The sequence below is a fragment of the Oryctolagus cuniculus genome, chromosome 6 (assembly GCF_051225735.1).
Source record: "Oryctolagus cuniculus isolate XC-2025 breed Fujian yellow rabbit chromosome 6, ASM5122573v1, whole genome shotgun sequence".
Classification (NCBI taxonomy): Eukaryota; Metazoa; Chordata; class Mammalia; order Lagomorpha; family Leporidae; genus Oryctolagus; species Oryctolagus cuniculus.
The window spans coordinates 14,280,009-14,424,187 of record NC_142872.1 but is presented as its reverse complement, the minus strand read 5'-3'; the positions used below and the strand labels follow the sequence as shown (position 1 = coordinate 14,424,187).

Below are 144,179 nucleotides of genomic sequence, written 5' to 3'. Positions count from 1 at the left end.
AGCTTCTTTCTAAACTCCCACGAAGGGAGCTACAGCTGTTTACCAGAGAAACCATACACTGGGAAGGGGAAATACCCAGACTTTTCAGGGATGATTGGACGCTGGCTCTGAGCTACCCCTAATTCTAGGGGATGGGGTAGATTGTTAATGTGAACCACCAGTTAGAACAAAGATTCAAAGAGATCAATCAGTGGATAGAGTTGTGACCCACAGAGGGCTGGATTCCTGACTCAACTCATTGTTATTTTCCTGATTCCCAAATGTAGTGTTGGTATAGGAAACCTCAGAGGATCAGAGCCCCACAATGAGTTCCTAACCCCTGTAGTACCAGTTTGCGTCTGCTTTCCCAGCTTAATTATTTACTATCAAAAATACTATGCTTTTGATGATAATTACACGACCACCCTAGATACTAAGGTAGAATGGACGAAGGAAAATTCCAGAACTTATCCTCCCTGTCAAAAGCCAAACCATATCAGAGAGAGAAGGTTGGAAGAAGCAGGGATGACATACAACGTTAATGTCACTTTAGCAGACATAAAAGATACACAGGTGCCTTATTTTTCCTATGCAGAATCCACTCAATCAAAATGTTGCATAAATACCCTTGTCCAGTTGATTATTATAATCTTACTCTATTTTTCAAATTAGAGTGGAAAGTTCAGTAGATTTTCTTTACTGCAGCCAATAAAAACCATTGTTGGTTTGAATCTGTTGATCTGACAAGTGCTATTGAAAAAAATAAAGAGGTTATCAAGAGATGTTTATTACAACCCAGCATGAACAGCAGTGTGCTTGTCTTGCCTCAGGATTCTAACAACTCTTGAGTTCTGTGCCGCAGTTTGTTCCATAGGGTACTTGGTTGTTTCACCATTTCGTCAGGCATTGTGCTGGCCAACTACATTATTGTATCATGATGACAATATCTAGAATAGAAAATAGCAGTGAGTTCAGGTGGGCCTCTCACCTGTCTGAGATGTTCTTTCCAATGCAAAGAACAAATTAGTGCAGCTTGTTACATAGCATTAAGGAAAGAGGTGTAACACTGGATAGGACTCACTGGTTTTTAGAAACATTGTATACTATGTGTGTGCTTCTTTGATTCATTTACAGAGTTATCCAAAAGACTGTAAGTTTTGAGTCCTGGAACTAGAAAAGGCAGGGTAGATCCAAACAGCTCTGTTACTTGACTTTAATGAATCCAACAGAATTCAAAGTTCCTGTAGCTCATTGGAATGCCTTCTAAGCCCTGTGGAAATTCCAACAAAGGAATCACAGCAGAGGCCCCAGGGCATTTGAGCAGAAGCACATCTATTTTGCCAAGTAATAATTCCTCTTTTGAGAAACCACTTTTGCTTGTTATTGGGTCCTGGTAGAGAAGGAATGAGAGAGATTTGCAATAATTTGGAGACAATCTTGTGCTTTTTGATAAGCTTATGAAACAGTGCTCACCAACAAATAAAACCTCTTCTCGGGCTCAGGGGTATGGGTTTCTCCTTACCAAAGCTGGGCAGCCTAGTGACACTGCTGAAAGTCCAGTTTCACACCTACAGTAAGCAGACATGCGTTTCCGATGTGAATCCAACTACAGGAGCTACTGAAAGGCGGATTACAGGCTGATCAGGCTGACTGCATTTCTTGCTGGAAGGGCAAGGTTTGCCATCACTGTAACAGTGCTTTTGGATTCCTTCTCCTGACTGCCTTATATTCAAAGGCACCATTTCTTAAGTAGTAAATTCTCTTGCAAAATACTACTTTTGATCAGTTTACTTTAAAAAAAAAAAAAAGGTTTATTTGTTTATTTGGAAGGCAGATATTCCATCTGCTAGTGTACTCCTCAATGCCACGATGGCTGGGGCTGAGCCAGGCCAAAGGGACTGGAACTCCATCTGGGTCTCCCACTTGAGTGGCAGGGCGCCAAGCGCTTGGGCCATCATCCACTGTTTTCCCAGGCACACTAGCAGGAATGCTGGGTCAGAAATGGAGCAGCCGGGCATCGAAGCAGCATTTAGCAACACATGTAGTGGCTTAACCTGCTGCACCACAATGGCGGTCCCTGATTTTACTTTGCAGTGAAATACGACAGTGTAGCCAAGGACTGCTTAAAAATAGGGATACTCTCCAAGAATTTTGTCTTTAGGTGATTTCATCATTCTGCTAACATGTGCCTACACAAAATAAGATGTTGTGACATCAGTATAAAGTAAACTCTTATGAGATAACCCCTGCATGTATTAGCTGTCATTGCCCAAAACGTTGTCAGTTATAGACTGTTCATATACCTCGATGCCAATAGAATCACAGATGTCCTATGTCCCATTACTTGAAAGCGGTTTGCCTGCATAGAAAGGCAGGGGCCTGCTAAATACTCAAGTAGGTTTATTAGAAGATACTATCCTGCCAATCTGGGGTGCTACCCTGGAGGTGCAGCATGTGCTATGAACTTAACAAATATCTGGGTCTGCTGATCCTACAATGTCTTAGTCAGTTTGGGCTGATATAACAGAATGCTTCAATTAGGTAATTTTCTAAGAAACAGAAATTTATTTCTCAAGTTGTGGAAGCTGTGAAGGCCAAGATCAAGGTGCTGGCAGGCTCAGTGTCTGGCCAGGGCTTTCATTGCTTCACAGATGCTGCCTTCTTGCTACATCCCCCAGGGGGCGGGAACGGGGCAAGGCAGCTCCCTTCAAACTCTTTTGTGAGGGCACTAATCCAGTCCCACACAGAGGGGTTCTGCCTTCGTGGTCAAATCACCTCCCAAAGGTCTCATCTCATTATCATCCCCTTGAGGGTTATATTCCAGCATGTGAATATTGGAGAGACACAACATTGAGACTGTGCAATCTTTTATGAGCCGAGAAGAAATGGGTGGAACTTCTTTAGGTCCTGTTGATCTGGAATTCTCACATTCAAAAATTTCTACCACATAATAAATTACAGCTCCACTGAAGTAGAAGCAAGCAACAGCCTCTAACCAGCAATTTGATTCTTCACACTATTGGGAAAAAGGTTAAGAAGGGGATTATAATCATGTCTGCGACATATAAAGTGTGTTATCTACATTATGGAATCATATATTCACATATGCACAATATCGGAAATGTTAAAAACTTATTTTCATTTTATTTGAAAGGCAGAGTAGGCCAGCGCCACGGCTCACTAGGCTAATCATCTGCCTGCAGCGCCGGCACTCCAGGTTCTAGTCCCGGTTGGGGCACCAGATTCTGTTCCGGTTGCTCCTCTTCCAGTCCAGCTCTCTGCTGTGGCCTGGGAAGGCAGTGGAGGATGGCCCAAGGGCTTGGGCCCTGCACCTGCATGGGAGACCAGGAGAAGCACCTGGCTCCTGGCTTCAGATTGGTGCGGCGCCGGCCATAGTGGCCATTTGGGGGGTGAACCAACGGAAGGAAGACCTTTCTCTCTGTCTCTCTCTCTCACTGTCTAACTCTGCCTGTCAAAAAAAAAAAAAAGAAAAAAAGAAAAGAAAAGAAAAAAAAGAAAGGCAGAGTGACAGAGAGTCAGAATGAGAGGTAGAGAGATCTTCTATCCATTGATTTACTCCCCAGTTGTTCACAATTGCCAGGGCTGGGCTAGACTGAAACCAGGAGCCCAGGATTGTTCTGGGTTTCCCACGTGGGTGGCAAGGACCCAAGTCTTTGTGTTGTTGCCTGCTGCCTCCCAGAGTTTCTTTCAGCAGGAAGCTGGAATGGGAAAACGAACTGGGAGTCAAACTCGGGCATTTGAAAATGGGATGCAGGTGCCCAAGCAGCATCATAGCCACTGCACTGAATGCTTGCTCCCGTGATTGTAACGATGTTTTTAGTGTAAGGCCATAAGGTATCTTGTAAGAAATCCAATCAATATATAGTAACAATCAGTATATAACAATTTTTAACAGATACCAGTAAAGTTTCTTAAAAGAAGGGACATCTCTTGCTAATTTACATAAAAGCAGCATGTAGACCCCTGGAATCCCAGTTACCCAGCTTCTGCTGGGGGTTGAATGTGACTTTGCTGCCACAGCCGGCGTGAGGCTGCACACACATACACGGCAGAGCAATCTGGGGCACCAGGTACTCATGCGCACAAACCTTGTACCTGGTTGGGTTCTTCTTTCTGTGTACAACCTTAGGACTCCGACGAAAGCATTCTGGGCCTGACTCTCCTTTCTCATCTGGAGAAATGTGCTTAGAGGAGGATGGGGACTGAGGAATTGTCACCATGAATGATCATCCCATGTCACCTCGTATTTCTCAAGAAAACTCAGTGAGGGACAGGGTCATGGTCATATTGTCTGCAAGTATATTTCCAGGAGCGTGAAGATGGGATATTTGGCTTATGGAACAAAGGATTACACAGTGAGAGATTTTGCCCAGTTCTCTGCCCAAGATGCTAGAAGCCCTCACCCCACCTAAAGAAAAAGGCAATCAAATAATCAACTACCTAACATCACTATAATGAATATGTGGCATCTTTATAGAAATTATTAAGTCAATCTACAAGGAAAATCAAAGGAAATCGCCTTTTAAAATGCATTATTTGACGAAAGCAGCCTTGTTTCAGTACACACAATTTCAGTGTTGCAAAATAACTCTGACAACCTCTCAGGACTCACTGAAATGAGAGTCAGCTTTTCTGGGCAGAAGAGCATGTCATACTGGCAAGCGCAATGAAGGTTGATTGTGGTATTTCCTCAGGACACTGGAAATGACTCAGATGATTTCCTGCATTCATTCTCATGAGCTATTCTCTTGTCTAGACTCTGTTCGAGGGATCAGGGTATGCGGCACAGGTTGCCTGCAGAAGCCTGGAAGGAGGCCGGGGCTGAGCAGGGCAAGGTGAAGTGTTTTCCCTAAGCAGTCAGAAGCAGCACAACGAGCTGAGAAGAAATGGTGATGGGAAAGGGATGCCAAACACGGGAAAAGCTGTTGATGAGGTCGGGGATGGGAGAGCAAGGGTAAATCGCAGTGTGGAGAGGTCAGGGGGAAAGCTCTCAGCACCAAGCCCACAGAGGGTGTCAGAGTACCAGCCGCATGCTACAGAACAGTCCAGAAGCTGTGAAGAGTCACGCCGGAGCAGGTGCTGTTAGAAATGTCCTGAGCCCAAGGTGGGAGGCTAAGGTCCCAATGACAGCTCGGAGTGGTGAAGCATCTGGATGTCAGCCCAGGCGGCAGGTGCTGAGGACCAGGGCATTCCTGGAAGCAGGAGGGCAGTCGCCCGCATCTGTGCCTGTGGCATCCGTGCTGGGAGGCAAAGCTTTGCTGCTGAGTGATGTCTCCCATCTTTGCTGGGTCTCGGGTCTACTGTTGTCTGTGAAGAAGAAAGGTGATCCCCTCTGCTTCGTCCGATTACACGAGGGCTCTCAGCACCTCTTCCTCTTTGGTTTGGACACAGAACTGGGCTGCTTACATGTAAACACCAACCAACTCATTTCCCTTTATATGTGCAAGAAATAGGAAATTGTTCTCTGACACAGGACAGAACTATCATCGGTTCGTATGGTTGAAAACTTTCTCTTCAAAATCCTCAAGAAAAATAAGGACAGTAGTTTTTGTGGGCAATGCAAAATTCTAACAAATTCCAAGGGAAGAGCAAGGAACCAATCCTTAGACCTGTTAGAGAAACTGTGTGGTAACTTGAATCAACTGAGTGTGTTATCTGTATGCTTCTAAACTAAACGCTCTAAACAAAATTCAGGAACAGTTTTGTATAAGTGCTCTCAAACCTTAAAGCCAAACTTCTTTCCTATAAAGTGATTTCTGAATTCCAAAAGAGTTCCCATCTTTCTAGGAAGCTGTCAGTTTTCAAAGACCTTTTAAATTCTAATCATTTAATCCTTGGTTAACTCTACATTGTTAGGTTTGATTCCCTATTTATGTGCTCTGATTTTATCTTTTTAAAAACACATCCTCATTAAGTAGTTACGTGTAGCTGAAGGTAGCATGTATAGTAAAACAAAAAATAAAGGAATATTTTTTGGAAGATTTATTTACTTATTTGAAAGGCAGAGTGACAGAGAGAGAGGGAGAATCAGAAAGAGAGACAGAGATCTTCCATCCACTGATTAAATCCCTGAAGGCCACAACAGCTGGGGCTGGTCCAGGCCAAAGCCAGGAGCCAGGAACACCTTCTGATTCTCCTACTTGGGTGACAGGAACTCGGGAACTTGAGCCATCATCAGCTGCCTCCCAGGTGCATTAACAGGAAGCTGGACTGGAAACAGAGAAGCCAAGACTCAAACCTGCATTCTGATACAGGATGCACATATTCCAACTGGCGGCTTAAGCATTGCACCACAATACCCATGTTTATTAAATCTGATTAAGGGATAATTTTATTAAAATGTCATTACATGCAAAAAAGTATTACCTACTTATAAACATATGCCAGATTGCAAAAGACACAAATTATTTTCAACATAACAAAAATTAGTATTTTAATCAGTTGATATCTAATGTCACTGGACAAAAGAGACCAACATTCTTGCCTTCATGTAACTCACATTATGGTCAACTACAGCTACTTCTTCCCATGTTCCTAATAGTTATGAGCTCCCCAATCTTGTCAGTCTAGTGTCTTCCAATTGTATGATTTCCCTAATTTGTTCTTTTCTTTCTGATCCTCTGACCACTGGATTAGCTTAGATGTTCACTATTGCTTTTAATATGTATTTCCAGCTAACTCACGCATGCAGTTAAAAGCAATCAGTGGTGAAAGATGCCTCACAACCACACCTATTTGTCCTCCTCCTCTTCCCAGAGAGAACCACTCTCACCAAGCTGCTGTGCATCTTGATGGCCATCCAATGCAAACACAAGTGTCCATTTGTATTTTACACAGAGTGACACCCTATGCTTTCTATTCTGTATCTTTCAAATTAATGTATTTGAGAGTTTTCTGTATCAGCCTCATCTATTTCAATAGACGCATGGCTAATGAATAGATAGCAGTTTACAGTTTACTAAGAGTCCACTACTGTGTTCAGCAGGTTAGCTTAGGTTACCTTGGAGAAGCAAATAACCCATACATCTCAGCGGTTTGTTTCTTGCTTACAGAATGTCTGTTGAGGTTCTGGGCAACTGTCCAGGGCAACTGCCTTCCCTGTGGCTACTCAGTGGTCATGTGTTAGTGGTTCTGTCATCCCATGGCTGTACCATCTGGAACAAGTGGCCTCCTGAGTGACAGCGGCAGAGGGAGAATGAGCTGTGGCATAGAAGTAGACCTACAGTGCTTTAGCTCAACACACACACACACACACACTCACACACATACACATACTCACATACACACACATGCACACTCACACACATACACTCACACACACATGCACACTCACACACATACACACACTCACACATGCACACACACACACACTCACATACACACATGCACACTCACACACACATACACACACACACTTACATGCACTCAATACACACACATACACACACACACACTTACATGCACTCAATACACACACACACACACACACACACTTCTTCCAATGCACTCACCAGAATGGCTCTGTGGCTTCTCCTAACAGCGAGGAAAGTAGGACAGTGAAAAGCTCCTGCGTCCTGAAGGAAAGGAGATTTTGCCTCGCCGGGTTTAACAGACCTAAGATGGTGCGTTTTTGCGGGGCACTGTGGATGTCTCACCACACTTGTGTAGTATGTGACTGTCAGCCAGGGGACTCCATTTCCTTTCAGGCATTTTACGTTGCTTCATAGCAGCAGCATCCACGGTTCCGTCTTACAGTTTTGTGAAAGCAGAGCAATCCACAGTGCAGTGGAGTGCACAGTGCCTCTGGTGACCCTTCCGCGCAGTGCAGCCCCAGGATTCATACTCCTGTCCAGCTCTGACCTAGCACCCATCAACCAAGCTTTCCCGTCCCTCATCTCTCTGCTTGACCTCTCCAGCCTCTGCTAACCACCATCATGTTTTTAATGTCCATGACACCACCATTTGTGAATGAGATGTATGAATATCTGTCTGTCTGTGCTTGGGCCCATTTCACTTTATGTAATGACTTCTAACTCGTTCTGTTGTTGCAAATGAAGATTTCACCCTTTTGTATGGCTGAGCAGTACTCCGGTACATACCACAGTTGCTTTATCCATTCATCAGTGGATGTGCCCTTAGGGTGTTTCCATTTTTTGGCTACTGTGACGTGCGCTTTAATAAACATGGGAGTGCAGATGTCTCTTGGACACATGAATTGCATTTCCCTTGCACATATAGCCAGCAGTAGGATTGCTGGATCGTACGTTAGTGCTTTGTTCATTTTCTGAGAGGCCTCCTTTCTGTTTTCCACCTTCCCACCAACAGTGTGCAAGGGTTCCCTTTTCAACACAGCCTCACCAGCACTTGCTATCTTTTGCCTTTATGAAAAGAGCCAGTCTTAGTGGAGTCAAGTGATCTCACTGTGGTCTTGATTTGCATTTTCCAGATGATTGGTATTGAGCATTTTTAATGCACATGTTGGCCACTTGTAAATCTTCCTTTAAGAAATTTCTGTTAAGAGTTGCCCATTTTTTACTTGGATTATCTGTTTTTTTTTTATTGTAGTGATTTTTTTTTCTTTGCTGTTGAGTGGCTTGACATCTTTATATATTATTATTGATATTAACCCCTGTCAGATACATGACTTACAAGTATTTTCTCCCATTATGTAGGTGTTCTCTTTATTCCATTGATTGTTTCCTTTTCTGTGCAGAATCTCTTTAGTTTGATGAAATATGTCTGTTTGTGCTTTTTCTTCCTGCTCCTTTGGGGCCTGATCCACAAAATTCTTGTCCATTCCAATATGCTGAACTATTTTCCCCCTGTTTTCTTCTAGTGGTCTCAGAGTTGCAGGTGTCACATTTAGCTTTTTAATCCACTTTGATCTGACTTTTCTAAAGGGTGAATGATCAGGGCCTAGATTCAATCTTCTGTGTGTGAACATTCTTTCCCAGCACCATTTATTAAAAATACTATCCTTTTCCTAAGGCATGTTCTTAGCATCTTTGTCAAAGACTACACCCGAAAGCCGTGTTAGTCTGAAGCTCTTTGAGGCAGCACCTCACATACACTTCGGGTATTCAATAAGCACATGTAGCTAGCACTTACATTAACAGAATCACAGCATTGATAACACACTCCACTGGTGAACAGCTTTTTGCAAGTGCAGAATAGCTCACTCAAAAGGCACCGCCCCAAGTCAGGTCTGAATCATCACACTATTTTCTGGTAAAGCAAATATGGAAGAATGAATGGCAAATATCTGAGGAATCCTTTTCATACTGTTTTGGTTCATCATCAAGTAAGTTAGAGAGACTGTCAGATTGCCAACAAGAAAGAAGAATAGTAGCAGTGTAGTTCACAGCAGCCAAAAGGTGGAAGAACCTAAGTGGCCATCAAGAGATGATACACGAAATACATCATATGTATACACACACACACACACACACAATGGAATATTGTTCATTCTTAAAATGGAGGGAGGGGCTCCCGTTGTGGCACAGCAGGTTAAGCCACTGTTTGTGACACTGGCATCCCATATGGGAGTGCCAGTTCAAGTCCCTTCTGCTCCACTGCTGATTCACCTCACTGCTAATGCATCTGGGAAGGGAGTGGAAGACGGCCCAAGTAGTTGGAGTCCCTGTCTGCCATGTGGGATACCAGGATGGCCTTCCTGACTCCTGGCTTTGGCCCCACCCCGTCCCAGCTGTTGAGGCCATTTGAGGAGTGAATCACCAGATGCAACATCTCTCTCTGTTTCTGTTGTTCTGACTTTCAAATAAATAAATATTTGTTTAAATGGAGGGAAGTCTGACCCATGCTACATCATGGATAAACCTTGAGGACATTCTGCAAAGTGGAGTAAACCTGTCCCCAAATGGACGAATATTGCATGAATCCACTTCTGTAGGGAACCTAGAATGGTTACATCCACAGAGACAGAAAGCAGAACAGTGTATAACGGGTGTGGAGTTTCAGTTTTGCAAGATGAAGAAGATGAAGAGTTCTAGAAACGGATGATTGCACAACAGTGTGAATGTACCTAATACCACTGAATGAATGAAATACTTAAAAAATGGCTATAATGATAAATTTTATCTGAGGTAAGTTTTACCACAATAAAAAAAAGAAAGGTTAGTGAGTAAAACTCTTTACAAAATGATAACAAAAATCTCTGAGAATACTTTGCATAACTCTGATTCATTAAAGAACTTTGTGGCAACTGACTTGACACTAATGAACCAAGAGGCCAGAATGGGGGGGCCGCACAGCTCTATAAATGTTCAAATCTCCCATGAGGATGCAGAGTAGTTTGGGAGGAAGTGGAAAACTGAACAAGGAACCAAATTCTATAAATGAGTCAAATGGGAAATTTCCCCCTCTTTGAGTTAGCACTCCTAGCCTATATTTAGCGTCTAGGTATCCAGCATGCACAAGCCCAGCTCGCAGCAGATGGCTTACAGAAATGAGAATGACAGTTAGCTAAGAAGAGGAATGCAGCTATCCCATGGGCTGTTCAACCGTTGAAGTTTGCAAGAGCAGCACATTCCTTCCCCGTAGGAAATCTGCGTGGGAAAGCACATTACAATCAGAAGCTATTTAGCAAACACGGAATGAGAGAAAGGGTGGCGATGGTAAAGAGAAGAGGAAGAATTGTAAAGTTTAAATGCCTGGTGACATCATCCTATAGTAATGTGATTTATCAGCCTCCACAGTGGGGTCCCCTGCCACAGGGCCCACATAAAACAGTCTCAGGGTGCAAGCATCTACCCTACACTGGAGAGGCATGGGGATGACCAGGTTCTCTGTTTGACCTCTTTTTCTAGGCATTCAGGCTGACTAACCAACTTTTATTGACCCATTTTCTCTTTATAACAATAATGGAATCATTTAATGTTGTCACCAGCTGTATTGGGATTAAGGAGACATTTTGCTTCTATCCGTTAAGTTGGCATTTCTAGGGACTGCATGTTTGTGTCCATCCCCGATGCCTGTTTTGAAGTGTGATAGCTTTTGGAAGTGGGACCTTTGGGAGGTAATTAGATTTCGATGAGGTCACAAGGGTGGAGCCCTCATGTTAGAATTCATGCCCTTATAAAAAGTGGAAGAAACATGGCTGCCCTCTGCTTACACCCACCCAAGAAGGCCATTGAAGGGCAGAACCAGGAAGCGACCCTTCACCAAGGAGTCAACCATGCTGGCACTCTGATCTCACGCTGCCAGCCTCAGAGCCATGAGAAAGAAGTGTTTAACCTACCCAGTCTGTGGTGCTTGTTACAGCAATCCAAAGAAAAACAGCATTTTAAAAATACACTTCTTTGAAAGCTTTTATTTAATTCTTTGAGAGGTGAGAGAGACATAGACATACTTACACATGTAGACAGAGAGAGAGAGAGAGAGCGCACTCCCATCCAGTGGTTCACTTACCAAATGCTTGCCAAGCTGAGGCTGGGCCAGGCCCAAAGTCAGGAGGTGCAGAACACAGTCCAGGTCTCCCAAATGGGTGGCAGGAACTTGAGCTGTCACCATTTCTTCCCAGGGTCTGGAAGATAAAATCGGGGGCCAAAGCTGGAAATCAAACCCAGGAGTTCCCATGTAGGATGTGAATACCTTAACCTCCCATCCAAGTACTACCCAGGCCCGACCCTGCTTAGCTTCTGAGATCAGATGAATCAGGGTGGTAGGGCCATAGGTGAGTGCCTTAATCTCTAGGCTAAAAGTCCAATCCCTGCTGCCTCTGTTGTATAGGATTGTATGTTTGGCTTAATTTATAGCAACAATTATTTTACTTTTATTAGTATTAGTTTGTCATATTTAACTTCTCAACCTTTCCTATGTTCACCTGGCTCTCTTGACATATTTTTATTATTTAATAGGTTTTTTCATTAGTTCGTTCATTTTGGTACATCCTTTAGTGTATTGTGCACTGAGGTCCCGAGAGTCTTAAACTAACCTGGGCCTGGGGGCCGGCACTGTGGCACAGTGGGTTAAAGACACAGCCTGCAGTGCCGGCATCCCATATGGGCACCGATTCAAGTCCTGGCTGCTCTTCTTCTGATCCAGTGCTCTGCTATGGCCTGGGAAAGCAGTGGAAGATGGCCCAAGTCCTTGGGCCCCTGCACCCATGTGGGAGACCAAGAAGAAGCTCCTGGCTCCTGGCTTCAGATCAACTCAGCTCTGGCTGTTGCCATCATTTGAGGAGTGAACCAGCGGGTGGAGATATATATATATATATATATATATATATATATATATATATATATTTATAAACTGGTTCTATCATGGAGAGACCTAAATTCCTGAAAGAGAGATCTGACTTGGACGAAGGACCAAGAAATGGATTCTTTGTCTCAACTCTGGAGGAGGCTGCCACAAATTGGGTTTTACTCAGGCCTCTATTCCGGCTTGAAAAGCCATTTTAACTTGCTGCGTCTTACTTTTCGCTGGGTACTTAGAGAAGTGCATTAACACTTTCAAATCTCTAGAGAACATTTAGGCATAGTATCCCATCAAGGAGAAAGAAGCCAGTGGTGTCTTTAGTGTGAAATGGCATTTCATTTATTACTTTTAGCTCCCAAATTTCAATTTACCTCCCCCTTTTATTATGGATAGTCCATTATGCATGCAGATAGGAAGGAATATTGGTATGTGGTGTGCAGAATTAATTAACTTTGGGTTTTGAACCATAAAAACAACTTTTCCATATAAAACCAATATTTATCAATTTCCCCAAAAATAGAAAATAAAGAAAATATACACAAACAGAAATATACTAGGCAGAAGACATAATCCTATTCTCAATCACATTTAGCACTTGATTAAATAGCCTTTAAAAATGTTTTGTTTCTGGTTGTATCCCTTTTCAAACTTTGTTATATATAGTAAATACTTTTTTCATATATTCAGTCATACATACAATACATATCTGTCAGTAGCTTGTTATTTTTACATATATGGTGAACCTATTTCTATGTTGGTGCATAACAGACTGACATCTCTATTTTTTAACAAAAAAAATTTCCATGATATTTTCTTGTGCATGGGCCACATTTTATCTATCTATCTATATATATATATCTCAGAGAATAGACATATAGATTGTTTCCAGATTTTTTTACTCTTATAAATAACTCTGCCATGAATATCTTCATACCTACACTTTCTGTAATTCACTCCTTAGGATAAATTTCTAACAATGTAACTTATTCCAGTAATTCTAATTCTTATTTGTAGGCTGTAGAAAAGTTCTGATTTACTTGCTGAGTACAGGCACTGATTTTCCCATACCTTCATGAATACTAGGGATTTTTACTCTCATTTCTTCTCGCCAGCTGTGACAGCTTGGTAGCATTGGGTATTGGGCAATCCCCACACCTCACACCTTGCCTTACATCTCCCTGTTTTTGCTCGTCACTGAGAGAGGAAAGAGCATTACTGGAAGGGAACCAGAGCACCAGCCCTTCTATTTGCGAATATCATATGACTTACAAACTTGGTTGGAACCCTTGGAATTTTCCTGAGTTCTAATCATCTATTATTGACCCAAGCACAAAGTAAAATAGGCTCTTCCCTTTAAATATCTCTCGCACCTAGACTTCCACAACCGTAGTTTAGGATATCTTTATTCTACCCATTCTACAAGGCTCAGTTTAAATACTACATCTTTCCTGATCACATCACTGAAACTTTGCCTCAAACTCAAGTATGTAATATTATCTTTTTTCCCTTATGTTTTTTCTTACTTATTTTTTGAAAGTAAGGCAGAGAGTAAGTGGCGAGGAGCCCCCACCTGCTGGTTCACCCCTTATATGCCTGCAGCAGCCACAGCTAGGGCAGGTCGAAGCCAGGGGCTGGGAACTCTATTCAGGTCTGCTGTGTGAGTTGCAAGGACTCAATTATCTGAGTCATTGCTGCTGCCTCCTAGGATCCACGTTAGCAGAAAGCTGCAATCAGGAGCCAGAAGCTGAACCCAGGCGCTCCAGTGTGGGGCACGGACTTCCTAACCTGCATCTTAACCGCTAGGCCAAATGCCCACCCCAGGAAGCACTCTTTTTTAAGTGCACAGATACCTAACTACTGCGTACGTTCCCTGACATAGTTCTTAAGTGCATGGATACCTAACTGCAGTGTACGTTCCCTGACGTAATTCTTAGGTCTCTTTATGTCTTTGCAAATACAGCATCTTTCTTTCCTTCACCCTTGGCCCCTCTATACCATGCCTATTCACGGGTGTCCCGGATGAAAGCACACCTCCAGTGACCCCAGTCCCTCCTTAGTAACCTTTCTTCCACATTAGGAAGACTAATAATCTCTTGCTAAGCCATCCGCTCCTCAGTACTATCAAACAAGGTCTGCTCCACCTGCTTCAGCTGTACCCCTCCCAATTTTGAACAATCTTCTTAAAATGCCCGAAGTGCAGGCTTTGTGGAGTTTTGCTTCTTTTGAAAAGCAAATCCAAGGGAAGGCACTGGCCTAGTAGGTAACACATACCTGCATCCCACATCGGAGCCCCTTACTTCTGTTCCTTACTCTGGCTCCTGGCTCCAGCTTACTGTGCAGACCCTGGAAGGCAGTAGCGATGACTCAGAGGTTGGTTCCTGCCACTCACATGGGAGACCTGAACGGAGTTTCTGATTCCTAGCATTTGTAGGAGTGAAATCTAGTAGATGGAGCTCTCCTCTCCCTCTCTCCCTCTCTCCCTCTCTCCCTCTCTCCCTCTCTCCCTCTCTCCCTCTCTCCCTCTCTCCCTCTCCCTCTCTCTCTCTCTCCCCCTTTCTCTACCGCTTAAAAAAATTCAATGCTTGCTTTGGCAACACATATACTGACAAATATCAAATCTAATAATATACGTCCTTGCTTAAAATATCTCTGTTATTAAAAAGAAATGGCACCAGCGCCGTGGCTCACTAGGCTAATCCTCCGCCATGCGGCACCGGCACACCGGGTTCTAGTCCCGGTCGGGGCGCCGGATTCTGCCCCGATTGCCCCTCTTCCAGGCCAGCTCTCTGCTGTGGCCAGGGAGTGCAGTGGAGGATGGCCCAAGTGCTTGGGCCCTGCACCCCATGGGAGACCAGGAGAAGCACCTGGCTCCTGCCTTCGGATCAGCACGGTGCGCCAGCCGCAGCGGCCACTGGAGGGTGAACCAACGGCAAAGGAAGACCTTTCTCTCTGTTTCTCTCTCTCTCACTGTCCACTCTGCCTGTCAAAAAAAAAAAAAAAAAAAAAAAAAAAGAAATGGCCAAAACTCTTCGCGTGATTAAGAAGGATCACTCTGCCCTCAGCCTCATCTCGCACTTGCTTTTCTTTGCTCCTGACACACCAACCATTTCTCACTTGCATAGGCGTGGTGTGCTCTTATCCATACTCTTGGCTAAAATTCCTTCTATGTAGATCCGTCTTTCCCTGGACCCTCCCACTCATCTTCCCTACCTAAAGCCTCTAGATTGGGTCCCCCCCGTTGTATGATCTCACAGCACCCTGCTTAGGCATGGCACATATTACAAAAGTAATTAATTATTAGCGTAGTTGCTTAAGGGACCTCTTCTCCACCACACTATATGCTTCATGAGATAGAAGACTGTCTATTTTAAAATGTATTTATTTATTCATACAGATAGAGAGAAAGCGAGCTCCCATGCACTGCTTCACTCCCCAGATGCTTACAACAGCTGGGGCTGGGCTGGGGCCAGAGCTGGGACCTGGGAATGCAATCCTAGTCTTTCACAAATGTTGCAGGAATTCAGGAACTTAGCCGTCACCACTGTTTCCCAGGTCTACATTAGCAGGACATCAGGAGCCAGAGGTCGAAATTGAATCCAGGTACTCCCATGTGGAATATGGACATTTTAAGTGCTGGGCTAAATGCCTCCACTTACACTGTCTGTCCCATACTTCTTTGAGTTCCTAGCACCTGACCCAGTGCCTGGCAAATACAGGCCCTCAATACATGTTTATTTAATGGACTGTACTGAGATGAAAGAAGGAAAGAGTTAATGCAGATGTCAGTTTGCAGGCCTTAAGATGACAGGTGATAAAATTGCTTTGCAATCACTTTCTTCTTAGTAAAGTATGAGATAAGGACACCTCAGAGTGACTGCAAATCTGGAGGTGGAAGAGGGTTATCAGATTTTCAGCATAATGGGACACATTTTGTAACAGTCATGGCAAAGAATTGGAGCCTTAGATAAGTAACATACATAGCTTTTCAGGTCATGTGAAGGTCAAGGTTGACAGTCCGAGAATACAGCAACATTAACTCAGGTGCCTGCTGGGCGTGGTAAAGGCAGACGAATGGATTCCCTTAGGGGGAGTAACATTCTGTCAAGGGGAGGACAGAGGAACACCTGGGACAGGACTGTAGGAATTGGGAAGGGACTGTAGGATTTGGGGGAGAGAATATGCAGGTGTTGCATGACTGCAACTAAACTGTGTGAGAAAGGAAGTGACCTCAAGGGGTTGTCAGGACAAAGAAAACAGCTCAGCGGACTGGAAATTCAAGGCGGCATTAAGAAATCGCGGTGAGGGTACAGTTCGAGAAGAACGTGACAGGGTCCGTTTTTGAACGGAGCGGATTAGGATGGCGGACCGACCCTGTGTGTATCACAAGGAGTGTCCCCTCCCCGGAGGAGCTGGGCTCCGCCAAGTACAGTGACCTGCAGGCTTTATAAAGCCCAGAGTCCGGCCTCCGAGCTACCCTGCAGGCAGACGAGGTGTTCAGAGCCCTAAAAGCCCCCCCTTCGCCAGGCAGCAGGAAAAGAACGGGAGAAGCTGTTCCCCCACAGCATCAGTCAGAGATGAGCTAAGTGGTCCCCGGAGTCTGGGAGCAAGGGAAGCAGCAAAGCCGAGACTGCGGGGCCCTGCGAACGCCGGGGATGAGCACGGTTCCTGCAGGAGGAGGCGCAGCGAATGGTGCCAAGGAAGCTTCGGAAGGAAGCCTGCCTCCGCCGCTGGCTTTGCCAAACCTGGAACACAGAACAGCCGAACTTGAAGAAGCTGCGTGAGCCCACTGATCAGCACGCGGAGAGCAAAAGGGCACGTTTCAAAGAACACAAATCATGTAGTGAGCTGCAGTAGCAGCCCGAGTAAGACCCCCGGGGGCCAGAACGCCACCCCACCGCGCCCGCCAGCAGCGCTCACAAGGCCGGCCCTGCGGTCGGAGCACCTGCTGCCTAGCGGGGTAATGAGCGTAAGCGACCCCGGACCAGGACTCTTGGCAGACAGTCTCCCCAGGTGACCACTGTTGGGATTATCCCAAAGGGCCAGGCTGTGCTCGGGACACCCAAATGACAGACCACCAAGAGAAATTCTGCCGTCAATAGGCCATTCTGGTTGACAGTGGCAATGCAGACTCCGGTCTCCGGTAAGAAACCTGTACCGGAGCTCAAAGCAAGTTTGTCTTTGCCCCTCGACTATGAGCCACACAAAGGAAAGCTGAAACCATGGGGGCCTCCGAAAGAAAGAATTCTGCCAGTGAACACGGAAGCAGAGTTAGCTTCCACGAGAAAACTTACAGACAGTCACACCCCCAGACTAGGAAAGAGCAGTGGCAGAAGGATGAGCAAGAGTGAAAAGAAAGAAAGCAATAGGCCGGCGCCGCGGCTCACTAGGCTAATCCTCCGCCTTGCGGCGTTGGCACAGCGGGTTCTAGTCCCGGTCGGGGCGCTGGATTCTGTCCTGGTTGCCCCTCTTCCAGGCCAGCTCTCTGCTGTGGCCAGGGAGTGCAGTGGAGGATTGCCCAAGTGCTTGGGTCCTGCACCCCATGGGAGACCAGGAGAAGCACCTGGCTCCTGCCTTCGGATCAGCGTGGGGCGCCGGCCGCAGCGGCCATTGGAGGGTGAACCAACGGCAAAGGAAGACCTTTCTCTCTGTCTCTCTCTCTCTCTCACTGTCCACTCTGCCTGTCAAAAATAATAATAATAATAATAATAAAAAGAAAGCAAAAGCTTTGGGAGCTTGAAGGAGCCTCAGGATGGCTAAAGATGAATAATTTTTGGACATCCTGGAATTATTCCTTTATTGTGAATTTATTTCCTTCTGTAAATATTTTTATACAGTCTTCCAAGTAATAATCAAAACATCTTTTTTTTACTGGTACTTGATTCATAACCTCCGTAGGGACCAGGAATTCTTTGTGTGCTGTACTTCTGAAAAGACATCACCGTCACAAAACTCAGAGACTTTGCAATGGTTTGTACCCAAGTTCCTGTAGAACTCAGTTTCCCAACAGGACCCATCCTGGAGATTCTTGGAGCAGATTTTGAATGTCAGGTTCCCCCTGCCGGTTCTCATATTAACCCGACTGCAGTCCTCTGGGCATTCACCTGAGGGCACAGCTCCAGCAGAATCAGCGAATACAGGAGGAGAATGGAGAGGCCACCTCTTTATCCCATAGTCTAGAGAATCTAGTAATCTTATTATTTTTTTTAATTTTTTTTTTTTTTTTTACAGGCAGAGTTAGTGAGAGAGAGAGACAGAGAGAAAGGTCTTCCTTCACTCCCTAAATGTCTGCTACAGCCGGCGCACTGCGCCCATCCAAAGCCAGGAGCCAGGTGCTTCCTCCTGGTCTCCCATGAGGTGCAGGGCCCAAGCACTTGGGCCATCCTCCACTGCACTCCCAGGCCACAGCAGAGAGCTGGCCTGGAAGAAGGGCAACCGGGACAGAATCCAGCGCCCCGACCGGGACTAGAACCCGGAGTGCCAGCGCCGCAAGGCGGAGGATTAGCCTAGTGAGCCGTGGCGCTGGCCGAGAATCTAGTAATCTTAATGCAACTGGGCTAATTTGTTTGGTTATGGCATCAATATTTTATCTACATAAAAAATATTTTGTTTTAAGCTTATATGCATCTTTGTTCAAATCACCGCATATAGTTCCATCTGTTACAGTTTATTGTCCAAAGTTTATTCTTGCTTATTTAAAAAGAAAAGCTACAGGATCCTATCAAGATCTGAGGAGTACCGCTCTAAGGTTTATTGTGCCCTGTCAACCTCACATCTTCCTCGCTTTATAGCCAAAGTAGATTGCTTATACTATATCCTTGTTCTACCGAAGTAGAGTTTCTTAGCTTTGTATTCTCAATATTTCATAAATAGAATTTTTTCTCACACAAAAAAAGAGAAGAAACTAGGATAAGAGGAAGCTGTGGTCACAGGACGGAATGCTTCAATTAGTCATTTTGAAGGTGGACTATTTTCCGTCATTTTGAGTTCCCAGAAATGACCATGGAAGTGGGTGGCTGAGGTGGGATAATGGAGGTCATGGGGCATGTGTGATACAAAGGTCAGGTAAACCGCTCAGGATCTGGACTCACCTAATGCTGACCTAGTTTGAGCCAGCTCAGCGCCGAACCCTTCAGGGAATGCAAGGGGACATGACCAGGGTACTAGAAATATGGTTGTGGAGGTTGCTGTAGTTGAAACTCGGAAAGGTTAAGAGACTTGCTGAGAGCTCACACTTGAGAAAATGAGAGATGAGCGCTGCTGTTTGTAGAGGAAAGAGGAAATCAGACCATTAAAAGGATAGGAAAATACGGCCAGATGGGAAAGAGCAAAACTGACGTACAGAATTCAAAGTAAAGAAGGTGATAGCAATTGGACTGTGTCTCGAATAGCGCCTATACAAGATAATTTGGAAAAAAAAGAAGAGGGTTATGTGAGGATCATGTTTGATGATGAATGAGATTTTGACAACCTATGGGAGAGTGTAAATACAAGACATCAAAAGTATTGTGGTTTTACACTTCTTTCAGATATCCAGAGAAATATACAGCTATCAGGCAATCTAAGACAGGGCTTATCAGCTCTTTTTCACATTAAAATGCATTTCCTACTTCTGATTATGCGAGGGCTTTAGAATTTCTCAGATGACTGCATCTCCTGTGGATATAGGCTGGTGATTGTGTTCTGTTCTAATTCCTCATCTCATTTTTTTTAATTAAAAAAAACTGTGTTTTTTAATAAGATTTATTTATTTATTTGAAAGGCAGACACACATACATGCACACACACAAAGAGAGAGAGACAGAGAGAGCTTCCATACTCACCAAATGGCCACAATGTTTGGGCCTGGACCAGGCTGAGCCTAGAAGCCAGGAACTTCTGGGTCTCCATGAGGATGAAGGGGCCAAGCACTTGGGCCATCTTCGCTGCTTTCCCAGCCACCTTAGCAGGAAGCTGGATTGGAAGCGAAGCAACCAGGACTTGAACCAGTGCTGCGTGGGATGCCGACACTGCAGGGGGAGACTTAAGTTCTATGCCACGGTGCCAGCCCCATTTTGTTTTTAAGGTTTAAATATTCTCATGGGACTGTTGTAATTCAGCTGCTTTCCTAGGGGTTGGTGCTGGGGCAGTGGGGAGAAAGTTGCTGCCTGCAACACCCGCGTCCCTTATGGGCACCAGTTAGTGTCCCGGCTGCTCCACTTCTGATGCAGCTCCCTGAATGGCTCAAGTGTTTGGGCCCCTTCACTCACATAAGAGACTCAAAGAACTCCTGACTCTTGGCTTCTGTCAGGCCCAGCCCTGGCCTTTGCGGCCATTTGGGGAGTGAACCAGTGGGTAGAAGATTTCTCTCTCTCTCTCTCTCCCTCTCTCTCTGTACCTCTGCTCTTCAAATAAATAAATAAAACACAACAGCATTTTCAATATTTAGATAAATGGTTTCTCCTTGATATGCGCACTTGCCTTGATTGATTTTTTTACTACATGAGTGTGATCTGGCTTAGAACCTGTAACATGCTGTGAAATATTTACTCAGATTTCATCAATATTTTTTCAACATAGAAGTGGAGTAAGTTGTCAATCATTCTATCACTGGAGAAAATATTTTAAATTGGGCATATAAAGGAGTTTAATTTCAGAATGTGTGCTGCATGCACTTTATAATATTATTTAGGAAAGCAAATATATATATATATACACACATATATATATAAAAATATATATAATACACACACACAATAGCCATCTGTCCATGATCAATATTTGTTAAAAGTCTGCTGGTAGGTAGATACCACGCTAAATGCTTCAAATCTAGTAGTGCACAAGGCAGGAATAATGCTGCTTCCCAAAGATTGCATTCTCTGGAGAAAAGCCAGTAGTAAACAGATACAGACACATAAGAGAGGATTTATTATGGGAACTGGCTGGTGCAGCTTTGGAGACTGAAAAGTCCCACAATGTGCCATCTGCACTTAAAGAACCAGAGAAACTTGTAATGTGATTCAGCTGAAGCACCGAGACCTGAGAACCAGGTGGAGGCTGCTAACCTAAGTCCTGGGGTTCAAAACCTGAAAACCTCGAGTTCTGAGTTCCAAGGGCAGAAGACGATGCTCCAGCTCCACATGAAAACCGCATTTGCCCTTCCTCTACATGTTTGTTGTATCTGGGCCCGCAGCAGATTGGCTGGTGCCCACTCACAGCGGTGAGGGTGGATCTTCATTCAGTCTTCTGATTCAAATGCTAATCTTCCAGAAACACCCACACAGGCACACCTAGGAATAATATTTTACCAGCTGTTTGGATATCCGTAACCCAGTTAACTTGACACACAAAATTACCTGTTACAGATTTCTTACTAGAAAAGGCAGAAGTGCCATTGAATGAAAAAAGTCAAGCAAAGCATCTTGGCTCCTTCATCTCTTGCAATCAACTTCAGAATTTTAAAGTTTGCTTTATTTTTTTTTTAAGATTTATTTATTTGTTTGAAAGTCGGAGTTACACAGAGAGAGGAGAAGCAGAGAGAGAGAGAGAGAGAGAGAGAGAAGTCTTCCATCTGCTAGTTCACTCCCCAGATGGCCGCAAGCTTCTTTCAGGTCTCCCACGTTGGTGCAGGGATCCAAGGACTTGGGCCATCTCCTGCTGCTTTCCCAGGCCATAGCAGAGAGCTGGGTCGGAAGTGCAGCAGCCGATCTCGAACCAGCGCCTATATGGGATGCCGGCACTTCAGGCCAGGACATTAATCCACTGCACCACAGCGCCGACCCCCTAAATTTTGCTTTAAAACAGTAAAAGCTCAACTAAAGACCATGTTCCTTGCCCTTTTCTCACATTCATAAGAATTGCTGTTTTTTTTTTTTTTAAATCTTGGGCATTCTAATAGCCTTTGAATTTAAAAAATAGGTTTATAAAGCACAAAAACAAAACATATAGGGGCTGGTTCTGTGCAGTAGTATGTTAAGCCTCTGCCTGTAGCACCGGCATCCCATATGGGCACTGGTTCATATCCCAGCTACTCCTCTTTTGATCTAGCTCTCTGCTTATGGCCTGGGAAAGCAGTGAAAGATGACCCAACTTGGGCCCCTGCACCCAGGTGGCAGTCCCAGAAGAAGCTCTTGGCTCCTGGCTTTGGATCAGCCCAGCTTCAGCCATTGCGGCCATCTGGGGAGTGAACCAGAGGATGGAAGACCTTTCTCTCTGTCTCTCCCTCTCCCAGTCTGTAACTCTGTTTCTCAAATAAATGAATAAATCTTTTTTTTTTGACAGGCAGAGTGGACAGTGAGAGAGAGAGAGACAGAGAGAAAGGTCTTCCTTTACCATTGGTTCACCCTCCAATGGCCACTGCGGCCGGCGTGCTGTGGCCAGCACACCGTGCTGATCCGAAGCCAGGAGCCAGGTGCTTCCCCCTGGTCTCCCATGTGGGCGCAGGACCCAAGGACTTGGGCCATCCTCCACTGCACTCCCGGGCCACAGCAGATAGCTGGCCTGGAAGAAGGGCAACTGGGACAGAATCTGGCGCCCCGACCGGGACTAGAACCTGGTGTGCTGGTGCCACAGGTGGAGGATTAGCCTACTGAGCCACAGTGCCAGCCATGAATAAATCTTTAAAAAAGAAATCAAAACAAAAAACAACAACAAAATACGTAGACCAATAGAATAGAGAATCAAAAAAAAACAAAACCTGTACATAAACAGATGCCTTATGACTTGTGATGGCGTTGCATACATATTGATAAACTCATCAAGTGTTAGAAATATCTTACGTGGTGCTGGTGTTGCAGTGCATTGGCTTAGACCACTGACTGCAGTCTGGCATCCCCTTTAGGAAGGCCAGTCAAGTTCCTGCTGCTCTGCTTCTGATCCAGCTTCCTGCTAATGCGCCTGGGTGGGCAATGGAGAATGACCCAAGTACTTGGGCTGTTACCACCCATGAGGGAGACCAGGATGGAGTTCCTGGCCTGGCCGTCAGGGCAGTTTGGGGAATGAGCCAGCAGATGGAAGATCTCCATCTCTCTCCACCTCTCCATTTTCCTCTGCCCTTTACCTTTCAAATAAATAAATCTTTTTAAAAAATCTTAAGCAAAAAATGAAAATAATGCAGCAACACTGATGAACACCTGAGTTTTACAACACACTACACAGTAGCGTACCAGTTCATTGCTGACTGAGCTGTGGACTGCTAAAGCTGCTTGCTGTCCCAAGAAGGTGTCGCCACACTTCAGGAGCCCACAGAAAGGTCAACATTCCAAATTCAAAACTCGTTTCTACTGACAATGTAGGGCTTTTGTACCCATCATAAAGTCAAAAAGCTGAAACTTGGTAGGCTGGAGAGCATCTGTGTGATTAATCATTGACGCGAGTGCCAGGACTACCCTGTGGGGGGAGGAAAGTCTTTAATAAGTGATGCTGGGAAAGCTGGAGAGCCACATCCAAGGTAATCTTTGATACGACATGCAAACGTTAATTTCGAAAGGATTGACGACCTGAATGTAGGGTCTGAACCCATAAATCTCCTAGAAAAAGACAGAGAAAATGCTCCTTGACCCTGGTCTTGGTCATGACTGTTAGATATGATTGCACAAGCAACAAAAACAGAAACAAGAAATATAAACTAAAAAAATAAGTGGGACTGCATCAATCCAAAAGTTTCTGCACAGCAAAGGAAATAACCCACCACAACAAAAGGCAGCCTGCAGAATGGAAAAAAATATTGACATGCCGTATTTCTGATAAAAAGTTCATTTGACAATGTGAGGAATTCATATAACTCAATACCAAAACAAGAGCAAAAAACAAGTAACCAAATTTAAAGGGACATTTGAATTGGCATTTTTAGAAAGAAGACATATAAATGACCAACACATATATGCAGAGGTTATCAACAGCTCTAACGATCAGAGAAATGCAAATGTAAAACACAATATCACTTCTCAACAGTTAAGATGGCTATTATGAAAAATACAGCAAAAAAAGAGACAGCAAATTCTGGCAAGGGTATGGAAAAATGTATTCTTAGTGGGAATAAAAACTGGCATACCCTTTATTTTTTTTAACTTTTATTTAATGAATATAAATTTCCAAAGTACGATTTATGGATTACAATGGCTTCCCCCACATACCGTCCCTCCCACCCACTACCCTCCCCTTTCCCACTCCCTCTCCCCTTCCATTCACATCAAGATTCATTTTCGATTATCTTAATATACAGAAGATCAGCTTAGTATACATTAAGTAAGGATTTCAACAGTTTGCTCCCACACAGAAACATAAAGTGAAAAATAATAGATGATTTTTTTTAAATGATGATGAAATCAGATCAGACCTATTGTCATGTTTAATCCCAGTGAGAGTCAAGTTGGGAGTTGATAATTTCTTTTTTTTTTTTTTTTACAGAGGATCAGTTTAGTATACATTAAGTAAAGATTTCAACAGTTTGCACCCCCATAGAAACACAAAGTGAAATATATTGTTTGAGTACTCGTTATAGCATTAAATCTCAATACACAGCACATTAAGGACAGAGATCCTACATGAGGAGTAAGTGCACAGTGACTCCTGTTGTTGACTTTACCAATTGACACTCCTGTCTATGGCATCAGTAGTCTCCCTATGCTCCGGTCATGAGTTTCCAAGGCTATGGAAGCCCTCTGAGTTCTCCGACTCTTATCTTGTTTAGACAAGGTCATAGTCAAAGTGGAGGTTCTCTCCTCCCTTCAGAGAAAGGTACCTCCTTCTTTGAAGACCTGTTCTTTCCACTGGGATCTCACTCGCAGAGATCTTTTGCCAGAGTGTCTTGGCTTTCCATGCCTGAAATACTCTCATGGGCTTTTCAGCATACCCTTTATTAAAAATAATATGGGGGATAGCACCATGGTACACCAGGTTGATCCTCTGCCTGTGGCACTAGCATCCCATATGGGCTTCGGGTTATAGTCCTGGTTGCTCTTCTTCCAGTCCAACTCTCTGCTGTGGCCCAGGAGGGCAGTGGAGGATGGCCCAGGTGCTTGGGCCTCTGCACCCGCGTGGGAAACCCGGAGGAGGCACCTGGCTCCTGGCTTCGGATCGGCGCAGCTCCGGCCATTGCAGCCATTTGGGGAGTGAACCGTCGGAGGGAGGACCTTTCTCTGTCTCTCCCTCTCACTGTCTGTGACTCTACCTGTCTAATAAATAAATAAAAATATTTTAAAAATAATATGGCATTTCTTAAAAAAAAACTAAAAGTAGAATTACCATATGACCCAGAAATTCTGCTTCTTGATAAATATCCAGAGGAAATGAATTCAGTAGTTGGAAGAGTTAACTGCACTCCCCTGTTTATCACAGCATTATTGACAATAGCCAACATGTGGAAATGGCTTGTGTCCATCAACAGATGATTGAGGGTGTGCATTGGGCCTAACAGTTAAGATGCCCACATCCCATATTGGGGTACCTAAGTTCAATACCTGATTCTGCTTCTAATTCTAGATTCCTACTCATGCAAATTCTGGCAGGTGGCAATGATAACCCAACTGGCACCCATGAGGGAGACCTGGATTGAATTCCTGGCCTAGTCCTGGACATTGCAGACTTTTTTTCTCTGATTTATTTATTTATTTGAAAGACAGTTATAAAGAGAGGGAGGAAGATGGGGCTGGCGCTCTGTCACAGCAGGTTAAAGCCCTGGCCTAAAGCACCAGCATCCCATATGGGCTCCAGTTCTAGTCCCAGCTGCTCCTCTTCCAACCCAGCTCTCTGCTATGGTCTGGGAAAGCAGTGGAGGATGACCCAAGTCCTTGTGCCCCTGCACCCTTGTGGGAGACCTGGAAGAAGCTCCTGGCTCCTGGCTTCAGATTGGCACAGCTCAGGCTGTTGCAGCTATCTGGGGAGTTAACCAGCGGATGGAAGTCCTCTCTCTGTCTCTACCTCTTTCTGTAACTCTGTCTTTCAAATAAATAAAATAAATCTTTAAAAAATGAGAGAGAGAGAGAGAGATTCCATCTACTGATTCACTCCCCAAGTGGCCACAACATCTGGAGCTGGGCAGGTCCAAAGCCAGGAGCTTCTTCCAGATCTCCCGTGTGGGTAGCAGGGGCCCATAAACTTAGGCCGTCTTCCTCTGCTGCCTTTGCAGGTACATTAGCAGGGAGCTAGATCAGAAGTGGAACAGCCTGGACTTGAACCTGTGTCTGTATGGGTTGCGGGCAGCACAGGCAGCTGCTTTACCCACTAAGCCATAATGCTGGCTCTTATTGTAGGCATTTGAGGAAGAAACCAGCAAATGGGAGCTGTCTCTGTCTGCCTCTTCCTGTGACTCTGTGCCACTCAAATAAATAAATAATAACAATGTCTGGGCGGATAAAGTTCATGGAGGGTGTGTGTTTTGAAAAAATTGTGTATGGGTTTCAAATTTTTTTCACCAAAATACACACTATGGAAATGTATATTGTGAAAAAACTATGTATGCATGGGTTTCTAAGTATTTTTTACCAAAATAAATTTTTCTTTTAATTCAATTTTTTGTCACACTTTTTAAAGTACCCTTTTGTACAATAGAATAGAAAGGACATATTTACAACACCAATTAAGAAATCTAAATATTTGAGGCCAAATTCCATGATCTACCTATTTATGCCTGATCATGACCAATTTGAGCATTAATTTCTGCAAAGGAAGAAAGCAAGGACTGAGTTTGACCACTAGAATATTTAAGTGGGCTCAAAATCTTGATTAAAACTACTGCAATGGGCCGGCGCCGCGGCTCACTAGGCTAATCCTCCGCCTAGCGGCGCCGGCACACCAGGTTCTAGTCCCGGTCGGGGCGCCGGATTCTGTCCCGGTTGCCCCTCTTCCAGGCCAGCTCTCTGCTGTGGCCAGGGAATGCAGTGGAGGATGGCCCAGGTGCTTGGCCCCTGCACCCCATGGGAGACCAGGAAAAGCACCTGGCTCCTGGCTCCTGCCATCGGATCAGCGCGGCGCGCCGGCCGCAGCGCGCCGGCCGCGGCGGCCATTGGAGGGTGAACCAACGGCAAAAGGAAGACCTTTCTCTCTGTCTCTCTCTCTCACTGTCCACTCTGCCTGTCAAAAAAAAAAAAAAAAAAAAAAAAAAAAAAAAAACCACTACTGCAATGGGCTGGCGCCGTGGCTCACTAGGCTAATCCTCCGCCTGCAGCGCTGGCACCCTGGGTTCTAGTCCCGGATGGGGCACCGGATTCTGTTCTGGTTGCTCCTTTTCCAGTACAGCTCTCTGCTGTGGCCCGGGAGGGCAGTGGAGGATGGCCCAAGTGCTTGGGCCCTGCATCCCATGGGAGACCAGGAGGAAGCACCTGGCTCCTGGCTTCGGATCGGCGTAGCACACCGGCCGCGGTAGTTGCCACTTGGCGGGTGAACTAACAGAAAAAGGAAGACTTTTCTCTCTGTCTCTCTCTCTCTCTCTCACTGTCTAACTCTGCCTGTAAAAAAAAAAAAAAAAACTACTGCAATGGAAAGCCAAGACACTATTGCAAAAAAAAAAAAAAAAAATGACCTAAATGAAAGATCTCTGTGAGTGAGATCCCAACGGAAAGAACGGGCCATCAAAGAAGGAGGTACCTTCCTCTCAAGGCAGGAGAGAACCTCCACTTTGACTATGACCTTGTCTAAATAAGATTAAAGTTGGGGAACTCAAGAGGCTTCCATAGCCTTGGCAGCTCATGACAAGAGCCTAGGGAGATTACTGACGTCATAAATAAGAGTGTCAATTGTTAAATCAACAATGGGAGTCACTGTGCACCTGCTCCCCATGTAGGACCTCTGTACTTAATGTGTTGTACTATGCCAATTAATGGTAAAGCTACTACTCAAACAGTACTCTATACTTTGTGTGTCTGTGTGGGTGCATTCTGTTGAAATCTTTACTTAGTATATACTAAGTTGATCTTCTGTATATAAAGATACTTGAAAATGAATCGTGATGAAGAATGGGATGGGAGACGGAGCGGGAGATGGGATGGTTGCAGGCGGGAGGGAGGTTATGGGGGGGAAAGCTGCTATAATTCAAAAGTTATACTTCGGAAATTTTATTAAATAAAAGTAAAAAAATGAAACTGCTGCAAGCAATGCTCACATATATTGCCTTTAAACCACATACTTAAAGAATAGTTAGTGGAAAAATCCATATCAAACTCTTCCTGGTGATGATAACTGGAGAGAAATAGCTTTCCTACTGATGTATTATGTATTTTTTCCTAGATTCTGAAATGACTCACTAATTCTCATAGAGGAAACAGATCTAGATGAAAAACAGGCAAATACTTGGAATATGTAAGAACAACTTTGTGTACATGGAACATTCTATAAAGAAAAAAAGACTACTAATAATTAACAAAATACATATCTTTAAGTCTTTTACTCATGCATTACATCTCAACAGGGCTTAAAAATTAATTCACTCAATACTAAAACTATATGGATCATAATTTAATATTCAAGATGTTGTAGGCTCTTTGAGTTTGTCATGAGTATCATTTACTGTAGGAATGCATAAGTGTCATATGATAAAATGGTCGGTACTCGTAATTTCATGATACATTGTGAATGGATGGTACAAACTATAAATCAAGATGACTGTTCTTTTTTCAAGTAAGAGTGAGTTATCGCTTCAGCCTAGTAACTGATACAGCGTGTGAACTGGGTGATTTTTAAAACTGTAAAGAGAATACTCAAAGATATATACATGATGATATGTATGCTTTCTTGAAGGCGGATCTCAAACTCGAAATATGCTGAATTAAAGCACGACTATAAATAGAGAATAATCGACAGCATTGTATTTGTTTGGCCTTTAGAAGGAGATCACCGATGAATGAAGGCTGGGCAGAACAGCAAGTGTTTAAATGGAAGACAGGGAGACGTGGATCATGGCAGGGTTATGGCATTGGCAATTAGCTAATGTCAATGGTACACTTAAGAAATACTGTGCACGACAGCTCATAAATCACAGCCGGCCATCATTAATAATCCATGACAGGAGGGAAAAGAGAAAGAAAGCGAAGAAGAGAATGGTAGGCGGGAGCACTCAGTAACAAAACACACCTGAAGTGTCCTATAATTAGAAGTATTTCTACCATCAAAGGACCCGGGAGAAGCTTTCTCATGAACAGTTCAGCAAATAACCATGGAGTTGATAAACATTGCATCAGGTACGTGCTTTTTCACTTATTCTACTTCTTTGTAATTGTATGTATGTGTGCTTTTTAAAGGCATACGGTGTAATGGGGTTGATTTGTGACATCCATTGGTTCCTGAAGATATTATAATTCCAAACAAAATGACAGCACACATATTACCACCTAGTTTGTGTTGGAAGTTCTTAACTAGACAATTTCCCCATGGATGTATGTAGTAATAATCATTACTCTCATGTTACCCATATACCAACAACTGAACACTCTTCCAATATCCACTCCATGCTTCCAGTCAGTGTTGCTATCCTTATCTTATCAGTGAGGCCAAAGTTCACAGTGAGAAGTGCAGCCTGCTCGTTTTTAAGCACTGACTATTGGTAATTACAATATGGTGTGATAAGTGGAATGCCAGGGAAAGCAGGGAGTGGTATCATGGAGGTAATGACTTTGGAGGTCAAAGTAGGCTTCCTGTGGGAAGCGACATGTCAATTGAGACCTAAGGGTTTGGTGAGAGTGGAGTGGAGAATCTGATTCAAGCTGAGGGGGTGTCAGGTGGGAACCCTGAAAAGTGAGAGGGAGCATGCCAGTGTAGACAATGAAAAGCCTTTAACCCATATGGAGTGCAGAATCTGAGGATGAGTGGTGACAGATAAACGTTAGTCTGCAGAGATAAGCAGAGAGCTAATGAGTCACACAGGTCTGGGGCCAACAGAGAGGCAGTCATCTTAGCAGGAAAACGTTATGATCGGGTCTAGAGCCATTACAGTGATGCAGGTGAGAGATGCTGACAATGTTTTAATGGTAGTTCTAGTAGTTGAAGCACCAAATGCCAATTACCTAGAATTGAAGGGGATGGAAAGAAGTTGAAGGTAGAATTGAAAGTATTGAGGCCGGCGCCGCGGCTCACTAGGCTAATCCTCCGCCTGCGGCGCTGGCACACCGGATTCTAGTCCTGGTCAGGATGCCGGATTCTGTCCTGGTTGCTCCTTTTCCAGTCCAGTGCTCTACTGTGGCCCAGGAGTGCAGTGGAGGATGACCCGAGTACTTGGGCCCTGCACCCCATGGGAGACCAGGAGAAGCACCTGGCTCCTGCCTTCGGCGGCCATTGAAGGGTGAACCAACGGCAAAAGGAAGACCTTTCTCTTTCTTCTCTCTCACTGTCCACTCTGCCTGTCAAAAAAAAAAAAAAAAAAGTATTGAGTGTTGATTACAAATTGCTAAAGAAATTTAGTATTATTGTACCTCCACATCTAGAGAGTAAATATTCAATAAGTATTTCAGGAATGAATGAATGAAACAAATGCAACCAAAATTTACTTTCTCTTACAAACATAACTTGGGAGCAGAGTTCTCGACTCTGTTTTACTATATTGATTTTTTAAAAAACATTTATTTACTTATTTGAAAGGCAGAGTTACAAAGAGGCAGAGGCAGAGAGAGAGAGGTCTTCCATCCACTGGTTCACTCCCCAAATGGCTGCAATGGCTGGAGCTGGACCGATCAGAAGTCAGGAGCCAAGAGCTTCTTCTGAGTCTCCCATGTGCATGCAGGGGCCCAAGGACTTGGGCCATCTTCCACTACTTTCCCACACCGCAGCAGAGAGCTGGATCAGAAGTGGAACAGGCCAGCACTGTGGCACAGCAGGTTAAAGCCCTAGCCTGAAGTCCCGGCATCCCATATCGGTACCGGTTCTAGTCCCGGGTGCTCGTCTTCCGATCCAGCTCTCTGCTGTGGCTTGGGAAAGCAGTAGAAGATGGCCCAAATCCTTGGGCCCCTGCACCCACGTGGGAGACTCGGCAGAAGCTCCTGGCTCCTGGCTTCGGATCGGCGCTGCTCCAGCCATTGCGTCCATCTGGAGAGTGAACCAGCAGATGGAAGACCTCTCTCTGTCTCTACTTCTTTCTGTAACTCTGTCTTTCGAATAAATAAAATAAATCTTAAAAAAAAGTGGAGCATCCAGTACTCAAACCGGCACCCATATGGGATGCTGGCACTGCAGGTGGCAGCTCTACCCACTGCACCACAGTGCCAGCCCTATATTGAATTTTTAACATTGGCACTGCTTGGAGTATTTGTTTTCACCAGATTGTCATAACTTGGGAAAGAGAAGTTGTCTTTCCCAAATTTTTAGTACAGAAATTGTCAAGAGTATAGAAAACTTGAGGTAAGAATCGTTCAATGAGGGGCCGGCACTGTGGCACAGTGGGTTAAAGCCCTGGCCTGGGGTGCAGGTTCTAGTGCCGGCTGCTTCTCTTCTGATCTGGCTCTCTGCTGTAGCCTGGGAGGACAGTGGAAGATGGCCCAAGTGCTTGGGCCTCTGCACCCACGTGGGAGACATGGAAGAAGCTCCTGGCTCCTGACTTTGGATCGGCTCAGCTCTGGCCATTGCAGCCATCTGGGAAGTGAGCCAGCGGATGGAAGACCTCTCTCTCTGTCTCTACCTCTCTCTGTAACTCTGTCTTTCAAATAAATAAAATAAATATTAAAAAAAGAATAGTACAATGAATAACTAGATACCCCCCACCTTGGGATTTTCAGCATTTCCTGTGTGGATATCATTTGAAAGGTACTAACATCACAATTCACCTCTAAATATTGCAGCTGTAATTTCTAATAAAGATATTTTCATGTAAAACTATAATAGTGGGGCCGGTGCCTTGGCTTACTTGGCTAATCCTCTGCCTGCGGCTCCAGCATCCCATGTGGGCACCAAGTTCTAGTGCCGGTTGCTTCTCTTCCGGTCCAGCTCTCTGCTATGTCAAGGGAGGGCAGTGGAGGATGGCCCAGGTGCTTGGGCCCTGTACCCACATGGGAGACCAGGAGGAGGACCCTGGCTCCTGGCTTCAGATCGGCGCAGCGCCGGCCATGACGGCCATTTGGGGAGTGAACCAACGGAAGGAAGACCTTTCTCTGTCTCTCTCACTGTCTATAACTCTGTCAAATAAATTTTTAAAAAAACTATAATAGCATTACTGCCCTTAGGAAATACAACAGCAACAGAGAAATATAACAACAATTCATCCAATACAATGATTTTCAAAATTCTCCAGTTATCCCCAAAGTGCCCTTTATAGTTTCTCTTCAAATACAGGATATAATGAGATATTCAAATGTGTTTATTTGTTAAGTCTCTGGAAATGAAAACTTTTTGAAGGAAGAATGAAAGTGAGAGAATTATTTAACCTGGGATCTAAGTGTTGGGACCAACTTAACAGTCAGTCGATTGCATTGAGCAGCCAGGTTTATTTTCTCATTGAAAGTGCTCTCTGTGTCTCCAGCAAATCAATTTAGTTGACAAGTGTATTGTATTTAGGAGCCTTAGGTCAGAGGTTCACTGTCCAGATGGGTCTCCTCTCACTCCATGGGGAATAACCCCTGTTCATGTGATGGTACCTTGTACTCCTTCCCCTAGGTAATCAGCTGATAAAAGATGGCCTTTGTGACCAGCAGAAACTGAGTGACTGTACAGACAGTGAGGTGAAGACCTATTACACTTTTGGGGAGGGACCTCAATAAATCATAAACTACTCTTTTGCTGAGGCATCTTCCTATATGAAATAGTCCACTGGCTTAAGTACATGCTTACATCACAGGGTGCTTTGCACTGAGCCTGGCTGGGAACAAGGAATATGCCAAGAGAAGTGCCAAAGTTGGACATCAGTCTCGCCCATCGCACCTGCTGAATCATCAAAGCATGGAAAATACCAAGTACAAATATTTGAGTTACTTTCAAAGGCTAGTATTTTCTCCTTTCACTTCCTTTTCCCTCTCCGCCTCCTTTGTCTTTAATGGAAATGCCAACAGGAACTTGACAGTGATGAACGCCCTGATAGCACCATAATGAAGTTTGTAGGTCTCTGTTTCTAGCTGCACAAGGCTGAGAAATGATTATAACTCACCTCTATGCAAATACTTAAATGTAATATGATGTTCCAGGATGCCGAGTGCCTCGTCTGAAATGGTGAAACTTCAAGCTGTTTATTTGCTCTGTTGTTTTCAGGAATCTAAATAAATGTTGATTAACACTCTCTGGATCCTAGCGATAGAAAGTTCTCCTCCAAGCTTCCAGTCGTGCCTGGGAGCTGTGTTAGAGAGGACACATGACCAAAACAGGAGGAGCATTTGCACTCTCTGACTACACATGAAGTAGTACCTCAATGAGCCTCCCTCTTCCTTATAAATTCTTCCCATATAGTTCAATTTGGTTTTCCAGCAAAACAAATATCTTGAGTTTTGAGTTTTCTGTGCAGGCTGCTTTTTTTTTTTAAAGATTTATTTATTTATTTGGAAGGCAGAGTTACAGAGAGAGAGAAAGAAAGACAGAAATATCTTCCATATGCTGTTTTCTCTCCCAAATGGCCACAACGGCCAGACCAAAGCTAGAAGCCAGGAGCTTCTTCTGGGTCTCCCATGTGGGCTCAGGGGCCAAAACACTTGGGTCATCTTTCACTGCTTTCCCAGGCACATTAACTGGGAGCTGAATTAGAAGTGGAGCAGCTGGGATTCAAACCGTCGCCTGTATGGGATGCTGGTGCTGCAGGCTTTGGCTTAACCTGCAGTGCCACAGCGCCAGCTCTGCAGATTACTTTGTAAACATAAATGCTTCCAAGGGGATATTAGCGACAGTGATGATGGGATTAGCAGTGGTTTTGAAAGTTTGACGTGAACAATAATCCTCTCCACTTGTACATAGCAGGTTTTGGTTTCAGGCTGCCACACGATTTGCCCTGCCTGGCCTGGATGGCAGGCAGGTGTTTCTACTCACACTGCCTTTCCTTTGTTTCTGGAAGGCCACTTCGTTTTCAGTTGCTCCACCCCAGCCTAATGCCCTCCCTTGCCTACAGTGTGCTGGAGAAGCACACAGTTAGAGGTTGCAATAATTCAAATATTAGGGAATCCTCTGCAGTGCACTCTGTCAACATTCCCAGCCCACTGGAGTTAAACATGGCTATTACTGGACAGTAAATGGAAATAGGGTTCAAGACTCTAATCACTGCCAATGCTCCAAGACCTTGCCGTTTTGTATTTAGGCTGATTCAGACATAAATCTTGAAACCCCACTGGACAGGACAGCAACTGGAGTTGGACTTATTTCAGAATGTCAGAAACTGCGATCACAAATAGTTGCTCATAGGAGAAAGGACTGGGGGGGGGGTCCTATTCACCTGTGTGTGATGGATGAATGGGAGATGAAAAGAGGGACTGGTAGCCAGCTTTATGATTAGTGGCTATATTCTGCAGCCAATTATTCCTCTACTGAGCCCGTAGCAACAGCAGGTACACATACCTGTGCATGTAAACCTTATCCATCAGGAATGCTCTGAAGAAAAACAGAGTTTGCCTTTCCTGCTATGTGAAAATGCTCATTTTTTTTGTCCCATAGCTCTATGTGTATTAGTTCCTCTTTCTGTCTGCCATTATGAACCTCAAGGAAAAAGCCTTCTGGGTAATAATAAATCACGTGATTGATTCAACTACTATACCAGTGAATCCAGTATTTTGTTAATCGTGATATTAGGGAGACATTTAATAGTCATGATGGAAAGCTGTTTCAGGAAGTATATACGCACAGGACTGTCTTGCCAGTCCTGGAGACATTTCAAGCTTTTATTGAGCCTTTTGGCAGCATGCAAAAAAAAATTGCAGAAGCATATGGAAAGCTTGACTTTGTTTAAAAAATGTATTTACTGAAAATAGTACAAAAGTACACAATAACCCAAAAGGGGTGGAAGGCTCCAACGTGGTTGCTCACAGAAGGTTTTGGGATTTTGTTAGCACCTCTGCATAACCCTATAGAAGGAAATAGGGTTGTGGACTGAGCTGAAGTTAAAAGTGAAGCTCCTGCAAGCCCCTCTAAGGAACTTCTGGGCCATTCGGGAGTCTATTGACAGGAGAGTTTCTCATGACAGAGCAGGGAAGAGATGCAGGAGACAAGGAGTTCTGTGCCTTAGATTGCACTGTTCCCACACCAGGGCCCCAGGTGTGGGATTAAAGAGAGGCAGTAGGAATGAGGGACTCAAAGAGCAGGAATCAACAGGCGGTAGAGATATCCCCTTCCCTTCTGGGTAGCAAAGACCTTGGCTTCAGTGCAGCGAAGCTCCTGGGAATCCAATGTGGACACCATCTAGAAATAACCAGATGTGGTTAGACATCATTCACATCCCAGGGCGGGCAGCTTGGGCGTTGAAAGACGCCTGGGGTAGCTTAGGCCAAAGTGGAAGAATACTCTCTTTTGTGAGCCCATGAGAACTGAAATTGGGAAATCCCAGAAATAAACTGATGATATTTTCAGTGGAACCAGGATTTGTATAATAGCAGGCAGGGGTACGAACCAGTGTTGTCCCACGAATGTTAACCCATGTGCAATAATAACCATAACAACGTTTCTTCTGAGTGTCTTACGTGTCCCAAATTGTCAACTTTATGAGACAGATGTATTATTAGCTCTGTTGTGTGTGTGTGTGTGTGTGTGTGTGTGTTTAGGTGAGAAAACTGAGGCTAGAGAAGTCAAATGACTTGCCTAAGGTCAACCCAGGGAATAAATGTAGAACCCAAATCACAGCCACACAGACAGTTTGACTCCAGACCCCTTCCTCACCCCGTTAGCTACTCTGTCTTACAGTATGAAACCCTGGTCCAAGAACAGTCAGGCTACATAATGACTTTCTACCTTATTTTTGGAATGTAATCTAGTCATTTAAATCTAAGTAAAAATTAGAACTGTTTATAAATACTATACATTAATTAGCATTGAAAGATGTCTAAATACAGTTTGATTTACAAGACAAATGGCTCTCTCGGTTAGAGATGGCTAATGAGTGTTTAAAAGCACTAGACTTATTAATGTGAGAAGCTTAATTACTCATGAATAACTACCAAATCAATGAAGCAAAATTAAAAATATTAAGAGGTTAGCTGAGGGAGCTAGGCATATGAACCAGACAGAGGGTGAGAAAAAGCAAATTCCACACTGAATCTTTGGCCACACTTTCTTCCATATTCACTCGACTTCTTTAATGAGAGGGCTCTAGTGGGTGACAAGACTTCCGTACAACCAAGTAAACAAGGAAAAGCACAACCAGAAACATATAGATAGTTCGTAGGAGAAAGCTACACCTCTGTCCCTCACTCTACCTTCTGGAAGCAGACGTACTATAGACTGACGGGGGTGTTAGAATCTAATGGGCCAGGGTCTGCCCTGACCACATAAGGTAAGCTGAAGGAGTGTTTACATTCTGTAAATTCTAGTCTTAGGGGATTCAGCCTGTGAGCGGTAAGAGCTCTTTCTCTACTATTTCATCAGGCTGGGGCTGTGCTTGTTACTTCAGGTTGAGGCAAAAGGAAATGCGCGTTTTCACATTGCTTTCTGGCCTGCCGTGATGGACAAGAGAGAAAAGGATTCAGGCTCCCGCCCATCGTGTGGCTGGGACTAAAGACTGCTTGATACTAGGGCCGCAGCTCTCAAGGAACTTAGGCAAGGATAGAGATCAGAAAGGGGCCAAGTCTTCATAACTTTGTAGTGTGGTAGTTGACTGCTAAACATTAAGTGTCAGATTTCTGAGTTCCACCTGCAAAATGACTCCATCATTATGTGTCCTACTTCCTAGAGTTGTTTTGAAGATTAGAGGAGATGACCTACAGGTAACTTTTAAGAAACTAGAAAGTTCTTGTTAAACCAAAACTCTTCAATCCAAGGGTCTCTGAAATAAGAGAATTTATTGAAAGCATCACAAATGCTAGCCAGGAAAGGGACAGATCTCAGGACAAGCTCCAGCAACGACCAGCAAGGCTGCACAGCAGGCAGATATACGTATATTAGATTTAGACAAGAGTGCTTTTCAAACTGAAAATTTCAGAAAGGAAGCATAAATTATTTGTGTTGCACCTCATTCTGTACAGACAAGGGAGGCAGGGTGACCCCAAAGAGAGTCTGTAAGGAGACATCCTTGCTGTTTCTGGACTGGTTGAGGCTCAGTGAGCAGGAGGTGCTGGGACCTGGGCGGTCAAGCACCAGGGCTTTCCAGCCAGCGTCTTCACACAGCTTCGGGAAGGCACAATAGTTGTTTTGTTGTTGTTTTGACCTACAGCTATCAACTGATTAACTTCCCGTAGTACTTCTCCCCACCATACGCAGCCCTTATAATTAAATTTAGGGCACTTAGGGGACTGGCATGATACTGCAGGTTGCTCTGCCTGCGTCCCATATCAGAGTGCTGGTTTGAACCCCGGCTGCTCCACTTTTGATCCAGCTCCTTGCCAACATGCCTGGGAAAACAGCGGATGATCTTCCAAGTGCTTGGGCCCTTGCCATTCACGTGGGAGATCCAGACGGAGTTCCAGGCTCCTGGCTTCAGCTGACCCAGCACCAGCCATTTGTGGCCATTTGGAGAGTGAACCAGCTGCCCAAAGATCTTTCTCTCTCCCCCTACTTCTCTTTGTCACCCCACCTTTCAAAAAACTAAGTGAATATTTTTCTAAAAAATTGGACATTTCAAAATTTTTCTCTTATCAATCTTTTAACTAATAAGTGATAGCTATTAAAACTGTACATTTGTTTGCTACAGTTTTCCATTAATAGTTATGATTGTCTCAATATTCTGGATTCTATATTCATTGCAAAAGCAAGGATTTTACAATCTACTTTAGAAATTAAGGTCCATCACACATTGATAGTCTGAATTCCTATTCAAGCTGAATGACTTTCTACTTTTGTATGTTTTAATATTTTTCCTAGATTCTGAGGGACTTGAGTTCAGAGAATATTGCTTTTTTTCTTTATTTTTAAGCTCCTGACACTCAGTAAAATATGTGGCACTGGTAAATGACTATGCAAGCAATCAGCGATTCATTAATAGTCACAGAGGGGAATATGTGAAGAGAATAGGATAGAATTCTCTTCAAGTGAGAAGTGGAGATTCTGAAAATTTTTTGAGAGAACAAAGATTTTGAATTATTTGCTAAATTAATGTATCATATGTTCTCAGTTCTTGTTTGACACACTGGAGGTCCATAAATTATTCCAGGCTAGTGGGGTGCCCTTTTAGCCAAATAAAACTCCCTTTTACTGGATGGTGCCCTGGTGACCTGTAAGCATTCATGAAGCTGGCTAATTTATGCCGGAGGCTGGCTCACTTCTCAGTGGAAGTCCCACCCGGCATAGAGAAAAAGAGGCAGCAGGGGGTGAGAGACCAAAAAGCCTCACTCTGCCACCACTGGGCTGTGTGACCTTGGGCAGTCCACGCCTGGTTCCTGAGCTTGGAACTAGCAGTGGCCCTCGACGACTACTGGTATACCACAGACCTTGCACCATCAATAGTGTGCCTGCGTGTCCTGGACAAGTTCTGAGACAATGCTGCAAGGGAAGAAAGCCCAGAATTCCTTGGAGCATATTTTGTGTCTGGGGTTTTGTTGTCGTTGTTGTTCCTGTTACGATGCAACCCAGGAATCTGGTGGATATATTTTTGACACAAGAGCTTGAAAGCTGATCCCTGACTCGTCTTCCAAGCTCAGGTCGTGTGAGGGCTGTGAATCGCTGCGTATTTGTACCGAAGGAGACAAAGCTGGCCGGGAGCCAGAATTCGTTCTAGTGATCAAGCCAAAGCCTGCCCCTCAAAAATAATGAGCTTCTGAAGAGGATAAAACTGTTTTGATGCTTACAGTGAGCAGCCTGCTTGTAATAAAAGGGCAGCAGACTTGAAGTTAAGAGTGTTCCATTCCCTACAAATCTAATATCCACATCAAATGAATCTGCCACAGACAATTAGAGTTGCAAAAATTAGAAATGATTGTTGTAATGTTTCCCTTAGAGTTTAACCAGATGTGACAGGGAATGTTTTCAAGGTTACCTGCTGTATTTCACAAAGGAAGCCATTTTCTTATTCTGTGTGAAATGCTAAATCCCTTTCTAAAAAATGAAATGAGATAAAATGATCGTTTGCTACATCTCAATGAAAGAGAGAGGACGAGACAGTGTGTTCTAATCAGCATAAGCAGAACACAGAGATTCCCCCTTGTGCTGCAGTGCCGGATCTGATAGAAGACCTTGTGTCTGGCACACGTTATCAAAGGAGGATCAGAAGTATTTTGCGGCGTGACATAAACAAAGACACAGAGAGCAGAAGGCAGAAGGGAGCTGGAGCCGCCATGGTGGCAACTGAAGCTGCGCAGCATTTCATGAGCCTGTCCCCAGTTCCAAGCCCCAGAGGGACTTTTAAGCAGGGGGTCTTTCTGCAGGAGTAAAACTGAAATCAGATTTGTAACAATTCTAAAGGAACAAAGAACAGAAACCAGGTAATCGCTGGGAGAATTTGCAATGACAGAAATAATTAGACACAGCCAGGAGGAAAAGAATCAGTATCTAAAATGGAACAAAGTGAAAACAAATAGTTATGTACTGGGTTATGCCACTTTATATGGCAACAAATCTTCCTTAACCTCCAGGTAGGCTCTGCTGGGTGGCTGGTTTTGTCTGGCTCTGCTTGGAGTTCTGGAAGGACGAGGTTTCTCGAAGAAAACCATTGATCTATGTATATTTTCAGGACTGAGAAGAGTTCACTATAGGTGAACTTCTTGGGAGAGAATTCTCCACCGGTCTTCAGTGTTCCTTTCTGCACATGTTGTGATGGCCTGTTGTTCTGCACACCCTCAAGGACATTTGGACAGGGCTCTCCGGAAAGTTCATGGAAAATGTGTATTATGGAAAGCCTATGTATGGATTTCAAGATATTTTTTTGCACCCAAATAAGCTTATCTTTGAATTCCATTTTTTTCCATGAACTTAAGTCCTTTGTATTGAAATGGACTTGGAAGATAAATGTTGCCCTTCAGAGCAAAGGGCAGATTTACTTACAGCCTTTGAGGATGTGGTAGCAGCCTCTAGAGCGCTGGGCAGAGGTGCGCATTACCTAGTCAAACAAGGGTAATGCCTCCCGCGCAAAGCAAAGGGCACACGCTTCCTACTCACTAGAAAGATTCTGGCTTTCCAAGTTCAGGCTCCTTCCCTGTAACACAACCAACAGGGTGTTTCAGCGTCACCCGGCTCCCTTGTGTTGTCCTGTGGGAGCTGAGAATCAGGATGAAGCACAAAAATTCTAACTGGTCTGACTGCTGCCACTGCTGTCCATCTGCAAGGCAGGAGGCGTCCCTTCTTCCAGCATCCACGGAACTGTGGCCGCACAGTATGTAAGTGAGGAAGTTGGGTAGAAATCAGAACCTGCATGGTCCTTGGCAAATACTGGAATCGACAATTCTCTGGAAACCTTGTGGTCTCTTCCCAGGACTTGGTGAATAATGGAAAAAACATCATGTGTTTGAGTGGATGAATTTTCAGGATACCTGAGCAGAGTTCTACTGTCCCATAAGGAGGAGGTAGAAATGTGTGTATAGAATCTGACTGAGCACCCCAGTAATCCCTTGTACTGTTTTGGTCCTTGATGCTGGTACAGGTCTAGGTACTAACAAAAGTCATATGTGATGCCATTCGGTCTGTAATGCTGATGTGTTCATTTATATAAAAAGAATACAGTTTCCATGTAGATCAGAAGTTTGCCAGAAAAGTGTGGTAAGTCTCATCTCCTAAGTGCAAATACAGAGTAGCAATTAGAGATAATGAGGCATTCTCGGTGATTGGTGTCAGCAGGTCTGATACCGTGTGTGACCCCTTTGGTGGAATCCAGGTTGGCCAGTCACACTGGTTAGGCCAGGTGCTCTTCTAACACGTTCACTTGATTCCAGGTTGAACAGCCACAGTAGCTAGCACAGCAACAGCGCTTCTGGACAGTTCTGAACAGCCACACATTTTATTGTACAGGATTTCCTTTGCCAGAATCTGTTCAGACCACTCTCTCTTTTTTTCAGATGGCACACGTCAACTGATCACGTTTTATCTTGCTCTGTCACAATTCCTTCCTAATAATTTAATTTCACTGAAATACAACCTTTGTACCTTGGCTGGGCTTGGTGGTTGCCCAATCTTTTCTGTCACACACTTAGATAATAAGACGACGAGTTTTGCCAGTTGTGCTTTCACTCTCCAGATGAGGACTGGGTCATTGCCCCTTATGTTCTAAACACATGAAGTGGCTAAGAAGCTGTTTCATGCTTTGGGTCTCAAGGTGTGGTCTCCAATCCACCATCAGCAGCATCGGCTGGGAACTTGTTAGAGCTGCACTTCTAGGATCCCAACCCGGACCTACGAGCCTGACATTCTAGGGGAGCAAGCTAGTACTCTGTCTTAACCTGGTCTCCAGGTAATTCTGATAAATGCTGAAGAGCCGTTGTTTTAGTGAAATCTAATTAGTTAGAATGAACTCTAGGAGACTGCTAAAATTACTGGAAAATTTCTGATTTGCTCATTTAAAAATAAGCTAGCCATTGACTAGACGTGAAATATTTTATTGTGTATAGAAATATATGTTAGGGATGGGCACTGCGGCATGATGGGTTAAGCCGTCTCTTGGGACACCTGCATCCCACGTTGGAGGGCTGTTTCAAGTCCTGGCACCTCCACTTCCAATGCAGCTGCATGCTGGAGCTTCCTGGGAGGCAGCAGGTCATGATTTCGATGCTTGAGCCCCTGCCACCACGTGGAAGACCTGCATAGACTTTCAGACTTTTGCATTCAGGCTGACCCAACCTTGGGTGTTACAAGGAGTGAACTAGCAAATGAAAGATATCTCTCTCTCTCCCTCTCTCACTCTGCTTTTCAAATAAGTTAAAATAAATAAACATTAAAAATATATTATCAATACTTGGGGTCTTTAGGGGAAGCTGGATTAAGGAGCATAGTACCTCTTTGCATTATTTTTATTATTTGCTGCAAGTCTAGAATTATTTTTAATTACTAAGTTTTTAAAAACTAAAAATGTATGATTTGTATAAGCAAGGGAATTTATTTTTATGTGGAATTAAAAGAAGTGCTCAAGGCACATAAATGGGAAAACAAAAATGTTTTCTATGCAACAAGTGCTCTACTGAAACTTCTCTCATATTTTTCTTCATACCAACTAGCGGGAAAGAAGGAGAACTGTATCAATTCCAAAGATCCAGGTCCACTTGGGACCTGTATGACAAAAATATCAAAATTTAATCAACATTCCCTAAACTTTTACAGGATGTGTGATTATATTCACAAAATTTTTTGCAGCTCTTAGATATCAGAATTCAATTCACAAACAGGTAGGCGTAAGTTATATGGATTTTAATTGACATGTGTATGCTTCAAAGGATAAAAAGGACCATATGTTAGAGGATGGGTGGTTTTTGTGTCAGTTCAGATCCTCTGAGAAGCAGATGCCAAGTGGGATTAGATGTGCAAAAATATATTAGGGGAAATGTTTGTGAAGGATAAAGGGGAAGATGTATGGAGAGACAAAAGGAGCCATCAGACGACAGTGTAGGTCTCACATCGTGAGCCCCGCCGGCAGGGAAGAGGATTAGGTAGAAGCCGCACACTGAAGCATGTGTCTAAGTAAGGTTTGGCCAGATCAAGGGAGAATCTCTGAGACAAAGTTGCCTTGGGGATGCTTCCTGCCTGCTGCTCCACTAAGCCCCTGCGAGCTTAGTCATCGTCTGGGAACAGCCCCGGGAAAGTCTGGCCGGGAGCCACGTACCCTGCAGCAGATCTGGGAGATGCATGTTCATGGCCCCGGTTTTCAGTCCTGTGATTTCAGAAACATAAAATATATAATTACACACACAATATTGCTCTGCCTGTTCAATCTGTGCAGTTACCAGGGTATCATTGTATCTCACATCTTCCACATCTCTTTCCTCTACCTGCCGATCTTTGAAATGAATATAACAAGTAGAGATTGAGAAATTTTCAAAGGAATTTTGTGTTAGAATTTTGATTATGTGATTTGATGCCAAAATATCCTCATACACCACATGGTAAAAATTAATAGAATAGCTTTAATACATACAATAAAATACCCGGTGTAATTCTTTTGTGACTCTGCTATCATGGGTCCTGTACAACGTGGGACACAAAGCCAAGCACAAGTTCGGCAGTGACGGGCATAACAAGCACCATTCAGAACTCTGTGATACTCCAGGTGCCCCCAGAGCAGCCATCAAAAACCTTTCTGTTTTTTATTATTATTTTTTTTTTTGACAGGCAGAGTTAGACAGTGAGAAAGAGAGACAGAGAGAAAAGTCTTCATTCCATTGGTTCTTTCCCCAAATGGCCACTACGGCCGGGGCTGCGCTGATCCGAAGCCAGGAGCCAGGTGCTTCCTCCCATGCAGGTGCAGGGCCCAAGCACTTGGGCCATCCTCCACTGCCCTCCCAGGCCATAGCAGAGGGCTGGACTTGAAGAGGGGCAACCGGGACAGAATCCGGCGCCCTGACCGGGACTAGCACCTGGGGTACCGGCGCCGCAGGCAGAGGATTAGCCTAGTGAGCCGCGGTGCTGGCTGGGTTTTTTATTATTATTATTAATAAACTTCATGTTTTACAACAGTTTCAGCTTTACAGGAAATTTGAGTAGAAAGTACCATAAACTACTTCCCCCACCCACCCCAGCTCTCCCTGTTAATAATATCTCCCATTAGTGTGATTTATTTTATGAGCCAATACTGACACAGGATTATTAACCAAAGTCCATAGTTTACTACTGGGTTCATCTCTTTGTGTTGCATGTTCCGCAGGCTTTGATAAATGTATGGAAGCGTGCATTCACCCCTAAAAATCACTGTGCTCCACCACACAACCCTTCCTCCCTTACCCACCCCCACTGCAAACCCTGGCAACCATCGATCTTTTCACTGTCTCCACAGTTTTGTCTTTTCCAGAATGGCATGCAGTTGGAATCCTAACGTATGCAGCTGTTTGAGGTATGCAGCTAAGATAGGTATTTAAGCAATGTCTTTAAACTTCTTCTGTATCATTTCATAACTTGATGGTGACTATCTTTTCTGTATGTTTTTCAGATTTGTTTATTTGAAAGGTAAAGTGACAAAAAGAGAAGGAGAGAGAGAGAGAGAGAGAGATTCTTTCTACTGGTTCATTTCCCAAATGGGCTCAACAGCCAGGGCTGGGCTAGGTAGACGCCAGGAGCCTGGAACTCCATGCAGATCTTCCTCATGCGTGGAGGGGCCCAAACACTGGGGCCATCTTCTGCTGCTTTCCTAGGCATGTTAGCAGGGAGCGGGATTAGAAGTGGAGGAGCCCCGTCTTGAACCAGTGCTCTTATGGGCATCACAAGTGGTGATTTAACCCACCAGATCACAACACCAGCCCCTATCGTGCGGGACTTCTTATGCATTGTCTAGATAAACTACAGTGAGTTTATCCATTTATCTTTGGAAGGACATCTTGGTTGTCTCCAAGTTTTGACATTTACAAAGGTTCTTGTTACAATGTATGTTTTCAACAAATTTGGGTAAAATGAAGAAAGGTGATTGCTAGCTGATGTAAGAGTGTTCGATCTGATAAGAACCTGAAAACTGTCCTGCAAAGTGGCTGCATCACATGGAAGATGTGTCCTTTCTAGAGGGAGCGAGGCTGGGGCTAGGCTGGGGCTCCTCTAAAGAGCCAAAAGAACGCCTTTGTGAAATCTCCCTCAATGTCCCTGTAAGAGCTGCTGTCTTCATGCTGTGGAAGAGAGTAACATGGGGGCCGGCCCTGCGCCTGTGCTGGCATCCCGTATGGGCGCCGCTTCAAGTGCTGGCTGCTCCACTTCCAATCCAGCTCTCTGCTGTGGCCTGGGAAAGCAGTGGAAGATGGCCCAAATTCTTGGGCCCCTGCACCCACCTGCGAGACCCGAAAGAAGCTCCTGGCACCTGGCTTCAGATTGGCGCAGCTCTGACTGCTGAGGCCATCTGGGGAGTGAACCAGCGGATGGAAGACCTCTCTGTCTGTGTCTCTACCTCTCTCTGTAACTCTGTCTTTCAAATAAATAAAGAAGAGAGTAACAGTCAGGGAGGACACATGGGCCACTCTCTGATCTCTAGCACAAACTAAAGCTATAGAGTAGGAAGTACTGTTTACAGCTCTGTCTGTCTTAACATCAGCTACTAATTACCATCCTTTTGGCAAGAAAACATTGAGGTTGTAGCCTCAGCCAAAGCTTGTATTTCTAAAACTTTGTGAACAGTTGGTAGTTTCTAAATACGTTCACTGAAAATAGCAACTGAAGGTAACGCTGGGTGGTGGGGGAAGGTATTAATTTTCTTCCTCTAGCTTTGCAATCAACGAGGACAGATTTTAAACCCGTTTCCCTCCCCTTAAAAAAATTCTCTACAAAGAGAAACAGATGGTCTACCCCACCTGGCACACCTGTTTTGTTGGTACTGGTAGACAATGGTTCAGACACAAAAGACACGCTGATAGACTAAAACCATGGAAAATGTTCGTCTGCAATATAAAGGACCTGAGGTGGTCTCCAATGTTTTGTTTTTTTTTTTGTTTTTTTGTTTTTTTTTTTTTAAGTACTATTGTGAGCAATAGAGTGAGGTTTCACTTTGCCATGGCTGTAAACATTATTTATGTTCTGTACATTTTTTTCAGGTCAATGCAGTTCTAAATAGTCATTTTTCATAGCTGCTGAGTATTCAACTGTATAGCTATGTCATAAATTATAATTCTTATATCAAGTATTCTAATTTCTAGGCTTTAAATGCAATGATACTATATCTATAAAATATTCATGAGGATTTACTTTTATTATCTTCATAAGATAAATTGTTACTAGTGTAACATCAGGTTAAAGCTTATGTGGTTTTTTAGGTCACATGCTTGGCCAAATTGCCTACCAAAGTGTTTTTACCAATCTGTACTGCTACCAACATTACAAAAGAATTGGCATTTTCTAACCAATTCAGCAACCACACACACTTTGATAGGTGAAAATACCAACAAAAACACTTAAATGAAATGTCTAAATTTGTCTCTAGTAGGATTTCTTTAAATCTTGTGTTAAACATATTTCCATTGGCCTAGTGGCTATTTTTATTAATTGTGTACTTTGCCTATATTTTTATTAGAAACATTTTTTTCTTACTGACTTGAAGATCCCACAAAACATTAGATTAAGCAAAAAATGTTGTTCCAAAAGAGCTGCCTATTTTGGGTGCATTTCTCTTTGGAAGCCTCAAGTTTTAAATCTTTTCTCTAAGTATACCAGCAAATTGCTGGCATTCTGCTGAAAAAAAAACAAAGTGCATTTTGTTAGGTCAAAAATGATTCAAAAGTTTTTACTTTCTATTCTCAAAAGAGAATTAATGACACTTAAAAAGATATATTTGATGATTATTTTAATGATAATTATCTGAAAAATTTTGTTACTGACTGGTAGTTAAAATCAAGGCAAACTAAACACAAAGCTGATTTACATATATGAACACATATAGCTTTCTGCTTTCTTCTTTGTCAGTTCTTCTGGGCTCTAAAATGCTAACATATAATGTCTGCTTGGTGCGTGGTTTACGGGAAAGAATGCGAACTCAGGAAGTCTAAGGGCACAACAGTGCACTCCCTTTGTGAAAATGATGTAGCGGCCAGCACTGCGGCTCAGTAGGCTAATCCTCTGCCTTGCGGCGCCGGCACACTGGGTTCTAGTCCCGGTTAGGGCACCGGATTCTGTCCCGGTTGCCCCTCTTCCAGGCCAGCTCTCTGCTGTGGCCAGGGAGTGCAGTGGAGGATGGCCCAAGTGCTTGGGGCCCGCACCCCATGGGAGACCAGGAGAAGCACCTGGCTTCTGCCATCGGATCAGCACGGTGCGCTGGTGGCAGCGCGCTGGCCACGGCGGCCATTGGAGGGTGAACCAACGGCAAAAGGAAGACCTTTCTCTCTGTCTCTCTCTCTCTCACTGTCCACTCTGCCTGTTAAAAAAAAAAAAAAAGTATATATAAAGTATTGCCTTGCCCTTATGTTTACTGCTTGTTTTATAAGGATGTCTTATTTCTAACTTAGATTGTAAATTCTTTTTGGCCAGAGGATTTATCTCATTGTTTTTGTGTATTCCCTCATAGCATATACAATGAATATTTGTTTAAATTGCTTTGTAAGGATTTAGGAAAATGAGTTAAAAGATCTACCAATAGGGTGGGGATTTGGCACAGAGCTGAAGCCGCCGCTTGGAGTGCCTGCGTTTCACACTCCTCAGCTTTCTAAAAGCTTCCCAGGAACGGGCAACCCGGGAGGCAGCAGATGTGGCTCCAAGCTTGCGTCCCTGACCCCTAACCTGGATTGAGTTCCTGGGTTTTGGCTTCCACCTGGCCCAGCCCTGGCTGTTGGGGGCATTTGGGGAATGAACTAGTGCACAGAAGATCTCTGTTTCTCTCAAACAAAATAAATGAATAAAAATGATGAAAGAAATTTACTACATGCATTGTTTTGTACAGAGGTGTTTCATTTAGATGGTTGCTTATATAATGGTTTGCATTAATGTCATTTCATAATGATTTCCATCCATATCACTATTCTGTATGGCCCTTTGATCATGTGGAATACTTGGTTCAGTGAACACTAATTTTAGTTTTTAAAAACATCTTAAAACATTTTAAGTCCACAATAGACTGTTTTCAATAAATGGTTAAGTCTATATAACACACTATGAGTTAATTATACATAAAGTTGACTAAATTTGAACATCGAAATTCTAAAATAGCCTAGGAGTGTTACAACTGCTACCATATAATATCAAGAGCATTTCCAAACATATGTTTTTGTGGTTAACCTTTTTCTTTTTTTTCCAAAGCCTGCCATGTTTAAGAAGAAGGTACACATATGAATGGACTACACAGTGACTGGGATACCAGCGTGGCTGCTCCCACCCCAGGGAGAGGACAGTCAGTGCATTTTACACCCTCTGGCCCGGTGCCCTCACCTGCTAGTGCGTGCTTTGCTCTCAGAATTTTTGTTTCAGTGAGAATCTACATGGTATGCAGGGGGAAAAAAAAGAAAAAGAAAACCGACAAGTTGCATGATCTGTGTTTGCCCAAGTAGTCCATTTTCTCCAACAGATTCAGTTTTGATGCGATCTTAGAATCCATCACTATAATAATATAAATAATTACCAGGTACTTAATGTGCCTCACGCTGCAAGTGTTCATTAAGTATTTAAAAATAACTCTCTGAAGTAGATATCGCTAAAGTCATTTTACAGATGCAGAAACGGAGGCTTAGGAAGTCTAGCGGAGTTGCCCCGGGTCACAGAGCTAGTGAGTCACGCACGGAGATTCACATCTGTTGCTCTCACTCAAGGCCTGTGTTTATCTCTGTTCCTTGCTTCAGAAACCTCTTAGCAGACACCATGTGTCAATTGCCTTGCTAGATGCTGAGGAAAATATAGGAACTGATTTCAACAGAGCTTATTAGGAAAGAACAATTTAAAAAAAAAAAACCCAAGTAACTGAATAATTACATATTTATGTGAGGTGGGCAGTGCAGGCTCAGATGTTCTCCCTGACGTCCGCGCATCATCTAATTCATGGAAGAGCACCTGTGATGGTCTTCATCCTGTCCTGTCCCAGTTCTCAAGCAGTGTGAAGGAATGGGACACAGCAAAGTCTGTGTTGGTGACGAATCCATCAGTTGGGTCATCTCTCTGGAAGGAGATGTGCCTCCGGAGATGAATCCGGATCATTCCGGAAGCTTGCCGACTGCCCCCAGGGACCAAACTGCCGTTCAGAGGAGACTCGGCCCCAGGCCTGCCTGGTGGATAGAGTCACATGTTTTCAGTTTGCACACTAGGCGCAGATGGCTTTGAGTTGATACAGACGATTTGGCTACTATCTCACTTTCAGCTAATTTTCTGATTGTATGGGCACACGCTTTCCTAACAAGTTCCAATCCTATCTTGTGGCCAGTCCACATCTTTCAGAACATAGTGAGATTCATGGCTTCATTTTAACCTCGGGCTGTTTCCACCATTGAAATCCTCACATCAGGTTGCTAGAGACACACAGGATTGCCTTTAGTCACTTGACTTGAACAGGTGCCTTATGTATGTATTCACTGGGTGTTCCTCCCGCACCTGTTCTCCTTTGGGAGCCTTACAAGCACTAATTACCATCAAGGAACCTAATCCAAATGGTCTCCACAGGTGTGCCAGTCATGAGGGCCCCAGGTGTTTTCCAAGCAGTGTCGAAAGTCTCTCTTTGTTCCGTGTGGGAGATGTGTCGGTTTGCTAGGGCTGCTGTAAAAAACTACTACAGACTTGGATGACTTGAGCAACAAGAATTTATTTTCTTGCTGTTACGGAGGCTCAAGGTTTAAGATCAGTGGTTTGGGGGTTGGTTCCTTTGTAGATTCTAGCCATCATCTCCCTGGTCCTCACGTGGTTTCCCCTTGGTGTGTTTCTGGATCCCCACCTCCTCTTCTTAAAAGTACACCCTTCATATTGGATTAAAGCCTGCCCTAATGACTTTATTTCAATTTAGTTTTCCTCCTCAAGGCCCTGTCTCTGCATACAGTCACATACTGAGGTCCTCGGGTTAGGACTTCAAAGCACAGATGTTGGGAGCAAAATCCAGCTCGTAACGGGGCAGTTCACAAGATGTACGTGCGTTCCTGACAGACGTGTCACTTAGTGATGGAGTAGAGGGGTTCATGGCACCTCCTCAATTCCTGCGTATGCCACAGGGCTGGCCTGGAGCCACCTCAGGGCCTGTTCCCTGTCCCTGTATGGGGCGCAGCTTCCACAAGCACAGTGTTTGCCCTGGACAGGGCATTAAAGAGTGGAAATAACATTCACTCGCAAAGGGAAAGTGATTTAATTTCCTTACAGGCCTGAGGAAGTCCTTGGACTGTCTCCGATTGTTGGTAATGCTTTTAGCACTTGCTAATTCCTCCCTATATGCTCTGGAGCCATTTTTTCTTTTCCTAAATAAACAGAAATCACTGTAGGCCCAGGAGCTTTTGGCTAGCAACAGCCTCTAGCCCTAACGGAACATTGTTTTTGTTTTGTGTCTGTTAGGTTTGTTTTCATTAAATCCATGAGGTTACCTAGCATTTCCATTTGTGGTGAGTGACTGTGTTTTGCAACAAGAAGCTTGCTATGGTTGTAATTTAGCATAATGCATTTACATTTTGGAAAGTGAAACTCCTGGAAGAAAAATATTAATGGTAGCACAGGTGGTCGATAGATACGGCAAGAGTATTTGCAGCAGCCCCAAGAGAACAGAAGTCTTCTAAATGCTGCTGTACTGTGTAAGATATGCCGAATACTGGTCTTCCCTGGTCTTACAGACTCGAATTGCCCATCAAGGCACATTCGTTCGAGCACCTGGCATCTCCGCTTCTAGGCTGAACCACAGCCCTGACTATTAAGCCCAAGCTTGTTTCCAGGGCCGTGTGCCACATCCCAGCACAGCGTTCCTTCTCTACTGGGGCTAGGAGGACACAGAATGGGGAAAAACTGCCTGCTCGTGAGGCAGGGTTCCACCCCGTGGATTCCTCTCCCTGGACTCAGCGCCAGCTCCAACAACAGGAAAGCCCTCGTCTGAATAAAGGAGCAATTAATGAGCGTTTAGGACCAACACATGTCGACAGAGCCACATTTTTGGCTTGAATCGGAAAACTTGAGAAATCCCATATCTGATTCATAATTCTTTCCCACGTCACACTTCCGTGTTAAAATTTGGAGTTTCATTCCTTCCTTCTCTACTGCATCTCTGATTTCATTCCAACTTTAAGGGCTCAGGTAACTTAATGAGGAACCTAGGGTTTTGTTTGAGTTGGCTATTCTGGCTTTATAAATGTTTTATCTGTAAGAGCAAAATATCCAAAAAAAAAAAAAAAAGAGAGAGAGAATAAAATCTCTCTCAAGAACGGTTAACCTATCTTATAACTATATGATGGTTTCAAAGGAATTAAGAGTACATATAATATTCCTGGTTATTTAAATGAAGAAAGCATGTTACAAAATAGCAGTTCTGATAAAAGCAGTAATTGTTTATTTATTTGAAAGGCAGAAATACAAAGAGAAAGAAAGAGGCCGGCACCGCGGCTCACTAGGCTAACCCTCCGCCTTGCGGCGCCGGCACACCGGGTTCTAGTCCCGGTCGGGGCGCCGGATTCTGTCCCAGTTGCCCCTCTTCCAGGCCAGCTCTCTGCTGTGGCCAGGGAGTGCAGTGGAGGATGGCCCAGGTGCTTGGGCCCTGCACCCCATGGGAGACCAGGAAAAGCACCTGGCTCCTGCCATCGGATCAGCCGGCCACGGCAGCCATTGGAGGGTGAACCAACGGAAGGAAGACCTTTCTCTCTGAATCTCTCTCTCACTGTCCACTCTGCCTGTCAAAAAAAAGGGGGGGGGGGGAGAGAGAGAGAGATCTTCCATCCATCCACTGGTTTACTCCACAAATGGCTGATGCTGGGCCAGGCTGAAGATCCAGGAACTCTATCTGAGTCTCCCACCTGGGTGTCAGGAGCCTAACTAATCAGGTCATCTTCTACTGCTTTCCAAGCAGCAGGGACATGGATTGAAGGTGGAGCAGCCACGACTTGAACCCATGCTCACATAGATGCTGACATCACAGGTGGTGGCTTAACTCACTGTGCCACAACGCTGGCCCAAAGGCGCTGATTTCTGAAAGCATCTTTGTATGGGCCAGTGCTATGGCATAGTCGGTAAAGCAACCATCTGCGGCACTGGCATCTCATATGGGCACTGCTTTGAGTCCCTACTGCTTCTCCGGCCACTGTGGCCAATTGGGGAGTGAACAAGCTCACTCTCTCTCTCTCCCTCACTCCCTCCCTGTAACTCTGTATTTCAAATAAATAAGTAAATATTTTTAAAGAAATCTGTGCGTGTACTTGATTCATATACAAGCACAATTGGAGGATTGTGCTGTGTTGTTATCAATGTTTCTTTACATTGATAATTTAAATGTTTATTCTTCATTCCATTGAACACAGACTTTATTTTCTATATTGAATTTGTGTAAGATACAGCTAGTATTAAAAAATTTTTTTCAAATATTTCCAAGATGAAGTTGATCCTACCTAAAGTGGTGCCACTGTAGAACAAGGCTTTCTCAGAAGTCTTTTGCCTTCTGCTGAGAAAAGTGTAACAGAGCTCCAGTTAGCCCGACCCATTCCCTACTCAGAAAAACATCTTAGGGTCAGCAAAGCACAATCAATTTAGTTGATTTTCCTAGAGCTAGGTTAGCTTAAAAAATTATTTCCCTTGAAATGAAAAGAAAAAAAGCAATAGTTTTTAATCATGGAATTTGTGAAACCAGAACATGGAGAGAAAAGAGGCTGCCCCTAGAGCAAAGTATTCGTAAGCAGTGCGCCATTTGATTCTTCCACACCACTGGTTCTGATCCCTTGTCATCTCATTCCCGAAGGACCCAGTGTGGATTCCAAGCATTCCTGGTGTTCAGTGGGAGACCCTGGTGCAGATGCAAATTTGAATGTGGAGAATTACAGCCGAATAAAAACAGTCTAGGGCTGCTGGTATCCCCTTCATTCGATCATCACTTCTCCGCAATGTTCTGTTGCCTTTCATTGGATATTTAGATCAACATCAAAGGCCACCACCTACAGAAAAGCTTCACTCTCTGCCACTAAAGATTCTTAATGCCACCCAAGCCCCATTGCTAGTTCTTCCTTGTTAGCTGCATCTTAACTTTCTTTGTGTTTCCACGAACTTCAGGGAGAGGTGACTTCATCTCCAGCTTTGGAGTGAGGCCTGGTTAATTCAAGGATAATCTCCACCTCTTGCAGCAATGACTGGTTTAGGAACAGGGCCCAAGAAATTCAGCTGCAGGATTGCGCTGACCACAGTAGTACAGGAATGAGCATGGGGGCCACAGCGAGCCAAAGTCTCAGTGCTTGGAAGGAAATGTCCTTGCTGCTGGGAGAAAGCGCCCGGAAGGGGCAAGCTGCCTTTCTCTGGCGGTCCCCATGTGCTGTGGTGACACGCGGGAGTGTCCCAGCCTCTCCCCAGCGAAGGAGCCTGACCCGAGAGTGAAGCAGCTCAGAGAGGAGGGCACAAGGAGGGATTTGAAGGGACTGCACCGACCCTAAAAGCCCTCCTACTTCTCAGGTACCAGAGGTACACACTTGCTTACTCTGTGAGCCGGCAGGGTAAAGTTACGTACTTTTGCAGCTGGAAGCATATTAACACCGATGCGACATTTGCCGTATTGAAGAATTCTTCAGGCTAGGAGCTGGCCAGAGTGGGTACTGGAGTAGTGCTTGATGCTGCTTAGGAACACCTACATCTCATATCTGAGTGCCTACGTTTGAGACTTGATTCTTCTGCTGATTCCAGCTTCCTGCTAACCTGCACCCTGGGAGGCAGCAGACGATGGCGCAAGCACCCAGGTCCCTGCCACCCATGTGGGAGACCCAGATTGAGTTCCTGGCTCCTGCAGGCATTTTGGGAATGAACCAGCAGATAAGAAACCTCAATCTCTCTCTCTCTCTCTCTCTTTCAAAATAAATAAATAAGGAAATAAATAAATAAAATTTAAAAACATATAATTTGTCATTTTATCACACCTTGAGTTTCCCTTTCTAGGTTGAAAGGAATAAGAAAAGACAAGTTGCTTTAGTCTCGGACTGTTGATTGAAGTTGGTCATCTCGAATAGCATCTTAAATATTAATTCTAAAAGTTCCCATTAAATACAACATCATAATATGGTTGGGTTATAAGAGATGCGGGCTTTTAACAGTCACAAAATGTCAATGATCTTAAAGCAAATCTCAACAATAGGATTTGTACTTAAACTATGTTTTACCTGTAATATCCTTGGGATCCAATCTTAAAATATCAATGCTGATAAGAAATAATTAAAATACATTATTTTATGAATAATTTATGTATCACATCATCGAGTTGAAGAGTTACATTGAACAGAGATTTTAATAATTCTTTAAGGAAGCAGTGGAAAGCAATACTTCTGATTTTAAAAGTGAGATCTTTTCAGATCATTCATCCCCTAACATTTATTGAAATCCTTAAAAATATTGTTAGAGCTTTAAAAATAAAGACATAGAAATAAAGCTATAAGAAATAAATGTAAGTTTCTTTTTTATTATTTTTTAAAAAGATTTATTTATGTATTTAAAAGGTAGAGTGATAGAGAAGGAGAGGCAGAGGTGAGAGAGAGAGAGAGAGAGTCCTTGGTTTACTCTCCAAATGGCAGCAACAACCCAAGCCGAAGACAGAAGGCTGGAACTCCATCTGGAGCTCCCGTGTGGGTGGTAAGAACCCAAATACTTGGACAGTCATCTGCCGCCTTGCAGGCGTGTTAGCAGAAAGCTGAGTTGGAAGCACAGCGGGCCCCGTTTCCATACCAGCACTCTAATATGGAATGCAGCATCCTAAGCAGCAGCTTACCCGCCTGTGCCACAACACCCGCCCCTGAGTCGCTTTTTAAAAATGATCCCTCTCTGGTGACGTGATTCCACGGTCCACTTTGCAGCTGGTGTGTCTAGGAGGTCAGTACTTTTAGGATACAGTGAGAAGCAGAGGTGATGAAAACCACATGTGAGCACGCGTCTCTCTTCTGGGATAAATCTCACTGCAGCTAAGGTGTATGTCTTTATTTGAGATTACTTAGGTGCCGGAATACTTGTGGAACTTGTGTTACATTGTGAGAGAAAATCTTCTGCCCTTCAGACATGCTTGTTTCGGGTTTTCTACTTTCTCTCCATTAAACTCAGCAATATTTGTCTTGCAGACTACACATCCCAGGCACTTTGCCATCCATCTTCCATTATCTACTTAGATTTAATTTGCTGGATTCATACATTCCTACATATTATAATAGCATGAGGCCACTGAGGAAGTAAGGTATACAAGCTAGCTGAATATTGATCATCTAGATTTAAATTGATTTCTGGTTTGCTGACACAAGAGAGTAGGAAAAAGAAATAGGTACATCCAAAAAGAAAGCTCTTAAATTAAGGAAAAATGCATTAAATTAACTCTGTTCTCCTAGTATGCAGAAGTCCACATTGGAGATTTTAGAACAGAAGGCCATGTGAGATAAGGTCTAAACAACTAATGTGAACTGATGTGTAGGTTCTAATTATAAAATCTAAAACATTTCAATCCAACAAGACTTTATTTTGAGGGTGGGAGACTTATAAAATATCTTACCGAGTGAAATTTTGACTGAAATAAAGAACATGTCTTCTTAAGTTATCATCTTTGAATATAGCCAGTATTGATTTATTGTAGGGCTATGGGGAAAGGAAAAATGTACTGAATAATTTTATCTCAATTCTGGTTATCAGATCATTTAAATGGACTTGAAAATGCTGAATACAACAATCTGCTATGAAGTTCTACCTTTCCATGTGAAAATGCTAACATTAGGGACCCACACTCATGAGAACCAGGTTGGTAGGGAGAAAGCTAATTGATCCAGGCAGAAACACTTTCATGGAAAGGACAAGAAAAGCAATCTGACCACACGTGTAAGCTGAGTGCTCCCTGAGCTCTGCTGTTGGAAGCGCTAGGTTGGCTCTTTGGATGGCGTGATAAGCTGGCCCATTGAGATGCATTCCTTATGCCATTTAATACTTTATAAGTAGAAGCAAATTCCAGCTCTCGTATGCCTGCTCAGTTTTCCTAAAACTGAGATGCTTACTTTAATAAAAAAAAAAAAAAGTGAACTCTACTGAAAATATATACGATAAATTCATTCCATTTCCCTATGTAAGTTCAGAGGTAAAATCTTTCAAGATATACAGTGATATGGGCTTGGATATTTGAAATTTAAGGAAACTCTTGGGAATCTTATGGTGCCTGGTGGTTCTATTTTGGTCTAGTTAAGAAAGAGACATTTTCACAAAAGTAGTAAACTACTAGCAAATATAATAAGGTGATGCTGTCACATTTTCTTTTGAAGAAATCAATAGTCCAAGAAAGTGTCAGCATTTTCATAAATTTACTCCGCAGTAGGAGACAGTACTCCAATACAGAATGCAGAATGTAGGGTTAGCATTAGAGTTCATCTCCTGGCTAAAATCCAATATAGTTTTGTCCATTCACCTGACAAAAATACGGAACTCCTACTGGATGCCAAGCACTATTCCAGCCCTTGAGCATTGGCAGTTGAAACAAATAATCCCCCTGTCTGACAGATATTAATTAATTGTATCTCACTGTGCTAGTGATGTAACAACTTGTCAATTTAAACAAGGATTTAGGCTGCACCATACCAAAACACTGTTAAAATTCTCAACAGGAACATAGTAAACAAACAATCAAATTTCTTTTTCAAGGTCACCCTCCTAAACAGGCATCATATTGGTGTACTGATGTTTCCTGATAGAGATCACATGAACCACTTTGTTTATAACCACTGCCTGTAGCCAGGCTTTTAGTGCAGTGGGTTAGGACTTGGCTTTCCTGCTCATGTCCCATGTCACAGTGTCTGGGTTCGTGTCCTGGACTCTGGCTTCCTGCTAATGAACACCCAAAGTCTGCAAGTGATGGCTCAAGCAGCTGAGACCCTGCCATCCATGGGGGAGACCTGAATTAAGTTCCCAGCTCCTGCCTTCAGCCTGACCCAGGGCTGGCTGTTAAAGACATTTGGGGAGTGACCAAGCAGATACAAGATTCTCTGATTCTCTCTCTCTCTCTCTCTCTCTCTCTGTTTCTGTTTCTGTCTCTCTGCTTCTCAAACAAAATAGAGTAAAACAGAGTAAAATAAATAAAACATTGCCTGAGTGTCATACATAACTATAATACCCTACATTCTGATACAATTCAAATGTTATATGAATAAAAATTATTAGAACTGGCTGACAGGTGCATACTATTTAAAAACATATCTGGGGGCCGACACTGTGGTGCAGTGGGTTAATGCCCTGGCCTGAAGTGCCGGCATCCCATATGGGCACCAGTTCGAGAACCAGCTGCTCCACTTCCGATCTAGCTCTCTGCTATGGCCTGGGAAAGCAGTGGAAGATGGTCCAAATCCTTGGGCCCCTGCATCCACATGGGAGACCCAGAAGAAGCTCCTGGCTCCTGGCTTCGGATCAGCGCGGCTCCAGCCATTGCGGCCAGTTGGGGAGTGAACCAGCAGATGGAAGACCTCTCTCTCTCTCTCTCTCTCTCTCTCTCTGCCTTTCCTCTCTCTGTGTAACTCTGACTTTCAAATAAATAAATAAATCTTAAAGAAAAATAAAAACATATTTAGAAAATACCTCTTCTGTAGACTTAAGTTCTACAGACCCCTAGATTTTTAATTTCTTCCTCCCTTCCTCTCTTCCCGCCGCCATCCTTTCCCTGCCCATTCCTCAGTCCCTTCCCTCCCAGCCTTCCTCTAACACCCTAATGAGTCATCCTCCCTGACTGTCAGGCTTCAGTGAGAAATGGAATGTAGCAGGGGTTTAGTATTAGGTCTCTCTCCTTATCTTTTAGATTTTCCTTTTCCCTGTTAGCACATGTAGGGCATACTTTCTCAAGTTAACCCACTCGCCCTCCCTGTGACATTCCTGCCAAGTCACCTGTGCGGAGCCAGCCCAGCCTTGGAGCCTCTCCCCGAATCACCACTCCCTGCCCTTCTCTCCTTCTCAAGTTCAGTAAATAATTTTTTTTGTATTATTGAAGAGTTTTTGATTTCAAGTAGATTAAAACTTTTTTCTCCATGTATCAGAGAATGGCTAGCAATTTTCTCTGGTCAGTCTGAACAAGACAATGTCCCAGCTGTATTTCTTGATTTGCATCTAATTATGTATTTACCTTTGTCTACGAATAGGAAGTATATCTCAATAGTCTCTGTCAGTAATGCAGATATAATCTAACATTTTTGTAAATGTAGCCTAATTCATTTATTTAACAAGAAGTATTGAGTCTCTGCTACAAATTTATTCAAGATACTTCTAGGTACCAGGGATATGGTAATGAACAAAATGCACAAATTTTATGACTTACTATAATTTATATTAGTAAGATTTTGAAATGTATTTCTGGCTAATGTTAGGATAAGCCAGTCAATGTTAACACCGTAGATTCTTAGTCAAAAAATTTTGGATTCAACTCTTATATGGAACATTAATCAGTTGTATGATTAAAAATATAACTCACATTTATAACAACTTACAGTACATAGATATTTTGTAACCATATTCAACAATTTTAAGAGCACCTCTCATTTTAATATCCACCCAAGTGGGAAAGATCTTCAAAAAGTTCATGGGAAAATGCATATAATGAAAAAATTACATTTGGCTCATTCCATGTTCCACAGCCTTTTTCTTTTTCTTTTTTTTTAAGATTGATTTTATTTATTTGAAACACAGAGTTACAGAGAGAGAGAGAGAGAGAGAGGTGTCTTCCATCTGCTGGTTCACTCCCTAGATGGCTGCAATGGCCGGGTCTGTACCGATACTAAGCCAGGAGCCAGGAGCTTCTTCCAGGTCTCCCATGCCGGTGCAGAGGCCCAAGGACTTGGGCCATCTTCCACTGCTTTCCCAGGCCATAGCAGAGAGCTGAATTGGAAGAGGAGCAGTTGGGACTAGAACCGGCGCCCATATGGGATGCCAGCGCTTCAGACCAGGGCTTTAATCCGCTGCGCCACGGCGCTGGCCCTTCCACAGCCTTTTTCAAGGTACCCTCATACATCTGGAATAACTAGAATTTCCAAGTGAGTCTTCCTAAGACCTTGCCTCACTGTATTGCTGGGACAATCATTTTAACATATAACTAGGATAATAGCTTTAATCTTCTCCAGTCCCACTGAGTATTATGTAAAAGTAGGACATCACTTCCCCTTAGATATTATATTGTCTCCTTTGTGGTTACAAACAGCTTTTTTATTAAAAAATTATTTATACATTTGAAAAGCAGAGTGACAGAAAGAAAAGGAGACAGAGACAAGATCTTCCACCTCCCAGTTCACTTCCCAAATGCCTAGAAAAGCCAGGGCTGGAGCATTCCAAAGCCAGCAGCCTGGAACTCCACGCAGGTCTCCCACGTGGGTGGGAAGGGTCCGAGTGCTTGGGCCATGATCTGCTGCTCTCCACGGCTCGGTAGCAGGGATCTGAATGGGAAGCACAATGGCCAGGTTTGAACTGGTAGCGACTTGGGCTCAACTCACTGCACCACAATCCCAGCCCTCCAAAAAGCTTTTAATGTGACTATGGCTCAAGGACATAATGAATTTCTCAAAATCAACCAAGTGGCCCTGTAAGTGTAGGGAAACATGGACAGTGTTTTGGTGGGATGAGGGATAAGGATGTGATCCAAAACAGAGTTCGAGATATTATGTTTTATCATAAAAAGTCAGGCAAAAATGGGTTATACCTACATACTCATGTGTTTGTTTTCATGTATTTTAATTTCTTGCCACTTGGTGAACATTACTCCTCACAATATGATGCACTGTGTTTCTAGTTTCCTTTCCTGGCACGGCTCCATGGCTCAGGGCACGTGCATACCCCCATCTGAGAATCACTGCGGTGGCTTCACACAAGCACTCAGAAGGCTGAAGTACTGATTGTTACCAAAGTGTTCAAGTTACCCAGCTTCCAGCATTCTCATCTGTTAAAATGGAGCTAAAAACCCAAAACACTTCCCTCTCTGCTGTGCAGAAGTGGGGAACCTTTGTGCTGCCAAGGACCATCTGAGTATTTATAGCATCATTTGTGGGCCATACAAAATTATCCACTTATAAGTGAGCCTGCTTTAGATTCACTGAACTTCAAGTTACACCTGCAGTGACCTTGGCAGAGCCAGACCACATGATTTTGTGGGCAGGTCATTTCTCACCCCTGGTTGCTGGAAAGATCAGAAGATGCTAAGGTATAATTTGTTTATTCAACAACCTGGATTTGTGTTAAGTACACTTACGAAATGGTTCCATTTTCCCCAATGACTGCTTTCAAGTTTGCTTCAGTGAGTCCCCTTATCCCGCCCCTTAATGACAACTTGGTCAGATCCAAGGGCTTTTCAGCTATTAAAATGTTCAGTTCATGTAAATCTAAAATTCCACTTCCTCTTGGGTGTGTCATCTCCCATCCCTCCATTCCAGCAGTTTCCACCTAAGAGACTTGGCGTGCAGAAGAAGTGGTATCAGTTTTTCCACCCTTTTCACTTCTCTTCTGGGAGCATTCTCCTCCAAAGAACTGGGCTGAGATGGAGACTGGAAACACACATCACGGAGCAGACGCAGGTGTGCTCATCACGTGTTTGCTGCTCCTTCTCTATCCAAGATCCTCTGAACGGCGCCCAGGCCGAGGCAGAATCTCTCCCGGGACGCGTGTCAATTAGCTCTAGGGGTGAAGTTAGGGGAAGGGCTTTACCGTGTGCTCTGTCAGTCCTGGGAGGCCTGCTTAACTCGGTGAACCTGCTTACCTCTGCTCCTGCTCGAGTGTTTCTGAAACCCAATCCATTCCCGCCCTGGCCTCTACACTCCCCTCCCCAGCATCTTGCTCCTGCTGCAGCCTCCTCATCTCGTGGCCTGTCCCGTTGGACAGCAAGATGACTCCATCAAAGTGACCCTCTACTGTGTTCCTTTTTTTTTTTTAAGATTTATTTATTTTATATGAAAGTCCAAATTACACAGAGAGAGATGGAGAGGCAGAGAGAGAGAGAGGTCTTCGTTCACTGGTTCACTCCCCAGTTGGCCACAACGGCCAGAGCGGCACCAACTGAAAGCCAGGAGCCAGGAGCTTCTTCCGGGTCTGCCAGGAGGGTGCAGGGGCCCAAGGACTTGGGCTATCTTCCACTGCTTTCCCAGGCCATAGCAGAGAGCTGGATCAAAAGTGGAGCAGCCGGGACTTGAACCAGCCCCCATATGGGATGCCAGCACTGCAGGGGGCAGCTTTACCTGCTAAGCCACAGCGCCAGCCCCCACTGTGTTCTCTTGAGTCACAGAATCTCACACATTTTTGTCACTGTGAAATCAGAAAAGACCCCCTAAAATTTACCCTGAAATGTGGCCCCTTAAAGTTCCCTAGAAATGCTATCCAGGATACCACATGCGCTACCAGAATTTGGGGTGCCTTATGATTTCACCACAGGCTTATTACCAAATCCCCGATATTAATAAGCCCGAGAGGGTTCTTGCCTAGTATTTAGAGAAGAATTCTAAATACCGGCACAGATAAATGAGGCAGAATGGTACGTTTCAAGCTTTTATTTAGTAAGAAAGGTGCATAAGAGAGTGAGAGCTTTATTTAGGGGAGAGAGGTGAATAGGGTTCATACCAAGCACCAGGAACCAGCCACGTGGATGAGCATCCAGGCCAGGAAGCCTAGAGCACATGGCCCGAAGGCCGTGCACCCTGGAGGCACAGGGCTACAGCCAGCCCTGTCCTGACAAGAGGCCAGGGAAGAAGAGCAGCGCAGAGAGCCCCAGCGCACTGTGCCCCAGGCTTTTAACCCACTCCAAAGGGGAGTGGTTAATTAACCTGATTGGCTGGTGGGCACCAAGTCTGGCCAGGGAGGAGGATGAGGACACACAGGGGCGTGGTGAAGGCGTGGTCTTCCAGCTCACAAACCTAATCGATTTTAACCCATATGCCTGCCCACTTCATTCCCCCCTTAGAGACTCCATCCCTTAATCCTAAGGGAAGCTGATGGCCATCGAATCATCTCTTCTGTAACTGCTTCCTGCTTATGAGGGGCGTAGTGCAGGCCCTGCCTATCCAGGGTCTGGAGGTCTCTGCCTATTCTAACAAATTTGCTTTGTGAGCTGGGGCAGTCTCAGTCATTGCCAAGGTCTGTGTCCCCTGTGTGGTCAGTTACTCCCAGAAGTTGAATTCTGAAACATATAAGTTGTTAATTAGTATACGCAAAACTGGAACAAGACCAATTGTAAGTGGGGTGCCCCTTTAGATAAAAACAACGTATCTTACAGATTCCCAGATAGTGGGTAATGGTAGGCCACCCTTATGTAGATTATAAACCCATTTAGCTTGAGTATAGAGAATAATAGAAGAAATCATTAGGTAGCTTAATCCTCAATAACAGTTCTTAAGAGATAATCAAGGAAGGCAGGTACAGCATGTTTGCCTTAAGGAGACAAAGGCAAAAGTTTTACTGATCCTTTTTGCTTTGAAGTACTTAAGGTTTCTGATTGGCTTATAGGAACAGTCAGGCATGTCTTTCATATTCACCTGCGAAGACTTAAGAGGTAGAAGTTTAATCCTAATTTCACGGAGGTAGTCGTGCTCACTAGCACCTGGTCAGGTCCCTTTCATTTATGCTGAAACTGATCTGAAGAGGATCTTTGAATGGCTTGCTCAGGAATTCCTAATGTTGGAGTTTTTGTTAAAAACTCCTTGATTCCTTGGAACACCTTTGTAGCTCTCCTGTCCAGCACAGTGTCTGTTTCAGAGGCTTTGAAGCAAACACAAGCTTAGAATCCAGATGCTGGAGTCCATAACTCTTGTAGCTACCCTTTTCAGTACGGAGTCTGCGTCAGGGCCTCTTTAAAGCTGTATACAAAAGTTTGGAATCCAAATCTTGGACTCCAAGTTCCATAGAATCCTGTCATCAGCAATTCCCAAACCCGGAGCTTTTATTTAGAAGCTCCTTAGTTCTCTGGAACAACTTTTGCAACTACCCTTTTCAGCATGGAGACTGAATCGGGGCGTCTTTAAAGCTATACGCAAAAGCCTGGAATCCAAATCTTGGGGTCCAAAGTCCATAGAACTTTGCCATTCTCAGAAATCTCCTTGGCTGCACTTAAATATCTGACCCTATGTTAAACATACTAGATAGGAATTTCACGGAGACATGTATGCAAGATTTCCCACTTGAGGCACTTACTAAACCTTAAATAAATCCCTAAAAACAGGCAATGGAGTCTGACACTTAGACATGACTAGAACTTACGATGCATACTATCACACAATAGAGCAAAGCAAATCTTTGGGATTAAGTTTTTCCGTCAAAGTTAATACTGTAGCTCATTTGAGAACAGAGGTCCTACATGGGAAGTTAGTACACAGTGACTCCTGTTGTTAATTTAACAATTAACACTCTTACGTGTGACGTCAGTGATCCCCCGAGGCTCTTGACATGAGCTGCCTAGGCCATGGAAGCCTTCCGAGTTCCACAAACTCCATCAGTGTTCAGACAGGCCATAAGCAAGTGGAAGTTTTCTCCTCCCTCCGGAGAAAAGTCCGTCCTTTGACGGCCACTCTTTTCCACTGGGGTCACACCCAGGGAGGTTCTCCACGTAGAGACACTTTCTGCGCAATGTCCTGGCTTTCCACGCCTGAAATGCTCTTGTGCGCTTTCCAGCCAGACCAGAATGTCTTTAGGGCTGATCCTGAGGTCACTGAGTGCTACTCAAAGCCATTGCCACTCTATGAGTCTGCTGTACAGACCGCTTCCCATGTTGGAGCATTTACTTCTTTTTAACTTTATTATTAGTAGTAATAAACACTTAATCCTATTGACACGATCACTCTAACACTTCATCCCACCTATATGATCACTTTAAAACTTAAGATGTTAACATTACCATCTAGCCCAAAGGGGATTTGTGATCCCATGGCAATTTTTAACTGTACCCTTAGAAGTAACTCCTTAAGAATGCATGCAGAGCTACACCGCTTTACAGTCTCTCTCTAGAACCTGAGGAAATAAAAACAGAGCTCTTCTTAAGCATTTTACATGGATACATTGTATTAGTTATAATTCCTTAATCCCATCTAGTTGAAGGGTCTTCCAATTATTAAGTGCAGATCTTTCAGGGCGTCTCCAAAGGAGCAGGTGTAGAACTACCCATAGTTAAGTTGCTTTGTAACCTGGGGAGACAGGAGGTAAATAGGGCCAAGCTTTCAGCCCAGTTGTATCTCTGATCATCTACCTTAAACAATAATCTGACATCTTTGATCTACTATGCCTATATAGAGCTTAATGCATATATTGCTCTATTAATCAGGCGTGTAGCATGTGGTGGGCCTGCCTACTTCAGCTGCACAGTGCAGATGCAGTTTGCTAATCAGCCAGCGCTCGCTCGCTCTCTCTCTCTCTCACACACACACACATACACACAGTCTGTTTCTTTCCTCCCTACTCCACAGTGAGCTGCTGACCAGCAAACCCTTCCATCTTTGCTCAAGATTCTCTTAGACTCACTCCCTTTAGTAGGCTTGAGGCTTGAGGGGACGCGCTGGCCACTTCTAACAGAACTGGCTTCTGGCGCATTACTCACCACGCCTGACTCTTCATCTATGCACACGGTGCTAGATGAGTGCCAACTGACGTTGTGAGTAGCCAGGTCAGCTTGGTCATCTCTTACCCAGCCTGGGAGAAGTCTCTGGGCCTTAGTTTCCTTGGGTGCTCTTTAGAATATGGGGGACATGACACCTGTTTGTCATCTTTTGGGTCACGAGTGACAAAATCAAGGCAACAGCAGATAAAGTCCTCTCTCAACATCCTCTTGGCTGGTAGGCTTGCTAGAACCTGCTTGGAAAGAAACACAGGCACTCCAACACAAGCGTTATGTTGGCAGCAGCAAGGCACGCCATCCCTGAGGAAGGACGGTTTGTGATGGATGAGTCATCCAGTGATGAAAACTTTCACACTCCTGGTGCAACCTCTGGCGAAGCCCGCCAGCTGTGGGCTGGGGGAGCTCCTTGGACCATCGCTTAGTGAGGTTGAGGGAGGTATTTGTCTTCCCTGATCCCAGGCCATACATCTAGAACCTCCTTTGAATTCCAAGGAAGGTGTTAGTGCCTGAGTTGTGTTATAATTATTCGTTCATTAAAATCAAAGCAAAGTTAAGGGACAGCTTTATACCCCCTAGGTGTATTTGTGACATCACAGATTAGTGGAACCCTGCACCACAGATATCTTGTAGTGTTTCAGTTTAGTGGTATCAGACTTCCACCACCAAAACACCCCCCAGAATTTCCCCACCAGACAGACAAGTGGGCTGGCACCACCTTTTCCTTCAGAGTTGGGTTCAATGTGTCAAAAGGAAGTTTTTCAGAAGAAAAAACAAACAATGACACAATCAGACATTACACAATATGTGAATCAGCAGTCCACGGCCTGCATCTCAACATCACAATGTTACACTGGCAGGTCTTTCATCCGGGCACCCGCCATCTGCCCATGGCATTGTCCTTGCAAAGCAGCCTGGGCATTATTTTCTCTTTGCCGCAGTTCCATCAGTGTCACCAGTTCTGCCTGTCCGCTGCCTTCCCCAACCCTGCACTCTGCCCATTGCTTCAGAGAGAGCCACCCTGGCACACAGCATGACAGGGCGGCTCAGAGCTCAACGTAGCCTAAAGTAATCCCATGAAGCCACAGCACAGAAGAGCGCATGCAAGAAATGTTGCTTTCCTTTATTATTACTATTACTATTATTATTATTTAACAGGCAGAGTGGACAGTGAGAGAGAGAGAGAGAAAGGTCTTCCTTTGCCCTTGGTTCGCCCTCCAATGGCCGCTGCTGCCGGTGAGCTGCGGCCGGCGCACCACACTGATCCGAAGGCAGGAGCCAGGTGCTTCTCCTGGTCTCCCATGGGGTGCAGGGCCCAAGCACTTGGGCCATCCTCCACTGCACTCCTGGGCCACAGCAGAGAGCTGGCCTGGAAGAGGGGCAACTGGGACAGAATCCGGCACCCTGACCGGGACTAGAACCCGGTGTGCCAGCGCCGCAGGTGGAGGATTAGCCTAGTGAGCCACGGCACCGGCCTCCTTTTTTATTTTTAAAGACTTATTTACTTATTTGAAAGGTGGAGGGTCAGAGACAGAGGGAGAGACAGAGAGAGAGAGAGAGAGAGACTTCCATCCACTGGTTCACTTCCTAAATGCCAGCCACAGCTAGGATGACGCCACTTGCCAGAAACGTCATTTGGGTCTCCCATATGGGTGGCAAGAATCTGAGAATTTATGGGTGGCAGGAATCTGAGCATTCGGGCCAAACTCCCAGCTCTTTCTGCCTGTCAACTGCAGTTCAGTCTCAACATCACTCGGGCTGCTCCTTCCACACAGTGCTGAGCAGTGGTCCTGAGGTTCTCACTCGGAGCGCATACTGAGGGGGCCCTGCTGGTCACTGATAAGCTGTCCAATATCCAGGTCAGCCTGGCCTCTGGAAGTCTAGTCAGTTGACTGATTCTGATTCAAACCAGGGCATGAGAATCTGTGCCAAGGATGATAGGTTGGGACCTACGTCTTCCCTAAGGATTCCATGGGGTGTTCCCATTCCCGCTCCGAGTGCTGCCAGACGTGAGTGGCTCCTCTGCCTATCATCCTAATCCCTTTTGTGCCCAGTTTTAGGACGTCTCTTCCACTTTCCTTACCACTCTTTTTTCTGCCCTCCAAAGCCACGATCGTGAATTTAGACTACAGATAAGTAAGGTGCGACTGATACAGGTATTTGGTGTGGCTCCTGCAGTCTTTCTGTTTTTAAGGTGAAGTTCATTACCAGCACTTATATTTTGGTGAATTTGCATCAAAATCCATAATTCTAGGTTCCTATGAAAACCTGGCGACACGCAGTGACCAGCTGTGACAGGGAAGGTAGAGGGATAGACAGTGTGGTGCCGCCCTTCCGCAGGCCCTGTCTAGCCCACTGCTGTCATTTATAGCTCCGGCCTGACCTGCAGGTGTGGTTCACTTGGATATGTCTCCACTGTGCTCTTTCACAAAAATCCAGGGACAGGGGCTTTTGGGGGGCTGTCACCTCTAGCACATGGATATTGGCCAAGGTGGAGGAATATAAAGAATCTGATTATTTTTGCCTTGCAGAACCAGAAAGGGGAAAAAAAATCACAAAATATTACCATAACAGATGGTCCCTCCAAACTCACAATAAAAGTGACCACATCACGGCCTCAGCCCCTCGTAGAAGCAGTGCCATTTAATCCTCACACAAACCATGTGACATAAGGCTTATTCATCCTGTTTTACAGATGGAAAAACAGAGGCTTGGAAAGAAGCAACCTGGCCATGTCACAGGCTAATACATCGTGGATTTCATCCCGGTATGAATGACTCTTTGAACTCTTTCTGGTCTTTGATGTTTGTGTTTCTTATGATACACATTAGTGGCCCTCCTTTAAGGGATTAAAGGCACCCCGATTGTTTGCTGAGTGCAGTTGGATCAGAGCCTGCGTGGAAAGGGTGGAGTCCTCTGGGCACTGAATGGAGGGGTCCTGGTAACTGCTTTCACTCCCATTCCTTCTTCCACAAGGGGACTGTTTCCTAACTACCTCTTGAAGGGCAGGGTTTGGCTCCACACATTTACAAATAGCAGCTACTCAACAAATTTGCTGATTTGTTTAGTCCTGGCAGCTTGCCTCAAGTTGTACCCGGTTTGGGTATGAGTTTGTGTGCGCATGACTGGGGAACGGGGATAAAAGAGGGAACTACAGCTCCTGATCCCTCCTACGGTGGGCCATGAAATTGCTGAAAAGATGAAAAAATACAGAGAAATACTAAGCATTTTTCCAAAACGTGAAATAGTTACCTAAAAATAAAGGCTTAAAATGGATTCAGAACCTATCAATTTGAATTAACATGGTGGTATGCTATAGGGCAGTGGTTCGCACATTCTCTAATAGATGAAAATTACATATGTTATTAGCATTTATTTACTACGTATTTTGGAACAGTAATTGGTACTTCATATACTTATAACAAAATTTTCCTTCATGAATTTAAGCTCAAATGTGATGATTTATGGCAGAAACTGAAGTTACTCCTGTTTAACATAGAATATGAAAGGAAATTAGATTACAGACTAACAGATATAGATGGTAATGGAATTATAATTCCATTTGTAGATGGGAAATTTCATATTTATTAATTTTGTTCAGCCTGTAAAAAATGCACCACACCAACAAAGTTGATGACTGCTCAGTATCTGTGATTAGGTGATTTTAGAAGTATTAATGTTGTTTGTGAGGGAAATCTAGATAAAGAGAACTGTGTGAGATTTTTACCACGTGAGAAAATTTCTTAGTTGATCTAATGATTGGTTAGATTTTTCCACGACTTGGATTTTTCTCTGGCATGCAGTGGTAATTTATGGTATAGGTTTTTAGCCTTGCTTGGCATCCCATCGCACAAGAGCAAGGTGCATGGATGGGCACTTCCTGGGTATTCTATTGCTATTTTGTAAGGCCTGAGACTGTGTAAAAACATAATAACTGGGGCAGGCCTGGTGACTAGGATGCCAGTTAAGGCGCCCATGAACCACATCAGAGTCCCTTGGTTCAGTACCCAGCTCCGACCCCTGACTCCAGCTTCCTGCTTATGTAGACTGTGGGAGACAATGGTGAGAGCTCAAGTAATTGGACTCTTGCCTCCCACGTGGGACACCAGGGGTGAGTTCTTAACTTCCAGATTTGACCCTCTCACCCCAGGCCATTTTGGGCATCTGGGGAGTGAACCAGTGGATGGGAGTTCTTTCTCTCTCTTTGCTGCTCAAACAAGTAAAACATAATAATCAAGTGATGTTTACTATATTTAAATCTTAAACTAAGAAATCTTGTATGCCATCATTTTTTTTTATTTTAATTTTTTGCCAGGCAGAGTTAGACAGTGAGAGAGAGAGAGAGAGAGAGAGAAAGAGAGAGACAAAGGTCTTCCTTCGTTGGTTCACCCCCTAAATGGCCGTTAAGGCTGGCGCTGCACTGATCCGAAGCCAGGAGCCAGGTGCTTCCTCCTGGTCTCCCAAGCCGGTGCAGGGCCCAGCACTTGGGCCATCCTCCACTGCCTTCCCAGGCCACAGCAGAGAGCCGGACTGGAAGAGGAGAACCGGGACTAGAACCCGGGGTGTCAGCGCCGCAGGCGGAGGATTAGCCTATTAAGCCGCGGCGCCGGCTGTATGCCATCATTTTATAGCTGAAACCAAGGCTCGAAGAGGTAAAATGGTTTGTCTGAGGCTACCTGGAATTTGACAGGTAGAGGTTCCCTAGGTCCCCAACACAAAGTTGGAGATTTTTGGTTCTCGCTTTATATAAAGTTAATGCTGATTACTCTTTTCGCATATACTTTTCTTGTTGCCACTGATTCTTTCCCAACCTATTAGAAACGTTGTCACAGTGAACATGCTTATTAGATTTCTCAGCAGAGGCTACGTTCAATGACAGCATGGCCATCATACCAACAGGATTTACGCTTTGGTAAACTAAGGCAGAAAAAAGAATGCAGGAATGAATTCTTAGATTAAAAGAAACAAGAGATGTATCAGACAAGCGCATGGTGTTCCGGACTTGTTTGGACCCCGATTTAATCAAACCTACTGAAAAACTTTAGACACTGAAGTCTGGCAGCTGTGTAATGATAGTACGGAATTAATTCTGGGCGTGTAATCATGGAATTGTGGTTAACACTTAGTGTTTTCAGATGTGCCTAACAAGAGATGAGTCGGGTAGGGATTTCCTTCAAAATACTGCACCATGCAGAGTGGAGCTGGTCACTGCTGCAGCTGGTGCCGGCGTCGGCGTGCGAGCCTGGCTGGATCCTGGCTGCTTTCACGGTGCCTGCGTAGCGGACCGAGACGAAAGCACTTCAGGAGAGCCCCAGGGGGCTGGGGAGGAAGCCTGCAGGCCTCCACACCCTCCTCCTCCTGGGGGAACAAAACACAGGGGATGGAAAAGCCAACAGGGGGCCAGAGCCAGGTCCTCGGCTTCCAGAACGGACACTCGGGCTGGGTTAGGAACCGGGTTAGGAACCGCGGGGCGGCGGGAGGGCGCAGGCGGCGTCCGGTCCGAGCTCCGCAAGATTCCGCGCAGCCACGGGCCGGCCGGCGGGGAAGGCGTCGCGGGCTCTGCCCGCGCCCGGACGCCTCCCCGAGCACGCCACGGTGGTGGTGTTTGTTCGGGGATTTCGGAGGTGCAGGAAATTCTTGGGGCGTTGACGTCAGCGCCCGCGGCCACAGTCAGAGCCGAATGGACGCTGGGGCGGCTGCGTGAGGAGTCAGCCATTATTTTTCTACGACATTTTTTTTTTAAGTAGCCTTGAGGCGCGTCCCCTCAACGCACGGCAGGCGTGCGCGAGTGTGTTACTTCCCACAGGCATACGTGTCCGTTTGGGGACGGCCGTCCACCACACAATACGCCATGCTTAGCCTCGCCGGTCCGGCAGCAGTGCGCCTGCGCGGTGAGGCCGCTCGGCTCGCCCGCCTCTCCCCGCTCAGGTCAGCAGGGGGCGCTGTGAAGTCATGGACGCGCTTTCTCCCTGGGGCTCCGGAAGCGAGCGGGAGGCGAGGCGGGCCTTCGGGCGCTCTATCCTCGCCGGCCCCGATCTCGATCGCCCTTGGTCCTCCAGCCTCCCGGCGGCACTGGGCCTGCGGGCCTGGTTGCTAGGCGGAAGTGCGGCGCGGCGCAGGCCGCGGCGGCTGCCCGGGCGTTTGAAAAGCGGCTGACTGGCGGCAAAAGGTCCTCGGGCGGCGGGCTGGTCTTCCGCGGCACAGTCCGGGCAGGGTTAGGGCCTGGGCTGCCGACGTGGGGCAGGGGAGCCGGGGCGCGCTGAGGCGGCGGCTGCGGGTCCCGGCCTCGCAGCGGTGTCGGGGCGTCAGGGGCTGTGGGCGGGCGGGCGGTGGGGACCCTGCCGGGGGTCCCGGACCCCCCGGCCCTCACGGAGACCCTCTGCCCCGCCCGCAGACCCCGCCGCCTGCGGGCCGCCGGCCGCGACCATGGTCTCCAAGTCCGACCAGCTGCTCATCGTCGTGTCCATCCTGGAAGGTGAGGGCCCGACCCCTGCCTGTGCCCCCGCGGCTGCCCGAGACCCCGACCCCGGCCTGCGCCCCCGCGGCTGCCCGAGTGGCCCGAGGGTGCGCTCACCTGGCGAGCGGGTGGTCTTTGCGCTTGCGGGCCCGCCTGTCTGTGCTCCGGTGTGGAGCGCGACCGTGGAAGGAGCCATGGCCCTGCGAAGCCGCCTTGTGGGGGGCTGCCAGGTGCCCAGGGCGCACGTTCGGGCCGGCGCCCTCTCCCACCCCCCGCCCGGGAGACCCCTGCCTCCGGGGGCGTCCCGCCGCGGCGGTTAGCAGGTGTAGAGCTGAGTGTCCTGTGTTGGCCGGTGGGAGCGGCCGTGTCCGCTGGCGGTGTCTCCCTGTGCGTGGGAGAGGGGAGCCCTACCTCCGGCCCGGGGAGGGGGGCTTTTCTGGAGGGCCCGAGGCGGTCCGGGAGTTGTCGGGTGTTGCGGAAGGAAGGCTGCACCTTGCAGGCTCCGAGCTGAGCAGGGGATGGGGGCCCTGCAGGTGCAGCAGCCCGAGGCTGCGGCTGGGAGCAGGTGTCCCGTGACGTCAGAGTCGCTGTCCAGGCTCCGGCTGTTGAGTGTGGGTCATCTCGGTAACTCAGAATTACACGGTTAAACGTGATTCCCTAGTTTTCGGTATCCCCGTCTGTATACTTTGTGCACAACAGTCGCCTAAAGTCCTGGGAAGGCAGACGAGCAAAAACAGATGTACTTGGGCCGTACTGTTCCTGTTGACTCAGTTACCAGTACTTTGCAAATTAAAGTGAGCGCATGTATGCGTTCTGTTCACAAAGACAGTGCCCTGTGCAATCAAGAAATACTAAACAGGGCCGGCGCCGCGGCTCACTAGGCAAATCCTCCGCCTGCGGCGCTGGCACACCGGGTTCTAGTCCCGGTCGGGGCGCCGGATTCTGTCCCGGTTGCCCCTCTTCCAGGCCAGCTCTCTGCTGTGGCCAGGGAAGGCAGTGGAGGATGGCCCAAGTGCCCCATTTGGGGGGTGAACCAACGGAAGGAAGACCTTTCTCTCTGTCTCTCTCACTAACTCTGCCTGTCAAAAAAAGAAAAAAAGAAACAGTTCTGTCTGCACATCACTTTGATTTGTACCAGCTGACTGCAAGTCCGCAGTTCAGAACCAGGTGTTGTCTCAGATGAGGGGTTGGGAAAAGTGAAACCGAGCACTGGCCCCCGGGAACTGAGCATCTGGTGGGAAGACTGAGTCTTGAAACCCTGGGAACAGAAAGCTAAAGAGCACTGAGGAATTAGCACCAAGAACCCTGCACTGAGCCACAGAGGGGGAGGGAAGTTATTAGGTAAATGGAGGAGCAGTTGTGCGGCAGGGCCACAGGTGCAGCTAGATTGTCCCCACCTCCCAGGGAGGGAGTTTGCTGGAGTCCTGGTACTGTCTGGGGCTGAGAGGGAAGGAAACATTGTAAATCTGAATTTGTGAATTGTTAAGCAGGAGACGGGAAGCCGTGAGGAATCAGGGTGTTCCCAGGTAGATGGCTGTTTAAAGTACATGTGGGAACCTTTTTTTCTGCAAAGGGGTATTTGGGTATTTGGGTATTTGTAGCAACATTCAGGGGCCACGCAAATTATCAACATCAAGATTAACTGGCTGTAGATGGATTGAATTTTAAATCCCACCTGTGGTTGCGTTGGCAGGGCCTGGACGTTCCTCCCCCTTCAGGGATGTAGAGGCTGTCAGTGTGGGGAGATCAACGTAAGGTGCCATACGGTACACGAGTATGACGAGATGTGGTATGATACTGACGGCACTGGCGGGCATTTGTTGCAGTAGCTGAGTTGCTGTTTGGGATGGCTCCTTCCTAGACTGGAGTACTTGGTTTGAATTCTGGCTCCTCAGCTTCTGACCCGGCTTCCTGCGGTTACACACGCTACGAGACAGTAGCTAGATGATGGCTCAAATACTTGGGTCTTTGCTACCCACATAAGACATGCCCAGTTGAGTTCCAGGCTCCTGACCCAGCTCTGCCTGTTGTGGGCATTTGGGCCATGAACCAACAGATGGAGGATCTTTCTTCGTCTATTTCTCTGTCTCTGTCTTTGAAATAAACTGAAAAGATATCAAAAATGCATGACATCTATGTGGCAGGTTTGGCATTGAGGTGGGGGTGGCGGAAGTATCTTCAGCTATGAGTAAGCTTTAGCTAGGTGACGATAGAAGGTCGTTCTGGGTGATTGGACAACCCAGGCCGAGGTGGCAATGAGCGTGAACAGTAGGACGTGGAATGGGTTAGCAAGGTGACCAGGAATACCATGATAAGTAGGCAGCGTGTAGTTCTCAGTAGAATGCTTTTCTCCAGGTCAGTTCAAGGTCAGTAGAGTTGTGCAGGATAGAAGCTGGAGGCAGGGCTGTCAGTTACGTTGTTGCTACAAACACAACTGGCTGTGGTCCACGCTTCAACTTGTTCCTGTGTGTCTGTGCTTCCATTCATGGTAGCTACAATGTTGACTCAAACCAAGAACCTGGGATTCATTGTCATCCAGGCTGTGTCTCCATCCCCAATTCCAAATAGGTATCCAGTGTTAGTGGTTTCATTTTTTAAGTATTAGCAGGAGCTACATGCAGACTGTTGAATGGACGAGTTTCCATCGCTGTTGCCTTTGTTGGAGGACCCCCCTACCCACTGTGATCTTTTCAGTACTTGTTTTCTGAGTGTTGTCTTCCCTTCCAGAAACAGCAGCTGCCCCCAGTACTGTCTGGAGGTATTCTTTCAAACATGAAAATCGTACTTTGCTAAAATCCTCCTGTGTCCTTAAGCGTAATGTCCGTAGTTCTTAGAATGGCACGCGTGGCCCCAGTGGTAGGTGTCTTGCTACTTTTCCAATCTTTCTTTGTCTCGTCCACTCCCAGCCTTGCACTTCCCTGACAGCACTTGTAGAAATGCCCTTTGTTCAGAAGATGGTGCCTGAGTTTGCACCATGAGCAAACGTGGGGCCGAGTCCTAGATCCCGAGGGAGAAGAGGCAGTGTTTGCACAAGGTGTTGAGAAGGAACAGCCGCACTGGATGCACTTCCTCTTGTTTAAAGCTTGTTGGCCGATATCGTTAGGGTAGCCTGACTGAACATACAAGCTCTTTGCTCTATGTGAAATCCCTGGGGGAGCTTAGTACTCTTAGGATAGCAGAAGTGGGGTCCTGAGAGGCTCCTGTGGGCTGAGAGTGAGGCGTCTGAGACATCTGAGAGCTGGGACTGCAGCTCACATGGCTTGCAGTCGAGGTGTGGGTTTTTACTTAACCGTGGCTACAGTTCCTCGCACCTTGGAAGAGAGCGCAGGGTTTCCAGTGCTGCTGCTTTGGTGTTCTTTACCTTTCTCTTTGATTCTTCCCGTCAGGCCCACAGTTCTTGGAGGGTGAGCTCTCTTTTGCTCTTTTTGCAGCCCACCGTCTCAGATAATATCTAATTTTGAACAGGCCTTCATTAAGTCATGGAGTTAAGCGGTACAAATTGAAAGTGATGCATAGGGGCCGGCACCGCGGTGCAGTGGTTTGGGCGCCAGTTCCAGTCCCAGTGGCGCCTCTTCGAATCCTATTCTCTGCTGTGGCCCGGGAGAGCAGCCCAGGATGGCCCAGGTGCTTGGGCCCCTGCACCCACATGGGAGACCGAGGAAGTGCCTGGCTCCTGGCTTTGGATTGGCGCAGCTCCGGCCGTTGTGGCCATTTGGAGAGTGAACCAAAGTACAGAAGACCTTTTTCTCTGTCTCTCACTGTCTGTAACTCTACCTCTCAAATAAATAAAAAAAAATTTTTTTTAAAAGTGATGTATAGATAAAATATTTTAATATTTCTTGATCATACATGGCATTGTCCTTTGAGAACAGAGTGAATGTGCTATGAGTGTTTATTTTTCTTTAGCTGATTTGGAAAATAATGGGAAAATTCAGGTGCAAGAAATTTTTTTTAAGATTTTTATTTATTTGACAGGTAGAGTAACAGACAGTGAGAGAGAGAGAGACATTGGTTCACTTCCCAAATGGCCGCAACAGATGGAGCTGAGCGATCCGAAGCCAGGAGCCAGGTGCCTCCTCCTGGTCTCCCTTGCGGGTGCAGGGGCTCAAGGACTTGGGCCATCTTCTACTGCTTTCCCAGGCCATAGCAGAGAGCTGGACTGTAAGAGGAGCAACCAGGACTAGAACCTGGCACCCACATGGGATGCTGGTGCCACAGGGGGAGGATTAACCAAGTGAGCTAATTAGCTTTCCCATTTCTTCAGGCAGCTGTTCTGTATGAGGTACAGACAGGTGATCCCTCAGACTTGGATAACGACATATTTAGCTCTGGAATTCCAGATGTCGCTGAGACCATTGCTGCTCAGAAATGTGAGCTGAGGACAGTCGCGCTGACATCCCTGAAGTCCTGTTAGAGCTGACAATAGCAGGCCCCCCGAGACAGCTGCACCAGGGTCTCCTTTTGAATGGGATCCTCCGGTGATTGATGTGCATGTTAGTGTTTGAGAAGCACTGACGTACAGCTTTCAGTTTGATGTTTTTGTGAATTAAGAAAGTGAGTATGTGTTCGGTAGTTTATGAAATACGTGAGAAGTCAACCGTCTTGAAAACATGCCTATTTGAGAAGTCTGTGCTAAATGATCCTGTTTTTTTTTTTTTTTTTTTTTTTTTTTTTTTTTTTTTTTTGACAGGCAGAGTGGACAGTGAGAGAGAGAGACAGAGAGAAAGGTCTTCCTTTGCCGTTGGTTCACCCTCCAATGGCCGCCGCGGCCGGCGCGCTGCGGCCGGCGCACTGCGCTGATCCGATGGCAGGAGCCAGGAGCCAGGTGCTTTTCCTGGTCTCCCATGGGGTGCAGGGCCCAAGCACCTGGGCCATCCTCCACTGCACTCCCTGGCCACAGCAGAGGGCTGGCCTGGAAGAGGGGCAACCGGGACAGAATCCGGCGCCCCGACCGGGACTAGAACCCGGTGTGCCGGCGCCGCTAGGCGGAGGATTAGCCTAGTGAGCCGCGGCGCCGGCCATGATCCTGTTTTAATCTTTGTGCACTACCGATTCATCGTCCTAGTCTTGTTTCTCCAGGTCGTCATTTTCCCAAGCGTCCGAAGCATATGCTTGTAGTGGAAGCCAAGTTTGATGGAGAACAGTTGGCGACTGATCCTGTGGACCATACCGACCAGCCAGAGTTTGCCACTGAGTTAGCCTGGGAGATTGATAGGAAAGTGCTGCATCAGCACAGGTGACTGTTACTTTTTACTCAGATTAGCATCTTTATTGGTCTTTGTCAGGTGGTTATAAAAAATAATTTTCTGTTTCTTAGATTATAATAATGATCATGTATTTATTGTTTTTTAATGTGCTGGGAAATTTTCCTAATGGTAGGCCTTCACAAGTTCTTTGAACATGAGAACAGCTCTCTGAAGTTGCTGCTTTTATTTCCCCCTACTACAGATAAGAAAACTGAGCCCTGAAGTTAAGTCCGTTACATCTGTGGGCTGTGTGCTGGTAGACTCCAGTTAGTCTGGGCCTAAGCTCTTAACTGCGACACGACATGGTTTATGATTGTCTTTTGCTAGTGTGTGAAACAGTACATACTCTAGAAGTACCTTGATTATGGCCACTCAGTGTTAAACATGTGTTGGAGTTCATTGTAAGTGTTAAATCATTCATTATATGTCTACCTGCCTTGCAAGTCATATAAAGAGGTTTCCAGTGAAAAATTAAGAAAGTAATAATGCAAAGAGTCTTCCAGGATTTCATGGAGCATGTGTGTTCCAAAAAACTACCCATGCATTTCAGAGTTTTTTGTGCCAAAATAGACTGATCTTTTAATTCTGTTTTCCATGACCTTTTTGAAGACCCTTGTATAAGGGATTCTTTCTAATGAATTTTATATTTGATTTTAGACAAATACTTTATTAGTGTATAAAATAAAGTTACAGCATCTCATTTTTTTCATGAATTTAGTGACCAGAAGCAGGCAAGAACAGCAATAGTTTTATTTATCAAATTATCGAAAATGTATTACCTTTAAGGAAACACAGTTATGTCAGTATTTACTCTTTCTCAGCACTAATAAATCAAATGAAAATAGAAACTTGTTGCTTCATCAGTCGATGGGTTTATTTAAAGGGGTAATTCCTAGAGAATATCACAATGTTGTGTTTCCTTTCTGTGGTGTCAGCTGTATCAGCAGAGTCCTGCTATGACATGCTGGGCCTGAGTTTGTGCTCATGTGTTCGATTGTGTTAGTAGCAAGTGGTGCCACTGTGATTGTTGTAGGCTGAGGAAGTAATACAGATCAGTTGGATCTGTGCTAAGTGCCATTTCATACTCAAGTGCCCGTGGAGAGGGCAAGGTCAGTGCAGCGCCTTGTCTGCTTTAGGGCTCCAAAACAAAATGAACTGATGCTCTGCTGGTAAACATGCTCACAGAGCGTTGTCATGGGTTATACTCAAGTATTAGCTTAAACTTGAGTAGCTTATTTTATGGTTTTAGATGATTTAAGCTGTGAAAAGAATCATAAACACATAGTAGGTGTATTTGTAAGGTTCCTGATAGTTTTGGACTCAGAAAGATTTCTATCCTTGTACATTATAGCAGTTTAAAAACACTGAGCTAGGAATTGGCATTGTGGCACAGAGGGTTAAGGTGACTTGCGATGCCAGCATTGCATATGAATGCAATTAGAGTCCTAGCTACTCCACTTCCAACCCAGCTCCCTGCTAATACACCTTGGAAAGTGGCAGAAGTGGCTCAAATCACTGGGCCCCTGCCACCCACGTGGGAGACTCAGATGGAGTTGAGGTTCCTGGCTTTAGCCTGGCCCAGCCACACCTGTTGAGGAGTGAACCAGAGGATGGGAAATTGATCAATCTTTCTCCCTCCCTCTGTAACTGCCTTCCAAATAAATAAATATTAAAAGACACTGAGCTAGACGATAACTTTTTACATGAGGCAGACTAGGATTTTGACAGGGTTTTTATGTTACTTAGTTGATATTGAGGTAAATAGATAAAACTAATATTTCTTATCACGTATAAGGTTTTTTATAGAGAGTGGATCGCTTATCCATGAAAATTGCATTATTTTGATAAATGGGCATTTTTTTAAGGCTAATATAAAGTCAGCACAAGGTAAGCAAAACCAATTTTATTTACTACTTGAATTGTAATGTTACAGGCTACAGCGTACGCCTATCAAACTCCAGTGTTTCGCCTTGGATCCTGTATCTTCAGCCAAAGAAACTATAGGGTACATTGTTCTGGACTTAAGAACTGCTCAAGAAACCAAGCAGGTATTGACCTTTGGTGCTTTGTTAACGATAATTTTCAGTAGATACCAAATTGATGAAAAAGATACAAACTGATAGACCTGATGGCTCAGGCATAGGCTTACATGACCACTTTTGTTTAGTCTACAGTCACCAAACTTTTTTTTTTTTTTTTAAAGATTTATTTTATTTGAAAGACAGTTACAGAGAGAGGTAAAGTCAGAGAGAGAGGTCTTCCACCCGCCAGTTCACTCCGCAAGTGACCGCAATAGCCAGAGCTGTGCTGATCTGAAGCCAGGAGCCTGGAGATTCTTCTGGGTCTCCCACATGGGTACAGGGGCCCAAAGAGCTGGACCCATCTTCCACTGCTTTCCCAGGCCATAGCAGAGAGCTATAAGGAAATTGTCCCTGATCTCAGTCCTGTGTTCTGGTTGCTGTTAACTCAAGCTTAACATCGTTCAGCCTGTACGCTTCCTTTTCCGAGATGGACCCCTTCTCTTCCCATGTTCCTTGTTCCTTGTTCTCTTCCCATGTTCCTTGTTCCTTGTTCTCTTCCCATGTTCCTTGTTCTCTTCCCATGTTCCTTGTTCTCTTCCCATGTTCCTTCTTCCTTGTTCTCTTCCCATGTTCCTTGGGTTTGTTACCTCTGCTGTCGTGGTGGTCTCCCCTGCTTCATCACTCCTAGCATTCCTTACGTAGTGGAGCAAGTGAGGGTGTCGAAACACCACGTGTTACATCCAGCCAACTGTCCCCTATCCTCCCCTCAACAGCTCGGCGTCCTGATTCCTGTCTTAGTGCTTTTTCCTAAGTACCCTCAGACCTTTCTGTTCTTACTGACTTGCAGCAACCATCCTTTCAGTTTTTCTTTGGTCACAATTTTCTTAAAATAAAAAGTTTTTTAGAGGTGTTTAAAATATCTCTATTCTGTATTTTAATCTTAAATTAGAATCCTTGAGAAGAAAAATGTGTCTGTTACTAAAATTTTTACTGCTGATAGCAAAGATAGTTGTACATGAAACGGACCAGCCCAAAATTGGAATCATGTAAAAGAAGCAGGAATTTTACAGTGCTTTAAAAGAGGACCTGTATCTCCCCTAGCCTTTGGTTACTGGTCACCTGTCTGCCTGTAGTCACTATCCTGAAGAGCGTTTTCCTTCTATTTTTTTTTTAAGATTTATTTTTTATTTATTTGAAAGAGTTACAGAGAGAGGTAGAGAGAGGTTTTCCATCCACTGGTTCGCTCCCCAGATGGCCGCGACGGCCAGAGCTGCGCCGATTCGAAGCCAGGAGCCAGGAGCTTCTTCCAGGTCTCCCACATGGGTGCAGGGGCCCAAGGACTTGGACTTGGGCCATCTTCCACTGCTTTCCCAGGCCATAGCAGAGAGCTGGATCGGAAGTGGAGCAGCCGGGACTAGAACTGGTGCTGATGGATGCTGGTGCTTCAGGCGAGGGCTTTAACCTGCTGCGCCACAGCGCCGGCCCCAGGGTTTTCCTTCTTTATTCTTACACTTGAACTAAAGGCCCTGATTGGGTACCTGACATTTTTTTAGGCGACTTTTCTCTTGCCACAGGCATATCAGTGGAAGGCACTTGTGCATTGAGTTTGGTTGCAGAGAACACAAATGCTCTTTGGGTGGGAAAGCCGAGGGAAGAGGCGATGTCTCCCAGTGTCCTTGGTGTTCCTGGGCTTCAGGATAGTTGGCTGGCATATTTGTGAACCAAGTTAAGGAGCAGGGTTTGAAAGGATTAGTTTTACGAAAGTCGGATGCTGTCTGCTTGTCCTCTTGTGCTCACCAGCAGAGGTGCTTGAATTGTCTAGTGCAGCACTGAAGGTTCAAAGTAAAGTGGCTTTCTGTACAAAAATAGTAACTCAACAAAATCCACAATTACTTCTCTAAATTACATAACGGAAAAGTAAAACTGTGAGTAGCTGAAAATAGTCTCTTCCAGCTTATCCTTAAAATTAGAAAATATTTGTCAAATACAGCAAAAATACACTATATTATGCATTTTAATCTTTAAAATCAGTTACATATTTTTTAACAAATCGGAAAGCCTTGCTAGTGCTGTTTTCTGTACCAGATGCAACTGAACCATGAAGCAGCAGATTTTGGTTGTCATCAGCATAACCACCGGTTACTGTGTTTTTACCTAACACTAGTCAGGGAGAGAGGGCTGCTTCCAGGAATGCAGATGGTGGCCCCACTGACCAGTGGTTCCTGTGCTGGGGTACACAGAGCCCAGAGCCGAGGCTTGTTTCTGGCTGGAGTGAGGTGGGGTGATCTCTGAGGTTCTCTAGGGAAGGCTGGAGGTAATTGAGAATACTTGCGTCCATGAACAGGCTTTTGTTTCAGGAGCAAGCAAGTGCCTGGCTAAACATTCAGAACTCTACTGTCAAGCCTTCACTGTAGTTTTATTTTCCTAATTTGATGTAAACAGAATAAAGCAGGAATTGGCAGGAAGAAAATGTATAATAAAGTGGTGGGAAATTACAAGGTAGAGAAACAGAAAGTTGGAAGTTTCTTGCTGCTTAAGGAATGTAGTGGGATTGGGCCTGTAAAGTTCAAAGATACACATACAGACTCTTCCCTCTCATTGCTCTACCTTTTGAAGCATGGGCACGTATGCAACAAAGACAATCCAAAGTTCTCTCTTTTTTTTTTTAATTAATTTATTTGAAGGGTAGAGTTACAGAGAGAGACAGAGAATCTTCTATCCACTAGTTCACTCCCCAAATGACTGTAACAGCTAGGGCTGTGCCAGGCTGAAGCCAGCAGCTAGGGTCTTCTTCCAGGTCTCCTATCTGGGTGCAGGTGTTCAAGGACTTGGACCATCTTCTGCTGCCTTCCAGGCGCATGAGCAGGGAGCTGAATTGGAAGTAAAGCAGCTGGGTCTCGAGTGGTACCCATATGCAATGCAGGCGTCACGGGCAGCAGCTTTATCTACCACGCCATAATGCCAGCCCCAACATTCCAAACTTCTTTGTGGTATTTTCTAAGAGACAAGCGACTTTGGGCTTGCTGAAGTAGGATTAATTTCTTTGGAGGAAGTCTTTTTTTAAGAGAAAGTGCTGCAAAACAACAGCAAATTAATCACGACCTTACATACATTTTCTAGTCCTTTTACTTTCTAATTGTTAATGAGTTTTGTTGTTATTCTCTAGGCACCAAAATGGTACCAGTTGCTGAGTAATAAATACACCAAGTTCAAGTCAGAGATACAGATAAGCATCGCTTTGGAGACAGATACAAAGGCACCCGTGGATAGTTTTAAAGCAAAGGGAGCCCCTCCTCGAGATGGAAAAGGTCTGTTGTGCATCATTTCTGAACATGTGTTTTGAGTCATTGATGTTCTGAGTAGAACTTTAGGAAGGCGAGGGGGAAGCGTATGTCCTGGGGATCTGTGGAGGCTGTGAACTGATCGAGTGTAGTGCATCGGGCAGATACTGTGACGTCACACGCATGCAGCACTGGATGCTCTTACCTCTTGTGTATACGTCTTAGGGAAAGCTTTTTTCCTGCTTATTTCATATATAATGCAACAGTGCAGGATTGTATTGGTTTTGGAAATTTCTACTTAGGAATATTTTCCTCCTGGGTGAGTGTAAGGAAAGCCCAGTGTGATACATTGTTTTTTATTAAATCAACTATAACTCAAAAACTTTGTTTTTCCTTTTTAATGAATTTTGTTTTGTACAACAATTTCAGACTCAATTTCACAACAAAATTGAGTGAACCTGCAGAGCGTTCCTGCATGCGGCCTCTTCTCACACACAATGTCCCTTACTGTCAGCATCCCAGCACCAGAGGGGTAGTGGCACGACCGAGAAACCCACACTGAGATGTCAAGGTCACCCATGCTGTAGTTCATATGAGTAGCTCTGCAGATACCTGCGTAACGAGGTTACTTCCTGTTGTAACAGAATCTGGGATATTTAGAAGATCTTCTGTCTCCTTCCTTCCTGTTGATCCCTTGCTCCCTTCGAGCCTAGGGCAGTGAAGCCAGCTTCTGTACTAACTGGCTGTTCGACATTTTTTACCTCTTTACATAGACTTTGGACTCACTTTGTCAGTATCTTCAAAATAACTTGTTGGGATTTTGATTGGGAATGCCTGAATATATAGATCAACTTGAGCTCTGATGTCTTGGCAGTACTGTTTCCCTATCCTGCAACAAGCATTATGTCTCCATTTATTTAGTTATTTGATTTCTTCGATCAGAATTTTGTAGTTTTCTGCATGCAGATCTTGTGTATATTTTGTCAAATTTATACATAAGTATTTCACTTTTGTGGATATTGCTGTAATTGATAATGTGTTTTATTTCAAATTCTATTCATTGCTTGTGTTTGCTTGATCTTGATCTTTTTTTGAATGTTTCAAGTTTCTTAAGTATGATAGGATATTTGTGGGTACTTTTTTGTATCTGTTGATGCAATCACATGATTTTTCCTATTTAGTCTGTTGATGTGGTTGATTACCTAGATTGATACATGAATGTTGAATTAGCCTCACATACCTGCTATAAATCCCCCTTGGTAATGGAGTACTCATGATCACTTTATACTTTGTTGGAGTCACTTTGCAAATTGAAGATTTTTTGCACCTGTAAGTGTGTTCCTAAGAGATATTATTGGTCCATCTTGTTGATGATGACTTTAATATGATTTTTTGTTATCAGGAATTTGCTCGCTTCATAGAATGAGTTAGGAAATATGCCCTGTTTTTATCTTCCGAAAGGATTTCTAAATTGCAAGGCAGCATTAGGCCAGTTAGCAAGGACTTACGGAGTTAAACGAGTTTGGTTGAACTTGCCATTGAGCCTGTCCGGATCTGCGTTCTGTTTTGGACGTTTGTTTGGTATTGATTCAGTTCCGTTAGTAGTCTGTTACAGAAACAGACTATTTGTGTGATTTTGGCAGAAGTTGTCTTTCAACAACTTAGTCCATTTATCAGATTATCAAGTATGGGAGTGAACTTGTACTCAGCATTTTTTTTTTCTTCTTTTTTTTTTTGACAGGCGGAGTGGACAGTGAGAGAGACAGAGAGAAAGGTCTTCCTTTGCCGTTGGTTCACCCTCCAATGGCCGCCGCGGCCGGCGCACCGCGCTGATCCGATGGCAGGAGCCAGGTACTTATCCTGGTCTCCCATGGGGTGCAGGGCCCAAGCACCTGGGCCATCCTCCACTGCACTCCCTGGCCACAGCAGAGGGCTGGCCTGGAAGAGGGGCAACCGGGACAGAATCTGGCGCCCCGACCGGGACTAGAACCCGGTGTGCCGGCACCGCTAGGTGGAGGATTAGCGTAGTGAGCCGCGGCGCCGGCCTGTACTCAGCATTTCTTTATTATCCTTTTGATATCCGTGGGCTATGTAGTGGTATCTCCTCTTTCATTTCTGAAAATAGTTTGTGTTCTTTCCCTTCTATATTCTAACTTAGCCTGGCCAGAGGCTTTCTTGTTTATTTACTTTTTACAAATTTATTTATTTGAGACGCAGAGTTAGAGGGAGAGACAGGGAGAGAGGTCTTCTATCTCCTGACTCTATCTGCTGATTCATTCCCCAAAGGGCCTCAGTGGCTGGAGCTGGGCTGATCTGAAGCCAGGAGCTTCTTCCAGGCCTCCCATGTGGGTGCAGGGGCTCAAGCACTTGGGCCATCGTCCACTGCTTTCCCAGGCCATTAGCTGGATCAGAAATGGAGCAGCCGGGACTCAAAATGGTGCTGATACGGGATGCCAGTGCCACAGGCAGAGGCTTAACCCACCATGCCACAGCGCCAGCCCCACATTCTGGCTTTTATTTACTAATTTATTGAACCAGCTTTTGATTCTGTTGATTGTTCTCCATTGATTTCCTATTTTTAGTTTTAAAAAATTAAGAGGTCAGTAAATTTTCTTTCGCTTACTTGGGACTTCAGTACCCTTCTTTTTTTGATTTTCTAGGGTGGAAGTTAAGATGATTGATTGCAGATCTTTGATCTTTTGTGATGAATTCCCGTGCATCAGTGCTATGAGTTTCCCTCAGAGCAGTGTTTTCATTGCATCCCACAAATTTTGTTGTGTTAGTATTTTCATTTACTTCAAGATAATTTTTAGTCTCTTGTGCGATTTCTTCGACTCCCCCCCCCCCCCTTTTTTTTTTATTTGACAGGTAGAGTTATAGACAGAGAGAGAGAGAGACACAGAGAAAGGTCTTCCTTCCGTTGGTTCACTCCCCTAATGGCTGCGCTGATGTGAAGCTAGGAGCCAGGTGCTTCTCCTGGTCTCCCATGCGGGTACAGGGTCCAAGCACCTGGACCATCCTCCACTGCACTCCTGGGCCACAGCAGAGAGCTGGACTGGAAGAGGGGCAACCGAGACTAGAACCCGGCGCCCATATGGGATGCCAGTGCCGCAGGCAGAGGATTAACCAAGTGAGCCATGGTGCTGGCCCCTGACTTACATGTTATTAAAAAGTGTGTTGTTTAATACACAAGTATTTGGGAATTTTCAGCTATGTATCTTTCTGTTACTGTTTAGCTTATTTCTGTTGTGGTCTGAAAGCAGACGTGTCTTGATTACCAAACTTTTAAATTTGTTAAGGTGTTTTGTGGCCCAGAATATTGTCTGTTGGTTAATGTCCGACGGAAAGGGAAGTGTTTGCTGCTGCTGTTGAATGAAGTAGTGAAGTAGTCTAGAAATATTCTTTTTTTTTTTTTTTTTTTTTAAGATTTATTTATTTGAAGGTCAGAGTTACACAGAGAGAGAAGGAGAGGCAGAGGCAGAGAGAGAGGTCTTCTCTTCCGCTGGCTCACTCCCAAGATGGCCGCAACAGCTGGAGCTGTGATGATCCAATGCCAGGAGCCAGGAACTTCTTCCCAGTCTCCCACGTGGGTGCAGGGGCCCAAGGACTTGGGCCATCTACTATCCTAGGCCACAGCAGAGAGCAGGATCAGAAGTAGGGCAGCTGGGACTTTGAACTGGCGCCCACATGGGATGCCAGCACCACAGGCAGTGGCTTTATCTACTACGCCACAGCACCGGCCCCAGAGATATTTTTTTATTTATTTTTTTTAATTTATTTGACAGGTTAGACAGACAGAGAGAGAGACAGAGAGAAAGGTCTTCCTTCCGTTGGTTCACCCCCCAAATGGCCGCTGTGGCTAGAACTATGCCGATCCAAAGCCAGGAGCCAGGTGCTTCCTCCTGGTCTCCCATGCGGGTGTAGGGCCCAAGCACTTGGGCCATCCTCCACTGCCTTCCCGGGCCACAGCAGAGAGCTGGACTGGAACAGGAGCAACCGAGACGAGAACCTGGTGCCCATATGGGATACTGGTGCTGCAGGCAGAGGATTAACCAAGTGAGCCAAGGCGCCGGCTCTAGATATTCTTAATATCCAGTGGATTGATGATATTGTTCAGTTTGACTAAGTCTCCACCGATTTTCTGCTTGCTGAATCTGTCCATTTCTGATAAAGGGATATTAAGGTTTTCAGCTATAGTAATGGATACAGCTATTTCTCCTTGCAGTTTTACATGGTTTTGCCTCATATACTTTGGCGTTTATGGTTACATATATACACATTAAGGACTGTTAGGTCTTCTTGGTGAACTGACTCCTTTATGATTACCCAATACCTCTGTTTGTTTCTTAACTTCCCTTGATCTGAAGTCTTCTATGTCCAAAATTACATAATGGTTCCCACTTTATTTTGATTAATGTTGGCATGGTATATCTTTCTCCATCCCTTAATGTTTAATCTGTGTTTGTCTTTATATTTAAAGTGAGTTTCTTATAGACAACAGTGGTTTTTTTTTCTTTTTTGGTCTGACAATCTTTGTCAGAGGCTCCACCCTAATGACTTTATCTAATCCTACTGACTTCAAAAACGCCTCACTTCAAATGCCATTCATTGTCAAAATAAGGTTCCATCCTTTTGATAGCTCATAATAGAGATTTAATTTCCACACATGAGGCCTTTGGGAGTACTCAAAACACACTCACACCATAACAGTATTTGGTATACCATGAATATTCAGAGTGATTATTGGTACCTTTGTTTTAATGTCAGGCATATTTGTTTTCCATTTGTTCTCCTCGTTCTTGTCCCACTCTTTTCGGTGGTTCTGTATGATTTCATTTTCTGTTTTCATAGCATGTCAGTTATACTTTTGTTTCCTACTTTTTAAAAAGTGCACTAAAGTTTTCACTTTGGGTAGTTTCAGTACCTGATAGTAAGCAAATGTTAATACTGTCCTCTTGTATTTTATATCCTTGCTTTCATTTTACTTGCTAGTAAGTATCTATATCTATACACACACACACACACACACATATATATATATATGTAGACACACACAAGCATAATTGAATAAAGTGTTGCTATTATTTTGGCTTCACACCATTAGATCAGTTAAGAATTAAAAAGAGGTTTTTTTCACTTCACTTAGTTGTTCTCCAGTGCTCTTCAGTTCTTTGTATAGTTCTAAGTTTCTGCCTCGTCTCAGTTACTTGAAGAATGGCGATTTCGCTTGTTTCACTAGGGTGGCCAGGTCCCTTCAGTTTAGTTTGTCTGTGAAAGTCTGTTTTTCTCTTTCACTTTCTAAGGATCATCCACCAGGCACAGGATTCTAAGTTGGTGGATTTTTCTCTCTCAAGACTTTAAATATTTCACTCCACTGTTTTTTTTTTTTTTTTTAAAGATTTATTTATTTATTTGAAAGCTGGAGTTACACAGAGAGAGAAGGAGAGGCAGAGAAAGAGAGAGAGGTCTTCCATCCACTTGTTCGCTCTCCAATTGGTTGCAATGGCCGGAGCTGTGCCAATATTAAGCCAAAAGCTAGGGACTACTTCTGGGTCTCCCACGTGGATGCAGGGGCCCAAAGAATTGGGCTGTCTTGTACTGCTTTCCAAGGCTGTAGCAGAGAGCTGGATTGGAAAGTGGAGCAGCCGGGACCCGAACTGGCGCCCATGTGGGATGCTGGCTCTGCAGGTGGCGGCTTTCCCTGCTGCGCCACAGCTCCGGCCCCTACTCTTTTCTCGCTTACATGATTTTTGAGTAGTCAGATGCAATTCGTATCTTTGGTGCTCTCTAAGATTGCTGAGTCTGTAGTTGGTTGTCTGCACTGAATATGGTACAGTTCTCAGTAATTGTTGCTTCATGTACTGCCTTCATTCTGTTCGTTTTTGTATTCCCATTACGTGCTTATTACACATCTTGTAGTTCTTACACAGTTCTTGTATATTCTGAGTCATGTCTTTTTGTTTTGTTTTTAGAATTTTCAGTCTTTTTTGTGTTTGCTTTCTAGTTTTGGAAATTTCTGTTGTCATAACCTCAACAGTGCCCAATCTGCTAATGAACCTATCAGAGAAAATCTCCATTTCTGTTGGAGTATGAAAAAATTGTTAACAATAAATTAGAGAGTGGAGAGACACAGAGCTCCCAGCTGCTGATTCAGTCTTCAAATGCCTGTAAGCACAGGGCAGAAGTTGGGAGCTGAGAACTTCATCGAGGTCTCCTGTGGGGACTGTGGGGACTTAACCATTGGAGCTGTCACTGCTGCCTCCCAGAAGGTACACTAGCAGTAAGCTGGAGTTGGGAGCAACAGTACTTCGTACAGGATGGTGGGCATCCCAGTCTGTGTCTTAGCGGCTTGGCCACGCACCTGTTAAGTACTACTTTCTATGGTAGAGAACTCTAAGAAGCCTTCAGAGCCAAGTGTCACCTGCCTCTTGGGCATCTTCATCTGATTGGCTTTATAGGTACTATTAACTGAAGAGATGGACAAGTGTCAAGACATGCATTTTGCCAGGAATGGGCCATTCTGAAGCCAAGAGCCAGGCACTTAATCCAGATCTGCCATATTGGTAGAAGGACCCAAGTATTTGAGTCATCTCCACTGCCTCCCAAGGTGTATATTAGCAGGACTGTAATCTGGAGCAGACCTAGAAGTTGTATCAGTGAACTCCAGTCTGGGATGCAGGCTGTGGCAAATTCTTTTTTTTTTTTTTTTTTTTTAAAGATTTTATTTATTTATTTGAGAGGTAGAGTTATAGACAGTGAGAGGGAGAGACAGAGAGAAAGGTCTTCCATCCCTTGGTTCACTCCCCCAGATGGCCACAATGGCTGGAGCTGTGCTAATCTGAAGCCAGGAGCCAGGAGCTTCTTCCCCGTTTCCCATGCGGGTGCAGGGGCCCAAGGACTTGGACCATCTTTACTGCTTTCCCAGGCCATAGCAGAGAGCTGGATTGGAAGAGGGGCTGCCGGGACCAGAATTGGCACCCAACTGGGATGCCAGCACCGCAGGTGGAGGATTAACCTACTGCACCATGGTGCCGGCCCCGAGGCTGTGCCAAATTTTGCTCTCCCCCCTCACCCCCCACCTCCACTCCAACCCCTACCCCAGCCCTTTAATCAAATTGAAAAACCCTTGTCTCTCTGCTGTCATGTCATACTGAAACCTACTTGGTTACATTGGACGCTTTCAAAATTGTGTTTTGATTTTCCCTGATTCTTAGAAAGCTGTACAAATACTTCGAAGTAGTAATCAAGGAGACCCTTTATGGTATGACCTCTGCTTATCTCTCCAGCCACACTTCTTTCTTTATGCTAGTGCTCATTCTGTGATTTAGCACACATACTTACGTTGGTTTTTCAGCTGGAAGCTTTTGCTTTCTTCTTTGTACATATTGCTTCCTGTCTAGGACACTCCGTGTTGTCTGTTCAGTCGTCTTTGTCTTTGTCTTTGCCAAGTCTGGTTCATTCTTAATTTCCCGACACTAGGAAACCAGTGATAAATGCCTTTTCTATGTGATTTATTAAATGAAGTTTTAAAATGTCCCATTTCAGAATGACTCTTTATGTACAGCAACAAAATGGTGATTAAGTTAGGTTTCTTTGGAGAATGTGTGAGAAATTTGAAACTTGATTGAAATGTTCTCTTTCTATGACAGTTGCCAAATAAGTTAGAAAATACAATCAGCTTTTAAAAATCTTACGGTGGTTTATGACAGACTGCCAAGTAATGCATGTTTTCCTCTCTGCAGTACCTGCCAGCTTGTCGAGGCTTGACCCCAAGGATATCGTGGTGGTGCTGAATGAGGAGGGAGGCTACCATCAGATTGGACCTGCAGAGTATTGTACTGACTCCTTCATTTTGTCAGTCACTATAGCGTTTGCCACCCAGTTGGAGCAGGTAAGGCTTTTGCTAAGGTTAATGATTCATGAATTGCAAAACATTCTATTTGTAAACCCGACTTTTAGGTATCAAAGATTTGCAGGTTGGCCTTTTTACTTTTGAAAAATTAGTTTAAAAAATGTTTTCTTTCATACTGGAAAGCATTTTTGCTAAATAGAGTTTGATCTTGGTCAGTAAGAGAATGTGTTAAATCTCAGACTTTAGGAGAATGATAAACTGTTTCCAGTTAGATGGTATGACGTTGTCAGGACTGACATAAAAGGATTTTTAAAATTCATTATTTGAGAGGAGATTGCAAGATGGAGGAATAAGTAGGGAGCTTACTGCTCTAGTCTAGGGGAAGACAGTTTTAAAAAAGTGTGGAGAGTGCAGTCTGAGGGAAGAGTGAGGGAGAAAACTGCAGTGGAAACTCCACACGAGTTAGAGGGACGCTGTGGATCTACGTGGAGGGTGTGGAAGCGCAGCACGAGCAGCCAGGAGCCTCCGCACCAGCTTTGGAGAGTGAGGTGAGACCGGACTGCAGCAGCCCAAGCCATTGGCAATAAAGCTGTGGGGAGAGCCTGGCATGAATTCAGCTTGGAGTCCTGTGGCGGACAGTGTACCTGCCAGCTTAGAGGGGAAAAAAAAGGAGCACATTTCTCTCTCCTGAGCCACCTGACAACGGCATCCTGTAACAAGCTGAGAGAAGGCGGGTGCCATATTGGACATACAGCTGTGCCAGCTTGTGTCTGCACTCCCAGGAACCAGCTGAAAGGAGATACTGAGTCGTGCTGGGAGAATTGACAGGGTGCTGGGTACCAGTGACTGTGGGAACCTGTGCGCTGGGACTGTGAAAACCCTGGTTGCATGGGAGGGCACAGAGTGTGGTTGGGACTCTGGGCAGAAGCTGTGAGTGGCTCCACACACTCGGGGCTCCCTGATATCCTGGGGAGGGCCATTGCTGCAGGATCTATGCTCACACTGAGATCTACATGGATACTATGTGTGGTTTTGGGTGAAAATTGCACCCGCCGTGGCTAGCTCATGAGCCTTGGAGGAGAGGAAGTGAGTGTGAGACTACACCAACAGAGCTGAGCACACCACCCCCTCTGAAAAGAAAGATCTACCATGCCCAACTTGAGTGTCACCTTGGACACTTGCCTCCACCTGGAGCACTGGACAGAGCTGCCTGGGCACACCCTGCATATACCTCTAGGTATTCACCAAAAGAGCAGACAGTCCACTAAGCCCACAGAGGTGTAGTAGAAAGATGAATCAGGGGAAAACCAAACCAAGTATCTCTACAAATGTTTGAAAATAAACACACAAATTCAAGAAACAACAATAAGGAAAACAGCATGATGCCCCCGAAAGGCATCATGGGTAGTATGGTGAATGGATTAAAAACCAAGACTCATCTATTTGCTGCCTACAAGAAGCACATCTCATCAACAAAGATAAATGCAGACTGAAAGTGAAAGGATAAAAAAAGATACTCCATGCTAACAGAAATCCAAAAAAGAGCTGGTGTAGACATCTTAATATCAGACAAAATAGACTCTAACACAAAAACTGTTAAAAGAGACAAGGGCACCATGTAATGATTAAGGAAGATGTGTCTATAGTAAACGTATATGCACCCTATTACAGGGTAACTGGCTATTTAAAATAAATGTTAATGGATCTAAAGGGAGACATAGACTCCAATACAATAGTAATGGGAGAACTTCAGTAGTCTACCTTCAGCAGTGGACATGCCACCCAGAAAAAAAATCAGCAAGGAAAAATAGTTAATCAACACTATAGACCAAATGGACCTAACAGATAGCTATAGAACTTTTCATCCTACAGTTGCAAAACACATTCTTCTAAGCAGTCCATGGACTTTCTTTAGGACTGACCACATGGTAGGCCATAAAGCAAGTCTCAGCAAATTAAAAAAAAATCAAAATCATAGCACGTATACTTCTCAGACCACAATGGAATGAAGTTGGAAATCAACAACTCAAGAATCTCTAGGGGGCCGACGCTTTGGTGCAGTCGGTTAATGCTCCACCTGCGGCACCGCCATCCTATGTGGGCACTGGTTCTAGTCCCGGCAGCTCCTCTTCCAATCCAGCTCTCTGCTATGGCCTGGGAAAACAGTAGAAGATGGCCCAAGTCCTTGGGCCCCTGCACCGGCGTGGGAGACCGGGAAGAAGCACCTGGCTCTTGGCTTCAGATCAGTGCAGCTCTGGCCATTGTGGCCATTTGGGGAGTGAACCAGCGGACAGAAGACCTTTCTCTCTCTCTTCCTCTCGCTGTCTGTAACTCCACCTCTCAGATAAATATATAAAAAAATTTTTTTTAAAAAGATTCTCTAGAACACATGCAAACACATGGAGACTGAACAACATGCTGAATGAACAGTGGGTCACAGAAGAAATCAAAACAGGAATGAAAAGACTTTTGGAAAACGAATGAAGATGACAGAACAACATATCAAGACATACAGGACACAGCAAAAGCAGTGTTAAGAGGAAAGTTTATAGCAGTTGGTGCCTACATGAAGAAATTGGAAAAGCAATACATCTCAAGGACCTAGAAAATCAACAGCAAACCCAATCCAAAATTAGCAAGAACAAAGAAATAATTAAAATTAGAGAAGAAATAAACATTGAAAAAAAATGCAGATCAGCAAAATGAAGAGCTCATTTTTTGAAAAAAATTAAATTGATGCACCATTGGCCTAACTAATGAAAAAAAAAAAAAAAAAAAACAGTGGGAAAAGACCCAGATCAGTAAAATTAGAGGCACAAAAGGAAATGTAACAACAGATACCACAGAAATAAAAAGAATCATCAAGAATTACTATGAAAACCTGTGTGCCAACAAATCGGGAAACGTAGGCAAAATGATGGATTCTCATACACATGCAACCTACCAAAACTGAGCTTCATAAAGATCTAGAAAACATAAATAAACCAATAACCAAGAATGAAATTGAATCAGCAATTAATACCTTCCAAAAAAAAAAAAAAAAAAGGCTGGATGCTTCGTAGCTGAATTCTACCAGACATTTAAAGAAGTAACTCCAATTCTCAAACTATTCAAAATGATTGAAGGGAGGGAATCCTCCCAAACTTCTTCTATGAAGCCAGCATCACCTTAATTCCTAAACCTGAAAAAGACAAAACAGAGGAAGAGAACTGTAGACCAGTTTCCCTGATGAACATAGTTGCAAAAACCCCCAGCAGAATACTAGCCTGTGGAGTCCAGCAACCCATCAGACAGGGCTTATCACTGGTATATGGGGACGGTTGAACATTGACAATCAATGTGATATATCCCATTAACAATTGGAAGAACAAAAACCATATGATTAACTCAATAGATGCAGAGAAAGCTTTTGATAAATTAGAATATCCGTTCATGACAAAAACCATAAGCAAATTGTGTAGAGAAGGAACATTTTGCTTCAACACAATCAAGGCAATTTGTGACATCCACATGGCCAGCATCCTATTGAAAGGGGAAAAGTTGGAAGCATTCCCACTGAGATCTGGAACCAGACAAGGATGATCACTCTCACCATTGCTATTCAATATAGTCCTGGAAGTCTTAGCCAGAGCCATTAAACACAAACAAACAAACAAAAAAGAAATCAATGGGATACAAATCGGGGAGGAGGAAATCAAACTGTCCCTATTTGTAGATGACGTGATTCTTTGTATAGGGGATCCAAGAGAGTCCACTGAGAGACTACTGGAAAGTCAGTGCCATGACTGAGAAACTTCTAAGATCAATCCCATTCATAATAGCTACAAAAAAATTAAATACATTGGAATAAATTTAAGGGCATTAGAGATCTCTATGATGAAAATTATAAAGCATTAATGAAAGAGATAGAAGAAGACCCCTAAAAAGGAAAAATCTTCCATGTTAATGGATTGGAAGAACCAATATCATAAAAATGTCCATACTGCTCAAGGTAATTAATAGATTCAGTGTGATACCAATCAAAATACTACGAACATTGTTCTCAGATGTAGAAAAAATGATGCGAAATTCATAAGGAAACAGAGGAGACCCTGTGAATAGCTAGAGTAATCTTGAACAACAAAAACAAATTTCACAATACCAGATTTCAAGACATACTACAGGGCAGCTATCATCAAAACAGGCTGGTACTGGCACAGAAACAGAGGCATAGACCAATGGAACAGAATAGAAACGCCAGAAATCAGTCTACACATCTACAACCAATTTCTTTGACAGTGGAGCTAAAGTCAATGCCTGGAGCAAGGAGAGTCTCTTTTACAAATGCTGCAGGGAAAACTGGATCTGCACATGCAGAAGTATGAAGCAGGAACCCTACCTTACACCTTGCACAAAAATCCACTGAAGGACCTAAATCTCATGTTGCAGAAACCCTGGGTAACATTGGCAGAGACAATGAGTTCTTCGGAAAGACCCCAGAAGCACAGGCAGTCAAAGCCAAAATTGACAAGTGGGATAACATCAAATTGACAAGCTTTTGTCCTGCAGAAGAAACACTTGGGATAAGGAAGACTCAACTGACAGAATGGGAGGAATTATTTGCAAACTGTGCAGCTGATAAAGGCTTGATATCCAGAATATAAAAAGAGCTCAAGAAACTCAACAACAACAAAACAGTCCAGTTAAGGAATGGACAAAGGACTTAAACAGGCGTTTTTCAAAAGAGGAAATCCAAATGGCCAACAGACGCATAAAAAAATTCTCTGGATCACTAACTGCGGGAAATGCAGATCAAAACCACAATGAAGTTTAACCTCACTCCTGTCAAGATGGCTTTGATAAAGAAATCAACAAATGACAAGTGCTGACGAGGATGTGGGGGGAAAAGGCACCCTAATCCGTTGTTGGTAGGAATGTAAACTGGTGCGGCCAATGTGGAAAACAGAATGGAGATACCTCAGAAACCTGAACATTGACCTACTGTATGACACAGCCATCTCACTTTTCGGAATTTACCCTAACCGAAATAAATCAGTATATTGAAAGAGTGGTCTGTACCCTTAATTTCAGTGCAGCATAATTCACAGTAGCTAAGATATGGAATCAACCCAAGTGTCTGTCAGCTGAGGACTGGATAAAGAGATCAGGGGTATAACATCATGGAATACTACACAGTGGTGAAAAGAAGAAGTCCTGTTGTTTGCAATAAAGTGGATGCAACTGGAAAACATTCTTAGTGAGATAAGCCAGTCCCAAAAGGACAGATGCCATGTGTTCCCTTTTAGGTATTAATCGAGTACCTGAGGTGTAATCTGTAGAAGTAAAATGACACTTTGAGAAGTGATGACTCTGGGCCAGTGCCACGGCTCACTAGGCAAATCCTCCGCCTGCGGTGCCGGCACACCGGGTTCTAGTCCCCGTCGGGGTGCCGGATTCTGTCCCGGTTGCTCCTCTTCCAGGCCAGCTCTCTGCTGTGGCCAGGGAGTACAGTGGAGGATGGCCCAGGTGCTTGGGCCCTGCACCCGCATGGGAGACCAGGGGGAAGCACCTGGCTCCTGCCTTCAGATTGATGCAGCACACCGGCCACAGTGGCCATTGTGGGGTGAACCAATGGCAAAAGGAAGACCTTTCTCTCTGTCTCTCTCTCTCACTGTCCACTCTGCCTGTCAAAAAAAAATAAAATAAAAAAAAAAAAAGAGAAGTGATGACTTGATGACTTTGAACAGTGCTTGTCTCAACAGTTGAGGAACAGTTTTTTTTCCCCCATACTATTTGTTGAACTCTGTACTTAGTGTAGTGTTAATCTTATGTGTATAAAGTTAATTGAAAATAGATCTTAGTAAAAAGTAAGAATGGGAATAGGAGAGGGAGGAAGAAGAAAGATGGAAGTGTGGGTGGGAGGGAGGGTAGTGTAGGAAGAAGCAGTATGTTCCTGGAGTTGTATTTATGAAATGTATGAAGTATGTATACCTGCACCGCGGCTCAGTAGGCTAATCCTCCACCTGGTGGCGCCGGCACCCGGGGTTCTAGTCCCGGTCGGGGTGCCGGATTCTGTCCCGATTGCCCCTCTTCCAGGCCAGCTCTCTGCTTTGGCCAGGGAGTGCAGTGGAGGATGGCCCAAGTGCTTGGGCCCTGCACCCCATGGGAGACCAGGAGAAGCACCTGGCTCCTGCCTTCGGATCAGCGCGGTGCACCAGCTGCAGTGCGCCGGCCGCGGCTGCCATTGGAGGGTGAACCAACGGCAAAGGAAGACCTTTCTTTCTTTCTCTCTCTCTCTCTCTCTCTCTCACTGTCCACTCTGCCTGTCAAAAAAAAAAAAAAAAAAAAGGCTACTGGGAAAATTTACTATTTAAGTAATGTACTTCTTGTAGAAATTTGAAGTGTTAGGAATACTTTTCCTCTGTAATATGTAATGCCTGTTCACAGTAGCTCCAGGGTGCACACTGCATTCATCAGGAGACAGTGAGTACACAAATGTGGGCTTTCTGTACATTAAAGGAATAGAGTACTGATACATGGTACAGCACGCATGAGTGTTGAAAATATGTTGAGTGAACATGTCTAAACAGAAAAGATCACATACCGTATTATTATTTTACGTATTGTATCCAGAATAGGAAAAGTAGCAACCAAAAGCAGGTTTGTGGGTCCTGGGGCTTAGATACGGGAGAGTGGGGCGAGTGAGTGCTTAATATGAATGTTTTTGTTTTGATCAAACTAACCATTTAGCTTTTTCTTTTTTCTTACTCAGAGGCAGAGTGAGAGGTGGATTTTTGGCCTGCTGGTTAAGATGTTGATTGGGGTGAACTAAATATATTAAAGCCATTTCCTGTTGATGGACACATTAAATGTTTACAGTTTCGTGTTTCACAATGTTCTAGTGAACGTTAAGGATCTCCTAGTAGACACTTTATGTTTCATAGGACGGGAATCCTGCCTGTAATCATAAGACTGGCAGCTCGGAGAAGTAGTACGGAGGGCATCCTTTTGTAGCTGTTAATTCACAGTTCTCCAGGTTTTGGCAGAGTAACTAAAAAACTTTTATCAAAAGCCAAGGGTAGATATTATATGTTAAATCGCTTAGATTAAGACTTTGTTTTAAAAGTAGAGCCACTCTGAGGGTGGAGTAAGGATGAGAAAAGATAAAATGTGAAAATAAGGAAAACTCAGTTTAAAGTATTTGTCCTGTTTCTTCTAAAAACAACTTTGACATATTTATTCATAGATCATTTGAATGAAGTAAAAACACTAAAACAACATAAATCTATAAAAGCCTTTTATAGGCTCTGTATTTTTGTCACAGTCCTTAAAAAAAAACAAACTGGAGATTTGGTGGAGATTTATAAACTTTGTTTAAGTGCTAAATCTTAAGGTTTCAAATAAAGAGTTGGCAGCATTTTAGCCAAGATTTTTGGAATGTAACAGACTCACTAACCATGTTTAGTAGTTTAGAAAGTCATGCTTTTGTTTTCCCTTCATTATTTAGTTAATTCCATGTACCATGAAACTTCCAGAAAGACAGCCTGAGTTCTTCTTTTACTACTCTTTACTGGGAAATGACGTCACAAATGAACCCTTTGCTGATCTAATCAACCCAGACTTTGAGCCAGAGAGAGCATCGGTTCGTATTCGTAGCAGTGTGGAGATTCTGCGTGCTTACCTGGCACTTCAGTCTAAACTACAGGTAAGTACTGCCGCAAGTTATGTTTTATTGAGGATGGATTTTTAAACATTACTTTAGTACCTACGTTCTGCCTTATTTCAGTAGAGGAGGCCATATTTGTGCCGTATCTTTTAACTTTTTAGGTATTTTTCTGAGTCATGAAGTCAGTGCTTAAGAGATCCTGCATCTACGCCCAGTTCTTGAGGAAAGAGTTAGATCAGTTGTCAGTCCTTTGCAATAAAAAACTTTACCCGAGCCTAGAGCTGTAGTCACAGTTCAAGTTTTGGTGTTACAGGTCATACTCTAGATAGCAAAATTTTTTAGCGTAATACTCTGAAAAATGAAGAGAGAAAACAGTTTTCTAAAACTTGAGTTGAGGTAGAGTGTTGTTTCAATTTTTTGTACTCCTTGAAGTGGATTCTGTTTTAAAGTGAACCTAACCTCATGATAACTGCTTTTGTTTTATGACGGTTGCTTTTGATGAGACTGAAGTGGAGCAGTGAAATGCAAGGTTAGGTAGTCACTGTTGGGAGTACTGGCAGTCATGAGACTGCTTGTGTTTTGGGCAGGAGGTGAGAAGAGACATTTAGAAATTGTAGTGGAAATGTAATTTAGGGGGGTGGTTCAGCTAAACCCAAGATAACTGGGAAACTAAAGGCTATAAAATGATGAAATGCAGGAAAAAGCAGTTAGCATTGTGTTCTGCATCTAACAAAATCATTTCTTACTGAAAAGATTGCTTTATTTATTAGTTTGCTTCTGATGGAGAACATGAAGTCATAAAAATACTTCCTCTTCAGCCCAGGAAAATGTCACACCTAATAACATAAAGATCAAGTTACAGATGCCTCTTAACTCTGTCACTGCTTATATTAGAACTAAAAATATCTTTTATATAGCGATTGCTTGTTATAGGAATGGGAACTGTTCCAGGCTTTAATATAATAAAGAGAAAGAACAAATCACATAATATATAGCTGTAATCTGTTTGTAGTTGTCAAAAGGTGGTGATGTTGACCTTTTGGGTAGTTGTCCATGGTTAAAAGCATATTCCATGCCAGGAGTAATTTTTTTCTTGAAGATGTTATTTATTTAGTTGAAAGGCAGAGTTAGAGGAGAGGAAGAGAGAGAAAGAGGTCTTCCATCTGTTGATTCACTCCCAAATGCTGCAGCGGCTAGAGCTGGGCAGGGCTGAAGCCAGGAGCCAGGACCTTCATCCAGGTCTCCCGTGTGGGTGCTGGAGCCCAAGGACTTGGACCAACTCCGCTGCCTTCCCAGGCATGTGACCAGGGAGCTGGATTGGAAGTGGCTTACCTGCTGTGCCACAGTGCTTCCTCTGCACCCTGCGCGCCCCCGTGTATTCTTGTAGTTTTTATTGTTAAGCTTGTTTTATATAAAGGATCTGTAAAATGAGAAATGAGCAAAAGAAACACTCAGTTCTTTAGTAAATGACTAAATAAAATTGAGGTTTTTAGATTCCAAATATGATTGATGCACTTAATTTTGAGGCTATGCTTATTGTTAAGACGAAAATGGCAAGAATGTTTGAGGTATTTGCTTCCTATTTAAATTTATGTACTCTGTTGACCATGTTACATATGTAAAGTACTATAATGAAATTTTTGAAGCTTATTTATTTGAAAGGCTAAGCAACAAGGAGAGATCTTACATTCATTGGTTTATTCCTCAAATGCTTGCAGCAGCCAGTACTAGGCTAGGCTGAAGAAAGGAGCCCAGGATTTCATGCAGATCTGCACATGTGTGGTGGAGTCCAAGCACTCAGTCATCTGCAGCCTCCCAGGATGCTGCTTAGCAGGGAGCAGGATCAGCAGCACAGGCAGGATAGATGCTGAGCACGGCGGTAAAGGACGCAGGAATCCCATGTGTGGCTTAACCTGTGCCGTACTCTGCCTCCCCGCAGTGGAGTGCTAAAGTAACTATAGCTTGCCAAAGAAACAGAACAAGGGGTGGTAGCGTGACTACACAGTACTGCAAGGAATTAGGAAGCAGTAATAGCTTCTATCAGCAGTAGAACTTTGTATGTTATTACCAGTCTTGAAAGTCATGTGTAAGCATTCGTTAGTCACTTGCAGTTCAGTGAGATAATTAGATTGTGTTTTCCTTTGATGAATCATTTTGTAGCCTTGTGGTATTTAGGAGAGAAGAGGAAGCCTAAAGCCCTGTTTTGATGTTCTCTTTCGTATTAGATCCATCTCTGCTGTGGGGACCAGTCACTTGGAAGTACAGAAATACCTTTAACGGGATTACTGAAAAGGGGCAGTGCAGAAATCAACCAGCACCCGGTCACTGTTGAGGGTGCTTTTACCCTTGACCCTCCCAACCGCGCCAAACAGAAGCTGGCACCTATTCCGGTGGAGCTCGCCCCGACGGTGGGAGTGTCTGTGGCTCTGCAGAAAGAAGGCGTGGACTGCCAGGCAAGTCGTGCCCTGCCCCCCTTCCTCATGCATGTCTACTCAGAAAATTAGGCAGAAGAGCTGCCTGGCCTAGGGATTTGTTTTTCACTCTTAGTAAGTGGCCTACATTATAGGATACTTCTTTTGGGGGAGGGGGCCTGTCTGAAAAGGTCTGTACCTCCACTGCTGGCAGTTGTTGAGTGTGCCCAGAGCCCTCTTAGCCTTTGGGACTGTCTTGTCTGGTGCAACCCATCCCTCACAGTGATCATCGACGGGCAGCAAAGGAGCTCCTCTGTAAACAAAGTTTCTGTTTGGCAAAATCTGAGCTGAAGTCAGAATCTTGGTTCATTAGTGCTTTGTATTCCTCATTGTCTCTTCAGGCAGATTCTGCGGTAGACATGCGCATTTGTTCAAACGTGCTTTTTGATTTTAAATGTTTCCAGAATCAGCTGTAATGTCTTGTCCTTTCAAGAAGCAGTGTTTCCACAGGTTGTGAGTTAACCTTACAAAACCTGAAGAGAGAGTTTAAAAAATATGTATCTGTATATATATACATACACACACCCACATGTACCAAGTTGGTGTAGGAGTAGCTACTCTCAAGGATTCCAGTGCATGCCATCTTTTCTCAGATCTCTCTCAGCCACAGATGCTCCTCCTTATCCATTAGGATACAGTTTGGTACTGTGCTCTGAATATCACATTTCCTTTCTGTTCATCTTCCTTTTTCTGGTCCTAGATGCTATAAGGACATTTGCAAATTATGAAGAAAAATAGACTAGGAAAATCCAAACTGGGAAAGGAAGCTTATATTAAAAAAAAAACAAAAACAAAAACAAAAAAACAAATGCAACGCCAACTTTTTGCTTAATTGTGAAGGAAAGTTCTTTGCAAATTATACTTTATTTAAAAATTGTTTTTAGTCTTTAATTGAATTAAAGACCCAGAATGGACATGAACCCGAGCATTCAAAGAAGAGAGTTTTAACCCCCATCAAGGAGAAGACACTTACTGGGCCAAAATCGCCATGTATGTCACCTGTTGCACCTTCTAACCATTCACCTCCAACAAAGGATGATGCCACAGAAAGTGAAGTAGAAAGCTTACAGTATGATAAAGACACAAAACTGAATCCAAAGGGTAAGACTGTTTTTCCCCAGATCTTGTAAATGACTAAGTGCTTTCATGGGTTCTTAGTGAGAATCAATCGTAGATTTTTTTAAATAACAGTGTTTCAATTTAAATGCAATATATTTAGCCTCATGATAGAATTTGCTTAAGGTAAGAGAGTTTTTCATGTTATACTGTAAAGAGCCTAGTCAAAAGAAATGAAAGAATGTAGCTCTTTCAGGTAAATTTTTATTTTAATTTTTTTTTTTAAGATTTGTCTGTTTATTAGAAAGTTGGAGTGACAGAGAGGGAGACGCAGAGCTTCCATTTGCGGGTGTACTCATCAGATGTCTACATTAGCCAGGTCTGGGCAGGGCTGATCCAGGAGCTTCCTTCAGGTCTCCATGTGGTGGCAGGGGCCCAGCCATCTGCTGCTGCCTTCCCAGGAGCATGAGCAGGGAGCTGGATTGGAAGTAGAGCAGCTGGGATGTCAGCATTGCAGGGGGTGGCTTAAATGTACTGCAGCACTGGCCCCTCAGACACATTTTTAAACTATTAAACTCTTGACTCAAATTCATTGGAATTTTAGAGGAAACAACTTACAATCATCTCAGAATAATCATTTTTATCCTAATGATGAGAAAGCATGAGAATATATGTTGAAGTCGTTTTATTAAATTTTCCATCCATTGCATCAGGTTCTACAGTTGCACTTTGTAGTGTAAGTAACTAGGGACAGTTGGAGTCTTGAGTAGTGGTAGGACTTGGGCCACTTACTGATCATCCCTGTTCTATAATAAGGTAGGACTAGTTAAGTCTTTCTTCACGTTCTAGCATTTTGTTCAGATTTTTCATATGTGTTTAAAATAACTAAAGTACTTTTAAAAAGGTGGTATAATTATTTCTGCTGCAAGTCTCAAATATAACCCTCTGAAAGCTAAGTTATGTGTAGCTGCCTCTTGAAAATGAGCTATGCCAGCCAGGCTGCAGTCATACGCTGTTGCGTCAGTTCTATATGTGTGCAGTGTATATTGTGAATAAGCTCTTTGTTTACACAGCTTTAGAATGGGAATTAAAACTTTCATAATTTTGGGCAAATAAATTTTAAGATGATTATCCCTCAGTTCATTAGTTTATGAAACAAAATAGTTTCCCTGCTGCCTGAAGGTAAATGAGATGGTATCTTTAAATAATGTGAACAACTTAAGAGAAACTGTGAACCAATGGAATTTTTTGTTTTGTTTTTATGTGTATTTTAGCTATCAGTTCTTCGGTGCCTGCCTCACTGCCCCAGCCAGTGGCTGCATCCAATGCATCGGAAACAGCTTCAGGGCAGAAGATTGCTGTTCCAGCAACATCACATCATTTTTGCTTTTCAATAGACTTAAGGAGTATCCGTGACTTGGAAATGGGTTTTCCAATCAACTGTATATTAAGGTGTGATTTGATCTTGTTTCAAAGTATTACTTTCTGAGGAGAAATGCCTTTCTTCTATTTGGAGATTGGCACAAAGAGAAATTGCACCAAAGAAGTTGTGTTCAATCAGTGACCTAGAAGGGGGTAAGGCTATATCCTAATGACTTTGAATTTAAACCAGGGTGGCATTGGTGGTGTGAGAAGTAACCATTCTGACCTATTCTGATATAATAATATGTTAATGCTGCCAGTTGAAATACAGTGGTTCTTGAACTTGAGAGGTGTTTTTCTGGTAAAAGGTGCCTCAGACCAAAATAATACGAGACTAGTATCTGATTTTTTTGTAAAGCTGTGTTAGATTGGAAACTTGAGTTCTTGAAACCTACATTTTATAGCTGTGAATCTAAATATCATATTTAATGAGCTCTAAGTGGAATGTGTCCAGTCTCATCAGTATAAAATCTGTCAGTTAAATGAATGGCTTTATACAAGAATTTTTTAATGCTACATTTTTATAGACATTTGTGACTGAGATGTTAATGAAATGTAATATAGTAATTTGTTGTGTTTGGAAGATTTAGGCGATCATAAATTTCTCGGAGTCAGCATTAGCATTTGACATAAAATTCTTGGTCTTTATGTGACTGAAGTGACAACATTTGTCTTGCCATTCTGATGAATCTCGGGAACTACACATCGCCTCCTGCATGAATGATGGCCAGAGTTGAAGGGACCCTGTGTGGAGTGTGATTGTGAATTCATAGGGTTCACCTCTGAATTCTGCGGTTCACCTGTCAGGTGCTGGGAATTAGTCTAGAATGTTTTTATTTGAAATTTGAGGTTTGAATGAAGGTTTTGAGTTTCATAGATAAAGCTTTTGTCAAAGTTTTTTTTAACACCTCAAAATTGCTTTTAGAAGTACAATTATTATCTTTTGCTTCTTTTGTCCAGCTTTTTCAAAATCTCTACTTGTTTCACTGAGCTCTCACTCCTGCTGCTGCTTGGAGAGTCTGACCTTAGGATGCCTAGAGAGGATGTTTACCAGAGACACAGAAACAGGGCTGATTTAAAAATCACAGCTGTCAGGAAAGCCTGGCACAAGCCCAGTTACAAGGCACTTATTATAAGTTTTTGTGTTTACTTCTTCTCGTGAGGACCAGTTACTTAATTATTAAACACCTACAGTAGGCCTGATACTCAGGGTGCTGAGCCACATAAGCAAAGAGCTCACCCTCGTGAGGAAGACAGGTTCAGAAATTAGGTTTTGAGGGAGAACAGTGTTTGATTTGATAAAGGAAAGGGGGAATGCTGTTCTAAACCGAGGAAGTGACAGTTAGGATCCACTTACCAGTGTCCATGGGATTCTTTTGGAGATCAGGGTTACCAGTTCTGCCCTTGATTCATTTTAAGTCATTTTAAAAAATGCTTGTCATTTATTTTTTTGTCCGTTTGACACATTTTATATTGTGCACATTGATATGAAATTGTGGTTTGCAGTGCAATGCAATATGTGAGGTAGGACTGCTATTTGAAAAGCTCAATGTATAAATGACTTGATTCTAGTAGATTTGGAATTATATAGGAATTGGTGAATGCCTAGGATTGTGTCACAAAAATTATTTCTGTAAGTAGAGTTAAAATTTGAAATGTTATGTGTAAAACGAGATTATATATAATGAGACAAGATAAAATTTAAGTGAGCAGTATAATATCCTCACATTTGGCTTCAAATACAGAGTAAGATTAGGCCTTTGTTCATTTAATCTAATGTGGTTTTTATGTTGAAAGGGAGAGATACGGTTGTGTCAGTCTTTGTTTCATCCATAATTCATCTGAGTTGCTTTCATCCCTCTGTTCAAAGACAGATTACCATAAATGTATCCTTTTGGTGTTGATGAAGGGTTTTTTTTAAGCCTATAAAAGATCAGAACACTGTTGGATGAAGGAAAGTAGGTTTAGAAATTAACTTTGCAAGCATTTCTTGACTGGTTACTTACTGTAAGGTAGAAAGTCCTGGTTTGTACCTGGTCATGCAAAGAGGAGATGGTAGGAAGCATGGTCTCTTCACAGATGGCAGCTGGGCATTCCTAGTGTATTCTATTTTAAAAAATGATATTTGCTCCTAACAATTGTATTTTACTTTTACGACAAACACTGTTTTTCTTAAATTCTAGGTACTCATATCCATTCTTTGGAAGTGCGGCTCCTATTATGACTAACCCTCCTGTAGAAGTTCGGAAAAACATGGAAGTTTTCCTTCCCCAGTCTTACTGTGCGTTTGATTTTGCAACTCTGCCTCATCAGCTGCAAGATACTTTCTTAAGGTAATGTGTATACATTCTGTATATATTATTACTTAAAAGGGCAATTCATACAAGCTGAAATCCAGAAAATGTAACACATTTGAGACTCAAGCTACAAATTTATTTACCAGGAATGTCTGTGACGTTTGTGCTTCCACTAGTGGTTTATTTTAAAGGACTTTTTCTACTTTCATACTTTGAGTTTAGATATTTGAACTTTGTTAAAAATAATCTGTGGGTTATTAAGGAGCTTTAAAAAATGGTCTTGCTTCCCATTTTCTAATATGTAATACAAGGATGTTTCAAGAAACTTTGGGGAAATCAAATCAAACAGTAAGTTTATTTTGGTGTGAAAACTTTAGAAATTTGTTCATGGTTTTTCACAGTATTCATTTTCATAGATTTTTGGAGACTCATTTGTATGGATTTTAAAATTTCCTGTTTTGAGATAAGCATCTTTTAATTTCATTTGCTATGACCTTTGTCAAATACTTTTGTTTGTATCTGAAGATTACTAAGAATTAGTTTTTATTATTGACTGGATGAACATAGTGTGTTACTTTTTCTGATTTTTCATTTGTAAACTGGAGGTGTTAATGTAGCTGTATGAAATGGATTTGTGAAGAACAATGAGATCTTTGAAATATCTCGGTTGCTCAGAGTGTCACAATTCAAATATATGTATTTTTTTTAATTTTTTATGTATTTATTTATTTATATATTTTTTGACAGGCAGAGTGGACAGTGAGAGAGACAGAGAAAAAGGTCTTCCTTTTTCCGTTGGTTCACCCCCCCAGTGGCTGCTGCGGCCAGTGCACCGCGCTGATCTGTAGCCAGGAGCCAGGTGTTTCTCCTGGTCTGCCATAGGTGCAGGGCCCAAGCACTTGGGCCATCCTCCACTGCACTCCTGGGCCACAGCAGAGAGCTGGACTGGAAGAAGAGCAACCAGGACAGAATCCAGCGCCCTGACTGGGGCTAGAACCCAGGGTGCCGGTGCTGGAGGTGGAGGATTAGCTTATTGAGTTGTGGCGTTGGCCCAAATATATGTATTTTAAAGGAAGAATGACATGTAACTGAAAATTATGTAGCCATTTGTGGGAATAATCGTGTTTGGAGGGTTTTCTTTATTGTCTAGAAAGAGGTGCAGGAAGTGTGGTAGCGTTCCTTATTTGGTCCTTGTTGAACTGAGCCTTTATTCTCAATACTATATTTGGTGACAATCCAGGTAACAGAAACATCTTTGGCTACCGTGAGGGTGTTTGGAGATTTTAGTTCTGAGTTGCTGAGTATGAACACATGTTTCTGTCTTCCATAGGATTCCATTGCTGGTTGAATTGTGGCACAAGGATAAAATGAGTAAAGATTTACTTCTGGGAATTGCAAGGATTCAGCTTTCTAATATCTTGTCTTCAGAAAAAACACGCTTTTTAGGTTCTAATGGTGAACAGTGTTGGCGTCAAACTTACAGTGAAAGCGTGCCTGTGATAGCAGCACAAGGGTAATGCAGGTCACAGAATGGGCCTTCATTTTTCTTTTTATTTGGGTGGTGATTCTGCTTAGCTGGCTATGTTATTCCGTTTTTTTTTCTTTTCTTTTTCTTTTTTTTTTTTTTGAGTAGATAACTTCTAATAGATACAAATTTTGAAAGTACAACTTTCGGATAATAGCTGGTACCCCCCCCCCCCCATAAGCACCCTCCCACCTGCAAACCATTCCATCTCTTTATTCCCTCTCCCATCCCATTCTTCATTAAGATTTATTTTTAACTATCTTTATATATACAGAAGATCAACTCTATACTTAGTATAAGATTTCAACAGTTTGCACCCACACAGACACACAAAGTAGAAAGTACTGTTTGAAGATAGTTTTACCATTAATTCACATAGTACAACACATTAAGGACAGAGGTGCTACGTGGGGAGCAGGTTCACAGTGACTCCTTTTGATTTACCAGTTGACACTCTTATTTATGATGTCAGTGATCACCCGAGGCTCTTGTCATGAGCTGCCAAGGCTATGGGAACCTCTTGAGTTTATGACCTCTGACCTTGTTTAGACAAGGCCATAATCAAAGTGGAAGTTCTCTCCTCCCTTCAGAGAAAGGCACACGCTCAGAGTGTCGCCCACTACTCAGCACTGAAGCCCGGAGAGGGAGGGACGGGGTTCGCAAGTGTGTGCTTGACTCGCACAGTGTCTGCTGTTTCATCTGTAGGTCAAATAACAAGATAGTAGATCTTTCCTACACAATCACTCTGGAAGATTACGGGCTGGTGAAAATGCGTGAGATTTTCGTCTCTGATTCATCACAGGTAAATAGAGCGTGTGAGTGCATCTGCTGACCGTAGTATGTGTGTGAGGGCGCTTGGTGTAAATATGCCTTCTTGTTGGTATCCTAGGGTTTTTCTGCTGTGCCTCAGAAGCCCTCCCTTCCGCCTGCACCTTGCCCCTCAGAGATCCAGCCGGAGCCGCGGGAAACCCTAGAATACAAGGCAGCCCTGGAGCTGGAAATGTGGAAGGAGATGCAAGAAGACATTTTTGAAAATCAGGTGATTTTAAAAACATTACTTTAAAAGTATTTCTGTTAGCTTGGTGTATTTTCTTTCTTTAGAGCAGGGTTTTCCCCCTCATTGTTCTATCTCTAGTTTCATTGAATATCAACAGTGCCTTACTCAGAAAGACAAATTGAGATTAAAAAAACAGTTGAAATTTGATGACGTGGAGAAGCCCACCAGAAAGGCTGCACTGACTTTGTCCGTGACTGTGGTGCTAAATGAGGAATGAGGATGATTGTCTTGACCTTGGGTCCTCACGCAGTGTTCCCGCCTGGAACGGGGGACGTCAGTCGTTGTCCAACCGTGGGAGCTTTGGGCTCCTGAATGATTCTCACACGGCTCTTACTTGCTTCAGGCAGCCTCCTATTTTTTTTCTTTTTTAACAATAAAAAGAGTGCCTGAAAAAAATTAATATGGAGTAGTTCTGTAACTGAAAGTAAATGATTGGTTTCTTTGTGATAGTCAGGTTTTTTATGATTTTTTTCCCTCCTTTTGTAGCTGAAGCAGAAAGAACTGGCTCATATGCAAGCTCTTGCAGAGGAATGGAAGAAGAGAGACCGAGAGAGGGAATCACTAGTAAAGAAAAAGGTAGAGGTGGGGTGACGGTGGAAGAGGACGGGGGCATTACTGTAACATCTGATACAGGCAGTGAGGAGACTGTGAGAATAGTGACAGTGCGGTGAGCACAAGGCTCGGAACAGACGGAAGCTTGGCGCTTTGTGGGTTTTGAAATATGCAAATATACCATCTATTTAGGAAAGTAAGTATTTTTAAAAAGAATACTCTGGAGAAAAGTGCCGCCTCTGTGTGAAAAACAAATTAACACATTTACCTGTGTATAGATTGCATTATAATCTATAAGTAACTCAGAAACTTTTAAGCTGTGATGAAGAATTAAATCCTAAAGTAAATCACAGCTTTAAAAATGGTAACACCAGACCACCTGATCTTATTAAGAAAGCAATACAGAGTTAAGTTTTTATTCATCTACACCCAAGGTTCTGAAAACAACCCTGGCAATGAGACTCGGGTTGAGATATTTCTGAGTGTCTCACCAGTATTATGTAATGTTCAGCCTCAGAAACACTGCAGGTCACCAGTGCCCACCCAGTATGCACTTCCAGCCTCTCGTGGCAGATGGTGGTGGCCCCATCCTCTCCCGTCTGTTTCCTCAACTGGGCAGCATGAGCGGGATCTGTTTGGTCTTCCCACCTTGAGACACAGTCTGGGAACTTCCCCCAAGACAGTAAGCTCAAGTTAGTGCAAGGTTTGCCTCCTGAATTGCCTGCCTCTTAGGGATCACAGTCCTGTGTTCACTGTTCACCAACACCTGGGAGCAGCCGTTTCCTGCTGTTGTTCAGTTTGTCTTTTGTGCTTGGAAGCTGAAGTCCACTACACATTTGACTTTATCAATGTCAACTTTTTCTAACGTAATTCTCAAGCCATTAAAACTTGAATAACCATTGAGTTTTTTAAAAAGCTAAAAGAGAAAGACTTGATTACTTCAAAGCCTCTATTCTTAAGAAATGTTCAGCAGTAACGAGAATTTAAATTAGAAACCCTTGCACGTATTTAAATCTTTTACTAGTTCTATTGTTACTCAAAAGTAGATTTTATTTAATGCAGTGTTTACAGACCTCATGTGTTAGGTATTAATTAAAAGTAAGGGCTTTAGAAAATACCATTTTTATGCCTTTAAGGCAAGATGAGTTTATCTGTAAATTACTTTTTTTATTCTGTTAAAAACTTTTTTAGTACTGAGGTTTTCAACTTTGAATCATGAAAAATTTTGAAAAGGTAATAAAATTGTGCCATAATTGGACTTTCTGTTGATAACAAAACAAAAAAAGTGGGTCAGTGTAATGGGGCAAAGGAAAAACAAAAACTCATCAAGTAATAATTTTGGGTGTTTTCCCATGTTGGTAATAGTGATATTTTCGGTTGAAGTTTTTCATTGGTTTGCATGTGTGCAACTCCTTCCACCATTTCAGCTGGAGTGGGGAGCTTTTGCTATTGAAGAACTCCAGTCGGAAAACTGAATATGGTGCTTCACTGATAAACTGTGAACTGCTTATTGATTTAGTTACATTATAAAGGTAGATTTGAGGTGGTGATTTTCTTTAAAATTAAGTGCACTTAAATAAGTACTGCAGTACATTTATCTTACAGTGTCCTTTCTTGAAAGAATATTGTGAACGAGGCGATGCTGACAAAGGTGATTGGGTTTTAAAAATTCTGTAAGCCAGTGTAGAATCAATAAGGAGGAAAATGGAGATTTTGTTTATTTTCACTATGATGAAATCTTTTAAAAATGTATTTGAAAGGCAGAGTTAGAGTGAGAAAAGGAGAGACAGAGAGATCTTTCCATCCTCTGGTTCACTCCCCAAGTGGCTGCAACAGCCAGGACTAAGCCAAGCCAAAGGCAGGAGCCAGGAGTTTCTTCTAGGTTTTCACATGGGTGCAGGAGCCCAAGAATTTGTGCCACCTTTCTCTGCTTTCTCAGGCACATTAGCAGGGAGCTGGATTGGAACTCGCACAGCGAGGACTTGAACTGGCACCTGTATTAGATGTTGGCCCTGCAGACAGCAGTGTAACCGCTGCCTCATAGCACTGGCCACGATGAAATCTTAAGACTAAATTTTCTGAGAATCTCATTGTAGTATTTTTCATGTCCTTGATGTGTGAGTCTTTTCATTTATTTTGTTTTATTCAACTGAAGCTTTTAAAACTAAGACTTGGAAAGTTTATCTGAAGGCGTGTATGCGTCCTGTTCTGCTCTGTGGAAGAGCTAAGGTCATGTTTCTTCTGTCTTAGATGTTCCTGCCTGTTAGAGGGCTGGAGAGCGGCTGTCATGTGCCTCCAAGGAAGGGATCGGGGAAAGGGTCACACAGGGAAGGTGGTGGTCGCATTTTGGTGAACATGAGTAGAGACTGCCAGGTGGATGCTAAAGGCGTTCAGAACAGGAACAGCCTCATGGACAAAGGCAGAGAAGTTTAAAGTAGGCCCCGCATGAATAGAATTATATACCTAATGTGGGAGGAAAAGAGGAGATGGTGTGCTTCAGGGAGTAAGGCAGGAGGGTTGGTGGCCAGTGCGAGAAGGGTGCGGGTTCCACTGGATCCTGTAGGACTTGTCAGGGCTCCCGGAGAGGGAGAGAAGGGAGCCGTAATGCCCTGAGGCACCTGTAGTGGGCGGGGAATTGACTCTGTCCTCTGTATCTAGAATGGTAGAGCTAGTTACCATTTTAGAAGAGGATGGAGAACATAATCGTTCAAATTCTTCTCGGTGTCCTGTCATTGAGATGGCACAGACATTGGAGAAGCTGTTCTTAATGGGAGATTTTTTGGAAAAGATTTAATTTTTTGAAAGGCAGAGTTCGGGAAAGACAGATACAGGGAGAGGTTTTTCTATCTACTTATTTACTTCCCAAATGGCTACAAAGGCTAGGACCAGGCCAGACCAAAGTAGATCGGGAGTAGAGCAGCCAGGACTCGAACCACTGTCCATATGGGGTACTGGCATCACAGGCACAGTGCTGGCCTTTAAAAGGATTTTTAGATAAGGGAGAAACTGTCATCTTAGAGCAGTCATTCTGGTAGAAACGTAGTGGGTGGAATCAAGGAATGTGAAATTAAAGTTGGGGAGCCCAGGAAAGCAGTAACGTCTACAGGAAAATGAAGGCCGTAAACTTGGAGTTAAGATTGTTGACGAAAGGAGAGTGGCTGTTATGGAGATGCTTGTAAGCTGAAGCCTCAGCGATCGCAGAACCAGTAGAGGGAGGGACTGACTTGGAACTGACTGGCCATCTAGCCAACAGTGCTGGTTCCAGGAAGAGGCTGGCTCAGAGGGCTTCGGAGGCTCCTGGAGCATTGCGTAAGGCAGACCCTGAGCAGCTGGGTTTTAAGTGCAAGATTTTACCAGCACTCTGCCTGCCTGGATGGAGAACAGTTTCCTGAGTAGCACTGGAGATGTCGAAGCAGAAGCTAAGTGGACTTCCATCCGTAGAGTACAAAAGAAAGAATTCCACTTTGAATTGCTGGATGCAGTTTACGACTTTCCTATCCTCAGAGGCTATGGTCCTGTTTCAGTGAAATGGTACTCTTTTCCTTTTTTTTTTTTTTTTTTTTTTTGAGAGAGAGATTTATTTGAAAGTCAGAGTTACAGATATAGAGGGAGAAGCAGAGAGAGATCAATCTCCCATGCGCCGTTTCACTGCCCAGACAGCCGCGATGGCCAGTGCTGGGCCAGGCCAAAGCCAGGAGCCAGCCGCCTCTTTCAGGTCCTCCCACATGGTTAGCAGGGGCGCAAGCATGTGGACCATCTTCTGGTGCATTTCCCAGGTCGTCAGCTGGGAGCCCGATCGGGAGTAGTGCAGCCCATGTGGGATGCTAGCACGGTAAACAGCGGCTCAAACTGCTGTGCCGCAGCGCTGGCCCTGCTACGTCTTTTTGAATGTACATGTTTTGAATATGGAGAGAAGATAACTTTTCTTTTACTGTATTGTAGGTGGCTGAATATAGTATTCTAGAAGGAAAACTGCAAAAAACCCTGATTGACTTAGAGAAACGAGAGCAGCAGCTTGCCAGTGCTGAATCAGAGGTACTCCATTCATCTGTCTTCAGTTCACAAAGTTTACAGAACTCACGTATTTTGTTTGCTTGATACTTACATAAAGTGTATTTCATGGAAATTGTTTTTCGGAGAGAGTTGCCATTTTAAGTGCTGAAGCGTGTTTTCTGTGTTAGGAATAGGTAGCTACCAGTGAGGCAGCTTTGCTCGCTGCTTTAGTGGTGGAGGTCTTCAGTTACCTTTCCCTCGCTGGGGAAGGAAAGGGTGCTTGTACTGTCCACAGAGAAGAAAACAGGCTCAAGAAAGAATATTGCTTTTGTTTCAGGAAGAAAATAATTGCCTTCTTTCCTGCCCAGGGAATAGGAGACTGTATATTAGTATTATGCCTAGTTATGTTTGTGTTTTTTTAAAAGATTTATTTTATTTAAGTTGTAGGTCAGAGTTAGAGAGTGAGAGAGATTGTGTCCGCTGATTGATTTCCCAGATGGCATCATTGGCCAGCACTGTGCCACGTCAAAGCCAGGAGCTCAGAGTTTGATCTGAGTCTCCCTTGTAGGCAGCAGGGACCAAACAGTTGGGCCACCATTTGCTGCTTTTTCTAGGCCATTAGCAGGGAGCTGGCTGGGAAGTGGAGCGATTAGAGCATGAACTAGTGCCCATCTGAGATACTGGCTTTGCTGTCACCAACAACACGGGCCTCTCACGTTACATTTTTAAGTCCATTTTTAAAACTGTTATAATTTTCTTAGCAAATCACACTAAGCTCCTCATTATACATACAGTATGTGTGTGTTCCTAGTGCAGAGGCATCATTACCTCCAAAATGAATGAGCAGAGAATCAGACGTTTGTAATAGAAGAGAAGAAACTTGGACACACTTGGTTGTATAATAAAAACGGGCTTTAGTCAAGTGGGAACTGTGAGTGGTTAAGACCTTTTCAACTGAATTTATACAGGTAGCATAGGGGTTCCACATGTATTTATGAATTAACATTGATGGTAAGAGACTGTCACACAGTGTAGTGTAGCAGCAATAGACCAGCCTCTGTAAGGTGCCTTTATTTGCAGCTTCAAAGAGAGAAAAAGGAAGTTCAGTTGGAACGTGAGCGGAACCTACAGGAGCTTCAGGACTCGATCCGGAGGGCCAAAGAAGACTGTGCTCACCAGGTGGAGCTGGAGAGGTCCAAGATCAAGCAGCTGGAAGAGGACAAACACCGGCTTCAGCAGCAGGTTGGATAACATGATTGTCGTCCTCTTAGACTTTCTGAATTGGCATTCTAGAAGTAATAGAAATAGTGTCCTGAAAAGTGATGAGAATCAGTGATTGGACTGTTACTCGTGTACTGCCTTGTGAGTCAAGTATGCTTTAAGCTGGGTCGTTTTCTAAGTCAGGCTAACTTGGAATAGTTTTCCTGCCCTTGGAACTGTGTGAAACTGCACCGCATTTCAGGTGACTTCCAGTGTACAGTTTTTACTCTTCATGTAGCACTGGACCAAAATGGGTCCAGAACCAAAACTCGTCAGGGAATTCTGTACTTCTGTCATGTCCTCACCATACACTCCCATCTTAACCCATCCCACACCGATGTGTGTCCCCAGTACGCCAGCCGTTTGTCAGAGAAGCCCTCAGTGGCTAAGTCATTGAGTTCAGGGGCAGTTTAAAGGTCTTACCTCACTGAAATGCACTGACATCATCAACACTATTGTCCTGTCTTCTCACATTCTCTGCTCCACCTCTACCATCACTCTGAGCAGTCCTCTGCCTTTTCTGCTGCCGCTCTGGCTCTCTGGCAGGCTGTTCTTGCATCCAGCCATCAAAAGTTGGACGTAGCCATGCTCAGAATGTAGGATCATTTAGTTTAGGTCACAGTGTGCCATAAAAACTGTTTTGGTTCATAGCTGTATTCCTGGAGCCCAGCCTGGTCACCAGCACGTAATAGGAGCTCAATAAACAGTGCTGAGAAGGATCAAGCTGTGAGAAATCAAGCGCATCTATTCGGAAAAATTTCTGTGTAGCCAGATCTATGTGATGAATGCCTCTGCAGTCTACTCTGTCATGAAGAACAGTTTCCTTAGCAGCTCAAGGTCAATTACAGTCTCATTTAGGTAGCAGTGAATACGAATTTGATGGTTATTTTGAGGATCTCATTTAAAATATAGAGAGAAAATCGTGAATTTGGGCAGTTGTGCTGTGATTCACCAGTAACGTGTCACTTCTTCCTCTTGGGAAGACTCCGCCTTCTAGAGTAACGACCCTTAATATGTTTGGCAATCACCAAGGGAGCTCTCAAGAAGTACGTATCTGTGTTCTGTCCCAGACAGGTATCTTTAGCTTACGGCTTTGTAGGAAGAGCCTTGGTGGGAAAATTACCCAGGGTATACTTCTTATTGAACTGCTGGTCTAAGATTTGGGGAAAAAGGTAAATTTCCAAGATGCCCAGATTATACATTTCACATTGTATGTGTTGAAAACCTGCTTTAAGCCTACCTCTGACTAGGTTACATGCATTTTATACAGAGGTTTTTTTTTTTTGACAGAGTGGACAGTGAGAGAGAGAGACAGAGAGAAAGGTCTTCCTTTGCCGTTGGTTCACCCTCCAATGGCCGCCGCGGCCGGCGCGCTGCGGCCGGCGCACCCCGCTGATCCGATGGCAGGAGCCAGGAGCCAGGTGCTTTTCCTGGTCTCCCATGGGGTGCAGGGCCCAAGCACCTGGGCCATCCTCCACTGCACTCCCTGGCCACAGCAGAGGGCTGGCCTGGAAGAGGGGCAACCGGGACAGAATCCGGCGCCCCGACCGGGACTAGAACCCAGTGTGCCGGCGCCGCTAGGCGGAGGATTAGCCTAGTGAGCCGTGGCGCCGGCCTTACACAGAGTTTTAATGAGCTGGATAGAGAGATAGTTAAGCACACTCCTGGTGAGAACTGGTGAAGATAAAGGATCTGTCCTCTAGTAGATAAATTTTGGGCTGTGTAGCAAAAGAAGAAAAGAGCTCAGCATGACTTAATAGCTTGCTGCTTTACAGCATGATTGTAGTAACCGTTCAGGATAATGTCCCTGAATGGTCAAGAAACTGCCACATGGAGTAAGTTTAGTAGTTTTTGTTGAAGATGAAAAAGTGAAAAAAAGTATTTTAAAAGGCCCAACTTTAGATGTTAAAAAAAGAAAATGAACTTGACTGACAGGGAAGATTGTCAGGTGTGGACATGCCTGGCCTGCACTGGCTGCTGCAGGCTTGTGGAAGTGAACCAGCAGGTAGAGGAGTTCTCCCTCTCCCTCTCTCACTTAGCCTTTCACGAACGTGAAAGTAAACCAACACTGCAAGAGACAGAGGCCCTGCGTGCCTGGTGGGGAGTCCTGGCTGTTTCGCAATCCTAACTTGGAGCTCACGTGCATCCTGCGAGGCAGCAGGTGATGTCCCAAGTACTTGGGCCCCTGCCACCCCTGTGGGAGATCCGAATTGATTGGCTGCTTCCTGGTTTTGCCTGGTCCAAATTATGTAGTTCAAAAACAACAATAAAGGGGCCGGCGCTATGGCGCAGCGGGTTAACGCCCTGGCCTGAAGTGCCGGCATCCCATGTTGGTGCCGGTTCTAGTCCCGGCTGCTCCTCTTCCGATCCAGCTCTGGGCTTGGCCTGGGAAAGCAGTGGAGGATGGCCCAAGTCCTTGGGCCCCTGCACCCGCGTGGAAAACCCAGAAGAAGCTCCTGGCTCCTGCCTTCTGGCTTTGGATCGGTGCAGCTCTGGCCATGACAGCCAATTGGGAAGTGAACCATTGGATGGAAGGACCCCCCCCCCCCCATATAACTCTGACGTTCAAATAAATAAAAATAAATTTAAAAAAATGTATACAGAAGTTGTGTAGATTTGTTGTCAGTTGATTTACTGAACTTAATTATGAGAGATCAGTATTTTCCTCATATTTTGCATCATTTGCCAGTCTTCTGCTCAAAGCATGGTGTAGGATAAGGAAAAAATGACACTGTTGAATTGAATTCTGTAATATACTTTGAATATCATTGTTTTAAAATAACTTTTTTTTAATGCAGCTTAGTGATTCTGAAAATAAATACAAGATTTTGGAAAAAGAGTTCCAGCAGTTCAAGGATCAGCAGAGCAGCAAACCTGAAATCCGTCTGCAGTCTGAAATAAATCTTCTCACCTTGGAAAAGGTACGTGTCATCTCTGGCAGCTTACCCAGGCTCGGTGATAGCTGTATAAACTCAGTGAGTAAGAGGCTCGTGTGCAGTGTGCTGATGTTCCCCTGTAGTGTTCTAATACCAGGTAAGAGCATGTGACTTTGTCGAGTTGTTGGCCGCCAACACCACAACTGACTGACCCTGGGAATGAAGCCTAGAAACCGTTTGAAAATGTGCGCAGGAACTAGTGGCGGCAAGGCCTGGGCGGTGTCCTGTCTCAGAACAGCCTATGTGGGATGCTCTTGGTGGAGGTGCTGCTGTCCTGTCCCTGGGTTCCAGACTCCAGGGCTGGAGTGCCAGAACAGAACTGCTGGGTCTGTGGGAGCCATTGTGACTGCTCTCTGGACGGCGTGCTCATTTAGATCACTGTGTGCACTGTCACTCAGCGTGGAAGGAGGCAGCGCGCTCCTGTTTGGTTTCTTGTGGTTAGCAAGCCTTTATACTGGGATTCTCCTTAAGCAGAGAACATTGAGGGGCTAGGCACTAAAAAAAAAGTGTGACGCCAACAGGTACTGAAGTTTGACAATACCTGTTTTTGCATTTTGTAATTTAATCATTTGTAGGTATGATTAAAAAGACATCACACACACACACACATACAGGAGGAACACACAGGCAATACTGCTAGAAAGTGAGCTTCAGTTGTGTCATCATCTGGTTTTTGTGCCAGCCCTCCCCTGTACTCCCCCTCCTCCTGACAGCTTCCCTGCACTTTGCTCTCTGTAGACTCAGCCACAAGGGGGCAGTAGTGAAAGACGCAGCACTGGGAGTTGGAAACATGAAGGATCGTTTCTCTACTCTTTCCTGTCTGGTTTATAGGATTGGCTTACTGCGTGTTGATGAAGGACGTGACTGTAGTAACAGAGACACTAGGCAGCATGAGATAGCCTTCAGCTTTGCGAGAAAGGACTAAAGCATAGCAGATGAGAGCGTAGAGTCGAGTCACGTGTGGTCCCCCTTGGAGTGCTGCAGGGAAAGGAAGAGTACTGAACTGCTTGGAAAACCACTCAGCCTGAGCGCTTATGTTCAGATGCGGGTTAGATTCCTTCTGGAATTGTAATGCTGTGACTCCGACAGCTGTGCCAGTCCAAACTGGCTTCTCAACTCGCCCAGGTGGGAAGCATGTTGTAGCTATTTTCCTGTGATCTGTGCTCTGGACAGCAACTGTGCCTTGTGCGCCAAGTAAAAATGTATCGATAGTAGTGCAAAGTCATCTCTGCCACTCGAAATCTCCATATATTCGTTCCGTGAGCGTCAGTTGAGGGAGCACATGTGGTTTATAGCTTTGTCAACTTGGTACAAAAGGGTTTTTGAGGTGTTAAGTTTGCATCTCTCAGTTCACCGTCCATTTGGTAAGTTCGCTCTGTGTTCCCAGGTTGATTGTTAGCATTGAACTAAACAGGAGATACTCCTCGAGCTCTATTCAAGAGGAGTAAATAAATACTTTTTGGTAACGCTAAGCAATAATTAACAAAAAGGAAAGTGTTAGAGTGAATGTGGCAGTGTAGAGGGCACGGCAGGACAGATGTTGCTGTGCATAGGACAATGAAGCAGGGCCTCTTGGAGGAGGTAACATGTGGACAAGAGCCAGCAGTGCAAAGACCTTGAGTCCAGGGAGCAGGTGTTGAGGTACAGCTAAGCCTAGAAGGTTTGCTGGCAGGAGAGGGTGCAAGATTACATTGGTTTTTTTTTAATATTTTTATATGAAAAACAGAGTTACAGAGAGAGAGGTTGAGTTCAAAAGAGAGAGAGGTCTTCCATTCTGTTGGTTCACTCCCTAAATGACTGCAGTGGTCAGAGCTGCGCCGATCCAAAGCCAGGAGTTTCCTCTGGGTCTCCCTCGTGGGTGCAGGGGCCCAAGGACTTGGGCCATCTTCCACTGCTTTCCCAGGCCATAGCAGAGAGCTGGATCAGAAGTGGAGCAGCTGGGACTGGAACCGGCGCCCATAAGGGATGCCGGCACTGCAGGCTGGGGCTTTAACCCGCCGTGCCACAGCTCTGGCCCCAAGATTAAAGTTTATAATAGGGGCCTATAAAGCCCTGGCAAGGAAATTGGGTGGCACATAATGGTAGTTGACAGTGACCTTGGGCAAGTAATTCTACTTCCATGTCTTTGAAATGAGGCTAATAAAGTTGACAAAAGAATTAGAACCTGGGGCATTATTTATTTTATTTAGCAAGCATCTGATGTACATTGTGCTATCTTTACATTTTAAGTATGTGTAAAAACTGTAGTAAGAGGACAGCATTTGTCTCTCACTGGAGTCCCACTGATGCAGCATTTTCTCTTATGTGCTGGACTTGAGACCCTTAACACCAGGGGACTTCGAAAGTTGATTATTTTAGTAAAAAGTTTTTTCTCCATAATGCATTTCCCATGAACTGTTTAAAATTGATAGATACAAGAGGTCTTTGGAGTACCCTCATTACTAGAAATTAAAACTGGAGATGTTTAAAAATTTTTATTCATGCAAGAAATAAGCTCAGTACATAGTAGCAGTTACTATAGCAAGAAACTGTGTTAGGAATGACATTGTTTTACTGTATTGCAGTTCCCTTTAGTGTCCAGGTACTAGAAGAGGGCTGGATTCTCGTATCTGCTTTCCCATTTCGTCTGTTGTGTTGTAAACATGAGGTGGCCTCTGGACAAGATAGTAGGATTGTTGTCAGAACAGTGTCTTTCTTTTGTCCTTCTGGACCCTTGAGGTCGAAACTTCAGTCTCAGATATCCCAGAATATCCAAAACTAAACCCAGTCCTCTTTCCTGAAACCTGGTTTTCATCTGACCTTTCTGGATGCATGAACTATCTCTGCAGTCTCTCAGTTGCAAAACTGTTTTCTGGTCATCTTCTTATGCCTACTTTCTTTACTTGCAAAGCATTCTTGATTCTGTGTCTTGAATATTTCAATGGATAGTCTCTTCATTTCTCTACTTATGAACGTGAATCCAGTTAGACAGTGCCCACCCTTTTTGATAAAGCCAAGTATTAAAGTATTTCTCTGCTTAGGAATATGAATTATGTAGTCCTTTTCAGGAATATTTGAAGTACTAGCTGGATAATACCTCACCAGTTCTCACAATATCTGTTAGATAAGAGGTGTCAAAGAGTAGTTCCATTTTACTTTGTTATCTGGGTTCCGAAATTGTACCAGTTTCAACAGAAGCATTATCTTATTTTTCCCTAAATAAAAATATTATTTAGCTCACTAAATAATAACTGCCACAGCCATAGAAATTTTACATGGTTTAAAACGTTCCTTCTTTCAAGGGCACTGTTGTTGAAACCATCAAGGTTGTTGAACATGAAAGCGTAGCTAGTGTCCTGTTGAGAAAGAAGGAAGTGTGTCATTGGGTGGCCTCTGTAGTAGACCTAGTGAATTAATCCGCACGCTGAAGTGCCTAGTAAAACAAAGCTTTCCTGCTGTTGGAAAAAACCTTGTGTAAACCTTTTTGGAGCCAGAAGAGGGCAGAATTTTATTTCTCAAAAATAGTAACAGAAGTAAGAGCACAAAAGGAGACCGTGGTAGAAAAGTTTATGCCTTAGGTATTCCAGTTGTGTCTGATTAAAGGCCTTCTGTGTTTCCTGATCACTCATTTTGTTAATGTAACACAAATATTTCCATTCTCATTGAAGTGGTCTAAAAATGAGTTAACATTGAGATCCATTACAGTAATTACTGCTATAATTTTTGATTAGTATATAATAAGTGAATACTTTGTGGTTTACTTTTACCTATAAACATGTTTTGCATAGTTTGAAAATAATTGGAACTTTAAAAAATAAAATATGGAAACTGTACAATTTAGTGGGGCATACAGAGGTTGAAAAGACAGAAAAGAAAAGAATGTAGATGGTTTCAACAAAAGTCAAACGGGAAAGACAAGCACATGGTCATCCATCTTGGAACATCACTTTCTGAGAGCTTGTAAGGTAATTGGGAAGGTAGGTCAGAGAGCAGTAAATGACTCTGAGTAATCCAATACCAGGGACTGTAACAAGAGAGAAACCGTTGACTGCTGCAGTTAGTGGTAGGAGTTGAGCCTTAAGGTTTAAGTAAGCAAAGAAGATAAAGAACAGGCAGACTCAGGAGCCCGGGGCACACAGACCTGGCTGGAATACAGGATTTCCTGTTGAGGAACACTAGAAGGCAGGTGTTGAAAAGTTCATGGAAAATGTGTATCACGAAAATTGTGCATGAATTTCCAAAATGTGTTGCATCAAAATAAACCTAGTATTTAATCCCATCTTTCTGCAAACTTTATAAAGTACCCACAAATGTCTTGGAGTGCCTTGAATCCCAGAGAGAGAAGTTAGGCTTGATACTATAGGCCAATAGTAGCTCTTGTAGACTTTTTAGTAGAGTGAGTCGATCTCATGGTGGTTTTAAGATTGTAGCTAGAAGAGACTGGTGGCTGAAAAGACATGAGATCCTCTTACAGAAGAGTCTGCGCTTAAGAAGTGGCAGTGGGAATATAAATGAATAAAATTTGAAAATCTTTTAGGGAGAGATCTGCAGTTCTATATGGCCGATGGACCTAGGAATAGGGGATTAGAGACAAAGTCAATTCCATACTTGTAGCAGAGAACTGTAATTGTCAGTATACGAAGGGTAGGAGGAGGGAAATTGTGCTTTCAACCTCTCCAGGCTCTGAGTAGGAGTTTATCATTTAGCTTACGATTCATTACTTCCCTGTGGACAAGTGCAAAAGTTCCAGAAGGCTCGGATCTACTTACAATAAAGGCTCTTAGCTAGGGTTCTCTGAGTGCCTAGATTTACTTGTGTGTATTTTTCAGGAAGGTGAGTCCATATATTTCTTTAGAATCAGAGATTTCTTTATTCTTTAAAAAGGAGAACTCAAATTGTGTGTCATTGATTTGGTGATAGGAATGAATTAAGTTTGTGTCTCAGAAATACTAATTGGAGGCTTTATTCTTAAAAGTATACATATAACTACTCAGGTATTTTAAATTAATATGAACAAGTATGTACTCGTGACTTATTTTAATAATGGTGGCAAAACTGATAGAACCCAGATAGTTTGCTAGTAGAGCTAGTCCACTGGGTCTAACTTACACCTCTCGGCTCATCCTGGTTCCCATTCAGGATGCTAGGCTTCTGCAAGACCGTGGACACGGGCACTACCATAGTTGACTACCCCCTTTATCCCACAGCTATAAAAAAGATCTGTTCTTCTGAGGTACGGCCTCTTGTTAAATTACCAAGTAATATTTATAAATCTTGGGGGGATAAGTGGAAGAGATCATCCCCGATAATCTCAGCAGTATTATTCGACTTAAGATGCTTGAGTCTGGTTGGAAAATGTCAACACGTTTAAATCCGAGCACTAGGGATTTGTAAAGCAGCAAAGACCTTGACTCCATGTGGTCATATATTACTGCAGCGAATGTTCTGGTCTCTTGTGAAGGGAATTTGGCAATCTGCTGTTCCTTCGTTTTATTTTCATAGGAGTTTTCTGAAGTGTGAATTTTTGGGTAGTGTCTTCGCTTTTGTTTTTCTACAAAACATTAGAAACTGTATATATGGAAAAAATTAGATTTGATCTAAAAAAATTTGGTCAGTTCCAAATAACAGTGCTTTACTGTAATTCAAGCAGATTATTACATTATCACTTAATAGTAAAACTGTCTGTTGGCTCCACGAGTTTGTTTGGTACTTGGTTTGAAACCGAGCGAGTACATTCCATAACACTGCCAAGTTGGCTTCAGTTCACGCACAACAGATTGCCTGCTGCAAGTATAAATAACCATCGTTTTAATTGAATCACTTTAGTGTTTTTCTTTATGTATTTGAGGGGAAAAATAAAAAGTAAAAGTTGGATATGTTTTATTAAGGACTTTTTTTAAACCTTTGGATTTACTTTAACATTCTTCAAATATTTTTGACTTTATACTCATTCTTAATAAACTACTTTCTGATAAAACATTTGAGTGTTTTCAGCATTCCATGGTTTTGCCAAAGTATGTTTGTAACGATAGGACTCCAGAAGGGAAACCGGGTCTCTCAGATGTAGAATGCCAGCGAACTTGGAATGTGAACAGAACTGCTTTTTGTAGAAAATCATGTATTTTTTTCTCTATGATCTTTATGTAATATACATGTGTAAATACTTTTATAGCAACTGTCTGGAGGCTAAGACTAATTCAGTTCTTCTTGGTGTAGGCTGTTAGGCAATAAAAATAAGACCATATTTTAAACAAGAAAATGTTCATGTGCCATAATATTTATAGTCAATTATATAACAGTTTTAGATGATGTCGTATGTTACGCTATATAAACTCTTTTCTTCAGCCAGACTCTTTGTATATATTATCTTTCAGTGATTGTACACAGTGGTATAGTGTTTCACTTGATATGATTTTAATCACTGTTAGGTTGAACTTGAAAGAAAGTTGGAATCTGCAACTAAGTCTAAACTGCATTACAAGCAACAGTGGGGACGAGCTTTGAAAGAACTTGCCAGACTTAAACAGGTATGTAGTTTATGGCGTATTCGTTTTATGTCTTTTTCCCTTCTTTCTTTACAAGTTTGCATGTTTAGCAGTATCTGTAATGTTTAGATGTCTGCATTTGAAGCACGAGTGCTATTCTTTGAGATTAGAGGCTTTAAAAAAAAAGTGTTTGACGTAGGATCCTCCTTTTTCATAATTAAAAATGGAAACATTTAGGTGCCCCCCCAAGTTGTCAGTTATCTTCTTTCCCCAAAAGAAGTTTGGAGTAGTTTATCTAGCTCTCACTTAAAAATAACTCCCTTTTACCTCCTTGTGGGGGAGGGTGGGAAGGAATCTTCAAAATTAAGTTTGACAAAGTATTTAAAATATTAATTGTAGGAAGATGGACTAATTCAGTAGAGAAAAGGAAACATGGCTAATTTTGCGGAAGTTTAAAAGACTTTAAAAACCCTGATAGTTGTGTCCTGAGTTCTTCTTATATGCTTATCTCTTTTCTTGTTACTAGACAACAAATTATAGTTTTATCCTGAAACTTGCAAGAGTACTAGCAGTATGCATGAGAATTACATAGTAGCGGACGATTTACCCTGATGTCAGTGAATATACTGATTCAGAGTCCCATGTCCTCAATGCTTGGGACCCAAAGCGGGGCGCGGTGGGGGGTGCTGGTGGTTCTTCAGCTTTTGGAGTACTTGCATATGCATAATGAGGTATCTTGTGGACAGGATCCAAGCGTAAACATGAAATCCACTATGCCCCTTAGTCTCAAAGTCATTTTATATAGCATTTTTAGGGTGCCTGCTTTTTGACCAGAAACTGTCCCATGAAGCCAGGTATGGGATTTTCCTCTTGTGGTGTCAAGTCATGAATGCTGATAGGACTGAGGAAGACACTGTATATAGTGCTACAGGATGCTGTCTGTTCTCTCAGGGAGGAAGAAACAACTATAAATAAACCATTTACTGCCTGATGGCAAGAGCCTTGGAAAAAACTACACAGAGTACTTAGGAAGGGAAAGTACATGTATTTAATAGGAGTGAGGAAAGAGGTCTTAGAAGAGGAGGTATTTGAGATGGACGTCTGAAGGTGAACAGGTCGGATTGTAATGGAGGAATTGGTTGTAAGTTAGTAACATAGTGGGGGAATGTGGACAGTGAATAGGATGGGCGCAGCAGAGAGGCAGGGAGCGTTTCTGTGAAACAGCAGAGGGCCCACGTCAGAGGTCATTGCAGGGAGAATACAGTAAGATCCTTGTGACAGGAGCGGAGCTGTAGTGTCTGTAGAGAGTTTCCAGTTTTGGAAATAGTTTCTAAGAAGCTGATTGGAGCATGGGAAGGAGATAAGATTTGCAAAGTGGATGCTTTAATTTTTACGGAAAGAAATTCAGTAATTCAAAACAGGGATGCAGGAATCCTTTGCGGAGATAAAATTTGCAACTGTGCCACAGACAACTGATATGAAGGTACTTAATAAAGTTCACGGAAATGGATTTAAGTTGGTTTTGTTTAAAAAAAAAAAAAAAACCTGAAATCCCAGAGTAATTCTGCGATACTCGTTTTCTGTGAACCTTATGAAGGAGAGCTGATGAAGACAATAGCTACTAGAGGGACGGGGCCATCAGGACGATGCCGGGGAAGGCTCACTGCATCGAGACCTTTGATTCAGTCCCGACAGAGTTCCTGAGGAACATGACCCCAGTTCCCAGGTACAGATGAGCAAAGGGAGCCCTAAAGAAATTAAGGTGCATATGATCATGCAGGCGTGGAGCTAAGTTTTTTGTTTTTTTTGAAGATTTTACTTCAGAGGTAGAGTTACACAGTGAGGGGAGTGACAGAGAGAAAGGTGTTCTATCCGTAGGTTCCCTGCAGGTCTCGCACACAGGTGCAGGGGTCCAAGCACTTGAGGCGTCTTCTACTACTTTCCCAGGTGCTTTAGTAGGGAGCTGGATCGGAAGTGGAGCAGCCGGGACTCACACTGGCACCCATTTGAGATGCCAGCACTGCAGTCAGAGGATTAACCTACTGCGCCACAGTGCCAGTCCCTGGAGCGAAGATTGAAATCGTCTGACCAAAGTGCAGGTTCAGAATCTTTGCCTTTCACAATCGAATGGTTTTGGGCCACAGCAGCAAGCAACAGAAGGCTTTCAAGGAGAAGAAAATGAGCCATGGCAGGCAGGGCTATCTGATCAAGAGTATTGCCCTGGAAGAAGCTAACTTGAAGGCACAATGCCAAAATACACAGGTGTCTTACAGTACGACAGGTAGGAGTCCCTGTGGAATTGGGGGCAAGGAAACAATGTGATGAGAATAGCTGTTACAAGTCACAGGACACAAATTCTGACAGAAGGATCATAAATCCTCTTCGTAGTTAAGAACATGATCTTTCAGTTAAGAGAGCTGGCTTCAGTGTTAGCTCTGCCTCTTATTACCACTGTTACTTTGGCAGTTGGTCTAATGCTAGCCTCCTCTTTGGTATAATGAGAAGTACGTGAGTTGTCTGTGAAGTGTTCAGTACGGAGCATGTGCTGCGTCAGTGGTGCCTTGTCAAAGGGAGAGGAGCCCTAAAGCTGCTGTGTGGTGTCTGCAGGAATCATAACTGAGTAGCTGTTGGAAGAAAGCATCAGCAGTAACCGTGGAGCAGGGGATGTTGTTCCAGAGTGCCAGGGGCAGGGAAGTAGGGGAGAACAGAGTTGAGAAAGACAGCGCTTTGTAGTGGATGGTAGTTTTAATCAGTGTTGTACAGAGGGGAAAGGGCCACGTGGTGAAGATACGCAACATGGCATCTTTAAGTATGAAGAAATATCCATAGTTGAGTTGACCATCCTGTCATTCCTGATGTTGAGAGCTGCTATGCACCTGTGCACAGTGCTACAGATACGGCAGTTGTCTCCCATGTGGACTTGAAAGTTCAGCTTGGCGGACTGGTATTTCGCAAGAATACAGCAGCGTGGTGAGACATCCATCCAAGTGAAGTCAGTAAGTGTTAGAAAAACCAGAGCACGGTTGTGTTATCAATGTGTTTGTTTCATAGAGAAAATGTTTCAGGTAACACCATTAGGATTCTTTCAAGTTTTACAAGAGAGAATAAATGAGAAGTGGAAGATAATTCCTACCCTGCCCCCCCAAAGAAGTTGCAGTGAATGCTAACTGACAAATAAAATGACAGTTATAAGACATTATCAATATCAGTTGAAAAAAATGTGCTGAATAGAAGCCCCCTCCCCAAATTCATGCTTATTTGTTTTATAGATGGGATATTGTATAACAGATGGCCCTGCGATCCCTCGCCTTCCTGACACATCCATCCTCACCCATTTTTGCCATCTTCTGGCAAAATAGCTTCTTTTTCCTAAAAAGACAATTATAAACGGTCAGAGGCCTCCTTCTGGAATTACTCTAAGTGCATTAGGAAAAGGAAAGAAAGCAGTGTTAAAAATTAGTAGTTCATCTCCCAGAGTTCTGCTTCCTGACAGAAAATACAGTCATCTTGCTCTTTGAATGCCATGATATTCATTGCTGTGGCATGGTAGATCAGGGTTACTCCGTATCCCAGAAACTGTCTGCTTTAGAAACAACACTGCAAACACACTTGGAGGTCACTAGGAACGGCTGATGTGCTGCAGACCACACGGAGGTGCAGCCCTTTAGGATGAGAAGTTGGAGTTGTGGGGATTGCCATAGTGAACTGGGCGCAGCCGTTCACTGCTTGGAACGATTGAAATTAATAACTTCATCCGATGCATGTGTGTGTGAAACAAATTCACTTCAAAATTGTTCCCAATATTTCTTAATAAAAACACATTTGTTGTATTTGATATAAAATTGGCATCATCTGTCTGCTTTTGTGCACAGGATTGTTTGTGCAGCTTCTTGTTTAAATTGGATTAGTACCATGCGAATTTTACATTGCCTCCGGTGAATAGCCACGGGGCTGTAATCTCTGCCAGTGATTTGTCACATCAAAACCCTCCAGAGGGCCATGCAAAACATTTGTGTAGTACGAATTAGACGGTGAAAGCCGTATCTTAGATTGTTAATAAATGTTGATGACAAAACCCAGCTGGTGGAACTTGGAAACAAGATCTAATGCTTGGTGCCCATTGCCAAAAGAATGTTTACACAGAGATTTCCATTACTCAAAGGTGACCTGGAATAGTCCGTTTGTGAATTAAGAAATTATAATCTTGTAACTATTTAGAAATCTTTTCTTTGGATTCACAACTGTAAAAGTTGTGCTTCCAAATAGCAGCTTGTTGTGTTCTTTGGTAACTGAAAAGGTAACAGCTGTAAAATATAACTAAGTGTAACAGCAAATGAGCCCTAATTTAGAGAACAAGCAAATGATCCCCCCCCCCCCCTTCTAGGTTTGGGCACTTGGGACAAAGTTCAGAGTTCTACTTGTTCGACATTTCAGGGGTAATTCAGTTTTCTTTTTCCCTTCTCCATGAAGACGTACAATGGAAATATTTAAAAAACAAGATTTCTTTACTCCTCTGTATTCTAAATAACACTTCTATATTTACTTAACCTTTGACCCCTTACAGTGAATTCTGTAAGCAAAATAAAGCCGCCTTTTTTTAAATACATGGATCATTGTTATGAAGTATGAATTGTGTCTTATTAAGTCAAATGTATTCTATCGAGGTATCTGTGTTCCCAGGACAGGAAGCAGGGCTAAGATTTTAGGTGGGTTGTGGTTCCCTTACCATATTTGTGCACAGTAGATCTGTTTAAAACCAAGCTGATACATTTAGTTAAAACAACACAGACTTCATCGGCTGACATCAGCAGTATCTTGTCCAGCCTTCTGCTTATCCACTCAGAGTAATTAATTTGATTAATTTATAAGTAATTTAGCCAAGGATGGGATGTAAATCTTTGTTTAAGAAAACAGTTGGAGGTCCAAGTCTTGGTTAAAAACTGTGTCTTGAAACCATCCAGGCCCTCCTACTGACTTGTCAGCTCTGGGTTATTTTCAGAAAACTTGACTTGAGTTCCTTGGTTTAGTTGTAAGTTTTTTCCCACAGACTTACATGGTATGTGTGAGTGGGAGAGTAAGTAGTGGCCACTTTATAGCCGCTGTTTAGTCTAGTGTGTGTATGTTTACATCTCCTCTCTGGATTTATGGGCAGCCAAGGCAAAATAAAGATTATACTCACTTGATTGAGGAGCCTTTAACCCAGAGCACCTGGCAGTAGACAGGATTTCCTTCACAAACCTCTAATTTGTGTGTGCATGTGCGATTATTATTAATACTGTATACTTGATTAAAAATTCAAGGCATTTAAAGGAGATAAGTGTAACCTAATGCTAAAGTGAGTGAGTTTTATTCTTTTCAGCTTAGTCATTTTGCTTATTGTAAAAACAAATTTTGCTCCACCATATATAACACAGAAATAAAAATCACCAATAATCTTATCTCCTCTTCCACCAGAGCTAACAATTTGGTATATCCGTCCCTTAAAATATTTTTAAATCAAATATGTCTCAAATCAAATATGTCTCACATCTCAAAGGCGGGAGTCTTGCACACCTTCCACACCTGCCGTCACGTTTAAGAAACACAGCTTTATCAGTGCTGTAAAAGCCCTCTGGGTGCCTTTCTCAACTGCATCTTCTCCTTGGTTTCCACAAGTAGCCACGGGCCTGAATGTAGGATTTATTACTGCTTTGATTTTCTTTATAATTTTCTACCTTGTGGATATTTTTAAATTTGGTAACACCAATGCTTCTGCCTGTTTTTAGACTTTCTATGTGTGGATGGAATCATTCTCTGTCAGTATACTAAAATTTATCTGTTGTTGTTTTCCTCCCTAGTGAACATGGTTTGTATACCTAAGAGTTTGTCTCATGTTTACTATCTGGTAGAAGAGAACTAAAAATTGCTTGAAGTTGGTTGTACAGATTTGCAGTTTCCAATACTAGTGTTTAAAAGGACTGAAGTGACATAGAATAACGTATGTGCAATTGGACACCCCTCTGGACAAGAGAACATAGAGAGCAATATTCAGAGAGATGCTGGCTGAGATTTTTTAAAGTAGACAATCTCTCAGTGCATAGATTTAAGAAAATCTGTGAACTCCAAGCAGGATAAAAGCAAAGAAAATGTTAAAAGCAGCTGGGAGCCAGGGCTGGAAGGTAGTTACAGACTGCTGTCTAACAGTAAGACTAACAGATGACTTTTCAATCAGTGTCACAGAATTCCCAAGACGGTGGAATTCTGTCCCTAAAATATTAAATGACAGTACGACAGTGACTGCCAACTTATAATTCTATACCCAGTAAAAAAAATTTTTTCATATAGTAAAGTGACCTAAGATTTTTTACACCAGTAAAAATTGGGAGAATCAGTCCTGCCAACCCTGAGGTAGATGCCATAGAAGATATCTGTCTTTTGGACAGAAGGAAAATGACCACAAATGACGACTCAAATTCAGAACACTCAAGAGTAATGGAAATTAAATATCAGACTAAAAGTTGTAGAAAAACATTAAGAAATATAACAAGTTGATGTAGGGGGGAAAATCAATGATAAAATATTTAAAGCCATCAAAGTAGAAAATACGATGAAAAGATTTCAAAGATTTATCAGTGGCTTTACACATAAATGGACTAAGCGTCCCCATTAATAACAAACATTAGATTAAAAAGTACCCTGTGAAAAGGAAGCCCAAAAGTTAGGTAAATATGGGTGGGTTGGGGGGGGTGGCAGGCAGCGCTGTGGCACAGCAGGTGCAGCCCCCAGCTGGGATTGCCACATACCATACTGGAATACTAGGATGAGTCCTGGTTGCTCCAGCCGCTAATGCACCTCGGAAAGCAGTGCAGAAAGGCCCACGTGTTGGAATGCCTGCCGCCCACGTGGGAGGGCCAGATGGAGTTCTTGGTTTCTGGCTTTGACGGGGTATAACCCAGCTGTTGCGGCCATTTGGAGAGTGAACCAGCAGATAAAACATCTCTTTTTGTGTTTCCCTCGGTCACACTGCCTTTCAAATAAATATTTTTTTAGAAAATATGGTAAATAAGGGACATAGCTGAAATATCAGGATACAGCATGCTTGGATTTTGAAAGAAGGAGAAATATGTACTGTATCAATACTAAAAGTTCTGGGGCCGATGCTGTGGCGCAGTGGGTTAACACCCTGGCTCGAAGGGTTGGCATCCCTTATGAGTGCCAGTACGAGACCTGGCTGCTGCACCTCTGATCCAGCTCTCTGCTCTGGCCTGGGAGAGCAGTACAAGATGGCCCAAGTTCTTGGGCCCCTGCACCCGCGTGGGAGACCCGGAAGAGGCTCCTGGCTTCAGATCGGCGCGTCTGTCTCTTTCTCTTTGCCTCTCTGCGTTACTCTGTGAAGTAAATGAGTCTTTAAAAAAAAAATACTAAAAGTTCTTGCAGCACTTGGATCGGGCAAGTAGATGTTAGGCAGATACCATTACTGTAGGGAGTATTCTTCATCATTTAAGAGGGTTAATTCACTTTACCTAACTTTCCTGAGAATTGACAAAGCAAGCAACAGAAAGTTAGCAAACAGAGACAACGAAGTTAACCATTGGTTATGTCTAGAATACTTCATCAAGAAACAGACAAGTCCAGGATAGGTGTTCTCTAGTGCACATGGAACTTTAAGCCACATCGCCCACATACTAGACTAAACCACAGTTCTTAAACACATTGCTGAAGATGGTAATTCAGAATATGTTCTCTAGCCACAATGAGATTAAGCTGGCAACTGAAATGTAATAATACCCCAAATGCTGGAGTATTAAATAATATACTTCTGATAACTCATGGTACATTGGAGAATAAAGGTAAGTATAAAAATACTTTATGCTGAAAAATGAGATTACAGCATATCAAAGCATGGAACTTGGGGAAGCTATGCCTAGAGGGAAATCCTTTAGTGTTTTCAAGAAATCAGTCAAAGAACACCAAATTCAAGGAGTCCTTTCCCTTGGTAAGAATGTGCAAGGGCAAAAGTGAGCAGGCAGTTACCACCAACATCCAGAATTTTCTAAAGGGACAAATTCCAGGGGCCCTGGGTGCTCAGAGATAAGGGTGGTGAAAACCATTCACTAAACTGACCAAAGAGCAAAAAACAGAACATCCCCCCCCCCCCCACTTTAATTAGACCAGCATCACCTTCATGCTACGTTAAGATTAAGGACTTCTGTTAGTAAAAAACCAATAAAGGATGAAGAAGGCAAGATAAAGGCTCTGGGTAATATTTGTAATTTATGTAACAAAGGGATTAACCAGTATATACAAGTATCAGTGAGATGCTAAAACAAAGTAGAGAAGAGTTGCACAGGTTGAATAGCAACTTTATACATCAAGATATCCACATGCCATTAAAAAATGTTCATTACTCTTTGGAAAAATGCACAATAAAAATCATGAGATACCAGTGTAACACCTGTCAGTGAAGAGAAAGAAAAATTGACATTACCAAGTGTTGGCAAGAAAATGGAACACTGGAATGCTCAAACTGCTATGACTACTTTTCAGACTGTTTGGTAGTACAGCTAATGCTGAAAAATTTCCGCAGCCTCCAACCCAGCAGTTTGAAGGCCTGGTAGACACGCATGCAGTTATTTATAATACTGCACTGCAGAGTGGCCAGACGTCTTTTTGCAAGTACAGTGGAGTAAACTGCATGCTCTCTCAGTGGTACGCTACATTATATGAATGTTTAAGATGTTCAGTTACACAGAGTAACTCAAATCAGTCTTGCAAACAATGCTAATGAAAGAAGCCTGAAGGAAAATAATACGTACAACACAGTTCCAGAGAAAGCCCAGAGCACTCACAAGGTGGCTCCTGTCTGGTTAGGGCAGCAGTTACCTGGGGTAAGGGTGGGTGCCCCTGGGAGCAAACAGTTCTGGTGGAGACCTGGCCGTGCTCTTTTTCGGGTCTGCATAGTGGTTCTCTTAGCACAGTATTTACTCGTGCTTTCACTGTTCCTTTCAGTAAACTACTCAGTGTGAAAACATAGATGATACATTACTAGTGACCTGGCTTTCCCACTGTGCGGGGCTGTCCTCAAGAAAAACACTGTTTCTTAAGGACTGTGTGGAAGGATTCATGTGCAGAAGATAGTGTCACAGTCTGGCATTGTTTGTAGCTCCAGAAAGGTCTGTTATTGAGAGACTGCTTGAGGAAGTCAGGGAACAGCCTGGGAAAGGTTAGATTTTTTTTTTTTTTTTTTTTTTGACAGAGTGGACAGTGAGAGAGAGACAGAGAAGGGTCTTCCTTTTCTGTAGGTTCACCCTCCAATGGCTGCCGCAGCTGGTGCATTGCACTGATCTGAAGCCAGGAGCCAGGTGCTTCTCTTGGTCTCCATGTAGGTGCAGGGCCCAAGTACCTGGGCCATCCCCCACTGCACTCCCAGGCCACAGCAGAGAGCTGGCCTGGAAGAGGGGCAACTGGGACAGAATCCGGCGCCCCAACCGGGACTAGAACCCGGTGTGCCGGCGCCACAGGCGAAGGATTAGCCTATTGACCCGTGGCGCCGGCCAGATGTTGTTTTAAAAAGATTTTCTCTTGACCTGGAGGAGTACAGAATAATCCTAACACAACCTACAGTGTATTTTGTGATTCTGTTTCTGTGTGTGCTCACAAAGAAGAAAGACCTTATTTTCTGGGGTGGGGCTGGAATTAGTAATGGGTCAAAGCTGCTTTAATTAATGTGTGTGTGTTGACAGGCAGAGTTAGTGAGAGAGAAACAGAAAGGTCTTCCTTCCGTTGGTTCACTCCCCTAATGGCCGCTACGGGTGGCGCACCGCGCTGATGCAATGGCAGGAGCCAGGTGCTTCTCCTGGTCTCCCATGCTGAACATGTCTAGTTTATACGTCACTTGCAGATTAGACAGTGCCGGGCTCTATCATCAGAACTGTCAAAATAGGATTCTGATCCCAAGTCCAGGCATGTGAAATCTCTGTCTGACTCCCATTATGTATCTGGCTTGTTTCTGTTTTCAAGAGGGAGCAAGAAAGTCAAATGGCTCGCCTTAAAAAGCAGCAGGAAGAACTGGAACAGATGAGACTGCGTTACCTGGCTGCGGAGGAAAAAGACACAGTCAAAACTGAACAGCAAGAGTTACTGGATATAAGAAATGAATTGAACAGGTACAATCAAGATTGGCTTTTCTAAAAAGAACAACAGTTCTGATGATCTTTCTTAAATCAACATTTTTCCTGTCCTTAGGAAGCTTTTAGTTTTTTTTAAGATTTATTGTTTAGTTATTTGAAAGCAAGGTGACAGAGAGCTTTCTAGTGCTGGTTCACTCCCCACGTGGCAGCAGCGGCTGGGCCGGGGCTCACCTATAGGTGGCAGGGCCCCAGCATGTGGGCCATCTTTGCTGCTTTTCGCAAGTGAGGCACCCAGGACTCTGATGAATGTGGAAGGCCTGCGTCGTAGGAAACTGCGAAACCTGCACCGCCGCACTGCTCCTTAGGGGAACCTTCAGTCAGCACTGGTCCCAGGAACACACCACCTTAGGTCTGCCAAGGGCAAAACAGAGGCCGGTGCTGTGCTCTTCCAGGTTAAGCTGCTGCTTGCAAGGCCTGCATCCCGGATCAGAGTCCTGGTTGGAGTCCCTGCCACACACAAGGGAGACCCAGGTGGACTCCTGGTTCCTGGCTTCAGCTTGGCCCAGCCCTCGCTGCTGAGGCCACTGAGGGAGTGAACCAGACCCTTCTTGCCGTCTCTCCCTCTGTTTCCCTGTGCCTTTCCAAAAAAGGTACACATCTTTATATAATTGAAAATTGCATTTAACATAATCCTGAAGTAGATTCCCTACGTTTCCTCTGTGATCTATGTATTTAAAGTATAAGAAGTGTCCAGTTAATTACATTAATATCAGTAATGCAATGCCTCATTTATTGAGGCTCACTGTGTCAGACACCAGTTTTTTTGTTGTTGTTTTTTTTTTTAATTACAGTAGTCCCTGCTTTCCTGCAGTTTCTTTCCTGTGGTTTTAGTTACATACAGCTAACTGTCCAAGAGTCCAAAAATAGTATGCAGAAAATTCCAGTAATACGCCATTTGTAAGCTTTGAAATGCATGCCGTTCTGAGTGGTGTGATGAAATCTCACGTTCTGCTTCTCCTTCCTGGACTTGCGTCATCCCTTTTCCAACAGAGCCACACTGTACTTACTACCCTCCTGGTATCACGGAGTAGCCAGCTCTAGGGTCAGAACAACTGTCTTGGTGTCACATTGCGTGGGTTCAAGTAGTTTTTATTTATTAGCCTAACGATGCATCACAAGGCTGCCATCACGTAGCTAGCCCCATCTCTTCACATAGGTCCTGTCTCACCACACAAGCCCACAGGAAAGCTGAGTATGGTACAAGAAGGTATTTTCAGAAACATCACAAGCTCGTGATGTCTTACTTCAGTGTACTGTACACTATCATAGAAAAAAAGCATAGCATCCATAGGTTCAGTACTGTTTGCTGCTGCAGGCATCCATTGGGGTTCTTGGAACAGATTCCCCTTGGAATGTGTACAGTCTCTCTGGAGGGTAGTTTGGGGAAAAGACCTTTCTGCTTAGTTTATCAAGGGGCTGCAGTGCGTTTTTGTTTCAGCCCAGCGTACCATCTGAATCACCCGAGATTGCCAGGGCAGAAAACACAGACTGAAGGGCTGGAAAGTCCAACTGGCCACGTTCAGAGGACTGCCCTCTCGCTGTGTGCTCATGAGATGCGGAGAGAATGCGTTCTGGTAGTTCTCCTTGAAGGAGCACTCATCGCACCATGAGAGCCCCACCCACCCTTACGGTCTCATCCACACCTGATTGTCTCCTACAGACCCTATCACGTGGCAGCTCAGAGCTCCAACATCAGAGTTTGGGGGATACAGTTCGTGAGGAACACACACATATTCGATGGAAGTATCCTGTGACATCTCCATGTTTGCGCTGGACACATGCTGTTGTTACATTAGATGGGTTTCGAGCTGAATTAAGCAGCTGTATTTGAAGGCTGCATGAGCAAGCACCAGTTGTAACAGGTTGATGAAAAGCGCTGCACCGGCAGGGCCAAACCCATGCCGTCATTCAGCAGATACTCAGTATCTACAGCACTGTAGACGTGGAAGTAGTTACAGATCCATGGAGTATGCCATGAACCTTGTCTTCCAGCGCTTTCCATCATAAATAGCACTTCATTGGTTTCAGTGTACCAAGTATATGTAATGTCTCTGCTGTTTGCTAAGTGTTGTTGTAGTGGCTTCCTTAAGGATAGCCACTTGTGCCCGTCCAGTTTGTAAATCATCCCAACTTGAATTGCACTAATCTCTTACTACAAGATTCACAGAGAACCGAAATCAACAAAATTACTATAAGGGACAAAAGCAAAGGAGCTCTGTGTGTAAGAAAAGGTTAAGTCATAGGCAGGATGGCATCGGACAGCTCATATGAAAAAGCCAGAGAGGTCTTATGTACTAATAACAGTGGTCAGTATTCGCTTTTGAAGAAAATCAGCCTCCCAGAGACAAGGGGGCTGTCTACCATGTTGTCCCAGAAGTGGCAAGGAGAGAGGAAAGATACTGACCTTGGGGAAGACAACACCTGGACCACCTGGTAATATTACACTGCCTTCATGTATCTAGAGGGCTACCGTACTAAAAAAATACACAGGCTTCTCTCCTTGAGCAGTGAAAAAATATATAGAAGCTCACTCAATTCACTGCAAGAAGGAACTTTCAGACCTACAATCCAGTAGGTTCCTAGTGGCAGCAAGTTTACTCAGGGATATTGTCAATGTTTCCTGTATTAACTATATGTATGTGCCCAGCTAACAGGTTCTAAAATTATGTTGTGATCATTACTGCTAATTTCCATGTCAGTAAAGATTTGGTAGGGATATAGTATGCATTGTGTAAAACTAGGATTTGTTATTGTTGTGTAAGCAAGGCCCAAGAGCGAAGTGTTTCAACTTTCTGGTATGTAGGGAGGCACTGTGCAGCATTACTTTGCTTGCAAGACCCCTTCTTCCAAGGTAGCAGAAGACTTAGGGTAGGGGCATCAGCTATTCAGAAATCTGCCGTTGTCGGCCGGCGCCGCGGCTCACTAGGCTAATCCTCCGCCTAGCGGCGCCGGCACACCGGGTTCTAGTCCCGGTCGGGGCGCCGGATTCTGTCCCGGTTGCCCCTCTTCCAGGCCAGCTCTCTGCTGTGGCCCGGGAGTGCAGTGGAGGATGGCCCAGGTGCTTGGGCCCTGCACCCCATGGGAGACCAGGAAAAGTACCTGGCTCCTGGCTCCTGCCATCGGATCAACGCGGTGCGCCGGCCGCAGCGCGCCGGCCGCGGCGGCCATTGGAGGGTGAACCAACGGCAAAAGGAAGACCTTTCTCTCTGTCTCTCTCACTGTCCACTCTGCCTGTCAAAAAATAAAAAAAAATAATAAATTAAAAAAAAAAAAAAGAAATCTGCTGTTGTCTTCCACTAGGAGCTGGTCAGATTAATTGGCAAGTTTTGTACCATTATCTCATTTAATGGCTGATTTTCCACCGAGGTCTCCGAGCACAGTGCTCCTCCTTGTTTACTATTTTTTTTTTTTTTTTTTTACAAGTGATAAAGCTATTTGGTGTCCTTATTAGACAGATTCCTTCAGTGTCCTTTTCCTTCGTGACAAATTATGGGAGTTTGAGATTTCAGAGGAACTAATCAAAGGAAACAGTATACTTCCTGGATTCCTGTACCCTCCAGGGCCTGGTCCTCCTGGGGGGTCACAGCAGGACTCCACTCCTGAACGATGCTTCCTCCCCATCTCGCCCCAAGCGTAGATTCAGATTCCAAAGTTGACTTGCCTCTCATTGGTTTTCCTACTGTGAAGACCATGTTATAGAGGGGCTTAGGTTCAACTGCTTTGTCTTTCTTATGAAGATAAAATTTAGGAAGACTTGCACATCAAAATGTTGTTGTAGCCAGTGCTGTAGAGGAATGTATCTTAATTGTGTATTCTAAATTAAAACATACCCAAAGTTAGCATAGCTACCCAGTGATAGTAACACCAAGTACTGTCACTGCTCTGTTTTCCTGACATAATGACCAACCTTTCATCTCCGACTGAGAACTTGAAGGTATCTGTACAGAACCTTAACATCTCTAGAATTTTGCTGTCCGTGAATAAGAGAAGCTGCATAGTAGAGCCTCTCCTTCTTGACTCAATGCAATATCCCTGTTGAGTACAGACATTTATTGAGTGAATTTAGCAACAGAATTCCATGTTCTAAACCATACCAAGGGCTTAATTACAACCTAAAGGTCAACAGTAAAGGATGAGTGAATGATGGTCCATGCGAATGATGGAATGCTAACAAAGAACAATGATGTAGGAAGATATGCACTGTGTAAGTGAAAAACAGACAGCATTGCAAATACGGTTTCAGTTGGTTAAAGAGAAAGTACATATTTTTGGATGTACATGTGTGTACTTTTAAACTTGAGGAGAAATACACTCATGTGGCTCAGATGGGTTATCTCTGGCTGATCGGTTACAGACGATGTGTTTTTCTTCATGCAGCTCCAACATTTCTATAGTTTATGTAGTTTCCAGTTACAATAAGTATTGTTTTAAAAACTGCCTTTTTAAGTGTGACTGACTTAGCCAAGTGGAACATCGCTTTGTTTTCTTCCTGAAAATGGCATTAAAAACTGACTTTACCAAGGAATCATGTTGTTTTTAAACAGTGCTGTTAAGAAAACCTAAACAGTATTTGTTGCCTGCTAGAGTGCCATTTGTTCTTGACTCCTCAGGTTAAGACAACAAGAACAGAAACAGTACCAGGATTCCAGAGAGATTACAAGTGGAAAAGCGGACAGCCCCCACGGCACTGCACTCGAAGAAGGTTTGGATGATTATTTGACTCGCCTGATAGAAGAAAGGGATACTTTGATGAGAACGGGTGTGTACAGTCATGAGGATCGGATAATCAGTGAGCTCGACCGACAGATCAGAGAGGTTTTGGCAAGAAACAATGCAAGTAATTAATAACGTTTGGAAAGATCTTCACACGGACTCCAGAGCTAAATTTTACTGACATTGTAAAATCCTCGAAACTTCGGAGAAAGGGATTTCTGACATGCTGTTTAAGTTTTTCTAAGTCAAATTTTGTATGTCATTGTATAGTATTTATTTAATGTTATTTACTTGATGCTACCTCTCCCATGCTCCTTTTATTTCTAATTGTATTTTGTACACTTATTTTGCATGCTCACTTTAAGTGACTTTTCAGTGTTTTCTGGTGTGTGATCTGATGGCTAACCTTCAAAACAGCTTTTCATTACGTTGGTCCTAGGAGATATGACCACAGTGGACTGATTTTCACGCTGAGCCAACATAGTCTATGTTGCACTTTAGAGCTGCCCTGTCTTTTTCCATTTAAACATCTGGATCTGAAAGATGGAGACAAAGTTGTAAATGTAAACTCATTTTAGATGACCTAACTTACATCCTCCACTTTTAATATGTGCCAGTGACAGCTTCCGAAACACGGCGGGGTCCCTGCAGAGAAGCCGCATGGCAGTGGATCACACGTTAGTCACTGATGTGAACAGAGCGAATGCACATCCAACTCCTCTCGAGCCGTTCAACTTGCAAGTTTTCCGTAGACTCCACTTTTAAGAACACGGAACGCTAACTGTTTGATAGGGGTTTCCCTGTTGGTCTCCTGCTCAAGGTCTCATTATGTATTTTTTTATTGTTGAGATTAGAGACTTCTTATTTTCCAGGGAATGACATACCAGCTGTAAATGCAAACCCTCTGCCATAGAGTGTGGAAACAGACACGTGAAGGCTTCAGCTGCAAACACAGAGTGAAAAAGCAACTATTTTTCACTCGTAATTTGAGGCTTTTTCAGAAGTACATGAGGTTGAGTTGCTGGATCGATGACGTGCCGTATAAGCTTTACAAGTCCTTTTACATCATACTTTTCAAAGCCAGCGTTCTTCTCACAGTAAGACTTTCCTACCTCCTTCAACAGGAAGGTTTTGGATAAACAGGTTGTGTGATTAAAAACTTGGATTCCTAAATGTAGTAGATTGGAGTATACGAAAGTACTTCAAAACAGTCATGGAGGAATGCAATTCAAAGTTTATGCACATTTTCCATGACTGTTTTCAAGTGCCCTTGTATACTTGAGGAAGATTCCAGTATTTACCAGTAAGTTCCATAAAATCAGAATAGGATGCTTGGTACCATTAAATGAATTTTCTGTACTTCCAACAGGTATAGTATTTGGAAAACTAAATCCTTATATTCATTAATGTTTTTTTCTTATTAACGAAGTATTAACCTTTTAATGACAACCCAGCAGTAAATTACAAAGAAGTGACTGAATGAGAGAATAATGAATCTGTTAATCACAGCAGGAATTTGAAATGCTAATTATGGTTATTTTCTCTCACTGATTTTTGTGCCACATGTATGGAAGTATTCTTTTTGTTGTGGGAGGTCTAGGGTGGTGCACTGGGTGTACTTTCAGTTGCATTGTGTGCTGCCTGTGACTATTTTCAAACACTAGAGGGGGCCTTAGATTTAAAAAAAAAAAGGACTTTTTAAAAATGGATGTGTGCTTTATTTTGCCTTCTGTAAAGTGATCTTTTGGCTATTGTAATTTAACAAATAAAATCAAAATTGTAAGTATCTCTGTTCTTAAGTAGCCTTGCTTATGTTTCTAATTAGCGGGGCAAGCCTCATTCCTTTCCTGTTTCAAGTCACTGTGTCTGTTTCAAGGCCTTGTCTTGCAGATACTGTTGGAGCCTTACAGTTAGCAGAGTTCACGTGGAAGAGTCTTTCTGGAGTCCTTCAGCAATCGCCATTCCATTTGCAAGTGGCATGGGAGGTCTTCAGACCGATGACCAAAGTGCGGTCCATGTCTAGCAGTCAGCAGGCGTGCCGCAGCAGCTCCGTGAGCAGGCAGGGCCGTGTGTGACCGTGCTTCCTCATGGTGACACGTCAGCAGAGGCCTTTCATCCCACATTTTAGCGCAAAGTATAAGTTTTGCATTTGTCATGGAGAAAGCCTACGGTTTCCCCATCTGGGGCTGGCGTGTACTACGTGGGAGGAGCCTGTCTCATCCACCAGCTCTGCCTACACCATGTCTGTATACACTCCCAGTTCCTCTACACTGTATCCCAGGAGTTTTTATCTGGATCTGAGTTCCTGTTGCAGCAAGCCATCTCGAGTTGCAGTGTGGTTCAGGGACCTGTCGGCCATTGCACAGATGCAGGCAGATGACCTCGTCTGACCAAATGGTCGTGCCTCTCCCTGTTGCCCTATCCAGTTCCTGCCCAGCCTGAACCTGGGTTCACAGACAGCCTAGTTCATGGTGCTGGTCTGCACCCTTTTCAGATTTGACTGATGTGGTTCTCAGAGTTCACAAGAACTCTTTAGACACTGTTTCACTATCATTTGTGTGTAGTGTGACTGATTCCTTAATTCATTTTTGAAAAACTAAGGTAATTTGCCTACCATAAAAAATGCCGTTTTATAGTACACAATTCCATAGGTTTGTCTGTGTTAACAACATTGTGCAAGCATCACTACCATCTAAAACATCTTCACTATCCAAGAACACTCACAGTACCCATTCTCTACTGCCCTCTACCTTCTGTCTATGGATTTGCCCAAAAGTGGAATCCCAAGATCCATATTTACAATTGAAAATACTAAAAAAAAAATAGTTTTCTGCTTAATTTCTGCAGTTTATAACATTTTCAGGGTTTTAACTGGAAACATTTTTTTCTACTTATTTTGTTGACAGATCAAGTGAGAGAGATCCTATCTGATGTTTCTCTCCCCCACATTCCCAAAATGGTTAGGGCCCAACCCTGGATCCAAGAACAAATTCCAGGTTTCCCAAGTCAGGGCAGAAAGCCAGTTGCCTGAAACACTCCTGCTGGATCCGCCCTTCTGCACCCCCCACCCCCACCCAAGGTCTGCATTAGCCTTAGATCCTGGGGATCAATCCCCACGACTCTGATGTGGGTCCCAGGCTTAACAGGGATCTTAAACGCTAGACCAAATGCCCACCCAAAGCCTCAGATGTGTAGCGAGATCTAGAACACTGACATGAGGGCAGAAGACTCATCGTGAGTTGGGAATAAGGCCTGTGAAAGCACTGTTGAAAAATCGTGAAAAACACATCATGGTCTGCTCTCAACACTTCTGATCTGGTGCTGGACATGGATGATGGACACGAGGCGTGTGTGATGCCATTGGTATCAGAACTGCATCCTCTTCGTGTTTCATAGAGCAGGAATGATGGGAACCACAGTCATCCAGAACCCAAGGCCTTATGAGAGCAGAAACCAGGTGTACGTTTCTGCCACGCGCCAGACCTAAAACAGTGCCTGCCGTATGGAGGCAGTGCCAACAGGCCAGCTGTCCTTTGGGTGTTGGGATATTAGGTCCGGGACCCCCTGCAGAGACCACATTCTGCAGGTGCTCAAGTCCCTTTGTCTGAAATGTATTTTTGAATATCATGCAATCATCACTAGATGGCTTACAGTGCCTCCTACCAAGTGGGTCGTAGTTGTGCTGTGTTATATAGCAAATGGACAAGGCAGAAAAGGCTGCACATGTCCTCAGGTACAGATTTACAGTATTTTGATCCACAGCTGGTTGAATCCAGGGATGCAGAACTCAAGGGAGGCAGAGGACGGACTGTATTTGCTAAATTCATGAAATACCTGGGGTCAACACTGTATGGGGTGTATGACGACAGCCGCTGGGAAAATACGCTTCCCTGACCTTGGCAGGTTTATGAGCTGACTGCCCTGGTCCTGTTGGAGTTGGTTTTGTTTCATGCATTGCTTTTGCTCTAAGTAAGCATGCTTAAATTCACAGAATACAAAGTCAAATGGGCATTACTGGGGGGTGAGTGAGTTTAGTGGGCACAGATTCTGTTGGGGACGATGAAAAAATTCTGGATCATGGACAGTGACAACGGGTGCACTGTGACGACATGAGGGCTCAAAGTTTATGAAAAAATATATTTAAAAATCTTGCATGGCTTTCAAAACATTTTGAACCAAAACAGACATCTTTAATTCCATACTTGTACATAAGGCCGCTCAGTGCACTTAAAATGCAGGTGCTCATTGTGCCTAGCTGTTAAGACGTTCCTGTCTCACAGTGGAATGCCTGGACTTCAGTCCCCACTCTGCCTCCTAACTCCAGCTTCCTGCTCACGCAGACCCTGGAAGACAGCAGTGACAGCTCAGAGTTACTGGTATCCTGCCACATACGGGAGACCCGGATTGAAGTCCCAACTCCTACCTTCAGCCTAGCCCAGCCCTGGCTACTACAGGCATTTAAGAAATGACCAGCAGACAGGAACTCATTCTGTCTCTGGAACTAATAATTTTCATATTCTACCCCAAATCTGTCTACCCAGTGTTCTCAAATGGAAAAGTTTTTTGCACAAGGGTCGCTGGCAGGCCAACAGGAGATACTGTTGAAGACACTTCTTCATAGGCTTGTAGTACCTTTGTTAATATAATCTGATAGTAGTGCAAATTCATGACTACCTTTTTAAAAAGATTTATTTATTTATTTATTTGAAAGGCAGTGTTACAGAGATGCAGAGGCAGAGAGAGAAGTCTTCCATTTGCTGGTTCACTCCCCAAATGGCCGCAACAGCCAGAGCTGGGCCTATCAGGAGCCAGGAGCAGCTTCTGGGTCTCCTATGTGGGTGCAGGGGCCCAAGGAGTTGGGCCATCTTCCACTGCTTTCCCAGGCCATAGCAGAGGGCTGGCTGGGATGTGGAACAGCTGGGACTTGAACGGCACACATAAGGGATGCCGGCGATGCAGGCAGTGGCTTTACCCCACTACGCCACAGCACCGGCCCCTAATGACTACTTAAAATTCTGAGTTACAAATGTAAATTGGAAGGTCCTTAAAACTCAGAATTATAAAGTCTGATCCTTCATAAAGTTAAGGTCTGCTTTAAAAAAAAAAAGTGTGGCTAGCATTGAGGCATAGTGGGTAAGGTCAGTGCCTGCAACAGCAGCATCCCATATGGGTGCCGATTCCAGTCTTGGCTGCTCCACTTTCAATACAGCTCCCTGCCAATGTCGCGGGGAAAGCGGCAGAAGATGGTCCTGGTACTTTGGCCCATGCTACCATGTTGGACTCCCAGTGGAAGCTCCTGGCTCCCAGCTTCAGGCTGGCCCAGCCCCAGCCACTGCAGCCATATGGGGAATAAACCAGCAGATCAAAGCTCTCTCCTTCTAATTCTGCCTTTCAAATAAATAAATCTTAAAAACAAGTGGAAAGCACAGGTTTTGTAAACTAAGCAGACAATTGAGATCATAGACACCGACTGGAGAATTGTCTCTAACAACTGATCACCAGTTCCCAAGTTACTCTTCATGTCTTACTGGTGATTGGTGGTCTAAATCAAGTGTGGCTGAGTCATTCTTCATTAGGACTTCAAAATTTAAATCCATCTTTGATGGGAGGGGGGTCTTCGAAAAAGCTCCTGGAAAAAGGTTCTTGTGAAAAAACTGTGGCATTCAAGATTTCTTTGCACCAGAACAACCTTATCATTTAGCTCCGCTTTTCCAGTCTGTTTTAAGCACCCGGGTCTGTGTCTTTAGGCAATGACAGAACAGCCTTTTGAGCCTGGACTTGGCAGCCGCAGTTTTTCCTGCCCCCTGCTCTAGGGCCCGGCCACGCTGATGGCCCTCTGTTGCCCCGATTTGAGGACCACGTGGAACTCCTGCACCCCCAGAGTAAGTGGGCCAAGAGCACCGCTGTAGTTTCTACACTGTGCCACAGCGCGGGACCGCGGCTGCTCCCCGATTTCGTTATATAACTCTGTTTGCCTCCGTGTTTTCATTAGAAATGTTTTCACAGATGTAGGCTCTTCAGATATGAAGTCGCTCAAGTGGAGACTCAGACGTTTTGCTTTCAAACCGAAGGGTGCAAATCTGCTTAGGAAGATTAATTTACAGATAAATAATTTCCTGACTCCACCATACTAATGGCCAAGAATCCCTGGAGACTTTTAAAGATGTAGTCATTATATTCTTAAGGTTTCCAACAATGTTAAGCCTGTCATTCAGAGTAAGAAAGAACTAAAATAGACTCCATTTATACTTTCTTCTTGGAAATACTTCACTGACAAATTCGTAGATAAATATTTTCCCTTTTCCCAATAACTCATCCAATAGTCGGACAGCACAGCCTTTTCTTGGTTAACATGTTAACTCGTCAAAAGCATCCAGAGGCACTGCACGAGTGATTTTCTCCCGCCGTTTAGATCGCTGCTGGGCGAGAGTGAACAAAATGTAGCCGCAGCAATTCCGCCTTGACATGATTGTACATTTCAGTGAATGTCAACCCAGCAGTGAGAGCCTGTGCTTAGTGAGCTGCGATAGGTTAGTCAGCCCTCGGGCAGGGTCTCGCCTACAGAGTCGACTGGGCAGGAAGCAAAGCGTTCCTGGTTTTGTGTCTCTGCTGACTTGCTGTGATCTGCAAAGATGACCAAGATTTCATCACTACAATTTCTGTCTCCTGGAGAGACATTCTCAGTCTCGAGCCGGGCTTCTGCACGCCCTAAGAGATGAGCAGTGAGGGCATCGATACCCAGCATGCTTCGCGGCGCCCACTGGAGGGAGAGTGCAGCAGAGTGCGCCAGGTTCACCTGGCTGCTGCCTTGTGGACGGAAATTTCAGTTCCCGATTTAGCTCCGTCGTGGGCAGATGAGAATAATGGTCATGACTTGGCTTCCAGCAACTGACTGGCGCAAGGAAAATAAAGGTACCAAGTGGGAGATAACTGTGTAAACAGGGTTCTGAAGCCATGTGGGCCCCCGACTCTTGGCTATCTGCAGTAACAATTGCATTTGAACGCCCATGTGCGCCCCCCATCCTTTCCTCTATCATCAGTCCTCTTCTTTCTCTCTGCCTCTCTATGGATATGTTAATATTTACCAGCAATGAATGACACCCAGATTTCTTAAGATTCTTTCAAAAACCCTGAGAGGAACAAAGACAGAAACAGCTTTGCTGTATGTGTACAGTACTCATTTTAATAACACTTGTTGTCTATGTATATATTTGGCATAATGCCCAATGACACACCCTACTACCAAGTCAAAGATAATGTGCCGATTTACTGTGATCAAAGAAATTGAAACCATCCATTCAGCTCAACT

At 43.9% G+C, this 144,179-nt stretch overlaps 1 protein-coding gene and 1 long non-coding RNA gene across 14 annotated transcripts; one reads left to right on the top strand and one right to left on the bottom strand.

Annotated features, from left to right (window-relative positions):
• Window positions 1-60,412: 60,412 nt before the first annotated feature.
• Window positions 60,413-61,615, bottom strand: LOC149126023 (uncharacterized). Its single transcript, XR_016235230.1, has 3 exons — window positions 61,477-61,615; window positions 61,098-61,164; window positions 60,413-60,540 (listed from the first exon to the last, which is right to left on the bottom strand). It is a non-coding gene; the product is annotated as an uncharacterized LOC149126023 (long non-coding RNA).
• Window positions 61,616-70,485: 8,870 nt separating this feature from the next.
• On the top strand, window positions 70,486-138,656 carry CEP120 (centrosomal protein 120). 13 transcript variants are annotated; one of them, XM_002710153.6, is made up of 21 exons: window positions 70,486-70,622; window positions 70,848-70,928; window positions 75,990-76,146; window positions 78,090-78,204; window positions 81,344-81,485; window positions 89,201-89,349; window positions 96,797-96,994; window positions 99,181-99,408; window positions 100,311-100,527; window positions 101,757-101,934; window positions 104,088-104,237; window positions 105,532-105,714; window positions 106,432-106,528; window positions 106,616-106,765; window positions 107,270-107,359; window positions 111,278-111,370; window positions 112,409-112,570; window positions 115,387-115,509; window positions 121,932-122,030; window positions 131,988-132,133; window positions 136,768-138,656. In XM_002710153.6, the coding sequence occupies exons 2-21, from the start codon at window positions 70,880-70,882 to the stop codon at window positions 137,000-137,002; spliced, it is 2,961 nt and encodes a 986-aa protein (XP_002710199.3). In that variant the 5' UTR covers window positions 70,486-70,622; window positions 70,848-70,879; the 3' UTR covers window positions 137,003-138,656. The 13 variants fall into 13 exon arrangements, with proteins under 13 accessions (XP_002710199.3, XP_089191000.1, XP_069932148.2 ...); XM_089334874.1 differs by having other exon boundaries at window positions 75,976-76,146; XM_089334880.1 differs by having other exon boundaries at window positions 70,522-70,622; window positions 101,757-102,057.
• Window positions 138,657-144,179: the final 5,523 nt, after the last annotated feature.

Coding starts and splice junctions, on each gene's coding strand:
- CEP120 (XM_002710153.6), top strand. CDS start 70,880: ATGGTCTCCAAGTCCGACCAGCTGCTCATCGTCGTGTCCATCCTGGAA. Junction 105,715..106,431: donor CCTGTGATAGCAGCACAAGG/GTAATGCAGGTC, acceptor TTTCATCTGTAG/GTCAAATAACAAGATAGTAG. Junction 106,529..106,615: donor TCGTCTCTGATTCATCACAG/GTAAATAGAGCG, acceptor TTGGTATCCTAG/GGTTTTTCTGCTGTGCCTCA.